This window comes from Arachis hypogaea, chromosome 8 (genome assembly GCF_003086295.3).
Source record: "Arachis hypogaea cultivar Tifrunner chromosome 8, arahy.Tifrunner.gnm2.J5K5, whole genome shotgun sequence".
NCBI classification, from domain to species: Eukaryota; Viridiplantae; Streptophyta; class Magnoliopsida; order Fabales; family Fabaceae; genus Arachis; species Arachis hypogaea.
This window is the reverse complement of record NC_092043.1, coordinates 29981709-30119001: the sequence shown is the minus strand read 5'-3', so window position 1 is coordinate 30119001 and position 137293 is coordinate 29981709. Positions and strand designations below refer to the sequence as shown.

Sequence of the window (137293 nt, the reverse complement as noted above, 5' to 3'; positions counted from 1 at the left end):
ACTTATTTTTACTACGTATTTTATTTTTTAATATATATTTTATATAAGTAATTAATTTTTTGTGTGTAAATAAAATGATTAATATCATATCAATTATTCTTTATTTATTACATATTAAAAAGTATTACATATATCGATTGTTTAAATTCCAGAAAGAGAATAAGAGCCCGTTTGAGAAGTTTCAAAAGTAATTTTTTGGAGTTTTTGACTTATGAAGATAGTAATATTAATGTCTGGTGTAATTTTTAAAACCAAATTGCAGCTTTCTAAGAAGCTATTTAAGAGTTTATAAAGAAGTTAAAAAAATAACTTCTCTTATAATACTACTATTTTTTATCACATTTCTATAAAATAAACACTTAGAACTAAAAATTCAAACACAAAATAACTTATTTATAAGTTACTTTTAATATAAGAGTAAACACCCAATTCGGTCCATATCCATTTTCACGAAGGACAAAGCGATCCCTGTCCAAAAAAAATGGACACTTCGACCCTCAACCTTTTTATACGATCCCTCTGTTAAAAAAATTATTTAAATAATAATAAAAATTAGTTTTGTGGAGTTTTATTTATATTTTGTGGGGATTTTAAACCTTCACAGAATTATTTTCAATAATATAACCAATTACTCGTACTACTACCACTACCTTCTTCATTTTCATTATTATTACTCATACTTCTATTATTTTTATTGATTTATCATCATCATTATTTCTTCTACCCTCATCATCACTAATACCAATATTATCAACATTAAAGTTCTCTTTTTTTATTTCTTATTCGATGTTATTTTTTTCTTTTAAAAAGTATTTGTACTACAATTATTATTTTTTTTGTGGCATCATTTTCATTGATAGTTTTTCTTCACTTAACCACCATTGGTAAAGGAATTTTTCAAAAATAAATTTATTAATAGTTTGTAGAGGTTTAAAACCTCCACAAAATATAAATAAAACCTCCCACAAAATTAATTTTTATTATTATTTAACTTATTTTTTAACAGAAGGATCATATTGTTTCAAAGTAAAATGGTTGAGGATCGAAGTGTCCACTTTTTTTGGGACAGGAATTGCTTTGTCCTTCGAAAAAATAGACAAAAATCGAATTGAGTGTTTACTCTTAATATAATAATTTATTGTTTAAGCTATTTTTTCAAAAGAAGCTTAATTAAGTTTTTTGTCCAAATTGAACCTAAGTATAATTTCACCTAACTTTTGACTTGTTCTCCATTGGAATGAAGAATGCAGAAGGGAAGGGCGTGTTTGGGAATGAGTTGGGTGGTTTTGATAGCAGTTTGAATGTTGGCTAAAGTATTCTGTAATCTGTATTGTTAATTTGTTAGATAGCATGCAAGGTATTAATTCCTCTGGCACTCTGGCAGGCGAACTATGTTTTGAACGCGCTTTAATTTGTTCACTACACATTGTGACAGCTTTTGCTAATGACTATGAGGGTTGCTACTTGCTAGTTTTGATTCCACCTTTATTGATCCTTTGAGTTGATTTAATGTACATACTGCCGGTGTGAATGAACAATAATATGGTCCTTTCCCCTTTGGTGTTGCATTCTTAGGTTGGCTGTCTTATTATCAATCATTCTCAACCATATTAAGCTGCCTACCATATTAAAGCTCTAGTATATATGGAAGAGCAAGTTCCACGTCATATGTAAAACCAATCATTATTATGTCAACAAAGTTTCAGTTGTTTGTTTCTATCACCATTCGAAGTAGAACGAATTGGTTTTTTTCGATATAATTGTATGACAATGTCAAGGAATTAACATCCATGACAATGTCAAGGAATCAATATTTTTAATGAAAAATTGTAAAATTAATTAGTGTTGACTCAGGTAAAGTATTCAATAGGATGGGGAATTGATTTGGATGGATCTTTGGGTGTTCGAAATGTTAGGATGTAATTGATTTGGGGAAGGGTATGATGTAGGTATGAGTTTATGAATTGTAGAGGTATTAGGGGAGGGTACGTATTTTGAATTTGAGACAAGTTTATCAATGGGTAAATTTGATGATAATGTATTGTGTGTTATTAAAACCGCGTTTCACTACTTGGATTTATTGGTAGATTAGATATCTGTCGATAAATCCAATTTTATATTTTGTATTTATTTTTTTATTTTTTTAATTATTAATAAATTTATTGCCAAAAATAAAAATTTATCGGTAGTAATTTAATATGACTAATTTATCGACTTAGTCACCCGCTAATATACAAAACTAAATTCAATAAAATAATCCAATTATATTTAACATTTTTTTATAAAAAATTCATCTTACATCAAATTGAATAATTATCTGTTTTAGTCGAATAGAAACAAAATAGATACCACAAATTTAAATAGTGTTATTATTCATAAATGATAACTGATTTAGTTAATTTATATCAAGAATGAGGATTTTACCAATTTCTTTCTTCTAAAGTTGATCAAATTATCAAGAGTATTTATTCATTTTGGCCTCAAAAAATTCGAATAAAAAACTTTAGTTTTCAATTAAAATTAATTATCTGATTGGTCTTTAACAATTAATTCTGTCAGTCACTTAGATCCTTTGTTCCGTCAACTCTAACGGAGGACAAAATGGTCCATGACAATTCTGACGGGGGATAAAATGGTCCCTGACCCCTCTGTTCAGAAATGACGTCGTTCTCCAATTTTTATCATATCTTGCATAACCCTAAACTGCAACTTCAAACTACAAAATACACACTCTGCAATTTCAATGTTCACAAGAATAAAATTCTCAACTTGTTCTCAACCAATTCATACTCAAGAAACTAATGACTATGTCTCTCAAATACTTGATGTCTTCGATGGATCCCATGAATCTAGACAGCAAGTCTGGTTTGTTAAGACATGTCGTTGTCGTCGTCATCGTCATCTCTCTCCTCCTCTGCCTTATCATCTTCATGGCCACATTGTCCACCAAAGTATGTGGTCCATGACATGTTGAGATAGGTGCGACACGCATGACAGTTATACCATGACTTGATCTTGGAGTTGAAGTGAAGGAAGGAGAAGATGAAAAATAAGACTGTGAAGGTGAAGAAGGAGAGTATGAATGTTAGGATTATGCAAGATACAATGAAAATTGGGTAAAAACGGCTTCTTTTTCGAATGATAAAAAAATCTTTGGTTTTTCCTACTCAACCAACCAAGATGTATAATATTAAATACAGGGCAAAGCACATTAATAAACCCTTTGAATCACAAAATTACATGGATCCCCTAAAGCATAAAACGTTACGTGCATGTCCTCATAGACACTTTTATGTAAATTGAATTGATTAAAGTCGATTTAGCTATTGCAATGGTAAATCGAATAAATCAAATTCGAACTACTAGGATTATGAATAGATCGAATAGACTAGATTCGATTTAGTTGATTTTGAAGTCCATCTATATTAAATCGAAACCATTAGCTTCGAATTACACACGATTTTTTTCCCTAGTAATTCGAATTGAGTGGATTCGAACTAAGCACTAGTTAATCGAATGGACTTACTTCGATTTACATTGAATGAAAGCTAGTGGTAAATCGAATCCACTAGCTTCGATTTAGTATTTATATACCTATATAAAGAATTCAAATCCACTAGCTCAAATTACATTTCACCAAATCTCCCCCCTTCCAGAGAAAATTTGCGGCAAAAAACCCATAGGATTGACACTATAAAAATGGAAGACGACCCGAATCGTATCTATCGATTAGACGGCGTCGCCCATATTACTAGTTCCATCCATAAAGACGTTAGCTTCCGAAATTGAATATCTGTAAAATATAAATAATAGTTTGTGATGTTAAGTCTTATAATTTTGTTCTATGCGCTATTGAGATTTTTAAACTATGAATGGTAGTTAGAGTAATGGTTTAGTGTTTTGCTAGGATTTCAAAAGTACAAAATGCACGGTGGAATAGTGATTAACAATTCTTAGTTAGAGTAGTGATTAACTAGATTAGAAGTTGTTTAAGAGTTTAGGTAAACCTAATTTAGGTTTCTAATGTTAGATTAAATAGACTGTAGAAGTTTGACAAGAGTGTAAATTAGTTTATTTTTTTAGATTAATATAATTCCTAAACAGGGTTAAGTACGATTTTGGTCCCTAACGTAGAGGCTGAAAACTTATTTCGTCCTCGGCCTTTTTTCGCTATAAAATGGTCTCGAAGGTTTAACTTAATTTTAAAATCGTTCTTCGGATGAAAATACCCCTCCCCTCTTCTTTCCCAAAATCAACCAAAAGCAGAAGTGCACGAGGCATAAGCAAATGCAAAAACAGAAGCAGGTAGAAGCAGAATAACAACAATCAAACAATAACAACCAGAAGAATAATAACAACAATAACAATGGATAATGGAATTAGAGAAACAACAAAAGTATAACCAAAAGCAAAAGTAAAAACAAAAGCAGGCAGAAACAGAAGCAACTAAGGCATTAACAACAACAATGGAATAAAAGGGATAAACAGATGCAACAAGAAACATCAACAACAACAACAATGGAATAAACTGAAGCAAAACACCTTCTTTTAAATCTGAAAAATTAAAGAAAAAATTGAAACAGCACTGCAGGGACCTCGAGGGAGAGCTGGTGATCTACGAATCGCGAGGGGAAGGACTGCGGCGGTGGTGGGGGAGGAGGGGTTGCGACGGTGTGGGGGAGGAGGGGTTACTGCGGTGAACTGCGAATCGCTAGAGGAGGAGAGCTGCGGTAGTGGTGGCGGATTGCGTGGAAAGAGTTGCGGCAGTGGCGGCAACGGTGGTGTGGAGTGTGTGCCAATCCCCTCTCTTCTCTTTCTCTCTCCCTTTGCTCTCTCCTTCTTGCCGTTAGTGTGAGTGTATACTGAGGAAGAAAGAAGCAACGGCGAGGAAGCAACAGTGGTGGCGAAGAGAAGCGGCGGCGGCGTGGAGATTCCCTTCCCCCTTTCCCCTCTCCCCTGGAAACAACCCCCCCACCCAATGCGCGACTTTCCCCAAATCCCTTCCCCCTTTCCCTTTTTTTTTCATTTTTTATTTTATATTTTTTTAGTTAGGGGTAATTTGGTAATAAAAATAAAAAAGTTGGTAAAAATGACGATTTGAAAACTAAATTAAACCTTTGGGACTATTTTGTAGCAAAAAAATAGTCGGGGACGAAATAAATTTTCGGCCTCTACGTTAGGAAACAAAATCATACTTAACCCTTCCTAAACATTAGGTTAACGAGCCAGTAATTTAGTTTATTTTTCATTTATTTAAAATTAATTTTGTTTGGGTTGTTTAAAATTTTTATTAATTTAATTTATTTAAAATTAATATAATTTAACAAATGGTCCCATCAATATTGACCAACAGCTTACAATACTTAAATGTCTCGATGCACGATGGGAATATCCAAAAAAGTGGGTGAAAAAACACTTACTCCCCGTCAACCTAGCCTGCAACTCGCACACGACTAGTCTTCAGCACTACGATACTTCCTGGCATCGTTATCTGCACACTAAGCACCCATCTTGGCAGCTCATTGTAGGCCTCCTCCCAATCCCCATATATATACACAACGACCTTCTGCTTAGCCAACCACACCCTCCTATACGTAGGTCGGAACTCAAAATGTGCCTCCATCGCATTCTGCTGAACCTTGATGGACATGGTCGCATAGCTCTGAACATAGGAAGGATGTAAGCAGATATCACAAGATAGTTAAGCTTTTTATGATCACTGAAAATCGAGGTGGCCAAACATATATGAGGTTTGTTATACCGTCTGACCTCCCAAGTCTAGAGTAAAAAAGTGTGGCGGGTACTGTTGAGTTTCTGAGCTCGATAATCCACCAGGTCCAACAAGAATACTCCAACAATCCCTATATCATCATCGCTGTCATCAACAATCGTGGCGGGTTCTACATCATCGTCATCCCTTAGGACATCTTCCACCACATCCAATTCTCCAACCACTTCAAAAATCATAATCATAACAAGAGTATTCATGTTAGGACCTAGTTCTACAATCTCATCGCAGTGTAGATCAGTTGCAAAAGATGGAGATGCCACCATATCTCCTGCAGATGTAACTACAAATAGAGATGAAGACGTAACAATAGGAATTGAACTAGAGGCTCTTGCTATAGGTAATGATTAATGATTTTGGTTCGATCCTCCTAAGTTAGAGACCACATCCACAAGCTTCGTCAATAGTTCAGGGACTCTCACCTCTGGAAACTGACAATGACAGTGAAATAAAACTTGCAAACCTTCGTCACTGCCTATCACAAACGAGTCGTACTTCACCCCATTCTGAACAACAAAAATTAGAATTCGATAATATAACTTCTCAATCCATTTCATTCCATGCAGACCCAATTTCTGTAGTACGGTATTATAAAAATCAACCAGACCCATAAAAGGTCTAATAAAGACGCTCAACGGATCTTTATCAGTAAATTTTATTCCTGATGCCATTTTTTTAATCGTGCTTTTGTAGTGTACAAGAACTAGAAAATATCCCCTGTAGCCATGTTAAGTGTCAATATCTAATGAGGATTCAATATTCTATTGGTATTTATATAGATTGGACGTGTACTTTAAATCGAATTATATTAATTTGGTTTAATAAGAGTGTTTATAAATGGTAAATTGAATTTAGTAGAATCGATTTATCCTATAGTCTTGTTTCTTGCATAAATAGAATTCATTTCATTCGATTTATCTTAGTGCACTCATCATTCCAGGTAAATCGAATCTAGTAAGATTGATTTACTACCATCAACTTAAATCAAATGATATTAATTTAATTTACTATGTAAATTCTAAATCGAATATATTCAATTGGATTTACCTGGAACCTCCACGCTCTTTAGCACGATATTTTAAGTATCCCGTGTCTATCATTTCACCACCAAGACATCTTGAAAGTGAATCGTAGTCACACAAGAAAAAGTACTTGTCATTCGTTGGTTAATAGGGACATCCCAATAACGTCACTACTAGAATTTAGACATTTACTAACACTTTTTATCTAACATTTTTAAAATGTTAGCTATACTAACAAAATTATGCTTTTAGTAACAGATAAATCCCAATTTTGCGGTTTATCTTGTATTGAATTTAGGAAATTTTATCAACTTATTTCATATTTATTCAATAAAATAGCATGGTTTTGTAATTCTCCTTGATTTGTGCTTAATGGTTAAAAATATGCTTTGGGCCTTTAATTGGTTAAATTTAATCCACTTTGATTCCACTCGATGCATTGATATGTTTGTTAGTGATTTCAGGGTTAAAAGGCAATGAATGGATCAAAGGAGTGAAGAGAAAAGCATGCAAGAAGGAGAATTCATGCAAAAATAAGGATTTGGAAGATTCAAAGCGATGCATACGCGTGACTGACGCGCACGCGTGAAGAAGGAAATCGTCAATGCGACGCGTACGCGTAACCGATGCGTACGTGTGATAAGGAAAAGTTGCCAGTGACGCGTACGCGTGACCCATGCGTACGTGTGATAAGCGGCACGTGACCTCATTAAAGGCAATACGATGGGGGCAATTTATGAGCTCAAGAAAGCTCAAATTCAACTCATTTCTGATGCTTTTGAATCCAAGAATCAAAGGGGAATGAGGGGGAAAGTAGTCGTAGTTTAGTTTTAGCTATGTTTTAGGTTAGAATTCTAGAGAGAGAAGCTCTCCATTCTCTCTAGAATTTAGGGTAGTTTAGGTCAATTTTTCTTAGATCTAAGTTTTAATTCTTATTTTTAGTTCAACTCTCTTTATATTTTATTATTCTATTGTCTTAATCCTCTTAGTCTTTCTTGTTAATTTCTTTATATTGCCATTTTTATTTCATAAACCCTTGTTGGATTTTTATTTTCTTTAATACAATTTTATGTTTCCATGTCTTTTTATGTTTATCTTAGTTGCTATTGTTGATTTCTTGTTGTGTTAGTTATGGTTTTCATTAATCCTTGCATTTATGATGTTTACTTTTATTGTACTCTAGGTGTTTGATAAAATATTTTCACTAGTTATAGAATAGTTTTCTACACTCTTGGCCTAGGCTAAGGAAATTGAGTGACCTTGAGTCATTGGGTCTAATTGAATTGGTGATTTGAGAATCCTTAGTGGTCAATTTGATACCCATTAATACTAGCCTACTACTAAGTCAATTTGTAGCTAGGTTGGAACTTATGGGTTGATAATGATTAAGCTTATTTGACTTACTTCAAGCATAGAAGTAGAATTGATGGGTTGATCCCTCATAATTGTCAATATATGGTTTGTAGACAAGAATAGTGATCTCAATTTCCATGCCTTAGCCAAAAGTTCTTTTCTTTCCTTTATTAGTTAATTGTCATTTACTTTCTTGTTATTTAATTTTCTTATCAATCATCAAATCAAACCCCCTTGTTCCTTCATAGCCAATAATTGAGCACTTCATTGCAATTTCTTGTGAGACGACCCGAGGTTTAAATACTCTCGGTTTTTATTGGGGTTTGTACTTGTGACAACCACATTAAATTTTGATTGATGGAATTTAATTGCCAGTTTGGACTATGCTATCAACGAAGAAGTTCTCTTTTCTAGAGTGAAATTCAAAATCGGCACAAATCCTACTCATCAGTAACTTTTGTAAAATAAATGTTAGAAAATATAGTTTTTTTTTTTTAAAGAAAATAAAAAGATACAAACGTTACCAAATTTCATATTCCCCTAATTTCATAAAACCTAGAATCTCGAAGTTGGGTTCTCTTCATTTTCCCCCAATTTCACGCGTCTGAATGTCGTTCTCACTCCCACTCTCGAAGTTGTGAAACCACTTCTCGTTCCTCCTCTTCGATCTCTCGCTCCGCCTCTTCGATCCTTCGTTCCGCCTCTTTGATCTCACGGTTCGCGAATCGAAACCACAATCCAATTTTCTCAATCTCACTCTAGCTCGCGTTGTCTCGCCTATGGTTCATTCTCTCGCGCCGTCGTCTTCTCGCCTGCACCGCCGTCTTCTTGCCAGTTCCATCGTCTGCTTGTCCCACTGCCTGGTAAATTTCAGTTCTCTTGTTTAGTTAGTTTCTTGCTCCTTCAATCCTCTTTAATCTTTACGTAATAATTAATTTGATGTATAATTATTAGTTAATTAAGTTTTTAATTGGTTATTTAGTAGTTAGATTTTGAATTTATGTTTTTATTTACCAATCTCGAAACATGTTTATTTGCTTAATAAGTTGTTTAAAACCATACATTATTAGGTTTTCATATCCTCTGTTTTCTAGTTGCTTTTTCTTACTAAGCTTGAATTCTAATTTTTAGTTTCTATTTTGTTTGATATTGCCAATTGAAAAAACTCATATATTGATTCCAGATGAAATTGTTGTATAGATTAGTAATTAATTTAATACAAAATATGAATATTTAAAAAATGTTTTATGATAACAATTCTACTTCAAATGAAATCAGACATGTTTCATTCTTTCTTAAAATAATTTTTTTTTGTTGGAACCACATTGCTTGCTGCAAAAAAAGGCTTGAAGTTGCAATATGAATAGAATCTGAGTTATTTTTTTCTGTATGAGTGTAAATGTAAAGTAAGCATTAAAGATCAAAATTAAAGTAGTATATGCGAATATACAATAACTGTCATTGAATAATAATTTGTTTGATAGTAGCAGATACAGTGGGTCACATATAGCCATTAAAACTCACAAATGCAACATTATTCAGATGATTGCTGAATCTTGTGCAATAAAATTTAGTACATATATATTAATACTTACAAAAGGGGGTTACATTGGTGAAATGAGTGCAGTTGTTTATGAAGAAGTAACCTTGATGCTTTGCTTTCTGATCAGGCGAGTTCAATTCCTGCTATGGTTTCTGTGATGCAAGACAACTTTTTCTCTCTTTAGAATTGGGATTGCGTAAGTTACTAGTTGAATACGCTATTGCTTCTTCTCTTTTCTCTTTTGAATCTTCCTCTTTTTGAATTGTAAAATAATAATGTTCTACTATGTCAATTTTAATTGCTTTATGCTTTAAATTACAAGTTTTACATGAACAATTAATTTTATCTACTTTTAGTATTTTATTTTATTCTTCATGTAGCCTGGGAACATGAATAGTTCTAGTTTACCTAGTGTACTTCTACATCATATGATCTCTGGCCTTTGGCTAGCTAACTCTTTCATCGGTTAGAATAGATTATTTATTTGACGTATCATAATATGTAAGTGAAAATTCAAACATAAGATATCAAGCAAGAGTAAGTATGAGAAAAAATAGTTACTTTTAGTAATTGGATATATTTGGGATTGATAGTGGTGATTATGCAAAAGAATCATAACAAGTAAAGGCCTCATCAAATATAGTTGGCTTTATTTAGTGTGATAGGACTCAGGTGTTGTTATTGCTGTACTAGTTGTTTATGACCCCTATTTTGAACTAATATTCTTGACTTGTTTAACTTTAAGGTTGTAGCTGAATTTTTCAAAAGTCAAATTGCCCTAATTTTAGAGGATCCTGCTGAAGATCTCAGCTTGAATAAGATCTTGGAAGGAAAAACTAGAAAGATTTCAGCTTGCATGTTCTATAGTATATTGGTGAGTTTTCAGAAACATTTCCAAATTTTACATAATAACCATAGTTATGAAACATGAATATGCAAGAGGATATTGATAATAACCTAAATCAGATTATGCTTTTGGAGAAGAGGTAGAAAGAAGCTGCGTTTTTTAGAAGAATATTGAATTTATATATATATATATATATATATATATATATATATATATATATATATATATATATATATATATATATATTAAAATAAATATACTTTAATATATTTGAAGTCATGGAAAAGAAAAACTTGAAACTAAAAGCTCTTATTCACTACAAGGATAAGAGCCTCTAGCTATATCCTCTTGCATTGTTGCTCTTTGTTCTCGCTTGATCTTATCCCTTTTTTATTGTGTTTGAAATTATTAGCATCTTGGTCGCCACTTTCTATAGTGCTATGGCAAAAGACTTGATTGTTCTTGTTTGTATGTTATGAGACAATTCAGATTTCTGTATTTGCAGTGTTTAATTAATTAATCTTTCTTTTATGTTGGAGTTTGCAGGTAGCTTCTCTTGAAAAAGGTGTATCTTTGGAAGCTAAACTTTTGAGCAGGTTAATGAATTATATCTTAACTTTTTTCAAGTAGATTTTCTTTCGCTTATAGTATATATGATACACTTGCATAATGACATTGCAAAAAGGAAGCAGTATTGCACTAAAGAGAGGTAATGTGAAAATAACTTAAAGTATATATGTGTGTATCATAAAAGAAGTATGTATACTTCACAGAGAATGGAGCTATTGTTCACCAAATAATAGCATGTACCATCTCTTGTTGGATATTGGCTGCACTAAAAAATGGCAAAGACTTTAAGGATGAAATTGGTAAGGAAATCACATCTCTGCAGGCTGCAGTTGAGGTGCATATGCTTTCCCCCTCCTCTATTATTGTCAGAATAAATAATTTTTTAAAGAAATATTTCTCTCTTGTTATATGTTGAAATGATTTCTTCTCCAACAGAACGCAAAAGTTGAAGTGGCAGCTATTGCAAACTAGCTAAATAGAGCTGAATCTGAAGTGAAAACTCTTCGGTCATTACTGCTAAATTTTATTTTGTGTAACATTTGCTATGGATTATAGGCATCTGTGCAGATGTTGCAGTTTTAAAGTATGAATTTCGATCATCATTAGCCCTTCTTCCTTTTGAGGTTGTCATTTTTGCAGGACAAAAAGTTGAGAAATGCTGGAAAAAAAGTATGAAATAAAGACTTCTTATTTTTCATTTCATACTAATTTGACAGTGTTATAGGACAAATCTATGCACATGTTATTTTTTTTAGTAATAATTTTTGCTGTTCAGTTTCATGAACCCTTGATTTTTTCAGATATAATTATAATCAGTTTTAAGTAGGTGATGAAGGCCCAAACAAGAGAAGCAAATTTGTTCCAAACTTGAATGATATTACTGGAGAAAGAAATATCGAGAGTATGCTTTCAGTTGAAATGGGACTGAAGGAGTTGGCATCTTTAAAAGTTTCTTTGAATGTATTGATTTTCTTATTTTCCTAACCTTCTTCTATTGTATATTTTCATAATTAAACCATTTAAAATTTTCATGTTTTTGTTTAGAAGGCGTTGTATTTGCTGCTTTTGAATTCTCAATCAATGGTTGTCATGCATAACCTGTGAAATCATTTTTTCTTTCTCATTTTGGTTGATTACTTTAGGTTGAGGATGCTATTATGCAAGTATTAGCCCAACAACTTTGATTTTTAAACTGTTCAGGTAGCTTTTATTTTCTAGAGTAGAACATTAGAGATTATCTTCAGCTAGTGAGAAATAATTTAATTTTTGCTGCATAATACATTAGTGATTTTTAAGTGGTAGGTAAGCTCATCATAATCCTCTTTGTTTCGAGTTTAAGCCCTTAAATGTATATAGAACTGTATTAAGAGAAGCAGTTATAGTTCCTCCAGTCAAGTTAGTATATATACCAGCGACAAAGACTCGTAGTTTTCATTCTTACTTTAATTGTGCTTGTTAATAGATTGTAAATAAAGAATATAAAAGAGGTTATAATTTCAATTCAGAATTTTTGTTTTTGGGGTAAAATCAGATTATCTTTTGCTATTAATATTGTCAAAACAAATTTTTGTTTACATGTATAAAGATTGAAAGAATAGATGTTGTGCAATGAATGGAGTGTTGGAGTATGGTTCTATGTATATGGAAGGAATGCACAAAATTTTGTATGTTATATGCCAAAAATGTTCCCCTTATCACCGTACATGTGTTTGATAAGTGGAGTATATGTATAGGTGATCTTATGTTGTTTTTGACTTAATATGTTCAATTGCATAAGAAGGCAGTGATGAATTTTTTGCAGGTTTTTGGAGCTCTTTGCGTGCTACAGGAAGTTGGAGAGACTGAGTTAGTGCTTCAGATTGTCAATTACTAATGTTTTATGTACTCTGTATCACTTTTCTTTTTCTTTTATACGAAATATTCATAAAATTTAAGTGCTATAAATATTTTTTTTCATTTTATTTGCATCACGAAGCAAACTTGTAATTATTGATTAATGAAAGAGGTTATAAATTTTATTTTGTGAATGTAAATTTAATGAAATATTTTATGTTGTAGTAATTAATTTTAGTATATTTATATTGTGTATAATATAAAATAAAAAATAGTATAATATAACTAAAAAAATGTTACTAAAAATTTTTTGTAATATTTTTTAAGTGTTATAAAAAAAATATTTATGGTAATATTTTTCTAAGTGTTACATAAAATATTTATTATAACATTTTTTAAGTGTTACAAAAAATATCTATGATAATATTTTTTTAAGTGTTACAAAATATATTAATTGTAATATTTTTTTAAGTATTATAAAAAAAAATCTATTATAATATTTCTCAAAATATTATTATAGAAAATTTTCTATAACATTTTTATTAAATATCGTTAAATCTTTAAAAAATATTAATAACATTTTTTAGTAATATAAGATATATTTAATATTTGATAAAATGTTATTAATGTACATAAATAATATTTTAATATAATTTAGTAATATTTTTAAATATTAATAAAAATTAAATATGTTGTAATAAGTCTGGAATGAAATATGACTTTTAAATTAAATTCTAAATTAGTGAATGTTATAAAAAAGAGTGGCAATGCCATAAACAAAAAAATTTAAATTAACTTAAGTGAATTTGATTTATATTAAAATAAGTTATCTACGTAATATTTTTTGATTTAGGAAATACATATAAATTTAATTTTCATTTCATTTTTTTTACGTGATTTGCCCTAAATTACAAGTACACGCGTATATATATACACACACATCATTATACATTATACACGTGTATAAAAATATATTATTTCAATGTTTAAGAGTTGAAGACTTGACGTGCGTCTGTATTTCTAAAGTTTGAACACGTGTGCCTGTGCCTCTTCATCACCAAGAAAAGTCAATTATTTTTTCTTTTGTTTTTATTGCTTATTTAATTTCTTTCGAAAAGACTACGCATTCTGCGACTTTGAATAGTGTTTTGGCTATACAATAAAATGGATTGAAAGTGAAATACACACGTTATGCACATGCTACACCTAACATTATTTGAGGTATATATGACTAATATTACGTTATTTACTTCTGTTCATGAATGTTCCAAATTATATATACACCTTTTATAATTTATAATTATTAATTAATCATTATTAATATTCTTAATAATATGAGATTATATTTAATAATATAAAATTTTTATTTTTTTATTAATTAAATATTAGTTAAATTTTAATAAAAATATTAATCTCTTAAACTTTTTTATATACACACACGCATACATATATATATATATATATATATATATATATATATATGAATTCTAATATTATATATTATAATAGCTTTTGATAATTATGTAAATATATATTACTAAAATTAAAATCACATTTTTTTATATTTTGATAATATTTTTTTAAATAACACTTTTTAAAAAATTTCATTTAACAATAAAAAAATATTATTTTATTTTTAACAATAATTTTTAAAATATTATGGTCATCTCAACATCCTCCCACACAATAAATATATATATAAATTTAATTTTAATGCACGATCAATATAAAATAGTTTTATATGTACATCTAATTATATAATATCATATCAATAAAAATAACTATTTTTTACATTAACGATATAAATAATCCTATAAAAGATTAAATATAATTATATAACTGTATAAAATTTTATACTATCAATACATCAAAATTATACTCTATATATACACGCACTTTGTTTTATGCTTTCCCACACGTATACTCAATAAAACCTGAAATTCGTGATTTAGTAGTCTCAATATTACATGGAGTACGCTACAGTTTTTGGGCTAGGGAAAAGATATTTAGTTCTTATGAAATGATTTTGGTTATTAACATAAATAATAGAAGAGAAAAATAAATTAGCTTACTGTAAAATTATCAAATTTGAACATAAAAATATCTCATTCTTTTTAAATATGTTTACGAAAAAATGGAGATAAATATATTTTTCTGAAGTCTTTTTAGAACATATCTCCCAATATTTTGTAGATTTGGTTAGGAGAAAATAATTTTTGAGAGCTAGAATAAATTTTTTTTATTTTGAAATATATTTTGTAAAACTAAAAAAAAGTAAAGTATTGTTTTTGTTTCTAATATTTGGGGTAAATTCTAAAGTTGTCTCTAACGTTTCAAACGTCCTATTTAAGTCCCTAACTCCTGTCGTTAGAGATCCGTTAACAGAATTGACGGCGGGACAAAATTGAGACGATTTTAAAACGTTAGAAACTTAAATATGATGAAAACGTTGGGGACAAAAAAGATACATAAAAATAAATTTTAGTTTTATCCTTCAATAATATCAATTTTTTACAGTACATAATATTCAATTATTTTTAATCACATCTAACTAAATTATACTTAATCACATTAGTTTTATTCTAAATAAATTAATTTTTTTATAATTTTACACTTAGAAATTTTTAGTTATCATGAAATATTTATAAAATGACTAGTACATATTATTTAATTATTTTTTGTTCAATAATATCAAATTTTTATTCTTTGCAAGTTTATGTACTAGTCATTCTACAAATATTTCATGATAACTAAAAAATTTTAAGTGTAAAATTATAAAAAAAATTAATTTATTTAGAATGAAAGTAATGTAATTAAGTGTAATTTACTTAAATGTGATTAAAAAATAATTGAATACTATGTACAGTAAAAAATTGATATTATTGAAGGATAAAACTAAAATTTATTTTTATGTATCGTTTTTGTCCCAACGTTTTCGTCCTATTTAAGTTTCGAATATTTTAAAATCGTCTCAATTTTGTCCCACCATTAATTTTGTTAACGGATTCCTAACGGCAGAACAACATTGAGTCAATTTTAAAATGTTGGAGATTTAAATAAAATGATTAAAATATTAAAGACAACTCTAAAATTTACTCCAAAGATTAAAAGACAAAAACAATTCAATATTTTACTCAATAAAAAAAATAGACCATAACGTAATTTACTCTATGACATTACTAAGATTAGATTTTGGATACACTAGTCATAATTCATAAAGAAAAATGCTAAAAAATTAGCTAGATTTTATTGTTTTGAGGCATCACTTTAATTTTAACTTTCAATTCAATTTTTGTAGTCTCTACTCAAAATTGTGGTTAAAATGATAATTTTTTAAAATAAGAGTAAATGTCCTTTCCGATCCCTAACGATTTGGCCGATAGACTTTCCACTCTCTAAGAAATCTAAATACCCAAATCGATCCCTATCTATTATGATTTCAGTACGTTCCAGTCCCTGCAACCGGATCCGAGCAGGTAACTGGCTGATGTGTCAGTAACTTGTCCACGTGGGTTTCTCTCCTTCATAATTGGGACAAATCACCCCCTGTACCTTTGTTGAAACGTTGCGTTTCATTATGAGCGTTATCTCCTGGGTGTTCATAGTTATTTAAGGTTTTTTCTTTATTCTTCATTGTCTTCATTGTGTGTAGAGTGAAGATAAAGGGTTTTCTCCTGAAGAACAATATGGCTATAAAAGTCAGAGACTCTTCTTCACGAACCGTGGAGGAAAGCAATGAAGTTGGGAAGAATTTGTGCTGGAGTCTGACTCTGGGTTCCACTGGGAGTATAGGAGAAAAGGCAAATCAAGGAAAGAAAAGATTTGTAGTACCCAGATGTCATTGTGGCACATATGCAATATTGTTTCAATCTAGCACTGCAGAAAATCCGAACAGACTTTTTTTTTTGTTGCTCTTATTTTAAGGTAATCATTTTTCAATTTTAGTTTTGTTTCAAAATTTCTTGCCATTACCATGGAGTGTTATTTGTTGCAGACCGCAGTTCCACATTGCAAATACTTTGCTTGGCTTGATGAATATGTTGAGTCATATTCACATAAAGCTTATGTCAATCAGAATGGTATGGTTGAAAGTTTGAAGACGATGGAAGAAAGATTGGAGGCACTGGAAGTAATGATGGCAAAGCAGAAAATTGAAAAAATATTTGGAGGCAACACTAAATGCAGAACATTAACCACTTTTTTAATTGGAATTGCAGTTACACTTATAATTTCATCAATTTGCAGTGGGTTAATTGAGAAAAATGTGAATTTGATTTAGTGTGCAAAATTATGTAAATAGAAGACAACTACTTAATGTATTATTGTTGAAATTCATAGCTTGTATGAAGACAACAATTGATGTTATGATTATTTACTCTAATTCAGTGATACTTAATTTATTTTATTTCATGTAGTTATTAGAATTTAAAATAGTGTATTGAGATATTATCATATTGTATTATTATGAATTTGTGAAACACATGTCTATGAAGATAACAATGTAAATAAATATTCAAATCTCTGAAAAATTTGGAATTGAACTCTAATTCCTGAGAGTTTCATAAAAGTTGAAACCAACATATAAAGTGATTAAGTGATTCACAAACTAAAGCATGAGTATTTTACAAAAAGTTTACTCCAAAATATGACCTGCTCCAGAGTTTCACTCAGAAGACCACGTGTGTTTTTTCAACTTGATACTAAAACAAAAACCAAAAAAATTGACTGTATCTCTAAATCAACCTTGAGTATTATGTAGACTTCAAATCAGAACCTAATCATAACATCAACACTATAACCAAAATAACTAAGATAGAGTCTCCCCTAAACCAAATTTCTACATTTCCTAAACAACATAATATCCATATAGCAAGTTATTTCACTGTTTTTTTGGTGGAGGCTTCATTCCTGGAGTTGGATGAACTTGAATAGTCTTGATGGGTCACAGTGCTAGCTGCTGCCAAAGTTTCATTGGAGATTGCATGAGAGGTTCTCTCTAAGCCTTGTCCTTCTGGTTGGGCTTGTATATTGTGAGGAGGTTCGTTAGGTTGCACTGGAGGACCTGGGAGCCTTCTGACACTCTGTTTGGGCCTAAACTTTGGTGCTGCATAATAGGGCTGAGCCTTTGACTTCTGAGTTGTGGCCTGATTTATTGGAGTAGTTTGATCAATTCCTGGAACCTGGTAAAACAATAATAAATCACATTTGGGCTCCAAAACTACATATTTTCTGTTTTAAAAAAAAGTTAAGAACTATGGTGTGTCTATTTACCTCTGCAGTTGGGGCATTTTGTGAAATGTTTATCTCATCTGGCTCTACATGCGGCCTCTTTGGCATTTTTTTCTTGTTTTTCCTAGCCGTATCCTGTATGATAGAAACATGTTTCGCAGCCATATATGTTTTCAAATATTAACTCATTGTGAGTACTCAAAGAGACAACCCAAAATGTATACGAGTTACAAAATACTTGTCCAAAGAAAAAAACTTACAAGAGGGTCCAGGTGAATAGGTTCAGGTTCCTCAACATGTATGTTATTTACACCACCATCAATACCAGCCATATTCCCTATAGGGGGAGGGACAGGAGCTAAATTTTCAGTCATCACAACCAAAGCTTTGCTAGCCGCTTTTGCCTTCTTCTTTTTTGGTTGCCAGTCGGGTTTAGCTGGTGCTCCCTTGCATGTTTTATAATAATGCATCTTCTTCCTGCATTTGCTACACGTTACCTGAAAAGTTCTTCTCACTTTGTCGCCAATCACTAGAGGGGGAGGCGGTGCACCGGATTCAGTCCTCCGTTTCTTTGGACGACCAGCTGGTCTTACTATCTTGGGGGTTGTGGCTTTGGATGGTCTGTCTTCTCCCAAAATTCTTCGCTGTTCACCGGATTTACACACAAGTCATATGTTTTCCTCCATAATACCCCTTTAAAAAGCATCCACCTAGGCCTATTAGTGGTCTACAACCCTTAACAAACCCATTTCTGCACGCATTAAGCATATGTAAATTTTGTCAAACAGCAGTAGAGATTGCGGAATTGGGTCAACACACATGTTAACCGTGCTGCCTGGGTTACTCCTGTGCAACTCTTGTAAATAATCCCACAACTTTCCATATTGTGCCTTGTCATTCCCAACAACAATTTCCCTAGCTGCTTTCAAAGCCCTTTGTATCATTTTTGGATGGACCTGAACATTGTAGTCCTGTTTCATATGCTCCGTTGCTTTCCTCGGTGTCAGCTTAGGCTGTGTTGCCAACCTTTTTTCCAGCTTATCTGTGACCCATGCCCTATCGGCCAAATTGCTTCCATAATCCCTTCCATATGTATGCTTATTGTGAAATGTTTTTATCTCAAATGCCATTGTTTTTGAGTTCCTTGCTACATATATTAACCATGGGCAGTTCTCCTCCGCATATCTAGCCCTGATCCTCTCCTTTTCATTCTTGATATACATGCAATCTCTTCCATCCCAGACAAATATATCCTTCAAGGCCTTCTTAAATATCTCCATACTCGAAAATTGCATTCCAAGCTCAAACCGAACCTCCCCATATTCATTTTCTTCATTGCAATCAAGTTCGTGCATTGTCCTCTCATCCTCAGAACTATCCGGGGTATGACACTCTTCAGAAGTATATTCATAGTTGTAGTCATCACTATCACTCTTCTCATTAACCACTGCTGGACCTCCTAGTTCATCTTCTACTGGCCCTCCCATATCTGTTTCTACTGGCCCTCCCATATCTGTTTCTACTGGCCCTTGGGCAGAACCCAACCCACTAGGAGGTGTCTCAGTTCAATTTCCTTTACTAGATTCACCGTATAGCACATGTCTCTTCCTCCTCCTCCCAGTATACCTCTTTGATGATTTCTTACCATTTTTCTTAGGTGACACTTTCTTTTTGTTTGATGGAGACACTGATGCTTTTTTCTTTGTTTTTTTCCATGTCTTTTTGGTGACTCAATATCACTACTATCACTCTCATAACTAGGAGGAGGAGGCTTGTAGGCCTTATCCTCGGCACTCTCGTATCCATCATCCGATGAGGATTCCTCTGTGACCACAACGGGCTCTTCCTCTGGTTCTGGCTCTGGTTCGACTGCCATTGGTTGACTGACCGGGTGCTCAAAGTAGATGTAGAACTCATTTCTATCTGGACAACTTAGGGTGGCTTCACACATGTCATTAATATCCTAGTCACCCTTAAGGATATGAAGCCCAAACTCCAGGTTTCTTGCTGCTGGATCAAGCCAGTAAATTTCTTTATATTCTAGATAACCTAATCCTCTGAAGAGTTCTTTCAAGTCCTTCTTGTTGACAAAATCAACATCCATGGGTGAAAATTTCTCAATCTTTCCATCTACGTACCGTAACACTCCATTTGGATCTTTCTTGAGTATCCCACCATGATGAAAAATAGGGATAACAAATACAGACATCTGTAAAAATCCAAACTATAACTCAGTAACAGAGCAAAACTTTAAACTTAATCAACAGCAAATAGACTAAAATATCTATCAGTTAAGAATTCTTAACTCATCTAAAAGTAGAAAGGTAGAAACTTTCAAAGTTAACATCACTATTATAGTTTCGCAACAACCCTAACTCATCAAACAAAGCTAGTGCTTCACCCCCATCCACCCATAATCACCATGCAGAGGAGAACTGAGTTATCAAAGCTAATTTCACTCTCACTATCTGACACACTCCTCAATTTGACTACAGTGAAAGATAAAGTAAGTAGAAGAGAACGAAAGATTGCTTACCGTTTCAAAGAAACTTGCCAAATGCTTCCAATGTCTCCCCACACAGTGGTGCAGCACGATCGTACGTCATCAACGTAACGCTCTTCTGGAGGGAAGGAGAAAGATTTCAGAGTTAGGGCCAAATGTAAATGAAGAGGGAGAGGAAGGTATTTTATGGAATAACGCTCATAATGAAACGCAACGTTTCAACAAAGGTACAGAGGGCGATTTGTCCCAATTATGAAGGAGAGAAACCCACGTGGACAAGTTACTGATACATCAGCCAGTTACCTGCTCGGATCCGGTTGCAGGGACTGAAACGTACTGAAATCATAATAAATAGGGATCGATTTGGGTATTTAGATCTCTTAGGGGGTGGGAAGTCCATCGGCCAAATGGTTAGGGACCGAAAAGGACATTCACTCTTAAAATAATTACCACAATTTGAACGTTATTATATAAAAAGGATAATTTTTTGCCGTTTTAAGAAACGTCGTAATCTAGATAGAGCGTTATTTTAATTATTGTGGCGGTTTGCAAAATATCGCCACAGTTACTAAAATTAATACGACAATTTTTATTATATTTAATATGACAATTTAATTGTCGTTTTAATCGAATAAAATGATAGTTTTTTTATTATTTAAATAACAATCTAAAATCGTCTTAAAATATAATAAATTTTTTTATTAAAAGAATAATTTTAATAATTATTTTTATCTAAATAAAATAACATTCTTTACTTAAAACCGCCATTAAATACAAAGGTAACAACATTAAATGTTTTGAATATTACGGTATTATTAATGCCGTTTTAATAAAGTATAATCTAACAATATATTTTTAATTAAATATTAATTATTAATTAAAAATAATATATTATGTTAATTATCTAACTTTCCGTAATTCATAAATGTCATTGGATGAAGGGCCTACTTGTTTATATATCATCTTAATGTAATGCTTTCTATAGGGTTCTAAAACTTATTTCCTAAAGAAACATTTGTCAACTTCAATAAATGATGACACACCTAAAGACATTACAGATACATTATTGCGTTTTGTGAGAGGAGCTGTGATTTTGATTTTTCTAATATACTCTTACCTACTTTTTTTTTTTTTGATAAAGCACGGAGTTAAAAGTCCAAAAAAAAACAAACAAATTAACTAAAATATCTTGAGAACTTTATCCTTCTGCAATCAGCGTCCAGCAAAAGAAATAGGAAAGAAAGAGCTTCTTCAAAGCAACTCAAACCATGGGGGAAGCGATGTGCATGTTTTGCAAAGACATCAGCTGCAAAATTTGCTTCTCGAAATATGTGGTTTACCTGAAAAATTCTAGGCTTCACTAGAAGGCGCTTGATCTCCCTCACCAGAGAGGTACTCGAATGTTGGGAGGCAGAAGCGCTGTGGATAAGGTTGAAAGCACACAGGGAATCCGTCTCTATAAATTCTTTCTTAGCCCCAAATCAATTGCGAGTTTTAATCCCAAATAGATTTCCCAGACACTACAAGAAAAATACCTATTCAATCACATTTTTTTAAGCTACATTTGAAAAGCGTAGCCTATTCATAGAATAGGTTACGCTTTTTTTTGTGTTGCCTTTTTATAAGAGAAAATGATACACAAATGCGGCATCATTTAAAAAGCGTAGCCTTAGGTATTATAGAAATCACTTATAAAGCGTAGCCATAGGTTGATATTTATAGGTTCACTTTTCGTATCAAAGAAGACGCTTTTAAAGGATAGCCTATTTATTAAATTTTAGGTGCGTTTTAAAAGTGATGCCTAATGTATTTAGAGGCAAAAACCTGACAATTGATAACCCTCTTTTTCCCGAAAGAAAACTTACACTTAGTGATTTTTTTTTTAATTCCCTCCAAAGGTCATCACTCACCTCGTGAAGAAACCCTCTCACCACTCACCATCGCCACTGACCACTCACCATCGCGCCGAAACCCTCTCACCATCACGAAGAAACCCACTTATCACCACCCACCACTGACCGTCACTCCTGTTCGCCCTCATCTATGCGCTTCTCACCTTCGCCAACCTTGTTGCACACAACCCTCACCTTCGTCATTCTCACCGTCGTTGATGACCGTCGCTGTTGTTGCGCTGACCATCGCTTTTCTTCTCAGTTCTACCCTAATCGTCTTCTCCGTGCCCTAATCGCTGATGACGGTCGTTGTTCTGACCATCGCTGTTGCTGCGCCACCGTCACCATGATCATCTCCGTGCTTCTCATCATCGTCTTCACTGTGCTCACATCGTTGAATATGTATGTATTGATTTCTATTTGGTTCTAAAATTTCAGAGGTTTAGGGTTCCGATTTTAGAGGTTTTAATTTGAGAGTTTTAATCTGTGAAACTATAGGATTATGATTTAACTGGAGGTCAATTTTTTCTTCTTCAAGCTCTTAATGATTTACAATAGTAGTTATTATTTGTTTATTTATTTATTGTTTGATGATGATTGTACCTTGCAGATTGAAGCAGCAATAACCAAGGATGAGCTTCAGCACCTCGCTTTGCTGTTCAAATCTGAATTTGATTCAATTGGTCAAATCACTGCTGGAGTTTTGCGGCTGCTTAAGCTGGAAGGTTCTGTTGGTCAGGCTATAATAGATCAACTTGGTAACCTAGGTATGCTTTCCAATTTCTAATGTTTCTGAATTAATTTTCATCAGACATATCTTGTTCTTTTAATTTCTATTTATTGTTGTTATGTTATAGTCTTCATTAAACTCAATATATAGGTAATGGATAGTGATTTGAAGCAAGGTTTCATGAATCCAAGGGATTGGTTCATTGATGACAACTAGTGATCATGTCATGTATGATACTTAGAATTTTAGAGACAGAGAAAGAACAGAATATTTCCTGGCCTCACTTTTAGGAGTACAAGAAAATACAAGAATTTTCTGTCTTGGAGAAAAATACAAGAATTTCCTGGCCTCACTTTTAGGAGTACAAGAAAAATACAAGAATTTCATGGCCTCACTATTTTTGTTAATGCTATACTAGCTGTGTGGGGTTCAGCAACGAAATCTTGAGGCAAGTTCTAGCTGTGTGATCCCCCAAGAAGTCAGTGCTCACTGTCTCACCCCCAAGAAATTAAAGATGTTTAACATAATCATTATATTCTTGTTTTTGAATTGAAGCTTAGTCTAATTATTACTGAATAATGAAAAATAATGCTATACAGTTACCGAGAAACTTGTGTTTATTTATTTATTTTTTTGCTTGACCAACTTGAGCATTGATTGATTAATTTAAATTATTTAATTATGTCTTTTCTTGTGTTTTAAATTAAATCTGAATAATTATTGTTTTGTTCAGGCTATCTTCAACGGGTAGTGTGAAGTCATTGCTTTGTGAAATAGCCTACATGAACAACTCTGGAACATTAGTTTAATTTGCAACCTCTCTTTCTCCGGAGAAATTGAGCACATTGAGATCTTCAGGTACATACTTTTCTCATTTTCTGTGCAGAAAATTATTAAATTTTAGCTTCTTTCTTTCTTAGAATTTGAAGAAAAAAAGAAGGTTTCTTGAATCCAATTTTCGTTAGCTCGAATTTTTAAGACCTCTGGTTAGGATGTTTGTTGGGGGGGAGAAAAAGTACAAAAAGTAGACAAGAAATCACGTGGTGTATTGAGAGTAAAGCAAAGCTGAATAAGGTAGGGTGTAACTTTAACCATCATTCTATTTTATTTTACTTATTAATTTATTTTGGCCTTACTCAATGCCAGCTAGGAAGTTAAGTGGAAGTTTGGTACACTTAAGATGTTCTGTTTTAGGATTTGAACTAGTATTCTATGCTGAAACTAGGAGTTGATATCGACACAGCAGAGTTGTGGTGATTTCTTTGGCTTCTCTGATTTCTTTCGTGCTTCATTTTGTTGCCTTCCATTTTATTCTTGATTTGGCCAGGGACAATGGATTTCCTTGGGTTTGCTGTAGGTTTATTTTAGAGTAAAGTTCTTTTATATAATATATATCAAGTTGCTTATACTCCATTAACAATGGATAATGGCTTATATCAAGTTGCTTATATTCCATTATTAACAATGGATAATGACTTATCCTCTGCTAGCTATTAGGCTAAACTGAATGGCTTAAAATTATTAAAGGATCATATTTAGTTCTCTAATAGTTTTACTTCAATACACTGCTCTAGGATGTATAATACTGATGATTATATGATGATTTCAGAGATTTGTTGTTATTAATTGAATTTATCATACAATGCTGTTTAGCTATTTGATTAGATGCTTAAGGATTATCGGACTTCTTTTCATTCTAGTATGCCTCGTGAATCCCAAGTTTGTGAAAATTTCACATATGGTACATATGATGAGTACTACTAACATAAAACAAATATATTTGGTTTATGAATGATAGAAATAGTATATAGACATTGCGTTGAGTGATGTTTGAAGTTGTTCTTCTCTTGCATTCATGAACTGTTTAAAGCAATCCATTCATGTTTATCATTGTGAATGTTTTAAACTTATAATCAGGTACCATGGCTCCATTATCGTCAATTCCTTGTTTTCCTTTTATAGTTAAAGTGCTTCAAACGTAGCTCTTGAACTAGATGTATACTTTTAGTGTTAGTCTTTTGAGTGCTTCTTTCATTTTTTAAAAATAAAATATCCTATACATCGGGAGTGGTATAGACCCATGCAATTATTAAAGTAGAAAAGATAATACTACCCGAAGATAAAAGCAAAAGGAAAAGAATTCACGAAGGAAAAAAAATCAGGTAACATCCTCCATTTGACACACTATTATATATTTTCATAACTCTACTTTATTTTCCTTTTCTGATATGAAAAAAAAGGTTGCTAAGGACAGGGCTAGCTGTGTGCAGTTGTGTCATTATATGGAAAAAGTTTGTTGACTATCACAGGAAATTTAGATGCAGAATTCAATGATAAATTAATCACAGTAGAACATAGTAGCTGTGCACTAAAATATTGGAGATTTTTTTGGTCTGGACTAATATATAGATTTCTGACCTGTTTTTATTACTACTATTACCAAATGATAAACTATCAAAATGATTGAATCTTTTCAAATGCAGATTATAGTTTACAGAATAATAAAGAGTAGTAACATTAAAGTCTAACTTGTCTAAATTTTGATTAAGTACAAATCTTCATTCTTATTTCTTCTTCTTATTATTCCGACTGTTGTTGTTGTTAATGGTTAAGTGGTGTATTATCCAATCTGTGAGCAGGTAAATTTTGATGTGCAAGTGGATCAATCATATCATCAAGAAAAAAAGAGCTATATAGACAAAAGGCTTTCACTAAAAAACAAAAAAGAAACAGGGAGTCCAACTCCAGCATCAGCACTAAAGCTAGACAAGCTTCTCTATGATTAGGTGCTAGTCCTAATCATGTTCTATATGTTGCTGCTGCATGTAGTAGTAGTAGTTGGAGGAGTAATAATTCAAGATTGGCTTGTGTAGGTGAGTTCAACTTTTCAAATGTGAAGAGAATAGAAAAACTTTGTGGCAACAGTTCTGATTTTGGCATTGTGGTCGGAGGTAGGGGATTTTTGTCTAGCTGCTAGGGTGATGATTTTTTAAATTATAGCTCTTTATCTTATGGTTTATAGCTTATGCTTTTTTGATCTTTGAATTCTAATTTTGGATTTGTGAAACACTACTATGCATTGGTGAAACTTGTACACAGTACAGAAAGGATTAATGATATCAGTCATTGATAGTTTTGAGTCTGGTTTTTTAATTTTTATAATCGCGAATGTCATTATAAATATTTTTCTAATTACTTTTCTATATAATTATGCAGGATAATATTGAGGATGATGATAATGAAGATTAAGTTGATTATTATTGTGATTTATTGGCTAAGATAGAGTAGTGTTGGGAATGGATACATGTATAGTTGACTAATGACTTTTATTAGAAGATACTTATGTAGGATATAATATTTTAGTTTTTTTATAGAGTATTAGTAATAAATTCTAAGTGATATCATAGTTATTTTGATATGGCTATGTTTATTTTAATATGAGATGTATGAATATTTAAAATTAACATTATTCTAGTACTTTTGGATCATTATTATAAATATATTTTGGTTACAGATAATTTTTATTATTTAAAAAAAGTATTTAGAATAATTATGTATTTATTTTTATTTTATAATATTTAACTCATTTAATTAAAAATGCAGAATTATTATATATATATATATATAAAATAAAAAAAATAATAAGGGACCTAAGGCTACACTTATATACAGTAGCTATAGTATACAAAAAAATGAGGGAACTAAGGCTACACTTATAAAAAGTAGCCATGGAATATAATGTGGCTACGCTTGACAGGTGATGCAATAGTGTTGAAAAGCGTAGCCTATTCTAGTAAAAATGGAAGCTGAAAAACGTAGCCTTTGGTCCTGCACAGCATCACTTGAAAAGCGTAGTCTATTCCCAAACGCCAAAAGCGTAGCCCTTGGTGCAGAAAAGCGTAGCCTTTGAGAATAGGCAACGGCCGAATAGGAATCACCCCAAAAAGCGTAGCCGTAGCCTAAGGCATCATTTTTTTTCACTTTTGGCTACACTTTTCAAGTGTACCTGAATGGGTGTTTTTCTTGTAGTGAGAGCTCAGCTGTGGTAATGGTTACCGCGCCAATGTTAAACATGAAGCCTACCTTGAGTCTTCCATTTGTATCCCTCAGAAGCCCGAATTAGTGAGAATCTAGCCATCAGTATTAATCTTATACCAACCCTCCTCTGGCGGAGACCAACCGATGTCGATAATCTTGGTTGAGGTAAGGACATTTCTGCTTTTGTCAGTTTTTTGAAGAACCTCATAATAGTTTTTGGCTAAGTTCTGAATTATTCTTGGAAGGTCTGAGCTGTGGATGCCCGAATTGTTAAAAATTAAATCATTTCTGCTTCTCCAAGCTGCATTGCAGGTAGTAACAAAATAGGTAGGCCAAGCATTCCCATCCTTTCTTTGAGCAGTCCCGCAAATATTGTGCTTGAACCAATCCTGGAAGTTTTGGTTGAAGAACTTGCCTTGTTGACTGCTATCAACGCTGCTCATCCAAGTTTCACGGATATAGTGACAATCCCGGAGAACATGGAGCAGGGTCTCTTCTTGGCCAGGGCACCTGGGACAGCACTCATTGCTGGTAAGTCCTATCCTTTTCCTCCTGGAATTAGTGAGTAAAGCCTCATGCATTACTAGCCATGAAAAAGCTTTAAGACGTTGTGGTATATTGAGCTTCCAAACATCTCTAAAATTTTTGTCTGTGTTCTCATTATTTGTAAAATAGGCTTCATAGGCAGATTTAATAGTGAAATCTCCCTTAGGTTCTGGTAGCCAGCTGATACTGTCTTCTCCTAAATCAGAATGAAGGGCTTTTATAATCTGGATTAGCTCTAAAATCTCCTCCGAAAGGATTTGATTTAGTTTGAACCAATCCCAATCTCCCTCTGCTCTCGCATAAGCGGCCACCTTCTCATCACTCCTATCCCCGTCAATGGGACTGATAGCAAAATTTTTTAGCGAGCCTATGCCTGGCACCCAATGATCGTTCCAGAATGATATCTTTTCACCATTTCCAATTCTCCAGATGACATTAGTGCTGAATTTGTTCTAAATCTTTGTAATACCTCTCCAAGCATTCGAACTACTAGCTTTAGAAAGCACCTTAGAAATCGACTGAGTTCCACACCCATATTTTTCTTTCATAACTCTGACCCATAGGGATTGATTATCCTAAATAAGGCCCCAGGCTAATTTCATGAGGAATAAAGGATTTGTATCTTCTGCCTTTTGAATACCAAGTCCTCCCATACTCTTCGGCTTGCAAATAGTATCCCACCTTATTAAATGGATCTTTTTATTCGCTTCAGTTTCACCCCAAAGAAAATCTCTACAAATCTTGTCTATTTGATTGCAAACTTTCTTCGGAATCTTCATGGTTTGCATCACGTAGCTAGGGATAGATGATAAGACTGACTGGATAAGAGTACACCTTCCTGCAAAAGAGAGCGTCTTCATTTTCCAGCTAGAGAGTTTAGCCTTCATTTTGTCGATGATGAATTGAAAATGTTGCTTGTTGCACTTCTCATGAATGAGGGGAACACCAAGGTACTTTCCTAAGTTGCACGTTAGGTTGATGCCCAAATGTTGACTGAGTTCCTGCTTGATGGTGTGATTTACGTTATTTGAGAAAAAAACACAAGATTTTTGAAAATTAACCCTTTGGTCAGAGCTATCACAGAAAACCTTAAGTGTTTCTCTTATGACATTTACTTGATCCTTACTAGCTTGTGCAAATAAGACCAAATCATCTGCAAAGCAAAGATGAGAGAGTTTAGGCCCATTCCTAGATAGCATAATAGGTTTCCACTTCCTATCATTAACTCGAGAGTTAATAAGGTGGGAAAGTCTCTCAACGCAAAGAACAAAAAGGTAAGGTGAGAGGGGATCTCCCTGTCTAATGCCTCTGGAGGGACGAAATTCTTCTGATGGAGACCCATTCCAAATAAGGTTCATAGTTGGCGTAGTTATGCAATACTCAATGACATTAATCAAATTCTCTGGTAAATGAATATCCTTGAGGGTATGTAAGATGAAATCCCAATTGAGTCTATCGTATGCCTTCTCTAAGTCAATTTTGACCGCCATAAAGCCTTTTCCGCAATTCTTTGTCCTCATCGAATGGATCACTTCTTGAGCTACTAAAATATTATTTGCACTAACCCTTCCTGGAACAAAACTAGCTTGAATATTTGCAATAAGAAAAGACATATGGGGTTTAAGTCTTTCTACAACAATCTTAGAAATAATCTTATAAACAACATTGCAGAGACTAATAGGTCTAAATTGAGTAAAATTCTCAGGAGCAGGAGCTTTAGAAATAATAGAGATGAGAGTCTGGTTAACGTTTATGATATTTTTAGGTTCCTGAAAGATAGACCGAACACAAGTAACCAAAGAATCTTTTATAGTGTCCCAAGAAAATTAGAAGAATTTAGCTGGAAATATATAAAAAAAGTGTTAAAAACAACAGATTTTGTGATTTATAGTTATTAATTAATTATTATTAATATTTTTTATAATTTATTATATTTAATAGTATAAAATTATTATTTTTTATTAATTAAATCCTAACTAAATTTTAATAAAAATACTGATTTTTAGACTTTTTCGATATATAATATCTCCAACTCTGCTATCCATACTATCAAATTTTGCTTATTTTTCGCTTATTTTGCTCGTCTTTTTTTTTACTACCAAATTTGGGAGTAAGTATTAAATATAAATATAATCAAATGATGACAAATATATAATGTTAGTTATTTAAATTTTTCTCGTAGGGGCCTTGGCCCCATTTTACTACTAATAAAAAATTCTTGTTTTACTATAAATTAATGATAAATTTAGGATATTTGTTTGGCGAAGAACTTCTCAGTTCTCACCAAAAAACACTGGCTGCAATGTGCATAGTCTATTATTGAATAATATTCAATTTTAAACATAGATCTGTTTCCTCACATTTAAGGAATCAACATAAATTATTATAAAAAAGTCTTCTATAAAGCACATGGCACAATCTATACCAGAAAAAAATAAAAATAAAAAAAGACAACATGGCACGTTATATGAAGTGAGTTTGTTGTTCTCTTAAGCTTAGTTAATTATTCGCAAATATATAAAGATGTTTGATTGATCAAGCACATGCATGGTCTTATGAAGAAGCCATAGCCAAGGGCCAAAATGCGTTAGAATCACATAAAATTAACGAACGCAAAAATATGAACAATTGGAAAAGAAAGATCAAATTAAAAGATGTAGCAAACGAAAAGGCACGAGGCAGAAAGTTCCATGGTTATCTGTACCCCACACATGATGCTACAAAAACGTTCTCTGAATATGTTAGCTAGGACCAGCATCAGCATTATTTTATATCCCAGGCAATAGTTTCCATATATATTCAAATGATCCTTAATTCGATCCCATCTTTAGTCCTCGATCGCATTTCAATCACTGGACAGCGTTACATGAAAAACATATTTCAAAATCCGACATTTATAAAACGGTGTTACTGGATATATTAGGTCCACTAAACTTAATTATCAAAAATTTAAAATCAGTCACAAAAATAAATATATATTAAAAATATATTAAATTATATTTTTATTTATACACAAATACATAAATAATTTTAATGATTAATTTTAATATATAAATAATATTTTTGATAAGTAATATATAAGTGTTTAAATATTTTCACACAAATATTTAATAATATTATTCTTTTAAAATATCTAGTCATATGACACCAAAAAAAAATATCTAGTCATATAATAAACATAAAAAATAATTTATTTACTGATGAATAATCTATAATTGGATTCGCACATAAAATTCTTTTACGTTAATATTGTATTAAAATTAAATTTAATATAAAAAATCAATATTTTCATAGTTTACATAAGCTCTTTCTTATGTTATATTGATTTGATTAATTTAACTAATGTTTTTTATTAGACTAACTTGCACTATATAGAGTAAAATTTTGTATTTGGTTAATAGCTCCCATTATGTGATAAACTCTTTTATTAACAAAAAATGGTTATCCCTCTTAATTTTCACTTTATAAGATATCCAAATTGAGGTTCATCCAGTTTGTTAAAAGTTTTGAAAAGTTATAAATTTTTTTTAAAGCATTTGTATAAATATATTTTTAAAGTTTTTAAAGTCAAACAATATAGTATGATTACATATCAACAAATATTTACTTTAATTCTTTTTCAGTATATTTATGAATATTTAAATTATTTTTTATGTTAAAAATAATTTTACTAACACAATGTTTATAATCTGTATTTATTAAAAGTCACTTTTTATATTATTTTACAAAATTTAATTACTACAATATTTAAAAATTATGTTTAATAAAAGTATTATTTTTATTTTTAATATTTGGACCAAAATTTTAATTTGATTTTTAACATTTTAAACATCATATTTTAATCTCAAAAACTTTTAAACTTCTTATTTTAATCCCAACAATTTTTTAAACGGACTTAATATTGTCCCACCGTTAAATTTAATACAAACAATTTGCATATTGAAGAATCAATAGCATTCAAGTTTAGCATGTAAGTAAAATTTACTTATCAACGATAATGTTTATTTTTTCTTTTAATTTTAAAGTATTGATGATTGATTGTTATGATTTAGAATTTTATACAAAAAAAAATTAAAAAAAATGTTAAAAGAATGTTTTGATTATATTTCTTTAATACATAAAAAAATATAACTTAACTAATAATGTTATTAATATTTAAATCATTTGCTCTATAAAATATTGGTGTAAGTTTGATGGTAGAACAATATTATACTGAACACTGATAAAAAATTTTAAAATAAAAATAAAACTTTAAAAATATTAGAGGTTAAATTAAAATTTAACTTAAATATTAAAAATTAAAATAATAATTTATACAAATAAAAAAAAATTAAAACTTTACCTTGGTTTTGAGTGTTAGCACTTAGCACTCTTTTTCACTGTACGTGAAAAATTAATTACTAATAATGTTAAATAACATTTCTAACGATTTTTGGACATAGTGGACGGTATCAACAGAGATATTTAACCCGTTGAAAAATGCTGACCGTAATTCTCAATTGCTTGCTATCATTTGCTGAAACTGTTGAAAAGCTCGCAACCAGTTGATTTTTGAAGGTTTTACTTCTATGCCGTCTGCCATTCTAGCAAGCTCTGTCAAGTTGCTCCGTAAAATCCAAAGAACTCCCGGTTTAAGTCGTCATCTCCATGAAACAAGCTCTTAGATGCATTCAATTTGATTTATCATTATTTCTTTTTTAAGATTTTTCTTCGTTTTTCGACCACGCACCGTTGGATGAATACCTTTAATGTAATATTTTTGAGAAATCTCCACCTTTTATTATGCTATCCTACTTTTGAACATCTTTATATTTCATTTTTTAATAATTAATAAAATATAACCTATTATCTTTTGAAAAACAAAATGTCATATGGTATATGATGAAAGCGCCAAATCGCTGCATCGAAACAAAAAAGGAAATAAAAAATATATATTGAAACTATTGGCGGCTGGAGCTTTCAATTATTAAGTGAGTGATTTATTTACAAAAAGTATATAATGGTTATTATTAGTGTGCGTTCAGCGCTGCCTTGAATTGACTATGACTCTTTTAGTAGGACTCGATCGATCGGATGGATCGAATTAAATAAAACAATTAAACAAACATTGAATCGATCACATGAACTTAACAATTAACACGTTCTGACAAATCTTATATATGTGTATGTAAGAGCACAAAAAAAAACATATATAAACGTAAATCACTCTCACTCTCATATTCCAACGCGTATAACTCTTATTATAGGTTATAATCAAACACTTATAGTTGCTAATTTTACAGTTCTCTTTTATATAATATTTAATCAATGGTTTAAAATAACAAAAATATTTAATAACAAAAAAATAAAAAAATTAAAATTAATCTTATTTAATTTAAATACTAAATAAGATAAATTTTAATTTTTTTTATTTTTTTAACATTATCGTTTAAAGTAAATAATTTAACTGCCCATTCATTAATAATTAACATAGCTTTTGGATGTCTTGGTTCTAATAATAGTAGTTAGAATTTCAATTTAACTCTTAAAATTTTATAATATTATAATTTAAATGAATAAATTAATTTTACAAAATTTATATTAAATCTGACAATTTTATAATTTAAATTTTATTAAAATTTTATATTTTAGGTACTTAATTTACTTTTTCAATTTCATATAAAATCTTAATTTTCTATATCTTCGTTCTAATAATTGAGTCGCTGCTTCATAATATTTGAATATATATATATATATAATCTTATCATGAATACTATTTTTAAATGAGAAAAATAAATAAAATAAAAAGTTTAGCTACACGATATATGTTAATGTTATTAATTTAATTTTTTATAAAATTAAAAATTTAAGTTTTTAATATATTTATAAATTTAATTTTGATGTATTGATAGTATAAAATAGTTTTACACGTGCATCCAATTATATAATGTCAGTAAAAATAACTATTTTTTACATTGACCACGTGAATGGTCATCTAAAAAAACGGATATGATTGCATAACTGTGTAAAACACTTTATACTGTAAGTGCATCAAAATTAAACTCTATATTTATTTTATATTTATTAAAGTAACAAAATTTACAAAATTATTAATAATTATTTTAATATATATGGGTTTTACTAAATTCTAAAATGAATAAGTTAAGATTATAATTATATATTTTTTAAAGTTTTTTTATGCATTCAATATATTAAAAATAAATAAAAAATATATTTTCAAATTTTCAACAAAATATTTTATTTTATAATATCTTTAAAAATGTGTCGTTAAAAGTTAAAAACGCATCTTATCAAAATACATTTTATTATCCATTTCTTAATTATTGTACTTACTTTAGCTTAATATCTTATTTAGTTAAAATTAAGTTCATTACCAGGAGTCCAGGACTATAATTACCCTCTATATTATTGTTACATTCTTGTTCCTTCAATTTGTCATTCAATAGCACGGTATTCTTATTTGTTTTGCGTCTGCAATAATTTATTTTGTTTGAATAAATGTGTAGAAATACTAATAACTATTTTAAAGCCACTAAACAAATGATTTGACTCTCTAGAGTGTATCAAATCAAACCCATCTAAGTATTAACCTTTCTATCAAAACTCTGTTCTAAATCCATCAGTTTTTTTTGTCCCCACCACATCCAACCAGGTCAGCAAATGTGTAATTCATTTTCTTTATATATATATATATATATATATATATATATATATATATATATATATATATAAATATTATATGTAGGCATTATTTATGTTTCTCTTATATATCTTTTATTTTTATATTAAAAAAATTATTAAAAAATAAAAAAATTTAAAATTTAAAATTTGTATGTTATATTATAAAAAAATATTATAAATATGATTTATATCTTTTTAAAATAAAAATATGTATATAAGATTTATATTTAAAAATTATTAAATAATTTAATATATTTAATTATCATATTTTTAATATAAGCCTCCCATCAAAATAATTATATACACAGCATATACAAATATTATTTTTTAATTTAGTCAAACAATAGGTTGACAGCAAGTTATTTATTTTCTCCTTTTAGAAAAGTCACAACTTTAAACACAATGTTTGGCCAGATAAACGTTTCCCAAAGAAGAAATTAGAGTAAGTAATAATTATGGTACATAAGAAATTAAGAAATTATATTGATGCATATTTTGGTCATTCCGATACATCTTTATATCAATGAATGGTATAATTAATTAATTAATTTTTTTCTTAATGTTATCTGAATTATTTTTTTATTAATTTAATATTAATAATAATTAATTATAATAAAAGTACATAAAGAGTACATAAAATTAATCATAAAATATTTTTTTAGTTTTTTGTTTTCATTTATTTTAAACTTTTTAAATAAAACAAAACAAAAAATTAATAAAAAATATTTTATAATTAATTTTATATACTCTATATGTTTTTACTATAATAATTACTATCAATATTAAATTAATAAAAAATAATCTAAATAACACTTAATTTATAAATCTATAAAAAAATCAAAACGATTGTATATAAAGAAGTTAGATTGTGTTCATTAACTCATAATCTCATATATTAAGATTATATAAAACCATAAACGTGATAAAATGGAAAAAATTTAAATATACGTATCTACTATCTAGCAAGTAAAGAGAGAAAGAAATAAAATAATAAAATATTGCAGTGTGGGAGGGGAAAGAGAGGTATAGAAAATAGGAGGGTAGGTGTGAGATTGACCAAGCGACCTGAAAAATACCATCTTCCTCCTAACACTTGCTACGCAATTTCTCTAACAACTCGCTCTACCAATATTTAAGCCCCTTACCCACCCCACCATTCTTTTCTCAGCTTGTCGTTCCATTTTCTAGAGAAAACACAAACCCCCTAATTGACCTTCAATTTCTATCTCATTTCAATTTCAATTTTATTTCGACATGACCACCCTAACGCAGCCACCTTCTAATACTCTCAGTCTCAACTACCTCCTAAAACAGCGTTCCAAATGGGCCGGCCCGAACCGCGTTAAATGCGTTTATGCCTTCGAACCCACCAGCTTCGGAATCGGCTCCAACCGAGTTGACTGGCAGAGCTCCTGCGCCATTTTATCCAGCAAAGTCTTCTCGGAGGAAAAATCTTCTTCTTCCTCTAATTCCGCCGGAAACAACAACTCTGCTGCTGATAACATCGCCGCTGTTAACGGCCACAAAACAGCTGTTACGGACCTTAATCTCGTCCCGATTAACGGCAGCGGAGACAACGCCAAGTCGCTGCCTCCCAAGCCGCTAACGATTTCTGACCTCTCGCCGGCTCCGATGCACGGTTCGCAGCTTCGCGTGGCATACCAGGGCGTTCCTGGCGCATACTCCGAGGCCGCCGCTGGAAAAGCTTACCCTAAGTGTGAGGCCATACCTTGCGACCAGTTCGAGGTGGCGTTCCAGGCAGTGGAGCTCTGGATTGCCGACCGCGCTGTACTCCCAGTTGAAAACTCCCTTGGCGGATCGATCCACCGGAACTACGATCTCCTCCTCCGCCACCGCCTTCACATCGTTGGCGAGGTACAGCTCCCTGTCCACCACTGCCTCCTCGCTCTCCCCGGCGTACGAAAGGAGTACCTCAGCCGCGTAATCTCGCACCCTCAAGCTCTAGCTCAGTGTGAGCACACTCTCACAAAGCTCGGCCTCAACGTGGTTCGCGAGGCTGTCGACGACACCGCGGGTGCTGCAGAGTTCGTGGCAGTCAACTGCCTCCGCGACACGGCGGCAATTGCGAGCGCTCGCGCGGCAGAGCTGTATGGACTCCAAGTTTTAGCGGACGGGATCCAAGACGACCCGAGCAACGTAACCCGATTCGTGATGCTAGCACGAGAACCGATAATTCCTCGTACGGACAGGCCGTTCAAGACAAGCATTGTTTTTGCGCACGATAAGGGCACTTCGGTACTTTTCAAGGTGCTATCGGCGTTCGCCTTCAGAAACATAAGCTTGACGAAGATCGAGTCGCGGCCACACAGGAACCGTCCGATAAGGCTCGTGGATGATGCGAACGTTGGAACGGCGAAGCACTTTGAGTATCTATTCTACGTTGATTTTGAGGCGTCTATGGCGGATGTTAGGGCTCAGAATGCCTTGGCAGAGGTGCAGGAATTCACCTCTTTCTTGAGAGTCTTGGGTAGTTATCCTATGGACATGACTCCTTGGACACCCTCTTCGAGAGGAAATTAGCGTTTTTTTAATTAATTAATTATTTTGTAATTTTGAGTTTTCTGAATATAAACATAAAATAATTACTTTATTATTTTGATTCTCTTTTATAGTGGAGTGTATTTATGTTTCTAAACTTATTTATTTTTTTAAATTAAGTTTGAAAAATTTTAAAATATACGGAATTTTGGTGTGAAGAATGACTATGATTCTTCTACGAATAATTTGTATTTATTGTGCGTATGTATGATGTAAAATAATTTTATATTTGTATCTTGTTATATAATATTATATTAATAAAAATAATTTATTTTATATTAAATATATAAATAATTATATAAAAAGATAAATATAATTATACAATTGTATCATTTTATATTTTATAGTGTATCTAAATCTTACTCTATAATGAAATGCCATTATACTTCAAGGTTTTGTGTTGGGGTAGTTATTTGGTGTTTTTTACATGAAAATAGAAAAGAAAAGAGGAGAAAAGTGTAGATAATAATGGAGTATTTTTGGGATAACTTCTTGGAACTGTGTGTAGACACTCGTTTACTCTTTTGTGCCCCGGCATCACTGCATGTGCGTTTCTTAAATTTTAAGCTTGTCATTTTTTTATCTCTTTTTGCCATTTGTCTGAACTCTGAACTTGCTAATAATACCTATTTCATTGTAGCTAATTTACTAAAATAAATAAATAAATAATATTTAATAAATTTTAAATATTTTATTTTTTATGCTTTAAAAATAAGTTAGATAATTTAAATACTGCAATAAAAAATACCATAAAATTAATCTCCGTATGTATTCCAAATTTCCAATCCTAATAAGTGTGAAGGTGAAATACTAGCGTATTCAATAAGAAAAAGCTAGTTTATATTCAATTTTGGGGACGGAAAACGTAATTATTTTACAAAATATCTTGTAACACTGCAAATACTTTTCCTTGAAGCAAATTGATACCGAAACGTACCCATCAAATATCTTTTAAATATTTATCTTACAAGGGAACTAATATTAATTAATTCTTTATTCTTTTATACTAGTCCCCATCATTTTCCATAATTTAATGGAATTAGTATAGTATTTTGGCGAAACTACCTACCACTACCCTAAATATTTGTTAATTATAAGCTCACAACTAGCACCGTTGTCAGATTAGTATATTAGCTAGTGGAACCAACAAAAAAAAACATTAGATTTTGATATTGCCCGAACTGCCCCTTTATTTCGGTACATCATTTTGTAATTTACCAGTTTATGCAGCAAACTAGGTAGGCATTGGGCCACAAGCACCACAACTTGCACTCACGAAAATAAAGCCTAAGAATTCAAGGAACCAACCTCTGCCTCAATGCTCACCAACCCGAACTTGTGGAGTGCCTCAATTCACATTTCAAGATTGGTTGCTGCAGCTGAGATATAGTTGAGATGATTTTTTAATATATTATATTTGAGTTTGAATTTTAATAATATTAACTAATGAATAATTTTTTTTAAAATTGTCGAATACTCTAATATGTGAGTAAATAATATATTTATATTTATGATGTAATATCTAAAATTAAAAGTTGTTAAAAGCAAAAGACAAAGTCAAAACTTAGAATGCACCCTCACCAAATCTTGTCCGGGTTGGTCATATTGTCTGTTTCCTCCATTGTGGACCAACCAATTAAATGTTTTATTATAATCTACACTTTTCAAAAACTATTTTTTAATCCAACATGCCTTAATTGAACTCATCAACCCGGAAATCAAAATAAGAAAAAAAATAAAATAGAGGAACGACTTTTTTTTAGTAACGTAAATAATAAATTAAAAAATAATTTTAATTTTAAAATTTAAATTTTAAATTAATTAGATTTATTTATATTTAGTGGATCTTGAATATAGCTCATTATTTATATTGTTCACAATCTTTTTTATTTATTTATCAAAAATTATATACAACGTAAATAGTGGACTGCACTTTCAGTCCACATAAAGTGAAAAAAAAAACACAGTCCATCACAAATTATCCTCCAAAAAACTCTACTTTCACCTTTTACACTTTAACCATTCACCAACCCTTTTACTATCGCATATCCCCTCCCAAATCTCATTGCGTCGTCGGTCTCTCCCTCACCAGTCAGCCTCAGTGCCACCGAGTTTCTTCTCCATCAAGCTATCATACCTAGTAAAATGAACATCCAACAAATTTTCTTGTATCTACCTAAATCTAATCCAAATTAAATAAACATCCACTTTAGAATGAACTAACCATTTACATCTCTAGTAAAATAAACATTCAGCAAATATTATTGTATCTACTTAAATCTAATCCAAACTAAATAAATATCCACTTTAGAATGAAAATAACCATCTACATATTTAGTAAAATGAATAACAATTCATCTAATTAACCTAAAGAATAAAAGTCACATCCGGAAAAAAAGGAAGAAGAGGAAGAGGAGGAGGAGGAGCATCATGGCAGCGGAGGGAGGACGGTGATGAGACAGCATCAGCGCCATCCAAGGATCGCGAGGCAGCAGCAACGGTGCCCGTGAAATGCGAAACAACAGTGGTGCATGGAGAACGCGTGCGATAGCATCACTCACGTGGCAGTAACCGACAGCGGTAACCTGGACGATAGAACAATCGGATTGATGGCTCCATCGATGGTTCACTCTCCAGTGGCTTTTATTGGAAATTATAGTGCCTCAGAACGACAAATCGATACGATGCAACAGCAACTTTACGAGAGGATGGCGCGACACCGCAGCAACGCCGCCAGAGAAGAATGATGCGAAAATAGCAACAGCAGCACAAAGAAGTAGCAACAGCCCAATACAGCTTCAACAATCGGTGAGGACGCACTGCGGAGGTGCGAAAAGGCGCGTTAGGCTGAGCGACAGAAGAGGAGGAGTGTCGGGCTAATATTTGTGTGAGTGGTGGAGGAAGAGGAGGAGAGTTGAGATTGAATAAAGACGTAGTGTCACGGTATGTTAAAAAATTACGTTATTTAATTTTAATTATTCAAATTCAAATTCTAATTTTATAATTAATTTGAAATTAATTAATTTTTTAAATGGTTATTTACGTTGTTTAGTTTTTATATTGTCTTTGTATGCTTTCTCAACCAAATATATTTATTAACTATGCTCTAACATCAATATAATAGGAACATACTAGGTACATAATAGAATAGGAACATACTAGTGCATGTATCTATGTTTCGCAGGGACATACAAAAAACAAAATATTACAAAATGACAGAAATTAATTTGGTTATGGATAAAAGAATAGTGATAAACTTGTATATGGATGCATGGTGTGTTGTCCACAAATGTGGACCTGCATTGATCAGAGATCTGTAAAATGCAGGTAACGTTTTGCAGGCGTTGAAATAAAAAATTTGCAGGTCGCAGGCTGCAATTGGGCTGAGAAGGGAACCAGCAAGCGAAACATACCCTGTATGTCGACAGGAGCAAGTGTTGATCAACATGGGACTGCGCAAAACGCAGGCTGCGTTTGTCAGCATAGCAGAGCCAAACGGAGGTTGTGTTTTGCAGGCTTCCAAGCTGCATGCGCACCACGTGTTGTCGAAGGGTGTTCGCCTTGGTCCTTAAAAGCGAAAACGCAAATAGGAAGGGGACCAAAGTAAAAAATGAGTTACTAAAGCAAAGTGAGAAAGGGTTGAAGGAGAGTGAGGAAGCAAGAGTTACAGTAAAAAAGCAAAGTGTTGTTGAAGAAGAAGTGTACCGAAAAAAATGGTGCGTGATTTTTCCAAAACAGAAGAACATATTATTGAGTATTTGGACCATCCTCAATTTGTAAGTAATTTTTTTTAATATTTAACAATAAATATATATATTTAGTTGAACTTTATTTATTTGTGTTGTAATTAGTAGTATTGTGGTTATTAATTTTTTTTATATATATTATGTTGTTATTTATTTCTCATTACGGTTTAATTTTTTTAATACTGTTATTATATTATATTATTATTATCGTTATTATTAACAGTATTATTAGGGTTTATTATTGCTACTGTAATTATACTATACTATTATTATTAGTAATGTTGTCATTATTATTATTATTATTATTATTATTATTATTATTATTATTATTATTATTATTATTATTATCTTGTTTTTATTAATCATTATAAATATATAAATAAATGTTATTATTAACATTTTAAGAACATAGTATTATTTGAAAAAATGTCACGGTTCATGAACATTTTAATTATTATTATTATTATTGTTATTATTATCACTATAATAATAATAATAATAATAATAATAATAATAATAATAATAATAATAATAATAATAATAATGTTGTTATTGTTATTATTATCACTAGTATTATTAGGATTAGTAATCGTGTTGTTGTTGTTGTTGTTGTTGTTGTTGTTGTTGTTGTTGTTGTTGTTGTTGTTGTTGTTGTTGTTGTTTATTGTTAATTTTTTTCGCAGGCTATCAGGAATTTGTTGTTCAGAAAATTAGATCCGTTAGAGATTTTTAATGAAGTAGTTGCAGCTTCACTAGCACTGATTGGGTATCAACATGTTTTACGAGTAGGCGAACTTAGAGGTCATTCTGCACTACTGAGTGCTTTGGTCGAAAGATGGAGGTCGGAGACCCATACATTTCATCTTCCAGTCGGTGAGGTGACAGTGACATTGGAAGATGTTTTATATATTCTTGACCTCCCGGTTAATAGGGATCCCGTTACTGGTAGATCAGATAGTAGTCACCAGTTTTTGGTGGAGAACTACATCACAGGTCGGGAGCCTGGTCCGCAGGATCATGTATTGGGTAAGGTTAGTATACCCTGGGTCCGGCGGTGCAGAGATACCGAGCCGTGTGACATTCAGGAGTCTATTGAGCGTTACGTCTGGGCGCACATTTTCTGCATGCTCGGAACGGTTGTATTTCCGGATAAGTCGACCACTTCGTTGAACTCGAAGTTTCTACCGCTATTTCGGGATTTCTACCGGATTTCAGCATACAGTTGGGGGGCAGCCAGTCTGGCACACCTATATAGATCGTTGTGTCGTGCATCACGATACAACTGCAAAGAGATGGACGGCCCACCGATACTTCTTTTTGTTTGGGCATGGGAGCGTATGCCATTCCTGACACCTATACCCCGCGATCAGCTCGTCGATGTTAGTATTCAACTCGCACAACGGTATTGGTTTTTATTGTTATTGTTATTGTTATCGTTGTTATTATTATTATTATTATTATTATTATTATTATTATTATTATTATTATTATTATTATTATTATTATTATTAGGTTTAATTATTCTGTTGGTCCCTATAGTTTCACGAAATTTTCAATTAGGTCCCTATACTTTTTTTCCTTTCAATTGGGTCCCTATACGTTAATTTTTTTTCAATTTAGTCCTTATTAATGTTAAACGTCAAAATAATGTTAGTGAATTGTGAAATTACTTGTATACCCTTAGGGACCCAATTGAAAAGAAAAAAGTATAGGGACCTAATTGAAAATTTCGCTACAACTATAAATATTCAATGAAAGATATTCCTATAATCCCTATTCAATGATTCTACAACAAAAAAGATATTTCTATAATCCTTTTTATTTTGTCACTATCATTTTTTTGCTTGTTTATATATAAATTATACCAAAAATATTTTTCTTTTTTTTTAACTTTCAAAATATCTTATCTTAAGAACATACTAAAAAAAGGATTGGATAAAATGAAACAGAAATAATAGTAATATATATATATATATATATATATATATATATATATATATATATAATGAATTGTCAAAATTATCCCAAAAAATATAACAAATCAAATTTTATACAAAGAATTTATTAACGTAACTTTTTCTAAAGAAAGAATTATATATTAGACAGAAGAGTATGTTCTCATTGTTTTGGACTCCACATGTTACTGATGCTTTAGCTCTCACTTTCTTCAAGTACTAGATACCTGCTCCAATTTCAAATGCCCCAGCAATCGAAATGTTAGTTATTGTTCCTGCAGACACAACACATTACCCTCATTTTCAACTTGAAAAAGTTTGCTATGAACAATAATCAATACACCACTTCAATTGGCAGTAACAACCTGCAATTACATGTGCCCTCGTATTGTGCTATTCAACATTATAATCTGTAGAATAATATACACTTTTTAAGAACATCAAGATTTTTTTGTTTGAGAAATAATATCAAATCTTGGTTTGAATCTTTATATGTATTTTCACAAAGATAATCTGACTTGTTTTCTTTGAAAAACAAAAAAGAGAGAACTGTTTGCACTTAAAATGAGTAGCCATCCAATAAGCACGGCCATGATCTAACAAGTGAATTCACATTGGATTCAAAGAAATAAAGAAAATGTAAGTAAAGTGTAACTATTGGAAGCATATGCACAAAGTATCAAAGGAAGAATTAAAAATACTCACTAAGAAGCAAGCTAGATATGAAGAGTCAAAACATAGTTGAGCTATCCTCAACATCTTTAGAAGCCATCCTTATATAAGGGTTTCTAACACGTAATTTAAATTTTCCATTGCTTCCCCCTTCAATCCCATCAACTAAGTATCTAGGAACTTCAGGATCAAAGACAATATTCCAATCAACAAAATAGCAAAAGCCACTACAACCCTCTTGACTCCTGGAAGATCTCTCAAAATGCCTTCCACAGTCGCACATGTCATACCTCCAATTATGAATAATAATCATACACACTAACTACATTGAAAGTAGAATTGGATAGTGTTTTCAAGACCAAAAAAGATGAAGCTGAAGAACATATTAAAGTATTATATGTTGCAGGTTTAAATGGATTATAATTAGTACAAATGATTGCAAATTATCAGCAGCTAAAGCAATAATAATTTCAAATACAGACCTTAATTAACTGCCGTGACCCAACACAGTAATAAATCCGAACAAGAACAAGAGGGATCAAATGATCAACCAAATTAGTTACTTGTAAGCAACCGATCAAACTTAAAAAATAAATAAATAAGATGTTGTATCAAGATCCATGGACACTGACACTAGTTAAGATTTCTAAAATGAAAATGTGTAAACCCAAGAACTCAAATTTTCTTGGCTCAAATACTCTTTGAAAGATACGAGTGCAATATAATACATCCTTAATTTTGAAGAATCCATGGATCATAGCCATCAACAAAATTTAGAATATAATTTGAGAAACAAACAGAAGTTGCAAACAATTAAGTAAAAATGAAACTAAACTACAAATTCACACAACTTAAGAATTTACAACTTGAGAGACATAAACTGAAAACAACTAAAAAAATTGAAAAAAAAATAACACAATATGAATAGAACACCCCTAAAACATTTAGCTTCTCCTTATTCCCAATCTCAGTCAATCAATTCTTCCTCAAAAACCAAGAGATTAAAATGGGACACCAAGATGAAGAAGAAAGGTTGGAATATTATCATATCTAAAATATCATTAACTATGTTGATGAATTAACTGGCTACACAGAAGATAAGAAAATATAACAAACACCACGAGTAAAGAGCTATCACAGCTAATTCTTAAATACTTGATATTAGTTCTTTGAAGATCTCACCTGTTCTCTGACCCATCAGCCAAATAAGCTCCATAACTCTCCACTGAACCTGAGATTAGAATAGGGCGTTTCTTGAAGATTCTACCATCAGCATCGACACCCGAAGAGCAGAACAGCAAGGTGAGGTGCGGTTAGGCGAGGCGTAGTGTGGCAACGCGATGCGCGGCACGGCAATCCATGGCGAGGGAACGCAACGGAAGCGACACACCACCAACGCGAAGCAGAGCAGAGTAGACACTAGGGTTCTCCATTTTTAGTACAAAATGCTAAGGGTTAGTTTTGGTATTTAAAAAAGATGGGGTTGAATTTAATTAGTAATTCTAATCTAATTAGGAGAATATTCTATTTTCGAACAGAATATTCCGTTATCTCAAACGATTTTGTCACGGCAAGGACTAAATTGAAAAAAAATATAACGTATAGGGACCCAATTGAAAGGAAAAAAAGTATAGGGACCTAATTGAAAATTTCGCGAAACTATAGGGACCAACAGAATAATTAAACCTTATTATTATTATTATTATTATTATTATTATTATTATTATTATTATTATTATTATTATTATTATTATTATTATTATTATTATTATTCTGTTTTTTGTTAGGTGGTGTCATTGGCGCCGACATACAAGATATACACGGCGGCCTATAGAGCGTTTTAGGCGGGCACTCGATGACATGGAATTTGACGATGTAAGTTGTAACCATTAATGTTTAATATTTTTATTCAGACGAATAATTTTTCTAATTGGCCTCTTGGTAACTAATGTACAGTTTATATGGCGGCCGTATATGGGAGTGGGAGTTTCGGATATCCTCGCTCCCCACTTGGTTATCTGCTCTACCCAGTCACTACTAGTGTCATTTGAGTGTAGAATGGCACCTGACAGGCCGAGTTAGACGACAATTCGGGATGCAACAGCTTCTACCAGGCCCGGCGTTCGACCTTGGTCGTGATCATTTCAAGCGGTTGACAGGAGCACAGAACCATGACTAGGGAGAGATTTACAGTGAATGGGTTAACAGGTGGAGATTTGACCGCTATAACACATTGCAGTTAGGCGAGGAGATTATTGACTTCCATCCTCTCCTAGTGTACTACGAGTGGTACACACAGCAGTATGGGATGCACCTGTGACTGTCAGATAGAGTTTTAGGTGAAGAGGTTGGCGCCAATGAACCACAACAACAACAGGAAGAACCAGCTAACCCTCAGGAGCAAGTCTCGCCTCATGAGTAGCAGGAACATGTATTATTATTAATTACTAGTATTATGATGATTATTATCAACGTTTAGGGTTATAAATTGTTATCAGTAATTACTATTAATTGTATTTAATTATTAATTAAGTGCCGCCATATGAGCACCACTATCAGGTCCCGACATATGAGCACCAGGTTCAGATGCCGGCATATGCCCAGCAATTTCAGGATCCAGCATATGTCCAGCAGTTTCAGGATCCGGCATATGCCCATCAGGTTCAGCATCCGGCATATGCCCAGCAGTGGCTGGCATATCAGCACAGGCAGCATATATACCGGAAACACAGTCGCCTCAGGCACCTGAGTCCTACATACCAAAGCTGGTAATTCCAGCCGAGGGTCACTTTAGTCCGTTGGGTGGATCTGACACCATCAACTTCTCTCAGGTCCTGAGAGATATAGATTTTCTATCCCCGCCGCCACCGCAGGAAGGGCCTACTACATCTCAGCATTCTGGTGGTCGTCGAGCCACTTCAGGTCATGCCGGTGACTTCGACTTTGATGATCCGATGGGACATGTAGATCCGTCCGGTCCTTCCGCACTACCACGTGGCCAGTTGTTTGATTTGAATGAGTACCCGCAGCAGGAAGAGGGAGACTTGGGATACGACTTACAGCACTAGTATGATCTTGGTGGAGCGAGTGCTCCGAGGATGAGTGGCTCCAGTTTGTATGACACTGGTGGTGCGAGCATGACAGATTTCGGTGGTCTTAACGTTGGCAGTGGGCTGGACACCGGTGTGTCTCAGGGTCATCCATATAACTTACGGACACAGACTGCGCCTCCGGACAAATACACCCCATCTTTGTATGCGAAGAAGGTGCCGAGGAAGTAGTCTGTTGCAGTTGATATTGTATTTAACGTTGTTTTCAGATTTGTATTCAGTGTCTTATCTTATATTTAGATGATTGTGTTCAGTTTTATTATTATGACATATTTAGCTTTGTTCCTGTGTAACTCTGTTTGGATCGAAAATGTTTGTTCTCTAAAAAATTAAATAACGAGGTTAAAAAATTTATTTATTATAAATTGTTAAATAAGTTAAAGTAAATGACGAGGTTACAAAAAAAGTAGCATATAATTATGAAGTAGGTCATAACAAAGTTACATTGAAAAGCTTAACGACTAGTGACCTCCAGTGGAGCTTGGACCTGCGTGCTGAGGACATCGGCAGCGGCTATGTCCCTCGCGTCCACATATAGTGCACCGGCAAGGACCACGCATATTACGCGAATCCATCTCATTCAAGTAGCGGGTTGACTTCGGTCTTCCTTTCGTCACGCGCTTCAATGTTCAGTTGGTGATCACCTTCGCTCCTTTGTATCTATCCCACGTAGAGGGGTCACCCATCGGAACAAACTCGCCTCTATACACCTTCCGGATTTCAGACATCTTGTACACATCGTGCACATACACTTGCCAATGAAGACGCTGGTTGGCGCAACATGCAAGCACGTGGCGACATGAAAGTCGCTCGACTTGGAAATGGCCACAGTCGCAGTGTCATTGTGCAAGGTTAACAGTGTAAATGATACCATCTTGCATTTCGCGAACCTCAAACACCTCGTTGCGCCTGTCGAACCGGTTGACCACAATATTTCCTGCACGTCGAAAGCTTTCTTCAACTCTCTTCGTTGCAAATTTTGAATACGTGAATCCATTGCGGAGACGCTCATAAGCCTCGGTACTCTTCCGAGTGAACAACTCAATTCAGCCGATAGAAAGTTAACCGGACAAGGGCAGTCACAAGAAGGTTGCGTGCACCCTTCATGACAGAATTTATGCACTCTACTAAGTTTGTCGTCATATATCCCCAACGATGACCACCATCAAATACCAACACGCATCTCTCAACACCGATCTCATCGCACCATTAAGTATATGCCTCACCCTGCTCTTTAATCCTTTGATAGTTTTTGTTGTACTCCTGCTCCGTCCTAGAATAGCCTGTTGAACAAACCATTTAATTATAAGCAGATGCCACAAATTTACTATGAATAGAACCATAACAGCGAGTTGAAATACCTGTGTTCACCACGAGTTTATGAAAATATGGAGCCTTGAACCTCCTTAAGAAGTTGGACCCGATATGCCTGATGTAGTACATGTGCCACGCCCTTGGTGGTGACCATGCACCGTTACTGCGAGCTATTGCAGCGTCGATGGAGGTATGGCGGTCAGAAATAATACCCACACCATCAATGGTAACAACATATCTCCGCAAATTGGTTAGAAAAAACTCCCATGCGTCTGCCGGCTTGCCCTCGACTATCACAAACGCAATAGGCACAATGTTTTGATTCTCATCTTGTGCAACTGCTACCAAAAATGCACCTTTATATTTTTCGTACAGGTGCATGCCATCAACTTGCACCAGTGGCTTGCAGTGTCTAAATGCTACAATACACGAATAGAAGCTCCAAAAAATACGGTGCAGAACTCTTACACCTTGAACCTCCTCATTCTCACGGTAAACGGGGAGCTATTTTTATTTGAACATGAGACCTTGGCATCTTCACCGTCATTGCTTTCAACCATACTGGCAGAGTCTGGTAAGAAACTTTCCAATCACCAAAAACCTTGGCAACAGCTTTCTGCTTTGCCAACAAAGCCTTGCGGTAACTCACAGTGTAGTTGAACCTAAATTGAACTTCTGCAATAACAGACTTCACCTTTAACGAGGGGTCTGATTCGACCAACGGCCTAATGGCATCTGCAATTGTGTCCGAGTCCAACTTGGCATGATCTTGTGAAATCGTGCCCACACTGCACGTGTTCTTGCCATTGTATCTCTGATCTCCCAACAAGCTTTCTTTCGAATCAAGCTGGATCGGATAAGCCAATCGCACCATGCACCATACCCCTTGCATTTCGCATAGAATGTCTGCGGCTCAGCCTCATACATAGTGTAATCAACACCTCTAGAGATAGTGTAGCTTTTGATTGCAGATATCACCGACTCTCTCGAACCAAATTCCATTCTAACACTAAACTCGCCATCTTCCACCGCAACGTTGCCTTCACCTACGACATGCGCACCACCATTAGTCAGACGAGGCAAATAAAATAAACACTATAGAAAACTTGAGTTAATAATCATAACATACCCGTATTTGCAAACTTAGGAAATTCTGGGGCATGCATGGCTTCGAGATCTAGAGTCCGCATAAAAGACAGAACACCAAACAGGTGCTGGCTTACAATCGCATTCGCTTCATTTTGCACCTTCGAATTGCCTGCCAAGTCACCGTCATCGTTTTCGTCATCGACTTTATAGTTAGCTTCGAACTCTTCTTTACTGTTATTATTATCTTCTTTCCAATGTATATCCCCGAGCTCATTAACATTGACCTCCTTGCCGACCGCATCCAACGCTGACTGCTGTTCAAACTCAACGTACAGCTCTATCTTCGGCACGTGAAATTGGGTTTGTTGATAAATACAGAACATCTGTTGCATACTGGCATCGTCAGTGATGGGCATTAATTGAAACTGTATTAGCCCACCAAATACTTGCATAGAACTTCTGTATAAAAGGTTGCTCACCCTTTTCAAAATGTGGCTTTGAATGTTATTACAAAACCCATTTTGCAACTCAACAAAACTCATGTCGCATGGAATAGCAAATGACAACGGACATTCATAAACAAAAGTCACTCCTTCATGTGTGTTTGGTATAACTTCACCGTTATAATATACTTGCAAATTTGCAATATTTTCGATAACTTTAACTTCACCTAATCCGATTTTTTTGCCACACCTAACTGCCAAAAAAACTAAGAACTACAACATATGTATAAGAAAAAAGAGTATGATGAGTAGAAGTGGAGTGAGGCCATTTGGGCGAAGCTTGCTTCGTATTTATAGGCAGACCTCTTCATTAAAATATTTTTTTCACAAAACGCAGCCTGCGTTTTTCATTTCTCAAAAAATTAACCTGACACCACAAAAAACGCAACCTGCGTTTTGCATTTCCCAAAAAAAAGCTAACATACAGCACAAAACGCAAGCTGCGTTTTGTTATTACGAAAAAAATAAAAAACTAAACCCATCACAAAACGCAGACTACGTTTGGGTTAAATCACAATAAAAAAAATTTGAAAAGCATGCAGAAAGCAGAACGTAGCCTACGTTTATTCCCTTTCCTGAACAAAAAAAAAAAAACAAAAAAGTGCCAAAAGTAAAACGTAGCTTACGTTTTAAATCTAACACCGTAGCAGAGAAAAATTTGTCCATACGTCCATTACATTGAACAACACCAATCTTTATTCCATGACAAAAAAAATGAGCCACGAACCCAATACATTTTGAGACTAAAGGGATGTCAGTGATAAAAGTAAAGGAAAATAATTAAGTATAGAGTGGTATATATATAATTTACTCATTTCTAAGGTTTACTTTTAAATTCAAGGGAAACATAAGTACATAACCCTAACAGAACCCAAACCCATGTTCAATAATTCTGAGAATCACACATGTAATACCAAAACTAATGTAATCGACATAATAATGATTAAAATTGTTATACAATTCAATCATAAAGTGATGCCCATTTGCAGAAAAACAACAAGTTTATTTGAAAATATATATTAAAAAAGAATAGATAAATAGAGTAACTACATATAGATATTGCTGCATATTTAAGTGCCGTTAAAAATTTGAAAACAACAAATTACGACTGCAACTGAAATTATATCAACAAAACTCCATCTAGATACCATCTTAAGAAAAGAACTAAAGTAGTTGTTGAGATTAATAGAAAATAAAATCTGTGAATATAATCAATGTGTATATTCTAAGTTATATGAATTACAACTGACAAAAATATTTTCGAAGATGAACATGTTCCATAATTTATGTACATATTGAATTAATTATGTGTTATAAAAAAAATCATCACACAATGTGCATAAAACTTAAGTATTTTGAAAAAAAAAAACAGAAAAATCATGTTACTCACTTATGATTCATACTTCATGTTCATAACATGTTAAGAAAAATCATCACACAATTATTTGTTGTTAGGGAGTAAGTTATTACATATACGTTGCTGTGCTCATATTTTAAACCTAATTGTGAAGGATAGTTTCAATTTAGTTAAAAAAAGTGTGGAGAAAATTTATAATAGAGTGGTGTATTGGACTTCAACTAGTAAAAGACATGAAACTTTTGTGAGTTGGTGTAGTAAATTCAGGTGTTCCCTTTACCAAAAATTATCTCTTGATTGTATGATTAGATGGAATTTCACTTATGTGATGTTAGAAACTGCATGGTTGTACAGAGATGTCTTTGCTCGACTAAAACAAAAAGACTCCAATTATAAAAGTGTGCCAATTCAAGTAATGAGGAATAGGAACTTGCAAAAAAAATTTGTGGTAAATTAAAACTTTTTTATAATGTGACTCGGTTATTTTCTGGAACTCAAGTTTCAACTGTCAATATTTACTTTAATAAAGTATGTGAGATACATGTTGGATTGGAAAAATAGACTGTTTCTCTTAATCCAGTTATTATTAGCATGGCATGTATGATGAAGAGAAAGTTTGATAAATATTGGGAAGAAATTCATGGCATTATGGGTGTTACTGCAATTTTAGATCCTAGGTATAAGCTTGATGTGGTTGAATATAAGTTTGTTAGGGTATGTGAAAATTCTAATGAATGTACAAGGAAAGTTGAGAGAATCAAACAGAAATGTTATGAGTTACTTCATGAATATCAAAAGAATATATCTAATTCAAGCAATATGTCAGTGGAATCTACACAAGAGCTTAGGGTTAATGCAGATGAAGATGATGATGTTGGTTATCAATTGTATATTAGACAAAAGAAGAAGAAAAAAAGTTCATTTGTGAAGACGAAATTTGATCACTATGTAGAGGAAGATGTTCATCCTTTACTGGGGCGGAGCTAGGTACAAGCAAAGGGGGGCAATGGCCCCCCCTAATTTTAATTTTTTACATGTAAATTATATATAAATTTCAGTTTAGCCCCCCCTTAATATTTTATTTTAGTCTTATTTTATTGTGTAAATATTTTTTGCCCCCCTCCAATATTTTTTCTAGCTCCGCCCCTGATCCTTTAACTCCTGATTTTGATATATTAGCTTGGTGGAAGGTAAATAGAGTTAAGTTTCCAACTCTTCAGAAAATTGCAAGAGACATATTTGTCATTCCTGTGTCTACTGTTGTTTCTGAGTCTTCTTTTTGCACAAGTGACCGTATAATTGCTACTCATCGTGGTAGTCTTCATGAAAATACGGTAGAAGCTCTTATGTGCAATCAAAATTGGTTGTAGGCAGAATATTATAAAAGAGGTTATTTATGTTTATTTTTAAGTTTTTCAATTTGTTTAGTTGTGTTAAAATTATTGTTGTATTTGATTTTTAGGTGAAAAAGCTGATTATCAAACTGCTAATGAAGATGATGATGCATTTTTTAAACTGACGGAAGAATAATGTTGCAAGAACTTGGAATTAAAAGAAATGTTTGAAGACATTTATCTTTGTTTATGTTATTTTAATTTTATTAAGAACTTGATAATTATACTATTTGTAATTTTATGTTGGATTTGTTTAGGATTTTATTGTTTTTAATTTTAATTTAAATTTAATTTTTTATTTTATTAATATAACGATATGTATGTTTGTAATTTTATGCTGAATTTTTTTAAGATTTTATTGTCTTTTATTTTAATTTGAATTTAGTTATTTATTTTTTTATTTTGTTAATATGTATAAAATTTAGAATGATTGAGTTTTATATTTATTTTTTAAAAAAATAATATTTCTGCGAATAAAGTTTGGTAGGATAAAGTTTTGTAATTTAGGGTGCGGATAGAGTTCGGGTTGAGAAATTTTTAATCCGTAAATAGAATAGGATAGAGTTTTATTAAAATTTTCTACCCGCAAATAAAATTAGAATAGAGTCCAAATCTTACCCTACCCTATTCATTACTAGTTCTAATGTGTATTGAGCAAGAAGATTTGGTGAAGAAAAATCACAGTAATAAAAGATGTGTGCGTAAAATAGTATGTAGGTAAGGTTGTACTTTTATTTTATTTTGTTCATTTTTTAGACATGTATGTGGTCGTCACATTATGATATGCTTATATAGCCACAGAATTTTTATTTATTTTATTTTATTTTTTAATTACCTATAACAATAAGCTGTGGCTATAACCACGCATACGTATGCCCTATCTTAAATCTACGATCCTCTTTACTATTTTATGTTTCATTTGTCTTATTAGTTATTCCACTTCATTTTATCCCACAATAATTTATATAGAATTTGTTCCATTTCTACTCACATGTAATAAAAAGTTAAATCTTAACTCATTCTGTTTTTATCTATTTTTATAAATAAAATTAAATATTAAAATTTATATAATTGTTATTATATACGTAATATAAATTAAAATAAAAATATAATATAATATAATATTATTAATTATTTTATAAATATTACATATATTATATATTAAAATTATATATTAGGATGGATATTATTTATTATCTAAATCCGTCTCTCTGCCACGCTCAAAATTCTATCCCACTAAAAACTCACTCTCACATCAAAATAGGTCTAAACAGATAGGAGCGGAGTGAATATTCGTAGATTTGGATATATAGTGTTGCTATCTCTATTTGTGGCTTAACTCTATTGATTCATATGTTACGTTTGACTCTATTGATGCATATGTAGTAACGTGAATCTTCTTTGTACAATGCTGAAAGGCATCACTATGTAAGTATGTATAATTATTGAGAATTAAATGAGACACAAAATTAAACTTTATGAAGTTTATTTGCCTGTTTAATTTGATGATGGCGTGTTCCATCAATAGATAATATAAAAATGGTTTAATCCACTCAAATTAAAGTAAAGAAATTACTCCAACTACTAAAGTATTAACATTTTCTCCCACTATATATAGATTTAATAGTAAAAATAAAGAAGAGGCTCGTAATTAAGTTTGGTGTTAACTTTGAATAATGATAGACTAATTATCTTTATACATATATAAGAAGACATCCATATACATCAATTTCTACCCTATTCTTGAAATAATACATAAAAGAACACTTTGACGAAGAAAGTAAACCCTACAATGGGGATTAGGAATCTAACATTTATTTATATCTTAATTGTCTTATTTAAAGCAGGGATATAGAAAAATATTCAGATTGTAAATTCTACTAAATTTTCTAAGGCCGTCTTAGGAAAAGGGAAAAATGAAGAATATATATATATATATATATGACAACATGCTTGTCAACACTATGTATAGAAATTTTAACATTCCTAATGTTGGATTCTCATCTTTAGAAAGTAGATAGGCAGATATAACTAAAAAATTGATATTGACTTAAACTATGACATATTATCATAATTTAATTGAATGGCACCTTCTATACCACCAGTATGAAAATCTTCTTCTTCGTAATTCTTTGTTTTCCCAAATAAAAACAAATTTTTTATGGTTGTAAGAAATTTCATGAAAAGAGAGAATGGAATAAAAACTAACAATACATAAGATATCAAGTTTCTGCTTTTCATTTTTTTTTAATGATTTTTGTCCGTTTGGTGGTGTATTTAGATTTTGTCCTCAAGTTCAGACAAATTTAATATAATTTAAGAGAGCGAGTCCGTTGATATGTTTTTTTTTGTCTATCAATAACCATATAAGCAGATAAAGGAAGCCCATTACATTTCTCGCATATTGAACAATATTGAAGTCCAAACCCTAGAGATTGTAATTGAAGAAAAAATATGGTAAAAGTGTGAAGAGTGTGTAGGTGTGTTGTATACCTAAAATTGGAAGTTGTCCAATCCACTAAAAAAAAAAGAAACACTATTGAAGTCCAAAAAAAAAGAACAATAATGTATCTTACTACACAAAAGAAGATGAATGTTGAGAGTGGGATTTGAACCCACGCCCTTTCGGACCAGAACCTTAATCTGGCGCCTTAGACCAACTCGGCCATCTCAACTTCGATGGTAATATTTTATATATCTTATTAATATTAAATTATCTAATGCCAACAAATTACAAACGGAATTTGATAACGTGTGCCATTGTTCTTGTCATGTTATATAAAAGAAAACACAAGTGAAATTATATTTAATCATGATAAACCTTGTACAAATAATATATATAGCTGAAATGTGACCCAGCAAGGGTAGCACTAGCAAGTAATGCAGAGGCAGATGTTCACTTCTTCCTTTTCACTATTATTTAATTCGAATGTTAGTAAGAAATCATGAAATAACTATTAGTGGGTATTTATTTAGAATATTCCCGCTTTCCGTTATAATTCCTTTCCTACCATTGGCAAAGCCATGTATAGTTTGATGGCACATATTTTTGGAACAAGTTATACATGTAAAAAAATCCAATGTCGGAAAAGGAAAAGTGGCCACTAGAAAAGAAGATGCTACTAAGTTAAACTAACTAGAACTACGAACTATGCTCTATTTAATGAGGATCAAATCAAGATTGAAAAATTGCAACAGCAACAATAAATGCATATAGTTTGGTTTTTGAACTCTCTTGATTTGAATTTGAAAGTCTACTTGTTAATAAAAGAGAAGAGACAATTTGGGTCAAGGCCGTACATAGATAGCACAAAAGACAGGAACACCAGTTGACTTAAGCAAGCTTTAAATAGTTGACACGTGACATGTGTGTATATATATATATATATACACACACATGTCCCGCTTGATTATTCTGCTCCACCCGTTTGATCATCTGAACTCTGAAGAGATTCCTTGGAGTAGCTAGCTCTGCTAGTTTTATAAGATTCTTTAGGGTGAACTCTATGAAATAATTGCCACATTCTTGTCTTTGCTTTTAGGATGGGCCATCATATATATTGGGGAATCAAAGTGTTTTAAATTTCCCTTGGTAATACTATAGTAGCAATAAGTTTAGAAAGTAAAAGATGATGTTTTAATGAAGACTAATATGGCATTAGGAATTATCAGAACCTAGCTATAATTACTAGTCTCTTAATCCTAAAATCCATAATAAGATGTGGTGTTGGGGCAAATGGACAAATTAAGTTTGGTATGTATGTGTTTTCTGGCACGCATGAGTTATGAACATGACTTGCCATACTAAGATACAGCAAAAATTTCAGACTGTTTAGTCAACACAATGACTTGTCCATTATTACTATGGTACTGTTGCATTTGTATTTTAGCTATATGCCATTTCCAATTATCAAATCAAATACCAACCATAACCATAACCTCTTTGCTTCACACTTTCATGTACCACCTTATTCCCATTTCTCAAGGGAATACATCCTTGTTTTTACATCCTTTCACTTTTTCTTTGTCTTCCTCAAACAGGTTATTGTTAGTTTGACCATGGAATGAAATCCATTCACCCTTTTTTACCTTGTTTTCATAACTTTTCACTCTTTCACTAATGCTTCGTAAACTTACTTTCTTCACATAGTGCGTGGATTCAACAATGAGTCACAACTCAGAATTACTATAAAAAAATTTAACACCCACCATCCAACAGTGAATCATCAGTAACTACTCAAATAAAGTTGTCTTCATGTGAAAACAATATATAAAAACTGTTAGATGATTTGTGACATATTTACTAAATACTCATTTAACAATTTTTATCAATTATTTTTATATAAAGATAATTTTATGTGAATACTTTTTAATATTTATCATTTTAATCCACCGTTTCTAGTTTCTCCTAATATATTCCTTGTCTTTTTTTTCTGGACGATAATATGATATATATAGTGGAATAACATCGCATTTAAAGAATAAAGAACTATATAGAGCTATCACATTATGGTTTAAGGCACGTAATGTTAACTAATCAAGCTTTAGAATAATCCAAGTCAGTTCCCAAAGGAATTGGTCTCTAACCTGTGTATTATTAAAGAATATATATATGTGTGTGTGTGTATGTGTGCCGAAACTCAATTCCGACAATGGTTTCTTTTCCTTTAAATTGTTTATTACGCTTAGAGCAAGAGACAGAAAGATTTAAATCTTCCAAAAGAGGAGCAAAATCTAGGCTTCAAATCTGGCTCTAAATTAATATACACTATTGATTCCACAAATCACAATAAGACCCGCTAACTCGAAATTCCAAAGTGGAGCAACAACATAGTAGTATGCAACAACTTTACGCAATTTCCTATACATATATAACATAACACATACACCTTGCACTCTGCGAGGGAATATTAATTGGAATCTGCCATATTTTTTAGATGCACATTAGCAAGTGATGAAGCACTATCAGTATTAAAATTAAATAAATCAATATGAAGACTTATCCAAGGTTCATAAGTTTGCCAAGTATCACAAATGAACATTACATGGTGAATTAAAGAACAAATATATAATTAATAAAATGAATAATTAAGCTCGATCATAATTGAAATGCATTTGGAAGCATGCATATATATGAGAACCGTGTCTATCAATGATTCAATATAATACTGCCAATGATGATAAGAAGAAAGTCATTGCTTGCATGTGTGTATGTGTGTGTGTCTCTCCCTCGTTCTCTCTTTATATATATATATATATTCTGATGTGGCACTACAAATGGTGGCTTTGCCACTGATTTTGTTTTCATTACCAAGTGGAGAGGCAACTTCGAAGCATTCTATTCATTTTTTAGTATCTGAAAATTTCTCAAGACTGATTTTATTTGCCTCTATAACTAGAATTTAATAAGTTTAAAAACTTGATCTATGATATTTGTAACAAGATGAAGAACGTGCAGTTATTTTACATGAAGTTATTAGTTGAGAATTTGTTAGATAATTTCACACGTTTGACTAAATTATTATTTAATGAATCTTAACTAGCAACTTCTCATAAAAACAATGTTAATTTTTACTTTATAATAAACTTGAATTAATATTTTTTATTAGATATAATATATATCATAAGCGCACAAAAAAAGGCACCTTTAGTTATAATTTATGATATTAAAGTTTTAATGGCTAAAAATCTAAAATTAATTTTTTATTGACTTTAAAAGAATAAAATTTTAATATAAAGCAAATAAAAAAAACATATATAAAATTTACACAAACTAAAAATAAATAAATTCTTGTGTGAAGAAGTGTGTTGGACATATAAATAATTATATATCTATTTTTATCAGGTAAATGATAGTTTTTTGCTTTGATTTAATTCAATCTTTTAAGATGATGAGTTCTTGTGATGCCTTAAATAACAAGGCAACTTCAAAATCAGAACAAAAAAATAGATGGCATGGTGGACTGATGGTGATGAAGATTTTGGCAAAGGTGAAGAGTTTAATAGTTAAGAGAGGAGGGTTGGACAACAGCTGTCAGCAAGTCCTGATCAAAGGTTGACTTTTTGTTGACAGTGTGAAAAGAGTGCCACTATTTGCATTGATGTGGATTTTTAGGCAGTGTGTGTGACTGTGTTGCTTTGGACCACTGCTATGGCAGACAATGACTAAAGCACCTTTCACTTGCTACCATCAAATTGTGGTCCTGTCTTCTCTGGTCTCATCACACACTACTACCATGAACACTAGTTTATTAAGAGAGAATGATAATATAGTAAATTATTAAGAGAGAATGATAATATAGTAAAGACTACTCATCTAAAATTGTTTTCATGTAAAAATGAGCTAAGATGTAATATATATTATGTTAAGTAATTTAACTATACATATTAAATTATCCAACGATTTTAAATTATCATCTTTACATGAAGATATTTTCAGGTAAGTAATTATTGAAATGATACTGCTATTATTAAGTATTGACACATATGCTAATAAAGAAGCAAATAGAGAGGATGATGATGGTGAGTGGGGCCATGTTGTGGTGAGTTTTTTTTTTTTTATTAAATGGAAAAAAATTGCCTCATTTTTTTAGGAACCTTCATGTGAACAACAGTGTACTACTTTAATTAATTTGCTTGCATGATATGTGTGTGTATTTATATCCACTTTCTGCAACCTCTTTCTTTCAACACACACCTATCTATCCATTCCTCTATACTCTGCAGTTTGAATGATAATCATGATGAAGCCAACTCTTCACTATGGACTTTTTCTCCTTTTCTTTTTCCTTTTCTTTCAAGTTTTCTCATCAAAGCTAGAGGCTCGTCCACTTATCACTCATCAAGGTACTAATAAGCAGTATTTGGTAGCTCTCAGTTATTTTGATTATGTGTCTGTTGAATGTTATTTGACCAAGTGGAACTTGCTTTCTTCAGGGGAAAACAGAATATTGGATGGATCCTCTGGGGAAAGCTTTGTTTTTCAGGAAGGTGGTGAATCCTCCAAGGTAAATCCTAAATTGAAACACATAAGAAATGTTTCTAAACATAATTCATTGTATTCGAGTGTAAATGAAGCTCGCGCAACATTCAAATCCAATTTTCAGTAGATCATATGTCAGTACAGAATACGATAATAACTACTGATAAAATAATATTGCTGTTGAAGTTGAACTAAACCTTATTATTATTATGTTTGCTTAATTGGAATCTAGCAGCTGCTGGGGGTGGAGGAATGCAATAGTGGAGATGAAGAATGCTTGATGAGAAGAATGACTTTAGAAGCTCACATAGATTACATCTACACCCAGCACCACAAGCCTTGATTATCTCAGATCTTCAATGACTACTATCTTCCATATATGGCTTAGATGTGTTAAAATAGGATATTTGTATCTACTATTTGCTTTGTTATCACTACCATACTTGGGGCTTTGCACTAAGCTTATTGTTAAAGTGGTATATGTGTCATAACAAATGCAACTGATGCTGAACATGTATAGAAGAAACCATGACTATTATTACTTTATTAGGTATATAATGTTATGTAACATGTGATGACTAATAATTAGTTCATCCAATATGGGCTCCTTTAATGGTTTTGAAGTTTGATATTTGGAGTTTGGAGTGAAGAAAATTATTAACAAGTATATGAATAATCAATATATGTATTTATAGGTTTTATTTTTATTTTTTTCCTAGTTTCCCATCTATTTTTTTATTACATAACCAAAGTCCAAGTAGGAAACTATATTCCTTTTAACTAACTTGATTTGGCCATTTCCGTTTGCCAAGCTTACTGTGCCATGTAAAAGCTCAACCAATTATTATCTTCGAATTTGGGGTTGGTTCTACATTTCTAGATTTCTTATGTAAAAGTCAAACAAAGTCATGACATGTTTATTTTATTCCACAATGTTATAGTGGTGGTTTATTTTATATCTCACTTCAAAAGCAGGACAGCATGGAAAGAATTTGTGTTTTCAACTTATGTCACCGTGAATGATATTGCATTTGGGTTTGCTCAATTTTGGCATTATAGCTTAGATAGAATTTTCACAGTGATTATCTTATGTCTAGTAGCATGTAAAGTTATAACGGTGGATTCAAAACAGAAAAAAGTCACGCGCCGAAAGCAGTGATACGAATATTTGTACAAAAGAAAATAAATAAAAGCAAAGGATGGGTAAAGCTAAACAAGCATATTTGCGCAAAGGTAGAAAAACTATATGAGATTAGCCTATCAAATGCAAGCCTTGCATCATCGCCTTATTAATATACAAAAAAGAGAGAGAGGAAATTATCTTTATTTAACTTGTTCACGAAAATTGAGAAGCATCCTGGCCTGTTTCTTTTTCCTTGCTTTTCAAGAAACTCATGTACACCGATCATTAACACAAGAATGCTGAATTGCTGATCATCATCTACATTCGAATTAACACCCTACTTGTTTTTCAATTGGATTTAAATATATAGTAGTTCCTTTCTTACCTTTTTTGTAAAAAGAGATGATTAACCTCTAGGGAGTTGGCAACCTCCTCAAAATAGTTGAGGAAAGGTACAATGTAGAGTTTTTCATAGCAAAGATGCTCTTCATTGTAGCAAAATGTACACATGCGATACCAATAAAGGTAGGATAGGATACATAATTTTTTCTGCCCGATCCATATTAAAAAACTAACTTTTTGACAAATTACAGTGTCCTCGTTACTCTATTAAATTCTTAAATCTTGTTGACCTAAAAAAAAAATCTTAAATCTTACAATTCCTTGTCTCCCATGGGTTTTTCTAATTAAATGTTAGAAAAGGAATGATAAATTATGGTTGATATTGGAAAAATCATAACAAGTCCACAAGGGAAAGAATTAAGTTTAAAATGATGGGATTCAAATGAAAAATTAGAAAACCAGTATACCAGTAGATGTATAAAAGGTAGTAAATATTTAAACTTTCAAATAATTGAAGTGGTAAATTTTTAATCTTAATGAGTAAAGACTTAAGTTCCGGAAATTCTTAATGCTATGGGTATAACTAGGATTAGCAAAAAACTTCATAATTTAATATCCATGATAAACCTTGTCTATCATAACATGCATTTGGCATTTATGTTAAAAAAAATGGCAAAAGCTAGGACTGCTTGTTATTCAGCAAAGACCGAATTAATGAGAAGCTAATCTTCTTCATAACTTAAGAAGTCAAGCAAACAAAGAAGAAATCTCTAATTATAGAGGCAAGTTTCAAACTGCTCTTACTAAAGCAGCCAGTAGCCCCTTCACTCTACGGCCACCCTAACTCAAGAGGGAAGCACTATGCCTTAGGCGCATCATCAAGCAAATCCCCATTGCTTGTGTTCAACAAACAATCCAAATATAAATAAGATTAAAACCTAACCCAGAAAAGCATAAAAATACATATAAGGTCCGGCTTTAAGAACCAAAAGTAAGACAAATTAAGCAAAAAGAACTACACACATACATAAGAATCAGAGTAATATGAATCCAACATGTAAGATAAAATTAGAAATCTACCAAAATCATATGCAATATCATGAAAAGGCTAGGTAGTATCATCAAGTTCTAGAGAAAGTTGTAGAATAAAGAGTCTTACAATTTAACAAAACTAAATATAAATATACCATAAATAGTTAAACAAAGACAGAAGGCATTGATCCTATCTTAGAACAGCAAAACTTTCAGGAACTAAAAAGCAAAAAAATGTCACACCGATTTAATCCCCCTTCTTTCTAAAAGAGCAGCCCTCGGTCAGCCTCGCTCGGCCACCTGTCGGCTGGCACAATACTGTCTGGCAGTTTCCGCACACCACGACGGTCTGAGAGTGGCTGAATACAGTGGTACTGCATCCAATCACAAATTTGGGGCGAAAACAGTTAAAACTAATTCAAGTGATTTAAAGCAAATTAGATAGCACTAAATAAAAATCAACAAAAAAAGGCATAATCATCCAACTTACATGTTGAAACAACCTTGGCACTTCACATCCTGCAACAATAAAACGGGCAAACAAGAGACATAAAAGCTTGTTAGAGAAACAAATAACCGAAAAAATAGGGAAAGATAATAAAAGAGAAAATACCATGAAGAAAGAGTTAGGAGACTGAACAAGACGCTTGAGCTTGTGTTTCCTCTTCTCAAGCTCAGCTGGAGGGTTAAGCAAATCGATGTCATTCTGAAGAACCTACTCAATCCACAAAAAGATTCAGTTATTCAAAGAAACCACATGGATAATCAAGAACAATCACGGATCTAATGAAATGCGAGGAAGAAGGACACTCACCATGATGGCTGCGGCACAGGATTTCGAAACCTTTCAGAGAAACCCTAATTGGGAGTAGAGTGCAACACCAACAAACTAAAACACTGTCTTCGGCGTTTGTGAATCAAAAACCAGATATTACTCCGGAATAGGAAAACAAAAACCCATGCATACAGAGGGATTGGTTTTACACGCGGCCCATCAAGTAACTGGCCCAAAAAATAATAGTAAAGGTTATACGAAGGTTAGGTCCAAAAAATAGTTGTATCATAAGTAATGACCAAGAAGAGGTTTATGAATTTAATTGATACAGAAGAAGACAGTACAAAACAATAGAAGATATTATAACTTAGTCGAGGATGACAAACGGGCTTAAACCTGCTGGGTCGGTTCGCATAATCCGTAAAAAAGGGTGGGTCGGGTTGAAAATTTAGAACCACTAAAGAGCAAAAAATCGCCTAATTCGCACCAATTAAACTGCGGGCTTTTGCAGAGCAGGGTCGACTTTTCTGCCGAACTTAATTTTTTTGCAAGGAGTATTTTTATAATTTTCTTTTGTTAAAATTCAAACTTCTCCCAACCCAACTTACGAGGATATGAAGATGAAAATTCAGTGTTTTAGATTATGTTTATATTGCTTTGAAAACAATATTTATAATTATGTTTTAGATTATGTTTATTTTGCTTTGGAGACAATATTTATAATTATGTTTTGGATGAAAACTTGGTTTATAATTATGTTTATTAGATATTTATAATTACAAAGACTTTAATAGTTGTGAATATAAAAAAATATAATTTTTTATTCCTTTAAAATTATAAATTTATTAATATGGTTGTGAAATTATATATATATTATTTAGTAGTTAACAAAAAAAAGATGAGCTTTAGCGGGCTTAGCCCGTTAGCCCGCCAGCCAGCAGCTAGACGGAGCGAAACAGACCAATCCACCAAAAGACGGGTTTCTAACAGGGTGGGGGCGGGCTTTCCCGCTTGCCACCCCTAAACCTAGAGTAGTTGCTAGGTTTGTGGTGGGGGTAAGGGTGTTATTGGTTCGATTTTGGACCAAAAACCAACCGAACGGATCTGTTTGGTTTTTACAAAGTACCAACCAATCGGTTTGCTGTCTGTGCAACAACCGAACCAAACCGAACCGAACCAAAAGCGGTTTAACAATTTGATTCGGTGGTTTTTTTATTTTTAAATCCTAACTAATAGAAAATTAATCTTAGTAAAATGATATTCAAAACAATCAATAAACTGAAATAACATTACATTATATTCAAATTCAACACAATTTCAACTCATTCCAACAACTAAACATAAAACAAACACATTTGTTAAGTCTAAAATTTCAATTTCAATTCATTACTAAGCCACTTTTTCAGTTTGATTCGGTTCAATTTCTGCAGAGCCATCCGAAAATCAAACCGAACTGAACCGATCGGTTTACTTAAAAAAACCAATTTTTTATATTTTTTATTCGGTTATTGTAAATTTCGACTTGATTTTGCGGTAAATTTTGATTCGGTTCGGTAACTTACACCCTTAGGTGGGGGGTGTTAAAAATAAAAAGATATTATAACCCAAAAAATATATAAAAGAGAATCCATGTATTCGTTCTGTATATACGAATATGTTGGATATGACCAAGATGCTAAGATCATTGTCTTTTATAATTTGTATTTTTTTCTATAAATAAAAATAATTATATTTCTATTATAAATTTAATTATTTTATTATAATAAATTTAATTATTTTATAATTAATTATTTAATTAAAAAACATATAAATTAATGTGTTTATATATAAATATATAATAATTATTTTAATAATTAATTTTGGTATCACTAAATATTTTTAACCGTTTGACATCTCACATTACACAACATTACACAAAGGACATACACGAAGGATTTTCTAATAAGTCAACGGGGCAGGCATTTCAAAATTTTTAATAAAAACTCAACCTCTCACATCAATAACTTGGTAATAGCTAGTCCAGTACTTTGGAGTTTTAAAGTCTTTAGAGATACATAAAAAAATTATAATAAAGTCTTACCATTTTTAATTGTTTCAATTAAGCTATACTTAAAAAATATGTCAATTCTTTGAATTGGTTTTTTAACGATAAACTCTAATTAGAAAGTCTTATATTATACAAAGTTTTAGTATAGAGTCCAGTTAACAAATTTAATATAACTAGAGATGTTTGAATGAATTAAATTTAATATAACTAGAGATGTTTAAATGAATTAAACCTAATAAGCGCAAGCAGGAAAAAAAAAATATTTCCTTGAAAGCGATCATTTTATGCAATCAGAAATTAAAAAACATCTAGATCGGGGAGATGGCAGAATGTCGAAAAAAATGAGTTGTGCATTAATAATCACTTACCTACTTATCATGCAATCATATATGGATGCTAAAAGAATTTAAATATAACTCATATTTTCCAAGGCAGAATGTCGAAAAAAATGAGTTGCGCATTAATAATCACTTACCTACTTATCATGCAATGATATATGGATGCTAAAAGAATTTAAATATAACTTATTTTTTTCTACAAAACCCTACTTTTCTATCTATATTTTCCTATTTAAAATACATGATGAAAATCCAAAATGTTCCATTCCTGGTATTGCATCAATAGTTCTCATACAGTTTTATATCTAAAAAATGCATAAAACTAAGAGTCTTAATATAAAAAAATAAAAGTAAAAAGTATTATGGATAAATACATAATTCGTATCCTTCTTTTTCTTGGGTTGTCTTGTCAGTCTTAACTTCATTCTCCTGGGTTGTTTTGTTACCAGTTTTAGCTTTGACAGTTGTGTTGTTGCCGGTGAAATCTATATGATAATGACCTTGGCGCTCCTGTCTTTGCATCAATTGCTCTCACACACATAACCTGCAAACATGCATGTTTTCAACAAAAGAAAAATCTACCTTCAACTTATTTATGTGTACATTATTATCTTACATTTCCAGAAACAATCTTCAATCTCATTAGCTGACAAACCTATTTTGATGATTGAAAATAATAAAATAAGAAAAATAATCAATTTATATTTGTTTTGAAATATATATTATTGAAAAAAAAAGGCAAATTAAAGATACATATTTCAATTGAATAAATATATATAGCTATACGTTATAATTCATATTTTGTAACCTTTCAAAATGGAAGATGCTCCTGTCCCAAAATATGCAATTCTTTTCTCTAGATGCCATAACCAAGTTCTGGGAACATCAATTGGATTTTTCATTGAAACATAGTCAGCAAAGATCTAGGTCAAAGATAAATAACTATCAAAATAAAAATCTTATGGAATGACCCATGGGATAACATATACTAGCAAAACATGTATCCGTAACATTCACTAACCTGTTAACTTTAAAGTAGGTTCTGTTCAATGGAAAACGGCCTCTCATTGCAATGCAACATGGTATAAATTAGTACATATCTCACATATCACCTTTTTTTTTTCTTTTTCTACTCAATAAAAGAGTTTCAAGCACTGAGAAGCTTTTTCTTGCAAGTTACTAATGATTGATTGGTTTGATCTTTCTAATTCGTCTGTAAAAAAAACATTGTTATATAAAAAGCTCTCAAAATTAAGCTATAAATATTAAGCATTCATTTATACCTGCAAATCCATATAAGTAGACTATACGGACTAGGATCACCAGGTTCTAGTGAAATACGCTGCAAATAAATAAATAAATAAAAAGGTCAATATTGCATATACGATATACATGTATAGCTAACTTAGAGAAAAATAAAGATTAAGACTATCCACCTCTACAAGAAGGGAGTGCCCATCATTAAGTACATAACTGCAAAACGAAAAACAAATAAAAATAAACATAAATAGGTTTATTAACTAAGCGTATTTTTTAGAAACATTTTCATTTTATTCTCAAATTTGCATTAACTTAGTGTGTAGTAGTTATTTCTATGCTAGTTAGTTAGCACACATTCAACCTAACTAATCTGAATATCTAGGTCTTACAAATAAATCACCGTGAAAATTATAATGGCTACGAAATTAACAACGGAGTACACTAAGAAAGTAAACGTGATTAACAACGGAGTACAACAAAGGAAAACTTACACGATTTAACAAGTGCTTAACAACTTAGTACAACAAAGGGAAACTTACACAAGGCACTCGTTTCTTAATCCACTGGCATTTTTTCATTTTTGGTGCAGGCGTGCTTCCAGTATAATGCTTACAATTTAACCAAACTAAATATAAATATACCATAAACAGTTAAACAAAAACAGAACAGAAGGCATTGATCCTATCCTAGAACAGCAAAACTTTCCAGAACTAAAAAGCAAAAAGATGTCACACCGATTTAATCCCCCTTCTTCCTAAAAGAGCAGCCCTCGGTCAGCCTCGCTCGGCCGCCTGTCGGCTGGCACAATACTGTCTAGCAGTTTCCGCATACCACGACGGTCTGAGAGTGGCTGAATACAGTGGTACTGCATTCAATCACAAATTTGGGGGCGAAAACAGTTAAAACTAATTGAAGTGATTTAAAGCAAATTAGATAACACTAAATAAAAATCAACAAAAAAAGGCAGAATCATCCAACTTACATGTTGAAACAACCTTGGCACTTCACATCCTGCAACAGTAAAACGGGCAAACAAGAGACATAAAAGCTTGTTAGAGAAACAAATAACCGAAAAAAATAGGGAAAGATAATAAAAGAGAAAATACGGTGAAGAAAGAGTTAGGAGACTGAACAAGACGCTTGAGCTTGTGTTTCCTCTTCTCAAGCTCAGCTGGAGGGTTAAGCAAATCGATGTCATTCTGAAGAACCTACTCAATCCACATAAATTTTCAGTTTTCAAAGAAACCACATGGATAATCAAGAACAATCACGGATCTAATGAAATGCGAGGAAGGACACTCACCATGATGGCTGCGGCACAGGATTTTGAAACCTCAGAGAAACCCTAATTGGGAGTAGAGTGCAGCACCAATAAACTTTTTTTTTTTTTAGTCGATGGATTAGACAACCTCCAATCCTAGGTTACACACTCACCCACACTACATCCACACACACATGATATCCCCTTTTTTAGAGTAAAAAATGTAAATAAGCCAAAGGGAGAACAATTTTACACAAATAAGCCAAAGCAAAATCTGATTCATCAATCAACCAAAGCACATTTCTATGTAGTTCGAACCAACATGGTTCGAACTCACTTTCCATGTAATTTGAACCAAATAGGTTCGAATTACACATTGTACCCATAGCCACATAATTCGAATCAATTTGGTTCGAAATCTAACTTCATAATTCGAACCAATTAGCTTCGAATTATACTCCTCAAGTAATTCGAACCAGCTTGGTTCGAATTACACAGACCATATTTCGTACTAGGCTCGTTCGAATTAGTGAGGACCAGACCTGTATATATATGGTGTGAAAGTGAGTTGCTATCATTAGAGGGGGGTAAGATGGCTAGTGAGGAGAGTTTCGTAGTGTTGGTTCACCACAGAGAATCCATTAAGAGGAAAACTTGTTCTGATGTGAAGTTCACTGATAAGGATCTTCTCTGTATTATCGTCAGGCCTACGACGAGGTATGAGGACCTTGTTAGCTCTGTACTGCTGAAACTTGGTCTAGAAGGTATGAAACGGGTTAAGAAGTGTTTTCTATCGAATTCCAATCACGGTGCTCCAGGAAACCATAAAGTACAATTGTTTCACGATCGGGAGTGATGAGGACTTGCAGGTCATATTTCATTGTCGCCAGCAGTTTTCAGAGGTGAAGACACCAGAACTGTTGGCAAAGTTGGTTGACGCTGTGTCCAGCTCGGGGGGTTCGAACCGGAATACCACCACTTTAGCCACAGTAGCCGGTTCTAGCTCCAAACCTGCCGTTGCATCTTCCCCCGTCCCTACGTACGAGCCACCCATCCAACCTGTCGCTTCCCCTTCGTTCGCTGTTGATCTCAACAGCAGTGTAGGCGACGAGGTCGGAGAAGGGGAATATCTGTGGACCTCTTTTCAGTGTGCTGCACCGGCTGGGGTTGGAGATGGATTCTTGGATGATCCAGAGGACGATGATGTCGAGCCGGATATGATTGCTGATGACAGTGGCGATGATGTTGGAGCAAGTGAGCCTGCTGGGGCGAGCGGTGGTTCTAGCTCTAGCACGCAGCAGTACCCTCCACATTTTTCCTCTTTGGACTTGGATGCCATAAGGCAGGAGGGGGTTTCTGGGCAGCCAGCTGGATTTGGCGCTATAGATGCTGAAGGGTCTGCAAGTCTGACAGAGTTTCAGGTTGGTCAGCAATTTTCGGATAAAGAAGAGGCCCTGTTAAGTATCAAGACTTACAGCATCCATCGAGGGGTACAGTACAAGGTCGTGGAGTCTGACTATCGCCGGTATGTGGGCAAGTTTTCTGAGTTCGGCAATGGGTGCACATGGTTGATTCGGCTTAGTCTCCGACAGCGCAAGGGACTTTGGGAGGTCAAACGTTACAACGGACCGCATACTTGTCTCGCCACCTCCATTTCCAGCGACCACAAGAGTTTGGATTACCATGTGATATCGGCATTCATTATGCCAATGGTTAGGGCTGATGCATCCGTCAGCATCAAGGTGCTCCTAAATGCCACCGCCGCATACTTTGGGTTTAGGCCGACTTACAGGAGGGTCTGGTTGGCGAAGCAGAAGGCTGTTGCCCTCATCTATGGTGACTGGGATGAGTCGTACAACGAGCTCCCAAGGTGGGTGTTAGGAGTCCAGTTGACGATGCATGGTACTATTGCAGTCCTAAGGACGAGCCCTGTTCGTGTCGGTGGACAGTTGGACGAGTCTCGAGCTTATTTTCATAGACTATTCTGAATGTTTCCACCGTGTATCGAGGCATTCCGTCATTGCAAGCCCCTAGTTAGTATTGACGTCACCCATCTATATGGCAAGTATGGGGGAACGTTGCTTGTCGCGATTGCACAGGACGGGAACTCCAACATACTCCCTATTGCATTCGCATTAGTCGAGGGTGAGAATGCTGAGTCGTGGTCTTTCTTTCTCTCCCACCTGCGTGAGCATGTGACACCGCAGCTGGGTCTGCTGGTTATCTCGGACAAGCATAACGGTATCAAGGCCGCGCTTGAGGCACTTGACGGAGGCTGGTTACCTCCGTCTGCATACCGAGCATTCTGCATTCGACATGTTGCGGCAAATTTCGCCCTCACCTTCAAGGGCAAAGACGTAAGGAGGCTACTTGTGAATGCAGCGTACGCTAAGACCGAGGTCAAATTCCATTACTGGTTTGATAGTCTTATGTCCGAAGACCCGGCGATGTGTGACTGGGTGAACCGGATTGAGTATTCGTTGTGGACACAACATTGTGATGATGGGCGTAGATTCAGACACATGACGACGAATATATCTGAGTGTGTGAACTCGATCCTCAAGGGTGTCAGAAACCTTCCTGTGTGCTCGCTAGTGAAGGTAACATACGGAAGGTTGGCCGAATTATTTGTTCGCAACGGGATAGAGGCTGAGGCGCAGATGGGAACCGGACAACAATTTAGTCAGCAGTTGGTGAAGTGTATAGAGGCCAACTTGAAGACGGCTAGGTGCTTCACGGTTACTATGTACGACAGGGATAACTCCGAGTTCACCATCCGCAGAGACAACTCCGACTGGTTCTTTCTCACTGGGTAGCTACAGAGTCTCACTTGCATCTCACACATGTGATTGCGGATACTTCCAGGCACTTTATTTCCCGTGTCCCCACGCACTGGCTTGCTGTGCCTACTCACGGCTTACATGGGAGCCTTACGTCCACCAGGTGTATCGTCTTAGTTCGGTCTTCAGTGTGTATTAGATGGGTTTCACACCTCCCATTCCGGAGGGTTTTTGGCCACCATATGACGGACCGACTGTCATCCCTGACCCCAATAAGAGGCGTGCGAGAGAGGGTCGTCCAAGGTCTACTCGGATACGGACCAATATGGATGATGCAGATCCGAACCGGCCACGGACCAATATGGACGATGCCGGCAGCCTGGCCACACACGTCGGAGTTGCCCACAGCTCGGAGGAGCAGAGCACACACGGGGACATGATTAGGTGTATTGGTGGCTTTGGTACTTTTGTTATTTCAATTTCGCGTTTAGAATTGTGTCAAATTGTTATTTCCTTGGCTTGTTTACGTTTTTTACCCCTTTTTTTAGTTAAGTCTGCACATGATGAAGCTCGAACCTGAGACCTCTTAATAGAAAAGGAAACTTGTGCCACTTGAGCTAAGGCTCATTGACAGCACCAATAAACTAAAACACTGTTCTCGGCGTTTGTGAATCAAAAACCAAATATTACTCCAAAATAGGGAAAAAAAACCATGCATCCAGAGTGATAGGTTTGACGCGCGGCCCAACAAGTAACTGGCCCAAAAAATAATAGTAAAGGTTATATGAAGGTTAGGTCCAAAAAAAAGTTGTATCACAAGTAATGACCAAAAAGAGGTTTATGAATTTAATTGATATAGAAGACAATACAAAACAATAGAAGATATTATAACCTAGTTAGAGATGGAAAACGGGCTTAAAACCGCCAGGCCGACTCGCATAACTCGCACCACTTAAACTATAAGTTTTGTCGGCGGGACGGACATTTTTGTCGGGTTTAATTTTTTTTGCAAGGGGGTATTTTTGTAATTTTTTTTGCTAAAACCCAATTTTTCTCAACCCAACTTACAAGAGTATGAAGATGAAAATTCAGTGTTTTGAATTATGTTTATATTGCTTTGGAGACAATATTTATAATTAATGTTTTGGATTTTGTTTATTTTGTTTTGGAGACAATATTTATAATTATATTTATTAGATATTTATAATTACAAAGACTTTAATATTTGTGAATATAAAAAATATAATTTTTTATGCCTTTAAAAATTATAAAGGCATTAATATGATTGTGAAATTATATATTATTTAGTAGTTAATAATAAAAAAAAAAGAATTTTAGTAGGTTTAGCCCGTCAACTCGCCGGTCAACAGTTAGGCGGAGCGAAACAGACCAATGCACCAAAAGACGGGTTTCTGACAGGTGGAGTATATTTTCTCGCTTACCACCCCTAAACCTAGAGTGGTTGCTAGGTTTGTGGTGGGGGATGTTAAAAAAGATAAAATGATATTATAACCTAAAAAATATATAGAAGAGAATCCATATATTCGTTTTGTATGTACGAATATATTAGGTATGACCAAGATGCTAAGATCATTGTCTTTTAGAATTTGTATTTTTTTCTATGAAAAAAATTATATTTCTATTATAAATTTAATTATTTTATTATAATAAATTTAATTATTTCATAATTAATTATTTAATTAAAAATATATAAATTAATATGTATTTATATATAAATATAAATTTTGGTATCACGGAATATTTTTAACCGTTTGACATCTCACATTACACAGAGGACTTACACGAGAATTTTCCAATAAGCTTTTGGCATTAGTTAGCTAAATTGATATACCTATTGTCAAGGGAGAAGGCATTTCAAAATTTTTAATAAAAACTCAACCTCACACATCAATAGCTTAGTAATAGCTAGTCCAATACTTTGGAGTTTTAAAGGTTTAATTTAGTAAAATTTTTACTTTTTTAAAGTAATTTAAAAAAGTTAATTTTTAAAAGATGATTTTTTAAAGGTTATAATATTTATGTTTAGTATATCAAATAAAAAATAGTTTTTAATAAACACAAATAACATTAATTGCATTTAGTAAAATAGTTTTTAAAATTTAAAAATACTATAATAGCCATAAATGTAAGTATTAAATTTAAAAATTAATTAACATATGAGGTTATATTAGACATATAAATTTTTAAAAGTACAAGCCAATTTTTAAAAGTACTCTAATCTTTTAAAAGTTGCAAACACAAGCTTGAGCTTTTGAAAAACACAAACACTTCTTGAAAAAACTTTACCAAACCAAGCCAAAGTCTTTAGATATACATAAAAAAAATTATAATAAAATCTTACTATTTTTAATTGTTTCAATTAAGTTATACTTAAAAAAATATGTCAATTCTTTGAATTGTTTTTTTAACGATAAACTCTAATTACAAACTCTTATATTATACAAAGTTTTAGTATAGAGACCAGTTAACAAATTTAATATAACTAGAGATGCTTGAATGAATTAAATTTAATATAACTAAGATGTTTAAATGAATTAAACCTAATAAGTGCAGGCATGAAAAAAAAAATATTAAAAATATATATATTTCCTTGAAAGCGATCATTTTATGCTATCAGAAACTAAAAAACATCTGAATGTCGGAAAAAAAAAATGAGTTGTGCATTAATAATCACTTACCTACTTATCATGCAATGATATATGGATGCCAAAAGAATTTAAATATAACTTATTTTTTCCTACAAAACTCTACTTTTCTATCTATATTTTACTATTTAAAATACATGATAAAAATCCAAAATGTTCCATTCCTAGTATTGCATCAACAGTTCTTCACACAGTTTTATATTTAAAAAAATCATAAAACTAAGAGTCTTAATATAAAATAAATAAAAGTAAAAAATACTATGGATAAATATATAATTCATTATCCTTCTTTTTCTTGAGTTGTCTTGTCAGTTTTAACTTCTTTCTCCTGGGTTGTCTTCTTTTTCTTGAGTTGTCTTGTCAGTTTTAACTTCTTTCTCCTGGGTTGTCTTGTTCTCAGTTTTAGCTTTAACAGTTGTATTACGGTGAAATCTATATGATAATGGCCTTGGCGCTCCTGTCTTTGCATCAATTGCTCTCACACACACATATCCTGCAAACATGCATGTTGATTTTAATAAAAGAAAAGTTTTGCTTAACTTATTTATGTGTACATTGTTATCTTACCTTTCCAGAAACAATCTTTAATCTCATCAGCTGACAAACCTATTTTGATGATTGACAATAATAAAAATAAGAAAAATAATCAATTTATATTTATTTTGAAATATATATTATTGAAAAAAAAAGCAAATTAAAGATACATATTTCAATTGAATAAATATATATAGCTATATGATATAATAAATATTTTGTAACCTTTCAAAATGGACGATGCTCCTGCCCCAAAATATGCTATTCTTTTCTCTAGATGCCATAACCAAGTTCTGGGAACATCAATTGGATTTTTCATTGAATCATAGTCAGCAAAGACCTAGGTCAAAGATAGATAAGTATCAAAATAAAAATCTTATGGGATGACCCATGGGATAACATATACTAGCAAAACATGTATATGTAACATTCGCTAACCTCATTGACTTGAAAGTAGGTTCCGTTCAATGGAAAACGGCCTCTCATTGCAGTGCGACATGGTATCTATGTCATAAATTTATAAATCAGTACATATCTCACATATTACTGTTTATTTTTTTGCTTTTTCTACTCACCAAAAGAGTTCCAGGAACCGTTACAGAATCTTTTTCTTGCATGTTATTCATGATTGATTCGTTTGATTTTTCTAATTCGTCTGTAGAAAAAACATTGTTAGATAAAAAAATCTCAAGATTAAGCTATGACTATTAAACATTCATTTATACCTGCACTCCATATAACTAGACTATAAGGACTAGGATCACCAGGTTCTAGTGGAGTACGCTGCAAATAAATAAATAAATGAAAAGGTTAATATTGCATATACAATATACATGTATAGCTAACTTAGAGAAAAATAAAGATTAAGACTATTTACCTCTGTAAGAAGAGGGTGCCCATCATTAAGTACATAACTGCATTGAAGAAACGAAAAACAAATAAAAATAAACATAAATAGGTTTATTAACCCAGTGTATTTTTGTAGAAACATTTTCATTTTATTCTCAAATTTGCATTAATTTAGTGTGTAATAGTTATTTCTATGCTAGTTAGTTACAACACATTCAACCTAACTATAAAGTCTAAATATCTAAGTTTTACAAATAAATCACCGTGAAAATTGTAATGGCTACGAAATTAACAACAGAGTACACTAAGAAAGTAAACATGATTAACAAGTGATTAACAACAAAGGAAAACTTACATGATTAACAAGTGATTAACAATTTAGTATAACAAAGGGAAACTTACACAAGGCGCTCGGTTCTTAATCGACTGGCATTTTTCATTTTTGGTGCAGGCATGCTTCCAGTATAAGGCAATGTTACTAATGACGCTGATATATTCATATGATTCTTATCCTCCTGTGCAGAATGATTATGAGTTTCCTTACTTTGACTGCTCAGATTCATGACCAGAATCTTTTCATCATCAGGACTAGGATAATCCTCTTCTTCCTTGTTTGCTTCATCAGAAACATGATAATCCTCTTCCTCATTGTTTGCTTCAAATTCAAGCATATATATCCTCTCAGATTCTGCTTCTGGTGATGATGGCATTTCAATGATGGGCTCACACTCTCTGTATGTTTGGTATTTTGTTGTGGTCGAAGATTGATTCACCTCAAAAATAGGCATTGGTAAAAGGTTGTCTGTCACTATTTTGTCTTTAGTTGGTTGCCTCGATGTTGTTCCAGGTAAGGATTGTGCACTGTGGATATATCAAAATGATTTAACAATAAATTAATTATTTTTTCATCTTTCACATTCTTACATTCTTACATTCTTCCATACGTCAAAATTTAATGTAACAAATACCTTGCAAAGGCACTCTTGAAATGCTCACAATTTGTACTCATTGGACAAGCATTGCAATTTGGATTTTTCTTTGTGCAAAACACCTACAAACATGTTGAAATGAATTGAATATCTCTATTAACCTGATAAAAAAACATTTGTCAATACAATATAAGTTTTTTTTTCATAATATCTCTATATACCTTTCCAAAAGTTATTAGGTGATAATGCAATTGGTACCTACATATATAACATGACATGATATAAATGAAAAGAATGATAACTAAATATAAAATAAAATAAAAAAGTAAAGTTTCTGTTAATTACAAGTCCTTTGGAAGGAGATGACACAACCGTGGCCAAAGATATTTTTGAATATTATCAAACAATGGGTACCTAGTTGAAAAGGAAAAAATATATATTAGTGAATAAAATGATAGAGAAATGAAAAACTTAAGTATTAAAATTATTGAAAATTTACTTCTCTAAATTATGTATTTGTGTTTCTTCAGGCAAGGGTTGGAGAGGAACCCATCCTAGACGTACAGCAATTCTTCCAACATTTACGTCCACCTAAAATGAATACCATGCAATGAAATAAAATAAAAATATTCATGAAGTGAAGAATTTGATACTTTATATACTTACAGGAAAAGCTTTGTTCTGGAGGGTTAAAAGTCGTATGCACTCTACACTTTTCAATCCTAATCCATAAATGTCCAAGAGACATCTCCTGTGATATAAAAAAAAATAAGAGAATTCATTATTAAATAAAGATAATCCAAATTAATTGAATAGAAGTGTGTAATATTACTTTGCTTCTGTTGGTGGAGCATATCGCAGCCATTCTAAATCCAAATCTCCATACGAGTCATGTAATTCATTGAGTAAACTCTGAAAAATAGCATAAACTCATTTAATTGATTGGTAAGCAACACAAATTAATTTAATTGATTGAGTACTTATTGAGAGTTAATCTAACAATTATTTTGTACCTTTATTCTTTCAGCAATAACATTGTGTTGACCACGACCTGCAATAGCTGTAGCAATTTCCTTCACATCTGCACATCTCACTGCTTCCCAATCAACAGAGTCATCATGGTCACTGTGTCTTGTACTCTTACCGTATTCTTTTCTAAGTTTATCCCAACGTTCTCTAGTTTCTTTATCCACCTCCTTTAGTAACTTTCCTCTTGTTTCTTCTTCCTGCATGTTCAGTTTTTTTCTCTTGCTAAAATTCATATCATAAAAGAAAAAAAATTCACTTCTACTAACATCTGTACCTTATTATTGGATTTAAAAGGCTCTTCCTTTACATCACGAGATACCATCTCTTCAACTTTGATTTTTTCTAATTCTTCGGTAAGTTTATCTCCTGGAAAAATCGCACTACTTTCAATGAATTGTATTCTTTCAATACGAGGTACATCCTCTATACATAAGTCAGTGGTTGATGATTTGATGGGAAATCTTGCAGCAAGTGACATGTAGGCAGAACTGTAAAAAGATGGATAAGCATTAAATTTAAGTAAATCCTACTTAAACAAACATTATATTTATATAACTCGACTAAAAAAATATATTGCGTTGGATAATTCTAAAATAAAAGACGTAGTGTGTACTAGAAGTTTATTTATTTATTTATAAAAAAAATAAAGTTTTAATAATATAATTAAATAATGATATGATACTGGTGGATGCATGACAGATTCTTGTAGGTAATATAGTATGCTATCTTATTCACTTATTGTGAAAGAAGATGTAACAGTTAAAGAGCTATTTGGTTATAGTTAATCTATTTTTCCATTTTTAGGTACATATAAGGATTGTTTTAGAAATTCGAAAAAATTGGATGCCAAAATATATTATCTCACCTGATCACCTTTAATGTATGTATAAAGAATAATTAATATTTTTTAAGTGAAATGAATTACAATTATTGTATAATAAAATTTTTTTGACATTATTGAATATAGTAAAATTACCTTGACAAATGATCAGATACATTTTGAGTAAGGTAAGCTCCAATTACAGAATCTAAGACAGAACCTTTCCATGGTGAGAACTCCCTACTACCTGTGAAAATTTATAATATAGTTTCAAACACACATTTTATTTCAATAAATAAATAAAAAGTCAATGACATTTATCAAATTTATATACAACAGAAGTCCATCTTGAGATGTCAAATTAAGTAAACTTTCTTATATATTTTTTTAAAATAAGATTATCAACTAAAGATTTTAAATTCAAATAAGACATGCATGAAACTTAATAACTTTAACCGATAAGATCATACCTTGCAACTCATGCATTTTAATCATGAATACTCCAACCTTACATTTATAAGCAAATCTTTCACGTTCCCATTGCTGTTGCTTCAAGTCATCACTGTCTTCGTGTGTTTTTCCATCCATGATTAAGTTCCACACCCTCAACGTCTCTTCATCAAGTGCAACCTCAACTCTTAACTTCTTATTATTAGGATCATGTCCCTTATAAGGTACTAACATTCGATCACCACCCAATCCTTCTTCATATAAAACTAGTTGATCATTTTTTCCTTTCGTCTTTCTACTTTTTTTCATCCTCTTCAGTGATCGTATCCTCCTGATCAGAGATTTCATTTCCTTTTTGGTAGTAGTCAATCCTTCTATGGTAAACTTTTCTAGGCAACTTTTTTTCTTTCTAATGAAAATCTTTGACCTTAATCCCTTTTTGAAAGGGGTCAAGTATTTCTCTAACCTTGCTCTGATCCTTTTCATTCTTTTTCTCCTGCACATGCTTGGAAAATTTGCTCCAACTTGCCTACTATGCATCAAACAAGAACTTGAAAATGATGCCAATTTTTGGTAAGTCTCAAGTAAGTTGTATTGAGAACCTAATGCATTCTTGCAAATTGAACTCTCAAAGTCAAAATATTCTTGATCAAACTTATTGACATTATTCCCCAAGAATGGAAGAGAGGCTCTTCCTTCATCGTTAAGTAATGGCAATAGTGATAACTTGCATGAAGGAGCTCTTCTTGGTTGGTTTTTCTTCTTAGTGGGAGTTGAAGGTTTTGGGGTCCTACTTGGAGTCTTTTTCTTCTTGGGAGTTTTTGGGACTTTGGGTTGAGATTTTTTTCCTACTTTCTTGGTGTCTAGGCTTTCATCAACCAATATTCTTGGTCTATATATTTTTTTTCTAAGTTTTGTGTGCTGCCCATTATTATTTGACCCTTTCTTCTTGTTGTCCCCTCTTCTTTTCTTTGAAGAGGGTGGATTTAGAGTTTTCAATTCATCATGGCTGGTATTGCCATCATCACCTGCATTTAAATAAAATAATAGATGAATTTAATTGAATATACAAACTAAGTAGCCATTCACATGAAATAAAATATTATATTACACAATTTAATTAAAATATTAAATACACCAAGTTGTTTAAGAGTTCTCAACTAATTACGGATAAAAAAAAATAAAATTCGCCATGAATTTTATATTAGTTATTGTTACAATGTCTAACAATAAATAACAAAAGCTTTTACATCTTGTACTCTTTCTTAAAATGTCTACATTTTGAAAAATAATAACAAAACATACAATATTTGTGTAAAATGTTTTTTTTTTCTCTAACTAGTAACAAAAGTCTCTTAATTTTGTGTATTTTCAATGGACTAATTATTAATTTAAAAACTATTTGATTTAAAAAATTAATTAAAAAATATTCTTGAAAAATATATATTAATATTCATTCATAGTTTCATATCCACTTATTTTCACTATTGAATTTCATACAAATGTGACTTTATAAACTTAAAATTTTAAATTTCAAATTTTAATTTTTTTTAAATAATAAATTTCATTTATTGAATAAGGAGTTATAAATAACAACAGTAGGATATATAAAGGTTAAGAAAATAATGATTCATCAATCAATTTGATTCTTCAAAAGAAAACACTGAAAATTAAATCTGAAAAAGGCCGTCGTTTTAGTCAATGGAGCTTTTCCCTAATAACTCTGAAATTTTGGATTGTAAATACAAATAATAACAGTAGGATCCGTAAAAAATTAAGAAGATAGAGATTAAGAAGATAGACAAAATAGAAGTTATCAATCAAAATAGAAAAGAACAATTCAGTCGATTGAGTTTTTTTTTAATACTTCAAAACTTGGATTATCACTACAAATAACATATACTTCAAAACTTGGATTATCACTACAAATAACATCAGTAGGATCTATAAAGATTAAGAGAATAGACAAAATAGAATATTGATTCAATCAAAAGAGAAAACTAGAAATTAAATTAAAAAAAAAGCAATTCAATTAGTTAGTCATGCAGCTTTTCTCTAGTAACTCAAAATTTTGGCTTTTCCCTAATAACTCAAAAGTTTGATTAAGAGAATAGACAAAATAAAATAATGACTCGTCAATAGTGCTATTCCCCATGTCTCAAAACTTGGATAGTAAAAGACACCATTTTTGCTAAGTAAGAAAAAAAAAAAAGAAAAAACCTTATTTTATAAAAAGCTTAATCTAAAACAAAAATACTAATTCAATTATGATAATTAAAATATTTACACAGTATTAAATAATTTAAACAAACATATAACATCTTTTACCGATTAATTTGAACACTCACATTGAGAAGGTGCATTTGGGACTTGATTGTTTGCAGCACCGGCAGATGCATCATCCTCGTCTCCAAGGTTTAGTATATCAAAATCCAATTTAACTGAAGAAGTAGAATTATCGTCCCTATTTGATATTTTTTGTCTATTGGGAGAAGATTTTACCGGAGTTTCTGGTATCCATGGAAATTGTACTCCAGCCTCCATTTTCATGGTCTTTTGTCGACTACAGTTCTTCGGTTGAAGTTGAGCAGTGTTTTTACTCATTACTCGTCACCTCAATTAATTGGGAGATTTTGAAAAGGTTGCTTTGAAAACGAGATACGCCCTTTTAAAGAGAGAATGGAAATGAAATGAAGAGAGAGAATAGAAATTAGAACGTTGACAGAAATTAATGAAAATGAAAATGAAGAGAGATAATGAAAATAAGAATGTTTGCCGGGAATTATATGAGAGAGATGTGGTAGTCTGTTACTGATATCTTCTTTTTTTTAGTTGACCAGGGTTTTATAACTAATATGAGTAGAGGGGAGTACACATGAGTACATAAAAGTACTCAGAATACGTCTTTTAATATTAACTCACATTTTCAATTTTAATTGTGTATTTTTTCTTAAAGACCATGAGAACAAATAAAACTATAGAAAAGTTTTTAAGTGTACCGTAGTATTGGTATTTCAATAATTTTTAACCGTTAATCTTAATTATATATATTATATATATTTTTATAATTAAGATCAACGAGAATTTTCTAAAACTATATATATGCTCGTTGAAAAGGACAATGACAATAAATTAGATAGATAATTTTATCAACCTTAATTTTAATTAGAAGTGAGTTGATGTTAATGTAATTTTTGTTTTGTAATTTTTATATTAAAATAGATTATATTATTTAAAATTATTTTAAAATAAAAGATTATTAAAAATTATATAAATTTATATTATTCAAAATCACATCTTTCTTTCTTTTAATTTTTTTCAATAATTTTTTTAGTATAATTTTGTTGAGAAAAAATTAAGCTTATATGTTGAAATTTAATACAATTTTGACTATAATTCTTGAATACTTTCTTAGTTTTTTTGATTTGGAATTATTTGAGACTCAATAATTTATATTATAAAAATTAACAATATTAAACAAAATATATAATATTTTAAAATTGTACAAAGCCAACAAAATGGAATACATTACTAAGAATGACGAAAAAATTAAAGTAGATAGCTGAAAAAAATTTTGTATAGAGTTTCTAATCATTAATTTAGTCTCTTTTTAAATATGAGATTGAAGGATAAAGTTAATAAAAATATATTTGTGTGTTTTATGTGAATAGGAACTAAAACATATAGTTACGTTGGTTTTTGAAAAGGAATTTAGATTCTCTAAATTTTAAATTTGTATTTTAGAGGATAAAATGTAATTTTTTATATTTGAATAGTTTTTTTTTTATATTTAGTTTTGGTCTTAGCTATAAAATAAATAATAAGAGATAAGTGAAATTCAAATTTTAGAAAATTTAAATCCTTTGAAAAGATAAGAAAGAATAAAAAAAATTAAAGTATTAAAAGTTTAAAACATAATAACTCAGATGCTATGAACTTGGAATTGATAATTAAAAGTTGTTATATAATAATTTAGTTAAACATATCAACTAATTCAGTATCATTCGCTAAACTAAACACATTTGTTATTCAAGTTGGTTTTTTACACAAATAATTTGATCGGTAGTGCTTTGTGCCATAAATTTGATTGGTATTTCCGATACATGTTCATATTTGGTTATTGAAGAGTAGAACGGGAGAAGGCACAAGCGAAACGACGTGCCTGAATGTTGTCGTATTGGTGATAAGCCCAACCAACGAAACCCTCTCTAAGCTTTCTCTGTTTTGTGACACTCGCTGCTAGCTGCTACCCACCAATCACCATCACACTCACTTACCTTATCTTATCGAATTCACTCGCTCGCTCACTCACCCACTCACTCACCGAAATGGCGAATGAACAAAACCAAGAGCCGAACCCCGATGAGCAGCAACGAGTCCCCAATGGCTCCTCCGATTCCTCCGACTCCAACTCCGACTCCGATTATCCCTCCGATTACTCCTACTCTGACTACTCCGACGGCGAGCAGGACGAGGACCAGGACCAGGACCAGTACTTCCGCAAGGCTTTCAGTTTCCGGCGCGGCGACGAGCCGCTCCCTCCTCACAAGAACAACCCTGAAGTCAACTACCGCGACTTCGCCGAGGTGCTTGATAGCAAGGTCATGGAGAGTATCCACGAGGAGGAGGACCCTCTCTTCCTGGAGGATGAAGAAGCCTTCAACTTCCCCAAGGACCCTCTCAACTGGACCGAGGAGGATCTTGGAGAAATGTGGGCCGATGGGGACAACAACATTGGTGGCACCGGTTGGGACCCCGTTTGGGCCACCAAGGACGAGTGGGAGTATGTTAAGGATGAGATTGCTGAGGGCGGGAAGCCTCCCATTGCTCCCTTTTATCTTCCCTATCGGAAGCCTTTCCCTGTTGTTCCTGATAACCACTTTGACATTGACAGCCCCAAGGCTGTTGTTCATGAATTGGATAGGATTGAGGAGTTCTTGAAGTGGGTCAGCTACATTTTCGAGGATGGAAGCTCGTATGTCATTGATATTGTCAAATGGAGGGAGTGCTTTGTTTCTAATTTGTTTTGCTACTGCTAATTCTTTTCTTTTGCTGATTCAATTGAAGGTATGAAGGCACCGTTTGGGATGACTATGCTCAGGGAAAAGGTGTTTTTGCCTCTCAAGATGGTCTAGTCAGGTTTGTATCTCTTACTTGATCCTTGATTTTTGTTTATTTTTATCATGTTTGTTCTTTTAAGGCTGGGATAGTCTAGGTGTTGTATATGGAACATGAGTAGATATGATGAATTGATTTTAGGAATAAGCCACATTGTAATTTTGAGGGTTATAGTTCGGGTTGGAGCAGAGAAAATTGTTGAAATTGTTACTGTAGGCATGGTTTGCTTATAATTTAAGATCCAAATGTGGTTGGGCAATCAAATTCTTTATAATTATAATTAATAATTAATGACCGTGGATTGTGGTTCGTCTTGGGAATCCTTGGGGACTATGATTCTTTGCTGACTGTCAACTTTTACATTTGCCTTCCTTTTATATGTATAAGCTCATCATTTCTTCATATGTCATTGTGTCTTGCATCTGATGTTGCCTGATTAATGTTTTCACAGTGTATTTTTTCTTTCCTAGGTATGAAGGCGAATGGCTCCAAAACAACCCAGAGGGTCATGGGGTAATTGAAGTAGATATACCTGTTGTAGAACCTGTTCCTGGATCCAAGTATGTACCTTACTCAGAGGATGCTTCCTTGTATGTTGCAGTGTGAACGTGCATTCATTTATTTGTAATCAAATTGGATTGTTTTTATCAATTCTCTCAGGCTTGAAAAAAAGATGCGAGCTCAGGGAAAAATACTGCAAATGGATTTTATGTCTGAGGAGGACAGAAAATGGCTTGAGATGGATATTGAAGATAGTTACCGTCTTGCAGACGGAAGATTAGAAATCCCATGGTATGAGAATCAGGAATGGGTTAGGCAATTTGGAAGCAAACCGTAAGTGTTACTTTACTGTATCTTCATGGATAATGAGAAATTGCAACTCCCCTGCATTGTTCTTTTATATCTTTGTCTGGTGCATTATAACACATTAACACCGACCTGAGAAAGCTTTTTATATATTGATGACAGGGAGAAAGGTCGGTACCGTTATGCTGGTCAGTGGAAGCACGGTAGATTTCATGGATGTGGTGTTTATTCAGTTAATGAGCGTATCACATATGTAGGTCCTTCCAAACTAACCTAACGTTTAAATTTATTAAGTCCAATAAGCCTCTTTTTACTTTAGAAATTCTTTAAGTGGGGAGGGAGCCGGTGTACGAGGTGAAGAAATAATTGAAAAAATAATAGATGAAGTGCTTTAGCCTTTAGCTTCCTGTAGAGTGTCATACATTCTTCGTACTTATTGAGGCATTTACTTTTATTGTGCATGACACCATTTTGAGCGTTATTATCAGAATTATTTGATTGAACCTTGCAACTTAGAATATATACAGTGGTGGAGGATATCCGTCATCTCAACATAAGGGGTGATTGCATTATCACCATATAGAACCATGTTCAAAAATTATTTCTTTTGTACTCACATAATTTGTGTGCATGCAGGGTAGATTCTATTTTGGAGAATATGTGGGTGAAGGTGAGGGATGCAATGACGAAACTTCAGCGGTATTAAATGCTCTTTTTATGTACAAACTTTTAATCTTTGAAAGAACTTTACATTCTGGAGCTATGGTGATAATGATATGTATTCTGTCAAATTCAGCTGCATTCTGGTATAGCAGAAGTTGCTGCTGCAAAGGCTCGCATGTTTGTGAACAAGCCAGATGGAAGTACGCCATTTGACTATCTTGCATTTTATTGAGAAACTTAAATTCATGTATTTATTTTTTCTTTAATGGGTTTTCATTGTTGATGGTTTATTTGCTAGTTCCATTGATTACCGAGTCAGATATTTTAGATTTAGGAGTAAAACTTCATTCTTCACCTTGTCCATTATGGCTTTCCACAACCAGTTTAATAACCAGTTTCTGTTTCCTAATATATGGTTGTCTCATTAAATATGGGCCTACAGCTGGGATTTTATTTTATATATAGAATGTTAAAAGTGACGAGGTTCACCTCTCTGTCCTTTGGATGTTAGCATGTGTGCTTGGCATGTTAGTAGAGTCTGTTCCTTTTCTTATACAACAAAAACCAAGTCTTTTCCAAGTAAGTGGCATCAAATACATAGATCAAGTGATATTGTCGCTTCATATTGTAAACCTTGTCTATAAACAAACTATTTAAATCTAAACTTATCTTTGTTGTGCATCCACTTATTCAATAAAACATTCTCGTAGATTTAATACTGAGCTTATTCTCTAGCCGACCAATGTCAGCCTTTTAACGCCCAACATTCAGTCCCATTTAATATTTCAAGTCTTTCTTCTTTGTTATATGTTGAAAATTTGTGTGCTATTTGTAACAAGAACTTAAGTTATCTTTCTCCCCTCTATAGATTGACTCCATGCTGGTCATATCCCTTTCGTTGTTACTTATCATTTAATACTTTGCAGTGGTTAGAGAACAGAGAGGTCCATATAATGATCCACAACATCCCTACTTCTATGAAGAAGAGGATGTCTGGATGGCACCTGGCTTCATCAACCAATTTTATGAGGTAAGATTCTGTTGGCCAAGTTTCATTCTAGTACAGTTCTTATTTTCATTGGATATATGGAAATAAAAAATGGATAAAATCCTGTTGCAGGTCCCTGATTACTGGAAAACATATGTGCAAGAAGTAGATCAGGAAAGGGAAATGTGGTTAAACTCTTTCTATAAAGCTCCTCTTAGGTTACCCATGCCCTCAGAGCTTGAATACTGGTGGGCAAATGGTACTAATACATTCTTATCTCAGTTTTGAACGATTTAGTTATATACCTTTTCTCATCTGTCAATGAATACACATCTTTTGTAGTAATTCATTGTGCAAATTTTAATCAGAAAAGTATCATGCGCCTCCTGAATTCATCCTCATCAACAAGGAGCCAGAGCCTGATCCAGAAGATCCATCAAAGCTTATATATACTGAGCTTCCTCTTATCCTTCACACACCAACTGGACATCTTATCAATTATGTTGAGGATGAAGAGCACGGGATTCGTCTATTCTGGCAACCACCTTTGAAAAAGGGAGAAGATGTGGACCCAGATAAGGCCCAATTCCTACCCCTTGGTTATGATGAGTTTTTTGGGAAGGTTACAGAGAAAGTCACGGGGGAGAGCCTGTGGGACCGACTTTTACTTGCAATTGGAAATACATGCAAACCATGGTTTGACAAGCTAAATAAATGGGCGGAAGAACAGAAGAAAAAAATTGAACAGAGACAGAAGGAACTTGATGAAGAAGCTGAACTAATAGAAGCTGAAGTGCGTCTGGCAGATGCCATGGAGAAGATGGATGAGTTGTTGAGGTTACGAGAGAAAGAAGCACAAAAAAAGGCCGAAATGGGCTTACCAGATGAGGATGAAGCTGACGATGACGATTTGTTCAAAATTGAGGATGAGGCCGAAGATGAAGATGAAGATGAAGATGAAGATGAAGACGAAGACGAAGATGAAGACGAGAAAAAAGATAAAACTTCTGTAACCAAACAAGATAAAAAAGCTAGAACTGTAGCCAAACAAGAAAAACAAGCTGCTCCAGTAGCCAACCAGGATAAAAAAGCTGCCCCAGTAGCCAACCAGGATAAAAAAGCTGCTCCTGTATTCAAACAAGATGAAAAAGCTACTTCTATAACCAAACAAGACGAGAAAGCTCCTGCAGAGGAGGAAGAGGAAGGGGAGTATGAAGGGGATGAAGAAGAGGAAGAAGATGATGCACAAGCAAGTTTTGGGTCTGTTGAGCAGGAACAAACAACGGATCGGCAGAAGGGAAAAAATGGGAAATCTCCATTTTCTACATCTTCACTTGCATTTGCCTCTGTCGGCCTTATCACTGCAGTGAGTTATGATTCCTTGCATTTGATGCATGTTTTTCTAAATGAACGAACATGTTCAGAAAGATACCAAAATCACTTTGTGTTTTTTAAAATAGAAAAAACTTCATAATTAGAAAATAAACTTTAATTAAAAACTAATAATTTAAGTTCAAAATATAGATCAAAAGCATAAGTAGCTTTTTGAAGATTATGATTGTAAGCAAGGTCGATTATTTTGGAATTATTATGTTTTAACCAATTTGTCCTTAAGGATAAAAAATATAGTATAATTAATCATTCCATACCCTTTATAATAATCTTATCATAGAAGAACAAATATTTTCATACAATTCAAATAAAACAAATTATTAGCTAAAATACGCATACATAAATTAATTCTCATTTAGTTGACTATACAAAAATACGATTATACAAATAAATGATTATCAAAGCAGTTTCAATCTTACTGCCTTTCCAAACATATCCTATGTATGGGGCTACATTTGATCAAACTTGTTAAAACATATTCCAGTATTCTTGGGTCAGATGTTTCTCTTTATTACATATTATGTCCCACTGAATAACTTTGAATCTGACATTTCATACTAAAATATTTTTCTTATCAACAACTTAGTTGACAGGTTATTTTACTTTTCTTCATGCTATGTAAATAACTTCAACGAGTCTCCTTGCCATTTACCATGGAGTTAATCAACCTAGTATTTGTCATTTTTCCTGCACATCTTGTTCATGGAGTAACATATTTTTTATATAAGTCATCTTAATTTCAAGTGTTTTTGTTGTCTTTAAAAACTTGTTTGCATTCAAGTTTGGATTTGATCAAAGTCAGGTTCCGGAATCAAATTTGTCTGTTGCCTTATCAGGTCCCATGCATGCTGCAACAATCATTTACATTCTGGAACAAAGGTAGATCAAAACCGGAGCCAAAGGCACTGCACAGCTATCGAACCAGTGACCTAAAAACAGTTGATTCAGTCAAATTTCATCATGTAACTGGCCAGAAGATTCGCTTGAAGGCTATAGGCAAAGCACATAGGAGTGTCAAGGCTATAAGCTATTCAGGTGGCAAATTTAGCGAGGTGCGTTCTTTATCTAAGACTCGATCTTATTTATTGGATTCTGGGAATTCCAAAAGAAACTTGATGGAGCCAAGAGCTAGTTGCATCATGTGGTTGCATGAGGCACCAGAGAGGGATTTAGACAGCATACTGTCGTTGCATTCGTCAATATGTAGTTTTAATGCGAAGAGAGGTTCACAACCTTGTTTGTAGGATTATTTAATTCATGAAGGCCATTTTTAATGCTTTGTTGGCCTTTCTGTAGCATAAAACCGGCATATTTTTGGAGCTTCTTGCCTGAAAAGCACCTTCCGATTGAATTGTTGAGTATTCTATGCATTTACACCTTCATATTCAAGGTTTCATTCTATTTCTTTTCACGCAATTTTGTAGTACTATAAATGGTTTTCTGCTTCTAGTACTTCGGTAAGTCAAAGCTTTATGTTTAGGTATAAATATGTTAGCTTAGAGTTATTTTATTCTCGTGTAAAAATTAATATAAATAGTTTAGTTATAATCTAGTCAATTTTAAATAAGTTAATCTCTTTTTTCGTTACCCATATTTATGATAAACACAAACCCAAACTAGGATTGTGAAGAATGAGCGACATTATAGAAGTAACAACTAGAATTTATGTCTGAAACAGTGAGCTTTTTACTTTTAAGTTTTATCTCTTGTTACTTGTTAGCAATTTATGTGTGCAAAGTAGTAGATGGGTGTGAAGCGAAATTTACATATTTATCCTTTGTATATATATTGCTTTAATTTTGTGATAATATTGGACAAGGGCATAATAGAAAAAAAAGACTTAATGAAAGTGGTTGAAGGTGCCACAAAGGTGTCACATAATAATATATAATTGCAAGTATAAATATAGTATAGATTAGTAAAGAAAGAAAATGTTTTTTTATCTTAAAAGTTTATTTAATCCTTTTATCTCATTTAGACATGTTTTTATGAAATAAAATAATTATTCCCCTATTCTATATATCATAGAGGAAATAGTAAAATGTATTGCCATTTCTTTTACTTCTAAATTAATTATATAGACTGTTGCTAATATAAGTTAAGATAAAATATTGATTAATTTCTTGAAAATTAGAAAATGTGAATGTCAGAATGGACAAGCACGACAAGCCACTAGTCGTTAAAGTTGGATAATTATGTTACACACAAGACCCATTAAAGTTAGATAATTATGTTACACAAGACCATATATATATATATATATATATATACTTATCTTCAATTAGAATATTATTAAGAATATTTGAGTGGAAAAAATGTCACCTACATAGATTGGAAATTGTTTTCAATTGCGTTAACCGTGTTGCACATGTGGTAGGTCAGTATTGTGTAAACCAACGATAAATTAGTGTTGATAATATTGCGCAGATGTTTGTTATTTGATTTGTAGGTTTTTGTCAACGACGACATCATTTTCGGTGGAATAATAATTTGAATATTTTACGCTTTTTTCTTTCAAACGCCACACCCTAAAGCCCACTATATATACACATGCTTGGAATTGTCGATCTCGTAGCCAAGACACACAAACACATTCATGAAACAAGAATCAGTACTATAATATACAAAAGATGCAGTTCACGATAATTGTAGTAATCTTGTTCTTTATCGTTCCCTTGGCATTGGCCGATCTAAGGGTTGGTTTCTATAGTTCAAGCTGCCCAAAAGCAGAAGCCATTGTACGAAAAGTTGTTCAAAGGAACTACTTGTACATTGATAGATCCATCGCCGGAGGCTTGCTTCGCTTGCACTTTCATGATTGTTTCGTTCGAGTAAGACACAAAACACAGGGCTGCGTTTGACAGTTGACACATTGTATTAAAAAACATTGAATTAGTGTATTTTGTATCTATACTGAAACACTAAACACAACTTATTTTTTTATTTTTTCTTTTATTATTCTTATTAATTTTTCATAATTATACTTTTTATTATTATATTTTTTTCTAAATTTTTTTGAATAAAAAAATAAGATAAAATTAAATTTTCATAATTTATTCTAATTTATCACTAAACAAAATATAAAAACACTAATTTTTGTGTCTCTATCTTTTATATTTTATCTCATCTTATTTTTAGAATCAAATACAGCCATACATACATACACGAATTATGAATCATTAATTCTTTCTTTGAATTATATTTTCAATATATTACCGGAAGTATATATAAAGCATATGGAATGATAAAGAGCATTATGCTATTTTCTCATTTACATAGAATACTTATTAAATTATCCCTTTTTTATGATTAATTGATTACATATACACTCCCTTCTCCTTTATAAAACATGTATGTCATTTTGTTTTTCTTTATTATTATTATTATTATTATTTACAAATTATCACTTCAATTAAGTAGTTGATAATATTTGAGTTACAAAAGATAAAAAAAAAAACATTTTATAAAATTATTTTTAATTAATATTTTCAGATATTCTTACTTATCCGTAAGCATTATTTACTAAATAATCAAAAATATATTCTTGGTCAATAATAAAAATCTTAGTTCGATACCCTCTAATGCGTTCTTTTCTATTTTTATCTTTCTCATTATATTAAATAAATAAATAATTGAAAAACAAATTATATATGAATTTAATCTTCATGTAAAAGAATTTTACACAGTTATATCTTATGAAACTCAGATATTTTGCTAAGTTGTCGTGTCCGCGTGTCAGACACATTTCGGACACGACACTTACCGACACTCACCGACACTCGTCTGACACGCGTGTTTGTTGTGTCTAACTGTATCTTAATAAAAAATAAAAAATTCTTTTTCGAACATACCTAAATACCATCACGTGTCAGCGTGTCCAGTCTTATTTTTAACATATATTCTTAAACTAAATTTAGATATAGTATATATTATTATTTGTTAAAACAAAAAAATATTTTAAATACTTGATATAATTAAAATAAGACATTAAAAATAATTAAAAAATTTAATTTATATTTTAATATTAATAAAATATCAAAATATCATTACGATTTAGCTAAAAAATACTTTATATTTTATATGTATGCGTGTCTCGTGTCATGTAAAATTTTAAAATTCGTGTATCAGCGTATCACGTATCGTGTCCTGTCCCATGTCCGTGTCAGTGTCCATGCATCATAGGTTATATCTAAACACATAGATTTATGAATTTAATTTAATAATTTTTTAAAAGCTTTTTACATTGAGATTCAACATTAAAATTTAACTATGTATATATCAATAATTGATCACTACATTAGTAAGTAAATTAATTACTTATAAAAAAATATTAAAATATAAAATACATATTAAAAATACTTTTTTTTTACTAAAAATAGAAAGACTCACACTCATCATCTCTAAATAAGTATAGAAAAATTATGTTATTTGAGTTATAATTTATTAACATATTAAATAATAATATAGTAACTAATTTAATAGTTAAATTTAAAATTAGTAAAAAAATCACTCAGTTAACTTTATATAAAATTAATAGTTAAAAATAATTAAATAATTAAACAAATTTAATTAAATTATAATCAAACAACTCAGTTTTTCACCTTTAAAATTAGAGTAAATAAACATGGTGTCATGGATGATTATACCTTTATTCAGGGTTGCGATGCCTCCATATTAATAGACCCAACAGAGGACAACGAATCTGAGAAAGATGCAGAAGCAAACGAAACCGTTAGGGGTTTCGAGATCATCGACAAGGCCAAGAAGAAGCTAGAAAAAGTGTGCCCTTCAACAGTTTCCTGTGCAGATATCATTGCGCTGGCAGCAAGAGACGCCGTCTCCATCACCGGAGGACCATGGTACGCCGTTCCCACCGGCAGACGCGACGGGTTTGTCTCGAATCCTTCAAACGCAGAGATCCTTCCAGGACCAAGTTCAACAGTGTCACATGCGCTTCAAATCTTTACATCAAAGGGCATGACACTTAGCGAAATGGTAACCCTTATGGGAGCACACACCATTGGTTATGCTCATTGTGGTTTCTTCAGGAAAAGGCTTGAAGGTAGAGACTCAACAATGGATCCTTCTCTGAACGAGAAGCTTGTGAGGCTTTGTGGGAATAGTAGTAGTAGTAATAACAACCCTACGACGTTTTTGGATCAGAACACTTCTTTTGTGTTTGACAATCAATTCTATGAAGAGATCGTTAACAAGAGAGGGGTGCTTTTCATTGACCAGCAGTTGGCTCTGGATTCTTCGACTAAAGGGTTGGTCTCCAAGTTCGCCACAGATGCTGAGACCTTTCGACGAAGCTTTGTGAATGCTATTGTCAAGATGGGAAGCATTGGTGTTTTGGTTGGAGATGATGGCGAGATTAGAACTCGTTGCTGGGATTACAATAATAATAATAATAGTGATCCTTAAATTGTGACTTTAGATTTGTTTTTCATGCTCACTCTCATGGAAAAATATACAAATTATGAACCGTGATAATTACTAGCTATCCTACCTGATGGTAATGTCCAAAGAAAAATGATATATATAGCTTATTTTTAATCGGGAGATAATGTAAATGTTAAATAACGTAAATAACGGTTTAGAAAAAAAGAAAGTAAATCAATTTTTGAATTTAAATGAATAAGATTAGGCAAGATAACTTCTTTTGTCGTATTATGTTATCATTGGCTCTTCTCAATTAATTTTGTTCTCCAACTCACATTTTCTTCTTTTATCATGCCGCGACGGAAACAGCGTCGTAATTTCAACCACTACAAAATACAACGCCGTCTATCATCGCAACTTTCTCCTCGTGCACCGTAGTCACCACCAAATGCTGTCCACCATTGTGGCACCCTGTTCACCCGTCACCGAACACTGTACACCATCACAGTTTTTTTCTCGCACACGGCAGCCACCGCCATTGCTTTCCCACCCCACTATTATGATTGCAAGCGTTATTATGTGTGTGCTGCCTTCAAGATCATAGAAAATATAAATCAAGCATACGGGATTATAATTATTGGGAATATGCTGATCACAACGTGGTTGATTTTATTGATAATGGTAATTGGTGGAAGAATATCATATGGCAAGTTACTATCTTTTTATTGGTATTCAGTTGCATAAACGCTATTTATTTCTCATCTTAGATAACAAAATTTATGGAGGGAGACTATATTTCAATTGTGTCTTTTCTGTTCTTGACAATGATCATGAAAATCTGACATTACATGTATAAAAAGAGGTACATGTTCGAGTTTAGAAATAAAGTTTTCAATGATGACATGTTAATGATTGCATGCATTATTATTTGTTCTGCCGATCACGGCCCTCTTTTTCTTATTTCCACCTTGTTGTGGTCAATCCATAATATGTCGGATGGTCATTTTAGTAGGTATGTGGATGATTATTTTAATTTTTATGTGAATAGTTATTTGATTGAAATAAGTTTAGTTATATACAATTAAAATATGTTGGATGTTCAATTCACTAAGTACGCGGATTATTTTTTTTTTAAGTGGATGGTTATCCTTAAGCGCCGATGAGGTTCCTTGTTAACGAACTAGAGACGGTGAGATGGATCTCGACAACGACGATGGTGCTAGTTGGCAACCAAGCGACAATATATAGAGGGTTTGGGGATGAAGCTAGAGCATTGGTAAATTAGAGTATAATGGTTAAAATTTTTGAATTATTAAATGGGATTTTTTGTTAGGTAATTTGGGCAGAGTATTTTTTTATTTCATTGGGCCAAATTTTTACTCCGTTGTTCACATTGTTCAGACTTTTCGTTGTCTACCCAGTGAAACCAATTTTTAAAAGAGATATATTAGATATTTCACTTTTATATACACGAGTTGAATAAAGGTGGCAACATGCATGTACCCTATCTGCGGGTATCCAACTGCGACCCAATCTGATCGGGTATGATTGTCAACCCGATCCGCAACTGGTAGGGTAGGGTTTTTCTGCAAGTCGGGTAGCCTCAATCCTATCCGACTAATCCGCACCCTAATATGTATATGTTTTATACTTATATAAAAATATGTTTCAAGTTGATAGTAAACCAAAAACCTCTCACTAAATGAAAAAAATTCTTAGTTACTAATGAGAAGATCATTAATTGATTATTATCAAATTATATAATAATGTTGCATTTTTTTTTGTAATCCGCGAATAAGATCAGATATCCACAAATTAAAAACAAGTAGAATATAGTTAAAATTTTCTCAATCAACAAATAAAATTAAAATTAAATCTAAACCCTACTCTACTTTATCCATTACCACTCATTAAAATCGTTAGCGATAATCAACATGGCATGTTATAATACAAACCAATTATGAATGTAATATTTTAATAAAATTGATTTATGTATCAATATATAATTTTTGTTGTTAGACTTTTTAGTTATGTACCTTGAGATCTTGTGTTATATATTTCCCCTTTAGTTGGGCTTGAAGTATTTATTAATAATAATATTTCCTAAATTGTGACTATATTATTATTGCCCCACTAATTAAGTTGAATGTCAGGTTATTGTATTTCTTTTTTTTTTGACATTATTCTCTAATTTTATAGTTAATAAATTTCTATATGTATAATTTAAAATTTAAATTTATAATACTTATTTAAATAAATTAATAAATCATATTTATTTAAATAGAATAATAAATTAATTATTAAATCAATTTAAATTAGTAAATCAGTAATAAAAATTTTAATTGGGGAGTGCCTTTTACTTTTTGTTGGATCAACTATTTTTTGTTTGGACGGGTTGAATAACTAAATCCAACAAATTCTCAAACCCAAAATAAGACACATAAATTCTAATACTAGCTCCCTACCTATCCAGATGAATTGCTTTCTCTCCACTGTAACCATACTTCTATAAGAAAACACAAATAAGCACACTACTATAAAAAAAACACAACTGACGCTAAAACAAGAGACCAAATAGACCAACCAAAACTATAGGTCTGCTTCGAGGAGTAAAAGCACGAGACTAGATGCACCACGCTTCAGAGTGTGAACGAATTAGCGCGGAAAGTCGGGGGTGCTGCAACTTGGTTCTGAGCTTGAGTAGAAAACAGGATGCAACATTAGAGACCGTTGTGTAATCCAACGCTGAAGTGTCTCAGACATGGCGCCATTGATGATGGGAAGGTAAGCCCAACTTCTCATTTCTAATTATTTCTGCAATTTGTTTGGGCGGGTTAGATGGCCAATGATTGGTTAGTTAATTTTGCAATTTCAGAAAAGCCAAGGTGTGAGCTAGCATGTTCCCTTCTCGAGGAATCCAAGAAAAGCCACAGTTTAGAAGTCTCTTCTGGATAGCTTTAATGTCTTGAATTATTGGTTCTACTTCCTAAAATGTGTTTTCTTCTTTGATTGCTTGAATTAGTTGAAAGCAGTCAGATTCAATAGTTGCATTCTCAATTTTGAGATTTTCTATTAAAATGATTGCTTCTCTTATAGCAGTTGCTTCTGCAAGAATGCTGGAGTTCGTTTGTATTTTTGAAGTTGTCCCTCCCATGAGGGTTCCATTGCAATCTATGATAGCTGTTATCCACTGCTATACTTCCTGATTTTGTGTCATTGGAGAAGGCTGCATCCGTATTCAATTTGAGCCAATTTTGAGGAGGGGATCTCCAGATTATAGGTACTGTCCTTCTCCTATTTGATTTATTGGTGCTATTATTTTCCTTCTTATTTTTCTTTTCTGTTGCTTTGAAATATTCTAGTTCAAGATTTTTTGCATGGTTGATAGTAGACTTTGGATCAGGTTCTGTGTCATGAAAAATTTTTTCATTTCTTGTTTTTCAAATTGCCCACATTGTGATACCAATTCGACTCCACATTTGATTTGCTCCTATTTTACCTCCTTGGTTGCACTTTCTAAACATTTCCTGTAGCCACATCCCGACTGAGTTTACGCTTTTCTTTGTTGGTGTGCATTGAGCTTGCGAGCCAAACCATACTGCTCTTGTCCAATCACATAGAAGTAGAGCATGTTCGGTGGTTTCCTCCGCCTGCATACAAATAGGACATAGATTACTGTTAGTTATCTTTTTTTATCAAATTGGCTTTTACTAGGAGAATATTATGGATTGTTCGCCATAAGAACATCTTAATCTTTTGGGGAGTTCTCATATTCCAAATTCCTAGCCAAAGATCCTCCAAAGGTGTACTTGTTAAGGGCTTGTCTTTCGAGTATTTTTCCTCTTCTTCTTTTTTTGCTATATGATATTCAGTTTTAACAGTGTAGTTTCCATCTTGTCGGTACGGCCAAATCAATTTGTCTTGTCTTGATATTCTGCTGATTGGAGTTCTGATGATTTTTTCGGCTATGATTACGGGAAAGAAATTTTTAATTTTTGCTTGGTCCCACTCTTTTGAACTTGAGATCAAATCCTCCACTCTTAAGTCTTCATTGTTTTTTTTGTCGAGCGGTTGATTCAAACCATATATCCAGTTATCCTTCCACACTTTGACTCTTTTGCCTTGGTCTATGTTCCATTTAGCTTTGCTCTTTAATAAATCTCTATCCTGCAGAATGCTATTCCATATCAAAGACCCTCTTCGGTGACTTTGAGCTTCCCAAAACTCACAATTAGGGAAGTATAAGGCTTTTAAAAGTCTCACCCAGACAACTTCTGGATTTTTAATAATTCTCCATGCTTGCTTTGCCAGTTGTGCTGTGTTTTGGTGATGGAAGTCATTGAATCCTAATCCTCCCTCCTTTTTACTCGTGCAAAGCTTAGTCCAAGCCGTCCAGTGTATTCCTTTTTCCTTCCCTTGACCTCTCCACCAGAATTTAGCCACTTTTGCACTTAATTTATTACAGAATGATTTAGGAAACTTTAATATACTCATGGCGTACGTTGGTATCGCTTGAATGACAGCCTTGATGAGCACTTCCTTTTCCGCTTGATTTAATAGATTCTCTTTCCATCCTTCAATTTTTCCGTCCACCTTTTTCATTATCCAATCTAAGGACTTGCTTTTTTATCTTCCCCACTGAGCTGGTAACCCTAAGTACTTTTTCAGTTTGTCCCAAGTTGGAATATTGAGGATCTCCTCTATGTTGACTCTGGTTTGGATTGGGATTTGATTACCAAAGGTAATTCCAGATTTCTCCAAGTTGATCACCTGACCAGAAGTTGAGGTGTACACATTGAGTATTTGGACTAGCTGATACACTTCCTCCTCTTTAGCTCCTGAAAGAATGATGCAGACATCAGCAAATAGTAAATGTGTAATGATAGGAACATTCAGGACTAGTTTGACCCCAGATATCATATTACTATTAAGCGCTTTATCCATTAAGATAGTAAAAACTTCTGCAGCAATGATAAATAGATAAGGTGAAAGAGGATCTTCCTGTCTAAGACCTCTCTGCGTGATTATCTGTCTAAATAGAATTCCATTAATTTTGAACCTGTATGTCACACTTTTGATACACTTCATGGTAAGCTTAACCCATTTTTGGTAGAATCCTAACGCCTTGAGAACTTCTTCAATAAAAGTCCATTCCATCCTATCATAAGCTTTGTTCATATCCAGCTTGATGGCTAAATCTTGTGAGGAGTCTTTTCCTGTATTAGTGATCCTGTGCAAAGCTTCTTGAACGATGATGATGTTATCTTGAATCATTCTTCCATTAACAAACGCGTTCTGAATGGGAGAAACGACCTTGTCCATGATGCTTCTGAGCCTCGCCACCTTAACTTTAGAGATGATTTTGTAGATATAGTTGCAACAACTTATGGGTCTCAAATGATTAAGCGTTTTCGCTTGCTTAATTTTGGGGATAAGAACAACTTGTGTTTCATTTATCTTCTTGGGAATGTGGCCCTTTTCAAAGAAATCTTTAACCACTGCACACACATCTTTTTGAATAGTAATCCAGTGCTTCTGGTAGAACTGGCCACTAAGTCCATCAGGTCCAGGTGCTCTTGTACCATCCATACCAAAGACTGCTTGCTTTATTTCCTCTTCTGTTACTTCCTTCAAGAGATCATTGTTCATAGACTCAGTCACTCTCTTGGAAATTTCGTTGATACAATCCTGCAGGTTGGTGCTTTCTTTTGATGTGAATAGGCTCATGTAATACTCTTCTATTAATCTCAAAATATCTTCTTGTTTTTGAATTCAATTTCCTTCATTGTTTCACAGCCTATCAATTCGATTCCTGTCCCTCCTTTGTAAGGTAGAAGCATGAAAGAATGTCGTATTTCGATCTCCCCAATTGAGCCATTTGATTCTAGCCCTTTGAGTCCAATATTTTTCTTCTTGACTCCATAGCTTTTTTATTTTCTCCTTTGCCTCCTTGATAAGAATTTGCTGATGTGGGTTGTGAAGAGAATTTTGAAGTGACTGAATCTTAGATTGCCACCATGCGATATCCTTATCAGCCCTTTTGAAGTTAGTCCTATTCCACTCCTTAAGGACCTTGATGCAATTCTTTGTTTTTTCTAACAAATTTTTCCAATCATCTCCATTGTTGTTTCCTTCATTCCATCTTTTCTTGATTACTTTCTTGCAATCTTCTCTGTCATCCCAATACGATTCATATCTAAAGAGTCCTGGAATTTTTTGGTTCGGCCTCATGTCCAGAATAAGGGGGCAGTGATCCGATAAAATGGCCGGTAGAGCTGTGAGTCTGGCATGATTAAACATTTGTCTCCACTTTCAATTAACTATAGCCCTATCTATCCTTTCTCTTGTTACGACACTATCTCTTGGGTTGCTGAACCAAGTGAATTTACTCCCTTTTAGCTCCAAATCCATGAGATTTTTTTTGTTCACCAAGTCTCTGAATTCCTCTATTTGGATTGGCGGCTTCGGGTGTTTTTCAACTTTTTCATCTTGATTGAGAATATCGTTGAAGTCCCCAATGAAACAACTCGGCTCATTTACCATGTCCTTTGACTCACCTAATACTTGCCAAGTTCTTCTTCTATGCTTGAAAATTGGATTGCCATAAACAAAACAACACTTCCAATCAGGATCATTTTTACTCTTTATATCTACAAGAATGAAATTTTGACACCATAAGTAGACATAAATATTAACTTTTTCATTCCATAACAAACATAGACCTCGGGACAAGTCCCGGGATTCTACACAAAAGACATTTTTAAACTGAAACTTTCTTGCAATTTTTTTTAATTTTTCCTCCTTAGCTCTAGTTTCCATAAGGTATAATATGGCGGGCCTGTGCTTACTGCACAGGTTTTTCAATTCGGAAGCTGTCGCGGCTGTCGCCACACCGTGACAGTTCCAACTTAGAATAATCATGGCTGAGGTGGGGGCATGATTAGACCCGCCTCCTCAGCCGTAGTTGCTATTCCTTGCTCTGCCCTAGGTCTGCTGCTTCCTTCCTGAACAATATGGTTCTTGTTCCTTTTGTTGTTCCTTGATTCCCGATCTCCTTCCCCGCTGAACTCTGTGATGTTCCTTCTTCCACTTTCATCTCTCTTCCTTTTGATTTTCAGGTTATATTGCATCCCTATGCTCAAGACTTCTTCCCATATCTTCAAGTTGTTGTTGAGTTGATTGTTTGCCTTTGATTCTTCTGCTTCTTCATCTAAAGCCAATTCAACATAATAAATCTGCCCTTTTTCATTCTTGTAAGATTGTTTCTCCTTGCGTTTTTCAGTATCGATCTATTTCTCCACTTCTTCTCTCATGGCCCATTTTAGTCCAAGTTCAGTTTTCCTTTCTACATCTTCTGAATGTTGCTTCCATGATTCTTGTTGATTTTTTAGTAGATCGGCTTGGTTAACATTTTCTTAAGGAAGAAACCGTGTGTTGTGGCCCACTGAGTTGGTTGGTTTTGCTTGTAGTCCACTTGGGGGCATTTTGGTTGAGCCCATTTCATTTGCCTTCTGGAGGTTGATAAATTCTTGTTGGGCTTGCTTTTTTATTGTATTCTCTTCTCTAGATAGACCATCTTTGGGCTTGACCCAATTAGATGGCCCAATATTAGAATTAGCTCCTTTTATCTTTTCTTCCTCAGCACCACCCATTTTCTCTTTTTGTGTGACTTCTTTTGTCCTTTCTACATTCCTTCCTTTTGTCTCTTTTAGGTTTTGCAGAGTTCCTCGGAGAACGTTGAGAAGGCACATTTCTCTAAGTTCTGAGCCACTTCCTTGTACCAGTGGGCTTACTTCCTTGTCTTCTTCCATCTTTTCGCCGCCAATCTTCTTCCCTTCTCGTAATCTTTCTTTTCCCGATGAGATCTCTATATCTGGGATGTCTAATATCTGCTGGTCCTTAGGTTCGTCTTCTGAGCTTTGACTATCTCCACCTTCCTTATCTCTCGTGTGGTGTTCACGCGCCTCCTCTTATTCCTTGAGCTGTTGTTCCCATTTGTCTTCATCTTCTTCTGTTTTTAGCGATCTCGCCCTTTCAGTTGCTAACTTATTGTTGTATCTGGGTTTTGTTGGATCCTAGCATGCCATGACTATTGGCTTGCTGCAACTTTTCTTTTCATGCCCGATGATTTCGCATTTGAGTCAAAAGCAATCTTGGAGCCTCTCATATTTGAAGCTGATCCATATCTTGGCTTTGTTGTCCCTGTTGAGCCAAAATCCTGTCTGGAGTGGCTGTGTTATATTGATGGCAGCTCTGAAGCATAGGAAGTCTATTTTCAGGGTTCCATTCTTAATAGGATCCTCCACTTCTCCCACTATTCCTATAAAATTTTCGATTGTCTTTGCCGTTTCTTTATTTAGATGCTCAATTGGAAGGCCATGAGTTTGAATCCAGAACTCCATGTGGTCATGGCTCACATCAAGAATAGATTCTCTGTGCAACCGTTGTTGAAGATTCATCAGATTACCTCTTATGTTCCATGGACCATTGTTGAGAAATCTTTTTCCTAATCTGCTGTCCTTAAAACTAATGAGAACTTTGTTCCTCTTTACTTCTGAGATTGAGACATCGCTGGGTTACCCCACATGCCCAAAATAGAGTTTTTGATGGCTCTAAACTTGAGGTCTCTGTCTGTGATGATTCTGCCAACCAGATTGAAACAATTCAACTTAAACCCGGGACTTGGTTGTGTGCTCAGGGTGATGGTGGTGCCTTCTTTGGGTTCAGTGCCCATGTTTGGTCTGACCATAATGAAAGGTTATGTAGATTAGAAGAGAGAATGCTATGAGTGACGGTTATTCCTAGTGTTTAGAGTTGAGATATTATGCGTTTAATGCTATTAGATTGACATCTACTTCAAACAATAATATAATGCTTGACCATTGTTTATATACGACAGGTAAACCAACATGAGCAAGGTCTTGTGGTGTTTGAAGGTCAGGTGGCCATGATAGGTAAGATGGTTATAGACAAGGACAAGTTTTGGGTTTGAGATTAATTTTTGTGGAGGTGAATATCTGAAAATGTGATTTGAATTGGTTATATAGCTGGTGATTGTTGAGACAGTTTGGTTTAGATTACATTATATAGAACAATGATTCAGAAAACAGAACTCAGTGTTCTGAGATACTCTCCTCATGATAGAAAACCCTCTCCTAACGAGAGAAAAAGCTTGTTTTGGATCAACTATTTTAAAAGTGCTTGTGAAAATACTAATAGAGTTTTTGGGCTTATACTATTGGGCCCTTCAACCTGTATTGATAATTGTGACCAAAACCCAGTTAGGTTCATCTGTACCAGAAATAGCTTGAATAATGTTAAGTTTTGTTCTCCGTCCAAAAAAAAAATGTTAAGTTTTGTTCATGTTCACTCAATTTATTTATTTATTTCATGATTAATGCTTTGTTGGCTATTAGAATTTTTGGTGAATAATATAATTAGATAAAAAATAAATTTTTTTATTAAATATAAAAAGAATATGTATATTAAACATTATGAACAATAGATACGTCGGATATTCAATTTATTAGGTGTGCGGATGGTTATCTAAATATTAAAGTTTAGAAGGTAATTTGGGAGTGGATTATTTTTTTATTTTATTGGGTCAATTTTAGAACCAATTGTTCATATTGCTTAGAAAAGTCATTGTATACCTAACAAAACCGTAGTAATAATGATAATAGTTAGTCAAAGTTTTATTTTATAGTAACAAGAATGGATTTGGATTTTTTAAAGTTTGAATTTTACTTTAAAGAGTAAAGTATGATCTCTTATCATTTATTTTATAGGTGGGACCAAAAATAAATATGAGAGAAAAATCATTTAAGGATAGAAGATCACATTTTATTCTCCAAAGTACAAATTTAAAATTTAGAAGATTCAAATTTAACAAGAATATATAGTTAGGGTTTAGTGAAAAAGATTGTGCCACTAGGCCAGTATGCAGTTATTATCATTGTGACAAAAGTGCCCCTTAGCTTAGCTTGTGTTTTCCTATATCACTGTCAAAAATGGTCCTCTCATAAATGTTGCTTTCTTTTGGGAAAAAATGCTTTGATAAACAGCATTATTACTCCTCTTAATTATGAAAGTCGTCTTAGTACTACTTTTAAAATAGAGAAGGGTCAGCTTATACGATAAGTGTGGCACAAAACGAACGCTTCAAGCCATTTAACACCACATTCTTTTCAAGTAGCTTATCCAAATAAACTATATTGGTTGACACCTTGACTTGAAGGACCACAGGGTCACATCTGCATGCGTCTCTTCTTTAATTGAATAGAATCAAACCCATGAATTATAATTAAATCTATATCAATTGCTGAATGACTATATATAATAACCGACGAACTTTAAAAATTGGGTAATACTCATAATATCTCCGATCTTCCAATATACTTATATACATGCATCAAGCTATAATAAAATATCAGTTGTCTATTTAACTTTGGCTCATTACATGTGTCCTGTAACATTATACACATAGGGCCAAAAACATTTCTGTCACCAAGATAACTTAATAAGCATAAACGGATGGTTTGCTAGCTATTGGTAATTAACTAACCTATGAGCATGCGTATGCATAATATATAATTTAGTAATTTACATTCTCTACTGGCAAAGTGGCAAGATTTGTTACTTAACATTAATATATATGTGTAATATCTAATTTTATATGTATATTTATATATATGCACCCACCACTCACTTCGAAATGATTTACAAAGGGAAAAGTGACCTGTGAAAATTTGCTTTCTTAAACAATACATTTCAATAATTATAAGATAAAAGTTTCATGTTTTGTTTTATATATAAGTAACGTCATGATGATGAAAGTTAAGATATTTTATAAATTAAATAATATGCCCAAGTTAAGAAGATAATTAAACCAAAAGGCGTCAGAATTAAAAATACTAATTCAATGGAAGCAATAAATAATACATCCTTAAATTTAACGTTATTGTATTTCCAACCCCGCAGTGGGAAGAGATTTTTTGCGATATACTACTATTAATTAAGAGTAGGAGGCTATTGTGTTCGTAGTGGAAAGAGATATTTGTGAGTATTAACTGAATATTAAAAGTGATACATACATGTTAAGAATTAGTTGTAATATATGAGTTTAATTTTAATGGATGGATTATCATATAATTATATCCTTTTTTTGGATGATTATATATATATGCAGTTAATATAAAAAATAATTAATTTTATTAATATAACATTACGTAATTAAATATATATGTAAAATTTTTTTACATTAATAATGTGTTAAAATTAAATTATATATATTTGATATATTATATATAAATATAGTTGATTTCATATATAACTTTTTACGTAATATGAGCAAATAATATATTATTGCGAAAGAATTATTGCTGATATATATAGGGACAACAAAAATCATATAAATTAAAGGAGAGGAAATTTTTAAATTTGTTCATTATCATATGAGGAAAATAATAATAGCAAACCATTATTTTCTAAAGTAATTCATGTTTCTTTTCATTGACACCGTATATATAGTTATTCTCTTATTAAAAATAACCGGAATCAAATATTTGAAATTTATAAAAAAAAAGAAATATAAGGCTTTTAAAATTATATTATTTTTTATAGATGAAGTTCACCTCAATTATATATATATCATTAGTTAAAAGAATAAAGATAGTATTTCTTAGCTTCAATCGAAATGTTGGTGAGAGACAAATGTTTTAAGTTCAACTTTTAAGCAAGCTAAAATCCTAAAAGTAGACAACCTAATTAATACGCATATGGTACTTAGATTGAATGAATCTATGTCCGTTTTTGTTCTAGAGAGCGAGAGAGAGAGATTAGAGAGAAAGCTAAGGGGGTTATTGGGGGGATGCATGGGGGAGTGATGGTTCATCCATTGAATAAGTGAATCAAGTGGCTTCTTGATTTGTCTTTTCAAACTCCCAAAGAATAATATGTATATTGAATTATACAATATTTAATTTCTAACAACGTAATTAGATATATAAATACCTATCAAGCGCAATTAATAATAAATTATGAGAAAATTTTATATTAGCTATAGCAATTTTTAGTATTTTTATCATTATTTAATTAATAAAAATACTAAATTGTCTTTAACAAATAAATTTTATTAATTTATATTTATAAATTCTGAAACATAAAACTGTATTAATTTAGGTGTAAAAATTTTGTCAAATATAAATTTAAACTATATACTTTTTGTATGTAAAATTTTTATAAAAATGAGTGTATATAAATTATTATTGGTCAAAACAAAAAATAATAATATTTACCGACTATATTACATTACTCATAAATTATAACTATATATATAGTTATTGTTTTTTTCTTAACTTTGTTTTTCTCTCCTTCAAGATTAGTATTATCTTTTTTTTATGTTTTGTTAAAATGTTTCATTATTTCATGTTCTGCTAAGGATTTTAATGGTACATTCTATATTTAATCTCTTTTGTGAATGAGTTTTTCCTTAAAAGACAGAAACTAAAATTAAAATAATTTGTGGCTGCCATTTTCGCATCCTTGCGCCCCTACCATGTTTGTCCCGTTTGTAATTGTAACATGGCAATAAGTTCATTATTTGTTATACATCTTGTAACTGTCCCTAAACAGAGGCAAGCACTGAAGCACCCTCCTCGAATTAAAACAACTTGTCATATAAAAAAAATTAACTAATAATATATACACTAAGGTCTAATCATGTACTTATCTCACCTAAGACCAGACATGAGATTCTAAACTTGCCAAACCTTATCTCCATTAAATAAGATTATTTGAGTGGAATACCCCACACTCACAAACTTTAACTTGTTTTTCTATTGGTTAAATTTGGTTTGCACATGAAGTATCCCCAGGCCAGTTAGTGAGGCTCTGATTGTGTAAGCCAATGTCAAGTTAGTGTTGATAATTGGATCTTTTAGAGTAAAAGACAAATAGGTCCCTAATCTTTTAAAACGGGAATATTTTCGTCCCTCAAGATTGGAAAATACATTTCGATCCCCCACGTTTTAAAACGGCCGACAATTATACCCTTTCGTCCGCTTTGGGCCGAAAAGGGCAACGGAGCCAGCTGACATGGAGGGGCAGTGAATGACGTGGACGTTACACTTGCTGAGGTGGATTGGGACGATTTTTTAGTGGACAAATTTGTTCCTTAAGTGCCAAACAATGCCGTTTCCACCAGTGAGTCCTATTTCATCCAAATGCAAGGGGGAAGTCATGGTCGTTGCTTGTGCGATCGTCCATGATGAGTGAGGGGGGTTCTTCATGCACAAGAGCTGGATGGGGATCTTCAGGCACTGTGGTAGGAGGTTGTGATCGAGATGGAGTTGCGCTGAAGTGCTTCTGCGGCGTTTATGCCATTCTTTACAAGTCAAGAACAGCATCTAATCCCAATAGGATGTTTCTCGGGTGTCCATTTTTCAAGGTGAGCGATTATTTTGATAGTAGTTGGATGAGAGTATTCTGTGTCTAATTATGGCGTTATCTGAAAAATTGCTCCAGGTTAAAGAACGGTGTTGTCGAAACTTTGTCTGGTTTGATGAACACCTGAAAAAAATTAGGGCCATGGAGTCTGAAGCATTGGGTGCTGTGGATGATGTTGGAGGTGTAGACGTTGAAGATCATGTGGTGCGAAGTCAGGAATTGGAAAAAAATTCAACTGGTGCGAAGTCAGGAACTGGAGAAAAAAATGAAAGAGTTGGAGAGAAAACTGTTATGTATGGAGAAGGAGAAAAAAATGAGTATGTGGCATATTGTTTTGATTAGTGTAGTTTTTGTTGTTGCTGTATGTTTCTTAAAGTGGTGAGGATGATGAATTGATGTACAATATTGATGATGTAATGAAAATTGCTATTGTTGGCTATTCAATGAAAATTGCCATTGTTGAAAAAGAAAAAAATTTACTATGAATCAACTATTATATAAGCTAGTAATTCTGCGTAGATTATGACCAAAATATAAACAACAATGTATCTGTCTTAATCCAAAACATAACAGCATAGGTTTGCCACAAAATAACAAAACATGTGGTTGGCATATAAACAAGTTTGCCAAACTACATAAGTAGACAGTGTTGTTTAATTCATACTAAAGACTATGACAAAAAAACATAAATTCATTCAGTAGTGTTCAGTTCTTCTGATTGTTGGATTCAGGAGTTGGGATGAAATTCATTCTTATGGCCTCACTGCCAGCGACTTTCAAGGTCTCCTCTGATGTAGCGACACTGGCACTGGTGCTTTGAGTCTGGGTTGTATCTGGGGTTGGAGTTGGTGTTGGATTTGAAGGTGTATTTGAACTTGTTCGGGGCCTTCTGATTGTCTGCTTGGGTCTGAATGTAGAGGCAGCAGCTGGAATTTTGGGTTGCCCCATTCTTGGCAGCTAAGATGGAGGCCTGAATGGAGGTTGGACTAGAGCAGATGGTGTTGTTGTTGCAGTATTTTGGCTGATAACATGATTCTGCAAAAGTAACCGAATTATTCAGTTGTTCAAATGCATGGAGAAGAGTAAAGTGATTGGCATTATGAGTGTATTATTTAGGAGTGGGGGGGAGGCTTACTGGAGACTTCTCTTGCACAGCAATATTCTCAGCCAAACTTTCAGTTTGTGTCTGGCTTTGATCCTATGCAACATAGATCCAGCAACCAAACAACATGGACAAATTAGTCCTTAAAAAAGTTATAATGACATCGTAACCACTGACAAAATTTAAAATGTACAGATCGATCCTAAAGCATAGCAGAGATACCTCTAGTTGAGGGGCTGATTGTGAAAGGGGCAGCAGCACCAAGGGTTGTGTGTTTGCATCAGTCTTCTTAGCTTTTTTCTTTTTTGGTTTCCAGTTTGGGTTGCTAGGTGCTGTCTTACAGGTCTTATAGTTATGGCCTTTCTTATTGCACTTGTTGCATGTCACTTGAAAGCTTCTCTTAAGCTTGTCACCCTGAACTTGAGCTTCAGCAGGATCCTTGTTGCGGGTCACTTGATGGGTGGTGGAGCAGGCCTCAGCTGGTCAGTGGTTACCCAAAATTCCTCACTTGAAACTGGTTTTATGCAATGTGCATATGTCTTGTGAATAGATTCCATACATAACCAGGGATTTACATAATCATCTACCTGGTCATGCCTCTTTCTAATTGCAGCAGTACCGTGAATACATGGCATACCTGAATCAAAATCACATACCATATTACCTAGCATTATATTAGATCAGACCTAAAATCATTCAGAACTTATTTTCTACCCTTATATTAGATCAGCCTTAAAATCATTCAAAACATATTACCTAGTATTATATTAGATCAGCCCTAAAGAAAATCATTCAGAACATATTATATACCACTATATTAGATCAGCCTTAAAATCATTCAAAACATATTACCTAAAATTATATTAGATCAGCCTTAAATAAAATCATTCAAAATTAAAGATATACCAATCAGTTGCCAAACATTGCATGAACAAATGTGTTTGATCAAATCCAATCTACTTTGGTATGCTTTCTGTTAACTTGAAATTTTTTTCGTTCGTTATCTCCCATCCACTCGGCAATCCACCTGCTGTTGGGTTTTATCTGCCTCTGCAACCTTTTCTCCTGAACGGGTGCAAGCTTTTCACTATGGTGCTTTAACAGCCTAATATGCTTGGTCATTCTTGGCATTAAGTAGCACCTAATTTCCTCACACATAGTCAAAACTGGCTTCATTCTGTACTTAACCACTTTTGCATAAATACCTCGCACATGTTGTTAGTTAGGTTATCCACCTTGGGGCCATGACTGAAAAAAGCCTTAACCCAAGTGGCTGATTCAAACCTCATCAGATACTCCCATGCCGCCTTATTCACCCCCTTCAGCTTCTCCATGGTCTGTTTGAACTCTGGTTCAGTGGTGTACCTAGCACAGTCCCATACTATGTCTCTAATGTGCATATCTTTGAACTTATTTATGAAGTTTTTCCACATGTGCATGACACAGTTCCGATGATGTGCTCTCGGCATTACCTCCTTTAAGGCTGGTAGCAGACCCTACCAACACATAATATTGCATACACATATATGCAGCAGTTTAAATTGTATTCAGTAATATGCAATAACTTCAATTGCAGACACATATATGCAGTATTCAAAATTTCATTCACTACTGTGCAGTAATATCCATTGCAAAGACATATATGCAGTAAATTCCATTTCAAACACATACATGTAGTGGTTTAATATGCTACACTAATATGCAGAAATATAATTTCTAACACATACATGCATTATATTAATATCCTACACTAATATGCAGTAACTTAACATGCTAAACTAATATGCAGTAATTTAAAAGTCTAACTTTTTGTTGGTCGGACATAAAGTTCCAACCAAATTGATGTGTATCACCCAGATCTTCCTGAAGCAAGGTGAGGAACCATTTCCATGATTCCTTCATCTCTGATCTTGCAACTCCATATGCCACTACGTAGAATTGGTTATTCGCATATTGTGCCACTGCTGATAATAGTTGGCCTCTGTGGTATGTCTTCAAAAACGCTCCATCTAGATGTATGAAAGGCCTACATCCAGCCTTAAAGCCTTGCTTACAACCCTCAAAGCAGATATATATTTTGTCAAACACAGGTATAGATTGAGGGATTGGTATCACATCTACTCTTGCAGTCGAGCCCGAATTACTCTTAATGATCTCCATGCCATAGTCCCTAAGCTTCCCATACTGTTCTTTTTCATTTCCCATAATCCTCTCTTTGGCCTCTTTCACTACCATGTAAACCATCTTCGGATGCAACACTAGATTGAACTCTTCTCTAAGAAAGTCAATTGCCTCATTTGTTGTCATATGATGTTGACTTGCCATCCTCTTCTCCACTTTCTTGCTGACCCAGTGTTGATCAGCAGCATTACTGCCCAAGTCTCTAGCACATGTATGCTCTGCCTTGTATGTCTTTACCTGATAACATAACAATGTTTGTTGTAGGATAAATGTGCTAGCCATGGACAGTTTTCACCCCTGCAGCCAACCCTCACCCTTTCTTTATCATTTTTTATCCACATCAATTCCCTCCCTTCAGAAATAAACATATCTTTTACCACTTCTTTGAACCCATCAATTGTTGCAAATTTGGTTCCAATCTCGAACCTACCCTCTCCGAACCCATACTTTTCATTAAAAAATGGAAACTCATGCATATCTCCCTCATCCTTTGAAGACACTGGTGTGTGAAGTTCCTCTGATGCATACTCATAAATCGGATCATCATCATCTGAAACCTCCTCACTCACATACAGTCCAATTGGAGGCATATTCCTGTGTTGCACAGTAGGCACAACTTCTTCAGCATGTGCAGCAGGCCTACTTCTTTGTTGATTTGCATTAGGCCCATTCCTTTTGGGCTTCGCAGCAGGCCTGGTCTTTTTGGGCTTTTCTCTTGGCCCAATTTCTTTGGGCTTGGCAGTTCCTCTGGTCCTCACAGTAGGCCCATCACCTTTGGCAGCACTACCACTTGCACTCCTTACTCCACCATTGTTTTTAACTCCACTTGACTCTGCCCCTGTCCCTTCTTTCACACTGCAATTTTCTTTGGCAGAACCTTGTCCTTTTCTTTCAGGCTTCTTTTTTTCTCATCCTTTCATCTTTCTCATCAACACTGGAACAGTCCTCATCTGAAACAGTCTCTGAGTCAGTCGTAGGAGGTTTATACATTTCATCCTCCTCACATTCTTGCCCATCGGCTTCTTTGGATGGTGTGATTGGAGCTTTCTCATGATGCTGTCCACATCAATAAGGTCATCAAACTCTTCCACCCCTGCTTCTGCCGCAGCCCCTTCTTCCACTATCTGTGGCTCATCAACGGGATGGTCGAAGTATATGTAGAATTAATCCGTGGTTGAATTCTTCATCTTGTTCTCTTGAAGTTCATTGATGCCTGCATCTCCTCTCAGAATGTGCAGTCCAGCCTCAAGATCACTGCTAGTTGAGTCAAACCAATACACAGCCCTATATGAAGCATACCCCAAACCCTTGAACAATGTCACCAAATTCCCAAAATTCACGAAGTCTAAGTCCATCTTCTGAAATTTATCAACTTTTCCACCTATATACTCAAGGGTTCCACTGGGTTTTCTACCAAAACGGCCTCCGTGGTGAAAAACAGGTACCACAAACATATCATCCATCTGCATTGTGCACAAGTACATAAATCAGACCCTAAACCCTACCTAATCAGAATTTCGAAATCATTTAACTTCACATAGCTTTCCTCATTCTTTTACCCAAAAAAAAGAATGCAGTCACCCCATATCCCAACCCCATGCACTCTCAGTTAAATAACATACATACTATTCATTATCACCCTTACCTCTGTAGATGATGGCAGCTTCCTCTCCACGCAAATCTTGCCATGATCTTCAACAACAACCACGTCCACTGACCACACCACCCCTTTCAACTGGAAGTCGTTCTTTTTTTGGAGGGAGAAGGGCGTTTGTGTTCTGATAGGATTTTCGGTAATATGTGGAGTCACTCTTGGGTGTTATGGGCATTGTGAAGCTTCAAATTTGGGGGATGGTGGAAACAGCGTCGTTTGGCACTTAAGGGACGAATTTGTCCACTAAAAAATCGTCCTAATCCACCTCAGCAAGTGTAACGGCCATGTCATTCACTGTCCCTCCATGTCAGCTGGCTCCGTTGCCCTTTTTGGCCTAAAACGGACGGAAGGGTATAATTGTCAGCAGTTTTAAAACGTGGGGGATCGAAATGTATTTTCCAATCTTGAGGGACGAAAATGTCTCCGTTTTAAAAGGTTAGGGACCTATTTGTCTTTTACTCGATCTTTTAAATATGGGTTAAGTGTGATTTTAGTTCTTAAAGTATAGGTCGAAAATTTTTTTATTTTAAATTTTTTTTATACAAAATTATCCTTAAAGTTTAACTTAATTTTAAATCGTCACTTTTATCAAAATTTTAATTTTTATTACCAAATAATTATCCTTAACTAAAAAAATTATTAAAAAAAAAAGAAAGAAGACGGATGAGAAGGGAAATAGAATCACACAAGGGGGGAAGAAGAGGGGAAGAGAAGGTGGGGAGAAGGGAATCATGCGAGGGAAAAAGGGAATCTACTGGGTCGTTATTCTGCTCATCCTCCTCTCGCTGGTTACCGCTGTTCGTCACAGCTCGCCACTGCTCCTCATAGTTCGCCGCTACTTCGCGCTCTCGTTGCTGGATCTTGCCGCTACTCCTCGTTCTTGCTAAATCGCCGCTACTCTTCACTGTTAGGTTCTAATTCTGTTTTAAATTAAGTTGATTATTCTGCTTTTGTTTTTTATTTTGTTAATTAAGTTTATTATTCTACTTCTGTTTCTTTTGTTAATTGCATTGTTAGATTTGTTGATTTTGTTAATCATATTGTTGTTGTTGACTCTAATTTCATTCTGATTGATTTCATTATTCTTCTGTTTCTGTTTTGCTTTCGATTCTATTCCATTCTTCTACTTTTTTGTTTTGATTTGTTGATATCCGTAAGTTAAAATTTTGTTGTTCCTGTTGAAATTATATTGCCATTGTTGAAATTTTAGTTGAAATTCTAGTTAAAGAAGAAGAAAAATAAAAAGAGATGCTGTTGTGTGGAGAAGAAGAATTGGGTATTGCTGTAAAATGGAGAAGAAGAATCGGGTATTTTGGTAAAGAAGGAGAAGGGTAATTTAGTTCGAAAGACGATTTTAAAACTAAGTTAAACCTTATTAAGGATGATTTTGTATGGAAAAAAAATTGAAACGAAAATAATTTTCAACCTATATTTTAAAAACTAAAATCGTACTTAACCCTTTAAATATTTATTCTATTAGTTAAAATTTATTTGTTTAATGAAAAAATAATCCCGTCTATTCAAGTAACTGTTTTAATCATATATCAATAACTATTTATTTTTCTTTTAAAATTTATGTCTCTTTTGTTTTTAGACAATTATTATGATAAAAAAATACCGTTTACCCACTATTATTTACTAATTTTGCAATAATCCATAATATGTATAGAAAAAAAATGATACGTGCACGTAATCAATGTATTATTCTTATATACATTAAAAATATATTTAAAAATCATAGTATGTATACTAAAAAATTTGCATATGCATGATATAGAGATGAGGCTAGAAAAATTTGAGATAGATCTATATCTATGTGGCCAAAAGCAATTATATGGGACCTTATGAGAACTCGTGTAAGGAACATGGGCAAATGGCCTAATAATTATATTGGTACCACAACACAAGCCTCTTAACTTGTTCAAATCAAGAAGGTTACATGGCAAAACCATATAATAATAAAATATACTCACACTCCAAAAATGGGCTCAAAGACAGAGAAGAAGGGCATAACTCAACTATATAAGTTGTCTTATCTTCTAAGTTCTCTCACAATCTCACATGTCTTGTGTTGGTGGAAGGTTAAGTCATCACTTGGCTTCTTTGACGATTCTCCATGCTGGACCAGTTGGCCACCATTTTTAGTTACAGTAATCTTAAGAGAAATAATTATATTTAAACTGTTTGAGCTTATTTTTGTTGTTTTCAAACATTATTGGTTTAGTTGTTGCCTGCACTGGAAACGACGATAAAAGTTGTACATAGGATATGAATTGAAGTCATGCAACTTAATCATTGATGCCAAAATAAATTAATATATAATTATAACAAATAATGCCAACCACAGATTAGATTCCTCGTTAACCTATCCCTTTATTTTGGCCCCAATCAATTATTTTCCTGATACTATATGTTTATTTTATTTTAATCAAGGCGCTAAATTGATGTACACACAAAAATTAATAGTTGATCGCGTTATTATTATATATAATACAAGTTAAAATATAAAAAAATTTTAAAAAATAAAATATATACATTAAAAATAATATATATATATATGATGATGATGAATGATTTTTAGTATGTATGTATTAAATATTTTTTAAAATATAAAATATTCTCACATTTTATTTTGGATGCATACTACTTATATCTTCTTTAATTTGTGTAATATGAAAAACGTTTGAGAGGTCTAATTGAAAAATCTTTTTTTTTTTGTGTTATAAAACTGATATTTATCAAAATTTTATTTATTTTGTTAATATGTATTTTTCTGTGATTATCATCAATTTTTTTATTCTTTTTTATTTATATAACTACTGAATTACAATATTATTAAATCATCAGTTGTAATAAAATATTTAAAAAAGAGAGTAATATTTATTGTTTTTATATAATTATGTTTAAAATTTCAGGTTATCCTAATTCCTAAATGTATATGAAAAAGATAAAGTAATAGTTTCATCACTTTTATGCACAGAACAAAAACTATTAAATTGGGTGAAAACTCAGTAAAATTAGTCAAATAATATAACGATTCTCAGTTATCAACTTCACGTGAAGTCGACTGCATCTTATTGTGAGTTTGAATATGTTAAAAAAACATATTTTTAGTATTAAAAACTATATTTTGAATCCCTATTTTTAGTATTAAAAAAAACATAATACACTAATTAAATATAAGAAAAATATGTTAAATATAAGACAGTCATTAGGCATTTATATTTGTTCAAATAACTATATGAAATAAGAAAAATATGTTAAATCTTTTGAAAAATAATTAAACTCAAAGGCTTAGATGTTTAGTTTAATTGCTTAAATACAATGCCTCCTCTTTTCATCATTGGCCATTCATACACATCACGGGCGGAGCCACGTGATAGAAAATGGAGTGATACTCCTAATTTTAATTTTTTTATATGTATAAATTTTAGTTTAATTTTTTTAAAATTTTATTTTAGTCTTAATTTATTGTATAAATACTTTTGACCCTTTAATATTTTATCTAATTCCGCTTTTGATAGACATGACGATCGATGACTTAAATCGATTTTCCTCCCACCTTTTTTATCTAACTTCTTTCCTTAAAATTCGAATAAGGCACACTACTAAATATGTAACTACATCTTGATATGAAATATGTACTCAATAGTGTTTTGGTTCACAAAAACATGACTAATGAATGATTGAGGAGGCAGCAGTCGGTGGACCTTGACAAATAGAAGGGCATGGATAGGGATGTATTCATGTATACATCACTCATAAACAAAAACATTGCTCAATTTGGGTGGCAGGTGCTTATTAAGGGTTGAGAAAATTAAATCATTCTAAACGCGGTTGTCGTCTGGTCCGGTGTCACATTTGAATAATTTGTTGCTAGGTCTATTGTTTCCCACGTTTTAGGAAAAACCCTTCCCATATTATTAATTTATATTAATATTAATCTCACTCTATAAACATACATAAACTATAAACTCTAAAAAAAAAATCATTAAGTTTGGTTTGGTAGACATTCATGTATACAACTAGAATCATTAGGCATCCGTTTTACACGTGAATTGAATTTATGAATTTGGTAAAACTAGATAAATTATCAAGATTTCGGAGTGTTTAATTTAGGGTTAAATACAAAAAAAAAAATCCATGGAGTTAAGTATTATTCATGTTAAATTGTTACACATGTAAAAACCGTGGAATGACAAGAAAACCAAACAACTAGGCCATGCTCCAAGGACTCCGTCTCCGGCCGGCACGGAGACAGCCAAGTTGGCCTCACTCTCCACTCTCCGCTCTCCACAACACTCCACGTCCAACTTCCTTCCAGTTTCTTAACGTCCTTAAACTGTTACTAATAATATAATAATAATTGCCACACACGTGTCCACCCAAAATTAAACATGACCGGAAAACTCTCCCGTCCCAATCCAAATCCGCATTACGCGCCCCTCCACCAAAACCGGTTTCACTAACCCTTATTCCCAGTCTCCCACCATAACCGGCTACCCCGTTACTAACAACTTCTAACTAAACTAGCTCCTTTTCTTTCTTTTTAATTTATAATAATTATAATTATTCGGCATATAAATTGGGAGAGAGCGAGCTGCTTGGTTCTTCATAACAACAATCATTCCCATTTAACATTTGGATCCGTTCGCTGCCCGGCGTAATTACAATTGTACCCTTACATGTTATGATATCTCCGGGTCGGCGTGCACCACAGAGCCGAAGCTCTTCCATAGCTCTCGGCTTCCCATGCCTCAGATACGTTAGGTACCGCCGTCTGAGGTAATCCAATTATCCAAAAAAAAAACACCAAATAGCCCTCTCTTTTAATTTGTGTATATATATTCCCTTCTTCTTTCTTTGAGGGGCTGTGATTCGATACGGTAACCACCATGCCGAGTCACAAGAGCAACCGTAGTGGCCAGATCGACACTCACCGGAAGAATAGGTTGTCCAATAAATCCTCATCGTTCCACAGCCACAACGCCATGACTCAAGCCGCCGCCGAACTCCGCCGCCCGAGGACCTTGCCGGACCTAATTTCATACCGGAACGCTGCTGTGGTGTCACCGGAGGTTACGCCGCGTCAACCGCCGAAGATTCTCCTCAAGGTGACGTTGCTAGGGAGCGTGGCGCCGGTTCAGCTCCTTATGAGGCCAGAATCCACCGTCGGCGATCTGATATCCGCTGCTGTCCGCCAGTTCGTGAAGGAAGGCCGCCGTCCGGTCCTGCCGACCGATGAACCATCCGGCTTCGACCTTCATTACTCTCAGTTTAGCTTAGAAAGTGAGCCTCATCATCAATCTTATGATTTCCATGATTAATTATATTATAATCCTTAATTAATTAGTAGTATTAGGTTAATTTGATTGATTTATTGTACTTTGGTTGGAAATTGATTTCGGTGATTTTGGTTGTTTTATGAAGGTTTGAATAGGGAGGGCAAGCTGATAGAACTTGGATCTAGGAGCTTCTTTTTGTGTCCGAGAAAGGTGACTCACGGTGGCGCTGCCGTGGAAGGAGGTGTGACGAAGACGTATGCGTCGTGCGCCGAGGAGGCCGGAAAAGTGAGGGAGGTTAACGGTGGTGGTGCCTTTGGTTGGTTCAAGCTCATGCATTTCATGCTGTGATAGACGATATGTATATGATCCTATCCGCATGAAGACATGGAAACAAAATTATATATCTATATATGAATATATTCTTGGTTAGTTGCCGTTCGGATACTTTATTGTTTTGAAAATTGATCAATCCACTACTTTTTTTTTTTGTTTCAAGAATGAATGGCAGGTTAAAAGTATTATTAGTTGCATTTACAAATGTATATAGGTCGTTATTGAGTGAGTAGAGAGTTTGAGCTTAGGTCCTGACTATGCCAATCCAAAATAGAAAAAATGTATTAGTCTTGGCACGTTTGCATATGTGATTATTTTCGGGTATATCTCATATACGCAAATTGTAAAGCAAATGTGACCAGATGGAATAGTTAGTATGATATATATTTTATTGTAATATGATATATACTTGGAAAAAAAAAAGAATATTGTAATAGTAAAATATCACATCACAGGTCAAAGAGTGTTGAACTAAATAATTTGCTTAAACAGTAAGATCTTGTTCTTATCAATGACTTTATGAAAAACTTAAGAGCTTTACTAAACAATAGCAGAATAGCTTCAGCAGTTGAGTACAAGAGGCTACACCATTCGGATAACTTAGCATATCAGGCAGAAGTAATCAAATTATAACAATTTAATGAGAGAACAACATTTTTGGATTGAATAATAAAGATATTTCCGTAAAGTCATTAAAGACATGAACAATTAAGAAGTTTTGATAATTGATACATGGAACTAGATAGTAAAGACAAAGTTAAGAATAAACAGCATAGGTGCCCAAAACTAAGATATCCATGACAAAATATAGAACAGATACTCCATTTTTTTCAGCGTGTTAAAAGAATCGAGGATTTTGTTTTTTACAAGTTTAATAATTCCTGTAATGCATGAGATAAAATAAAATATATTTATTGGGACTATTTTTTATTTCTCTAATAATTCTGATTAATCATTAATTTTTAATTTTTTATAAGTTTTATTTTATAAAAGAAATAAAATTTTATATAAAAACATTCTACGAGGTGGGAGACGCAATAGCGAAAAGCGAAAAGAATAACGAGTGATGATGCGTATGATGCGTAAGAAGGGAGAATGACAAGAGAAATAACAGTATAAAAGAAATTTTTAAGTTGAAAAAGGTTATACAAATAAATGAAAATTAAAAATTTATAATATATATAATATATGAAATGACTAAAAAATGTATATCAGATATAAATTAATAAAGATAATTAAATAAATTTATAAATTTTAAAAATTAGCTCGAATTTCTAACTACTTCGAAAACATTTATCCCCTTCCGTCTCTAAAAAAAATTTCATAATTAAATTTTTATTCGGGACAATTTTTGCAAAAATCTTCGTGCCTCAAAAAATTTCACCATTCGTATATATAATCACTTGACCAATAGAAAACTACAATAGCACCATGCTATGATAAATTTATTATTTGTAACCTATTGTTAAAAATAATTATTGGAACATGCTTATTCTTATTCTTATGGTTTGAACTTTGAAGCAAAATTAGTCAAATTTAAAATTATTATTTCAATAAAGGTTTTTGTTCCGAGATTATTAATTGAACTGCATATGGAGATTGGACATCAGGTGATGATGATCCAAGAAAATCAACAGATAAGTACATAAGTTAGTGGATGATAATTATCTAAAGTTTTTTTATTGTGTAAATAATTTCGGCATGATAGAGAGTTATTTTTTGTTTTTTGCATGGATCTAGAGTAGAATAGGTTATGGGTCAAAAACCCTGATGAGAGCCCGTATGATTGTGAATGACCCGTTTTTTCTATTGGATATCAATTTAGATTGGTTTATTGTTGGGCTTCTCAAATTATTGGGCTAGGAATATTTTTATTTTTATATTATCTACTTTACTTTTTATTTGTTTTACTCACTCCTAATTTAAAAAAAAAAAAATTCAACACAACAAATAGAGTAAAAAAAATAAAAAAATATTAAAAATTCTATTCACTATTTTACATCCGTTAAATTTTAAATATGAAAGCACTTATTACAAGATATAAAAGGATGACCATTAAATCAAGAAATTGCGAGTCTCATCCACTTTTTGTTTAGCAATCTAAAAAAATATGCAATATCAACTTAAATAATTAACTACAACTTTAACAACAATCATATTTTTATATGTTGCTTTTATTTAAAATAAAAAAGAATAAAGTCAACTATACACAAGTAATTTTAAGTAAGACATTCATAATATGCAACTAAAACAATAGTTCAACTTGTTGTCATCAAATATTACTATGATATGTGTAATTTATGTCAAGTAAACATCAATGTTATTTAAATTTCCCAAAAATCAACTTATCAAAAGTATTTAATGTCTTATAAAAATATATATGCACCTCAAACAACAACAATCAGTCAATCCGTTTTTTTTTAGTAAGTCCGATTTTTTCTTTCAAAAAGCATATTATTGTGTTGTATGTTAAATCTTATTTTTTACACCTTCCATGGATTCTCGGTAAGTTCGATTTTCTCCTTTCCTTACCGTTAATTATTTTTTCTATTTGTGATTAATTTAATGATTGGATGACAAAAATTCTGAAACTGTTTGTGATCAAGGATTGTGCTTAATTTTTAAACCCTAAATATTGAATGATTCATTTGTGGTGCATTCCATTTCTGGTATTTTTCTACAGTGACAATTCCAAAACTGTTGCTTCTAGGTTAGCAGGGCTATGTGGATGTGGTGATAAAAAAAATTCTCATGTTATCAAACAGACCACATACATTTGCCAAAAGATTCTGGAGATGCCCAAATTGAAAGGTGATGTGTGAATTGCATAAATTCTATATTTTATTTAGAAATATTCTTAATTATTAAATCTGTATTTAATTTTTATTTAAAGTTTGTTGCTAATGATTACGAGGAAAAAAAGACAACCAAAAAAGCTTACCAAATGTAAGGAGAAGCTGCGTGTAGAAAGGAAGAAATCACAATGCTTGTCGGTGCTTCTGTTGGTTGTAACTACTGTGTTGTTGGTTCATTTAGTCATGTAATGACTTGTGGATTTTGTTCTTGTTTTTTTGTACTGTTATGAGGTGCAGTAGTATACTTAGTAATAGTTGTATTTTAGTATATTATTATGGTCATGTAATCACAATATTTAGGAGCAGCATCAGGCTCTTCAATGTTTATCTCTTCAGGAGCATTCTCCATGTTCATTTTTATGAAATTATGTAAGAGACAGTAAGTAATTATGATGTGATTTTGAGTGTGGATTGAATAGAAAGAAGGATTCTGTAAAATTGTCCGTCTCCTTTTAAGGAGACCAAAACACCCTTCTATTACATTTCTAGCAGACGAGTGTTTCTTATTAAAAAATTCCTAATAGTTACGAGGTGCACGGGAACCTTAAGCCCACTCTTGCACATGATATCGCGTGCCTCTCTATATGGAGCTAAAAATCTCAAATCGTTGGTGTACTTAGCATCAACGGAAATAGATCCTTTCCATTTTTTTTGTCATTGAAAAGAATAAAATGTACTTTTTTACTTTTAATTTTACAAGTGAGACAAAAAATAAATGAGAGAGAGAATACAATAAAAGATGAGATCTTTCACTGGATACCATTCAATTTTTTTTTTCATTAAAGAGGATCCACTCCCCAACATCAACTAGGTAGTAATTACCTACGGATGAAAAAGTACTTACAACGGTGAAAAATAAAACAGTTAACACTAAAATAATGCTTCTCTCCCAAGTGGATTTGTGGTTATTATTTGAAGTCTCAAAGGTTGACCTCTTTTTTTTTTTTTCTTAAGTACAAGTATCTACAAATTAAAATATTAAGCATCAACATGTCAAATTGTTGTCTCATGATGCAATAATATTGAAGCATCAAAGTAATCAGTTCAGATCGGTCTATCTATACCTAAAAATGACAAATAATAGATTGGTTTAAATTTACATGACCAAAGGCAGAATTTCGATATGCAGAACTCCACGAATATTATTTGTGTTTATCTCTAAAAAATAAATAGAAATAATATGATGAGTGAAAAGACATAGAAAAGAAAGATTGGTGTGCCTAATTTATTTTTTATGACAATTTTTGAATATTTAATAATTATTTATTTTTATACTTTTAAAATTAAATATTAATTTTTAATCCTTTTTAATAAGTTAGGCAAACACTTTTAGGCACCATAACAATTATCTTGTTGAATCCTAACAAAGCTATTAAAATGCCTTGTGCAGTTATTAAGATATAACCATGGAATAATAATCATAATAATAAAAAAAATCTGGTGTATTTTCATACTAGTAGAAGATCCGTGTAACGTACGGGTTAAAAATTTCTGTTCTTTTTTTTGGATTTGTTTTTTTAGTGTTTTTGAATTGTCACTTTTTACGTTAATAAAAAGTATTTCTGTTATTCAATTTTTAACTAAATGTAACAAATTTATTTAATCTATCACCACTCAATACATAAGTATTTTTTCTAATTCTTCATTGTTTGCATAAGTATCATTATTTTTCAAAACATTAATTTTGATGAACATATTTTAAAATTGGCTATAGAAATCTTGTCTCACAAAACATTGTATCTTGTTCAATTTCATAAATTATGCAACAATAAATACAACTTAAAAATATAAACAATACAATTAAGAAGATAAACACAAATAAGAACCAAAACCAATATAATTAAAGAAAATTTCATACACATACGCAAGTTGCTAATTTATTGACCTAAGATCTCAAATGCAAGAAATTCTCCTAACACAACCAACTCCATCAATTCCAGTAACTCAACTGCAAACAACACTTTGAAATCAGTGTACTCGTATACCGATATAAAAAGGAAAAAAGAATAGTTAATTCATATATACAAGAAAGATATCTGAAAAAATCCTAATAAATTACAAATGATCAGATATAGTTAATATAAGACCAAAGAAAAAGGACAAAATATTTACCTTAATTTTTTGGGAGAACTGCTTCTCCCAAACCACCTATTCCGCAAGTCATACACTAAAAATTCTTAATTAGAACATAAACTCCACTCTTTACTAATAAAATTACAACTGAAATTGTAGGTTACTCAAATAAAAGGAAACATTTGAATTTAGAACTTCAACAAGTAAAATGTTAACAGAATGTCTAAGTCCAGCCAACTTATAACAACCCAATTTAAGAAAACTACAACACCATATCTTTAACACAAAGAAACTAAATCACACATTGTAACTAAACATTCTAGGCAAATCACATTAGCAACAATTGAACCTGATCCTAAATATTCATAGATGATTATGCCTCCTCATTATCATTCCAAATTTTATCTATACTCCTAGAAAATGCATCTTCAAGTTTTTGTTTTGTAGATCTTGGTGTATCACGGTATGGGAATGACAATCTCTTATTGCAAACAATTTCATTCACCACACGAACAGATTTGTGCTAAGAAATAAGACAACAAAAATGAAATCTATTTAATTTACTGAAATTTAATAAAAGAAGAAATACTTAAGTAATAAAGAACCAGCTCTACAAAAAATGTGATATCAAGGAATAATGGTCAGAAATACAACATTGAGATGAACACTTACAGCAGGTAATACTGAAACAGAAATATGTGAAACATGGTCTTCAATAGAAGCCACATTTGAAGCCGAAGCAATAGCACACTAATTATACATGCTTTGATAGAGAAGACAATATCATTGTTACGCATAATACTAAAAAAGTGAACAAACACTTATTAAAAAATATCTTGGAAGTCAATAGAGAAAATTAAACTAACCGCATTTAAAACACGATTCTCAACACGTTCAATCAGCTTTAACATAAACTCATGTGTAGAAACTTTAAAAACATTACACGCGGGGCATATTGTGTCACTCTCAACGGGCTGAGGATCAACCATGAATACCAATTTTTTCCCTATCAATTTGTACAAAAAATCGGATGCATCCAAGTGAAATTCTTCATTCTGATAATAGAAGAATAAAGAAATCAGTATCTGAATATACAGAAAAAAAAGAATAGAATATCAAACCCAAAAAATCAAAGACACAGAAAGAAAACAAATTAAAGAGTAGTAACAATACACATGACGTATCTTTAAGATACAAATTAAAGAAACCATCAATTGATATCACACCAGAGAGAATTTTACAGAATTTTTTACTTTTAATCACAACAATTTTTTTTACATTAAATGAATAAAGATATATCATTTAACAGGTAAAAATATAAGAGATAAAGAGTTCCAGCCAAGAGAACATGGTGAAAAAAAAAAGCAGAACATCAACATTAGTAATTTATTGAATTAAATTTCCAATAAAAAATACAACATCAATAATTCAAAGAATAGAAACTAACTTAGCATCATAAATGAAATTAAAATAAATGTCTTATTTTCTAATAAAGTTAAGAATGTGACCTGCAAGACATAAAAAATTTTAAAAATAAAAATACCACTAACAAAAAAAAACACACACACACAACCAACTCCTAAATACATTACCGATTCCAAGAGAAACAACTCACTCATCAGTTTTAGATTATAAACAATAAATAACTAAATGTTAAACATATCCAACTAAAATTCAAGTGGGGTATAATAACACAGATAAGAATAAATTCCTCACTAATTTTATTTCAATATTAGTTGTAAAAAATACAAATTTTCAGTATTACTTATAGCACCATATGAAATAAATGAGTTGTTATCAAAACCTATATCTGAATAGTTCACAATTTTTAGATAAATTATACGCATCAATGTAACAAATAAATAATAAATTAATCTCGTTTAGAAGTAACTCGTGAAGAAGCTAGCCAAGATAAAGGAGCCATCATCTCTTAAAACCTCAGAACATTTTCGCCCTATTAAGGGTTGCACATCTCCATCATGAAAAATTAATGCATTGCAACCACCAGCGTAATTAACATAAACTTTTACTTTGTATCTACAATAACAAAATAATAGTAAAGATATTTTAAAATAATCCAAAAGCCCTAAACTAACCCGAAAATTTACTAATTAAACAATATAAATAGAAATGAACATAGCTCAAAAGATAAACTCAAAACTTCATCGGACCAATGTGTCAAGTAAAGGTGACAAAAGAGCTTAGATTGGTCGGTATCTATTTTTTCACCACACAAACAAATTGAGTACCACCAATTTCTATCATTAGAGATAGATGTGATTGTACCAGCCAACAGAATAGAAGAATCCTACAATTTGTTGAATTTTATGATCCAAAAGAAACGAAAGAAACATGAGAAAAATAATTAAATTGAATCCAAACAGCATGCTTAATATCATTTATATTTATACAAAATCAATCTAAACTATTTTGTACCAGCTTTGTAAGGTTATACGCAGCACCCAAAGCCTCCATATCAACTTCAACAGATTTCATGTTATCAGAAGTAACTGAGATTCTACTACCAAGAGATGATATTTTATCATGAAGCTGCAGAGTTTGAATGACATCCTCATAAATCGGTGAAAATATAGTTGGTGGGAGAAGTCTCTACACAAAATATTAATTGATCAAGATAGAAATAAAAAAAGAAAAACAAAAAAAGCATGGTAACTATATGTCTTTGAAAGAACAAAAGATCAATTCACGGTAAACAAAGTCCAAAGTAAAAGTATGAAATGGAACTACTAACACTGGAAACAAGATCTGTCTTAAATTTGATTTTTTTTATTAACAGAAGGATCAAGGCCCAAAACAAAAACCAATTACGCTGGAAACACTCTCACACTCTTTCTTCTACCTCTGTCATCAGCAAGAATAGGCATCAAGAAAGGGGGTGGAGCTGCAAAACAGAGAAGGCCAGTTGGGAGTGACTGAGCTTGCTTTGCCAGTACATCTGCACAAAAGTTAGCTTCGCAAAATATGTGTTTAATAGACACATAAGTCATTTTGCTGCGGAGATCCTCAATGGCCTTAATCAGAGAAAACATATGGTGGTGGCTACTAGATGACCCGTCAATTAGTTTCAACGCACAGAAAAAATCAGTCTCTATCTGTAATTTGTTGATTCCCAGCTCCACTGCTAGCTTCATCCCGGTGTAGATGGCCCAAATTTCTGCAGACGTTATAGTGACTCTTCCGATCTTCATCATGAAGCCCGCCACGAGGTTACCATCTCCATTACGAAAGAGGCCACCGCAAGTTTCAGAACCAACGGGTTGGATGACTGAGCCGTCAACATTTAGCTTTATGCACCCATCCACTGGAGGTTCCCAACCGACTAGGTAAGCTTTAGTAGGGTTGAGAATTTTTTTACTGCTCTTAGTGAGGTTCATCAAATTGTTGTATTGTTCTGCCAAATAACTAGAAAGATTATGCACATGAGAGCTGGTAGAGATTTTCGAATTGAAAATTAAATCATTCTGGGCTTTCCAAATATTGTTGCATACAGTAACAAAAAGGATAGGCCAAGGAGTCCCACTAATTTTTTGAGTGATATTGAAGAGATTTATCTTTAGCCAATCTTACAAAGGTTGATTAAAGAAACCTCGGGGAAGAACACTGGTTGACCTGCTAGTCCAGACACTGCGGGCATAGGGACAGTCACGCAGCACGTGGAGCAGAGTCTCTTCATGATCCGGACATCTGGGACAACTTCCAACCATGGTAAGACCTCTTGTCCTTCTCTTGGAATTTGTAAGAAGAGCATTATGGTAGATTAGCCAAGTGAAAGCTTGTAATCTTTGAGGAACTTTAATTTTCCAACACAATTTAAAATTTGTGTCTGATTCTCCATCTCCATTGTAATAAGTAGAATACGTTGATTTGATAGAAAATTCTCCATTAGTAGAGGGTAACCAGCTAATATAATCTGCACCAAGAGAGTAGTGAGGGGCTTTTAGCGTGCGAATAATATTAGAAATATCTTCAGGAAAATAGCTATTTATCATTTCCCAATTCCACTCCCCATCCCCATTAGTAAAACTTGAGAGCTTCTCAGCTATTCTATCTGCAGCGATAGGGCATAAAGATACATCTTTTAGGCTGGTAATTCCCGGAACCCAATGATCAGTCCAAACTGCAATAGATTGTCCATCCCCAATTCTCCAGATCAAATTCCTTTGAAATTGGTTCCAGACTTTTACGATCCCTTTCCAAGCGTTTGAGCAGTTGGATTTTTGATGGACTTTGGGAATCAAGTTCTCACCACAGCTGTACTTGGCTTTGAAAACTTTAACCCACAAGTTATCAGATTTTGTCATGAGTCCCCAAGCGAGTTTCATGAGAAAAATGTTATTTGTTTCTTGATCTTTGCGAATGCCTAACCCGCCTTGATCTTTCGGTTTACACACGGTGTCCCAGTTCAGAGGGTAAATTTTCCTATCTTGATCACTTGAACCTCAAAGGAAATCCCGACAAATCTTGTCAATCTTGTTGCAGACTTCGATTGGAACCTTCATAGTTTGCATAACATAACTTGGAATAGAAGACAAAACGGATTGAACAAGCGTTGCTCTTCCTGCCATGGATAAGGTCTTCATGTTCCAACTAGAGAGCTTGGCTTGCATCTTGTCGATGATATGTTGAAAATGTTTTTTACTACACTTCTCATGGATCAGCGGAATGCCTAAGTATTTTCCCAAATTGCCAGTGAGGGAAATCTCTAGCTCTCGGCTAAGCTCTTCTCTGACATTGTGGTTCACATTTTTGGAAAAGAAAACACACGACTTATTGAGGCTGACTTTTTGTCCTGAAGATTCACAGAAAAATTTTAGTGCCTCCTTGACAACACCAACTTGGTCCCGGTTAGCTTGCGCAAAAAGGACTATGTCGTCTGCAAAACAAAGATGAGAAAGATTAGGGCCATTATTCCTAGACAACTTTATAGGTTTTCATTTTTTATTTTCAATAAAAGAAAGGATAAGATGTGATAGTCTTTCAACACAAAGTACAAAAAGATAGGGTGAGAGAGGATCTCCCTGTCTTATTCCTCTGGATGGTGTAAAGGCCTCAGAAGGAGATACATTCCAAAGAAGGCTCATACTAGGAGACAAAATACAGAACTCAATGAGCGTAATGATTTCTTCCGGTATTCCAATATCCCTAAGCGTGTCAATAATAAACAGCCAGTTTAATCTATCATACGTTTTCTCTAAATCTATCTTTATGGCCATAAGTCTTGTACCTCCATTCCTGGTCCTCATAGTATGAACAACTTTCTGTGCAACTAAAATATTATCCGCATTAACTCTGCCTGGGACAAAGCTAGCTTGGGTATTAGCAATCAAACTGTTCAAGTGAAGTTTCAATCTGTCAGTAATAATTTTTGTAACAATTTTATAACACACATTACAGAGACTAATAGGCCTAAAATGAGTAAAATTTTCAGGGGAATGGATCTTAGGAATAATAGAACAGTTAACTACTTTAATGATTACAATCACATGATCATCAGAACAGTTAACTACTTTAAATGTACCAACATTTGGTCTATTTCTAACTTTTTTTCGGTCTACTTTAAACACAACTTCCTTTTCAATTACATAATCAAAGAATGGTGGATAAGGGGTTGCATACACAACCTATAATTAACCAGAAAAGTATAAAATACAAATGAAGTCAACCAAAATAAATGAATGTCACTCAAAAGACCAAATATCATTAATAAATGAAAAAGTATAAAATATGTGTTTTGGTATTATGAAATATATATCTATACCGAGTGCTCAGCATCAAAATCCCGAAGAACTTCAATGAGCTTTTTCTTGAATAAGAGCGCTGTGGAACGATCATACAAAACAAATCTAGCACTTCCAGTAGCATCCTCAACATCTACTAAAACCTTGTACCTAAATTAAGACATAAAATAATTATAAGATCTTTTAACAATGAACTAATTTCACATATAAATTATATAACAGAAGGCTATAACTAAGCTTCATTCGAGCTTATTAGGGATTTTTATTTTGTCAGGAGAGAGAATACTATACAGTTTACCTATGCGGGTTTTGGGATATTTTTCATTTCACTTTTCAATAAAATGAACCAACCAATTAAAATTTTTTCTGATAAAAACTTTTATGTGGGAGACCGATTGGACCAAAACACACTGAACAATGTCAAAAGAGCATTTCATCTAGATTACAGCAGCAACAGTGACTCTTCCTCACCTGATGTTATGATATTGTCCGGGTCTGAACCATCCGAGCTTCAAGACTCATCAGATGAGGATGAAGATTCAACAATGGAGGGTAATAAACCTAACAATCCAATAATTATGTCTGATGAAACCAATTCAATCATTGAGTTGAGCGAAGACAGTTCTGAAAGAGAAGAAATATCTGACCATAGGTAATGTGACACTTAATTTATGTATTTATCCATAAATTTTATTTCTAGATAACATTGAGATAAATTTTAGGATGGAGACTAACAATTTAAACAATCCTTAAGCAGGTACAATCCACAGATTTTCTATAGAAAGAGATTGACAAGTACTGACGTGACCGGAAGTAGATTGGTAAATTCATTCTAAATAATTCATATCAATTTTATGCTAACACATCAAATTTTGATTATCCATTTGCGATACATAACCTTAATAATTTCTCCCAAAACACTAACAGTGCTTCATTTCTTGCAGTACCTAGGTGCTAGTTTTGCTGCACATCTCACTCTATTTGGACATGGTTCAATTTGGCAAATCACTGGTCCATCATCTAGCGGAGACAACAATGTCTTTTTTTCCGTCTACTCAAAAGTCAAGGAAGAAATACAAAGTGGAAATTCGGGGTGGATTGGGCCAAATGTTGTCAAACTTATAACTTGAAGGAAAATGACACCATTATCCTAAAGATGGACTCCTTGCAAAACTGCCGAATAGATCTGACAATTCAAAAATCTTAAAACTTGTGGGTGATTGTGATCCTAAAATTTACATTCACTATATTTTGAACTCATGAAGTGTATTGTTAATATTATAGTGTTTTCAATGTCTATGTTATTATGAAGTGACAAAGTTTGTATGTATAAGTCAAAATTTGCTGGTCTTTCTGAGTATAGAAAACTTCATGGATTGAATGGTCTAGCGCATGTTGTTGCTGCTGATCTTTACATTATAACATGATGCAAAAAATTTTTACCTATTTACAATTTACATATTCAACATATATTGAAAAAATGGATTCAGCAGTAATTGGGTAAAATATAGTGAATACAACATTCATTATATTAAAAAAAACAATGATTCCGTATACAGTGACAATGAGAACAGAATTATTATTATAAAATATATAATCAAACTTACTCTACAATAAATCAACTAATCAAAATTTTGTGCCATTAATGTCAAAATTATGTATTCACAGAACTGGGTATTTGACTCTCAAATTGACATGAGAGAGAGCCAATAAAATCCAAATATTTTTTAAATTACTTTGTCTAATAAAAAAATAATCAGTCAAATAGAAAATCATGACTGACTTTGTGGTGTACATATATCCTTGTCATCATTTTAACAAAGAATGAACTTTTTTAATACCTAAGTTACATTAGCCATTATAGACAAAATACACCTAAGAAATCCATCAAAACAAAAGAAATGGCCAAAAGATCACTTCTAACATGTTCAATATAGATATATCAAGAAAGTATAAATCAATTTAGCAACACATGAATATTCAGTCATCTAAATACCATAAAGCATTCACTTGGCAAAACCACATAAGTTAAGGAATAAACTAAATTGTGGAAGGAGAGATTTTGATATCATTAAAGAGCTACTGCATTTTATTGAATTTCAAAGAAATAAGTACAAACATAAAGGGTCAAATAGCTAATTTGCCTAGTAGCTAAGGATATTGTGTCCACACCATATCACTTAATCTATTACATAAGAAAGATACCAAAAAAAAAATCCAAACAACTTATACAAAACATGAAAACACACACATATTCTCATCCACTACAATCCAATGCATAAAATGCTATTACATGGACACAACCAAAATACCTAATGCCCTAGATTAGTCCTAATCAATAGCTCTAGTTAACTGCCATGGGCAGCCACCTCAATTAATCCCATGTCCAGAGGAGCCATCATTTCCCGAGCCACGAGACTCAACAGCTTCATCAAATTGCAGCCTCAAGGATCTTCTCAACCTCTTCAATGAAGGCTTCACATCTATCTCAGCATCAAGAGAGCCTTGATAAAGGCTAACCACATACTCCTAGTATAAACAATTGCATAAAAATATAAACCTAATTAGAGAGATAATTAATAAGTTCTAATCAAAGGAACTTGATCAGAAAATTAAGCGCCTTGTAAAAAAAAATTGGCAACACTACTCACCTCTTCACTTTCATCAACTTCATCACATGAATTTTTAGAACTATTTGCTTCATTTAACTTATCCACCACAGCATCACCAGACTTCCTCTTGAGGAGAGGACACTATTAAATGACACAACATATTAGGTTCAATTTAAACACAACTCAAAAAAGAGTGAAAAGTAATACAGAAAAAATAATAGAAGAAACTGCAAGTATGGAACCTTAGCATCTTCATCAGCTCCCAAGTCAATAACACTTGATTTTGGTTGGGTACATTGAGGTGAACCAGCAAAGAGCTCAGAGCAGCTGGAAGGAGTCAATCTCAAATTCGGTGATTTGGTAACCTTAGAGGGTTTCCCAAATGATCCTCTCCTTTTGGTACAAACCCAGCCTTGGATAATACAAAGCACATCCGATATAAGACATGAATAAAGGTGGAACAACCAAAAAATGAAAAATTTAAGAAAGAATTTATTAAAATAAAACAATAGGTGTAAATTCCGTTTTATACATTTTTAGGACTCAAATCTGAACTAGAGAGCTCAAACATTCCAAGTATTGCAGCATCATCACAAACACACCTCACTGGATAAGTCCCTTTGAATTTCTCCATCCCAACAGGCCTACTAAGAACCTTGAACAGCATAGTTTTTTCAACAATTTCTTGGAATATAGGAGGAGACTGTATGCCAAACACAACCTACGAACAATATAAAACAGACACAACAGAAAAAATGAATCGGTAGAAACTAAAAGATAAGAAAACTCTTTAACAATAAAATCAGCACATAAAAAGAATATAGCATTCGAGTGACTTACATCAACATCCTTAAGATGTTGTTCAAACAGTTGGGCACAAGTCTTATTCAGTAGGTAACTTGCCTATCGATTAAAGAGGACAAAAATAGAAACACCAATGGAATCCTCAACCAACATCTTCACTCTAAACCTGGATTTTTTTAAGATGCACATAAATACTAGCCTAAGGTTAACAACTACGCAGAAATAATTCACTATTTAACAAAGCACAAAAGAAGCATTGTAAAATATTTATACCTAGGAGTCACATTTGTAACATGGATGTTGTAAAATTGACAAAAGTAAATCCCAGATTCTGCATGAACACCTCTGCCACACACACAAGCAGAGTACCACTAAGGACCATCCTTAACTATTTCAGCTATCTTTGTTAGTATAACAAAAGTTTCAGCCTAAAAATATAAGACCAGGTCTATAAATGTTAAGACATTATAACCAAAGATAGTTTCAATACAAACTAAAACTGAAAAACCTAAAATAAATACTAACAACATAGTATTTTCAAGTACAAAGGAGGAAAAAAGCATTAATATCGTTCCAAAACAAAGCAGTATTTACTAAGGAATAGAAAAATAAAATTTAACACAAATTATCAAGAGTAAACATGATAAAAAAAATTAAAGTGGTTCCAACCCAGTTGTTATCATCAAGCGACTTCACAGTATACCTAGGTGTGAGCTTCATAAATCTTCTTCTATTCCAATATTTTTTCCAGATCCAACAATGCCAATGGGTTGGGATGCACTAACTCCATGTAAAATAGAACTGTTAACAAATACAGCACCAACTTAAATAAGTAAACAATGACATCAACAACAACAAAAAACACAACAAAAACTACATGTACAAAAATACCTTTTTTCGAAAAGCTGCCACCTCTGGGATGTCAAGATTAAATCTAAGCTTTGATGCAAACATAACATTCTGAAGTCCAACTTTACCTTATATATATATACATTGGTTACAGGAATATAGTGGTAAAACCAAGTGAACTTGGATAACTAACACACCTGAAATGAAATTTACATGATACAAATCTCTAAAAACCTTAACTTTGGCAAGCTGTAAAACCACAACTAGCTGTTCAGCATACCCAGAAGACAGAAATCGATTAAGTTCGTCAACATATTCACCAAATAAGGCACACCGAATCCTGTGACTGAAAACAACCAACAAAATCACCTACACTATTAGAAACTTGACTATACAAACTTATCAAAAACAAAAAAGAATCCCAATAAGAGGAAGAGGTAGAAATTAAAGAACGCTAACTCATTTTCAGCAAGTTCCATCACAGCCATCTTCATCTTCTTTCCATCTTTGTCATATTCTTTCTCTTCCGACACAGAGACCAACAGACCCACCACATCTGAAATAAATATTAAAAAAACTATTAGGAAATAATGACAACAAAGCAATATTCTACAAATCACAAAGAAACAAGACTGCAATCATTCCAGACAAAAAAAGTATGAGCAAATAGCACAACATACCAACTAAGAAATCGGAATCCTCTTTGGTTTCCAAAATTTCAGTGAATGGAGAGATTGTAAGAGTAGATTTTGGAATAAAATCGCAGATAGCATCCCTGACAGTGGTCCTGAATTGGACAATCAACTTAAACTGATGCCTAGTGGCCCTATAAGATCCTTGGTTTGGCACAACAGAGAAGAGCTTTATTACATATACTCGACCCTCGGAGAGAAGTTGTTTAAACCTACAAATCATAGTCTTCTGAACAGTAGCTTGTATCTTGCACCCCTACCAATCAACATAAATTATACTAAAAATCTGATAAATGACAAATCAAATACTGAGAAAAACAAATTTAAATGAAACAAAATTTCAGACCTCGATATAAAAAAGCCAAGGAGAAACACATCTAAATACAAAAAACAAATAGCCAAAAAATTTTAATAGATTTAGACCACTATTACTTACAGATTCATCAACCAAAATCATCTCCATGGAATTTGGGAGAAGCTGACCAGTGAAAGTAGGAACAGTCCAAAGCCTAATCACCCTAACTTTGAGATTCCATGCTTCCTTCTCAAGATTAATCTTATTAACCATATCCATGGCAGTTGTCATATTGAAATACAATTAAAGGGATGAAAGAGAAAACAGATTTCAGTCAATCAAACAGCAACTAAGAACACATACAACAGCAACATGAATGTGAGAAAAATCTGTCATGATCAATGGGTTCTGCCTTTATTTATAAACACAAATCAATTGAGTAATTTGAATTTTGAAATCCATAGAACCCTTATTTTGGGAGGAAAAAAAGAAGCAAGGTAGACATTTGAAAGATATTGGTGTTGATTGACCTTAGATATCAATCAAAAGATATTTGCGGGCCCCACTAAATAATCCTATATATAGGACCTAAGCCAACAACAATTGATACACAAATAAGGTGTATAAATGGTAAGCTATATTAACCCTAAGTTATCTTCTATATAAATTGTAAGTTAATAGGAGAAGAGAGGATGGGATGAGAAGATGATGAGAGAGAAGAGAGAGATAACAAAGACAACATGAGGTAACACCTAGAGAAAAGGGAGAACTAAAAATAAAAAGAAAACCTATGCATAGATTTAGGAGTGATATACTTAGATGAGAACACCTTTTAGTATAGACATCATTATTTGATTAGGCTTCTTATATAATTATATTTCCAATGGAAAATATATCACATTCCCAGTGAAGATACACACAAGATAATTATCTATCTATGTAATGAAATACCAAAAAACAAAGTGGCCATCAATAAAGTTCAAAAATTATGGTCAAAACAAAAAAAGATATACAATCAATGAATGAACGTATAAACAAAAGAGAGTAACAAATAGGAGCATCCATCTCCACCTATGAGCAGTAACTGGAAACACTGATCATTTTAGGGTTAAAAACAAAACAATAGCTGCATACAGTTACTTACAGATGATGTGCCATCAGGATTTCTGACAGTCCTCCATCGCACGATATTGCTCTCCAAGTGTATGCATTTCTTAGCTCCAGACTCATCAGTTACAAAGGTATCCTCTTCCACGTATGTTTTACGATCAAATGGTTTTGGGTCAACACCCATAATATTAGAAACTTTAATCATGTTCATCTGTCCCATGGATAAAGAGAAAGGAGTTTAACATTGAAATTCAACATCTTTTTACAAAAATTCAATGCACCTATGGAAACCATTTCATTATTTACATAAGATCCTTTAAAATGACATAGCTTCATAAATTGCATCCATCATCCTAACATTATCAGATATGAGATAGTTTGATGTTAAAAAGTCCCTCATATAAGTTCCCTTTTGCCCAAATATGTCATCAGAAAGTGATCATGAAGGAACTTTTTAAGAATACAACTACTTTTATCATTTTAAACTGCATACTTTTCACTTTGGCACCTTAAATATTGCACCAAAAATCATAAAGGCATCATATGCCAAAAGAAGAATAAGAACTCTTATCCAACCACCCAAAGTCAAAGTTAAATTCAAATTAATATATAAACCATAGGCTTCCACATAAATTATGCCAGACCTTTTCTGGAAGAGCTGGAGGTGGTTGCAGTGGAACCTCTAACTCCAATGGTGGTCTAAGTGGTTTCTCTTTAGTTTTCATCTCATAATTTTCCTCTTCTGACCCATACCTATGATCTTTATCTGCAAGTATATCCTCTGGCCTCAGGCCTTTTTCATAGCCCTTTTCTTCAACAGGGGGTCTCTGAGGCAGGAGATTACTTTGATTTTTCATTTGCAAAATTTTAAGCAACACAAAGACAAACTAAATATATCAGTTATTGGTAGCAGGCACTCACATTTGAGTCAAGTTTAATGTCATGATGAACTGTATATCCATCCTCCTCTTCATCATCGTCAAAATCCCCAAATACATCACGAATTTTAGGAGCAGAATCACGAATTTGATCTTTGTCCTCTCGGGGAGATCCACTGTCAATATAGAAATTAAAAGTTTAAAATTGTCATAGAATCTCACAGCATCCCAAAAAGCCTTATTATCCCTAGGTTTTAAACAAATTTTTTGTTCTATTTATCCAGTAACTGAAAGCAATTTCCTAAATCCACACCAAGGCGGCAATGTAAGGTAACAGAAGACATTCACATACAAAACCTATACGACAAACCATAAACAAAAGCAGAACAAATCACCGGTTTAATCAAATGTGAGATGACAGGAAAAACCTAGGCAGCAATTCCTCCACAATACCAGTGGTCAATACTTGGTATGATAGAACCAAAGCAAAAAAAGAAAGTATTCAGAATAGAGTGAAATCCTAGATTAGTCATGGTCCTAGTAGTCAATAGTATTTTTCTTCTCCATAACTATGCAATTGCTTCTCCATGGTGCCTCTGGCATCGCTCTCTTCTTCGCTCTGATCAACAACCTCCACTTTCACCTCCTGCGAAGTCTGATCCCTCTCGGCTTCGCTCTCTCCATGATCAGGATCATCCCCCTCCCCTTCGCTCTCGTTTTCCACCTCGCCGTGACCCTCCACATCCACCTCAGCTTCTCCTTCCCCCTCAACCTCGGGCTCCACACCTCCCTCGCCTTCGTCCTATTCAAGATTCAATAATTCCAAATTCAAATTCAGATTCAAAAAAAATGAAATTCAGAGATTGTTGCAGTTATAGTTATAGTTACGAAGGCGCTTCACTTCTCCTCCTCCACCCATCTTCTTCTTCGCCGATGACTGAACCTTCCCTCCCTTTTGCTCCCTGCGTGTGTGTTTCTTCCCCCTTTTTTTATTTCTCTCCGTCGTTATTCCTCTTTGCTGTTTTTTTTAGTTTTTGGACCTTTTTGGGTGAAAAATTCCCATGTGGATAATAGTTATAAGGGATACATAAAGAAATTTCTAACACAAAAGATATCCTTACTTATAAAATCATGCAAGAAATCTAAATGGAGTACCTGTGATTATGCTCATCGGGGGCTCCACTGCATACAAACCATGGCGTAGCTTTGCATAGATTGGGAGGATCAAAAAATGAGAAAACCTACATTTACCGGATAGGCATGGGTGGATAATTTTAAAACCATTAACATCTCAAATTAACATCTCAAATTTATACATGTTGAAAACAATTGATTAAAGAATGGAGTCAAACAGACAAATGATCTTATCACCTCTCCCAACCAAAAAAATTAAGATAATCATGTCATAACATGGCCTAGTCATTAGACCTTGCATGCAAGTTAAGCTCACCCAAGATAAAATAAAAAATGTAAACCAATAGTATATAGGGGTCTCTCCATCTTAGTTTATGTGTTTTGTTTTAGAAGTTAATTGTCAGAGTAAGTTAACCTGATTTGTTATTTGTAGTTAGTTAGAGACAGCTGTCAGCAGCTTCTCAGTTGGTAATTTATACAAAGTTGTAAGTAGTTGCACTTTTAAGTGCTACTATTAATACATGGGCCTGATGTGAAACTTACTCAACTCAATACGGACAAGTCTCAACCTTTAGAATCAGCTCATTTTTATCTTTTCTGTCAACTTTCTCACTATTTCCTTCATATGATGTAATAGAAGAGTAAAATACCATTTGAACCAGAAGAAAAAAGACATAATAGATAATACGATCCCCACAATCCATGGAACAGGATAAGGTAGTGGCGCTAGATAGAAACATAGTAGTATTATTACCTCTTTGTAGAAGACACCTTTGACTTTGGAGGCACTCAGCATATGCATTAAGGATCCTGAAAACCAGCCAATTTTAGGTGAATAACACAATTGCATGAAAATAATACAAATTAGAGAAAAATTTTGTTGTAAGACTAAGGCATAAGTCACAATATCGATTATAATAATTAAAAAAATTGCAAACTATCTATGTCTAACTCGACATTTCCATGTTTCATTACCTGTTAAAAAGATTCGCAACCTCTTCACATTCACATGCATTATAGAACTAGATGTCATTCACTTCTTGGGCGGCATTTTTATATAATAGATAAGGAACCTGAACTTCATACTCGAATCTCCCAAAAGATTTTCCACCAAATTTTCTACTTATACAGACAGACCAGGGTTAAATATAGGGATATTTGGAAGTTCTCAACCACCATGTACAGTAGCAGCAAAGTATATACTTCACCCATAAAATAATGTCTACAACGCTTATATTTACAGCTTGCATAATTACTAATTTCACTGTACTCACAATATTGAGTGCAACATAACAACTACGGTTGAATTCCAATAGCCAATACCTAAGCACAAATCCTACAATATTAGGGGCAAGATCACAATTAATAACTAAAATTGTGCTCTACCTCAGACCAGGAAGCATATGAAAAATAAAAAAACCTTAATTACGTTACCGACAATAAACTGAAATCACGATTGCGTGTTCCTAAAAAATCAAACAAAAAGCAATCGGATCGTGGAATTCATGAATTGTTGCAATATGATGAAGGAAAAGGAACAAAAATTAGACCTTTTGACAACGAAAAGGAATCCCTCGACGTCCTTGCGGCTCTGCAAACGGTAATCACAGAAAGAAGAGAGAGAAAGCGTTAGAGAGAGAGAGAGAGATGGAGAATGGAATCGATGAAAGGAAGGAGATTATAAAGGAACGAACCCATTGGGAGAGATCGATGTTGAACTCGTAGAAGGTGAGGTGTGTAGCGGTGATGAGGATTTCCTCGACGAAGGGGTCGATGCGCTGAAGAACAGTGAAGTTGAGGAGCTTGGTGCTGTGCTGGTCGAGATTGGGCATGAGCTTCCCGTTCTGAGACATTATGGAACCGCAAACACAAACCCTAGAATTTTGCGGGTTGGGTTTGGGGTTTGGACGTGTTGTGTGCCTGAGAGTGAGAATGGAAAAGGGGGAATGGAATGGAATGGAATGGAATGGAGAGAGAGAGAGAGAGAGAGAGAGAGAGAGAGAGAGAGAGAGAGAGAGAGAGAGAGAAAGTGTGTGTGTGTGTGTGTGTGTGAGAAACTTAGAAGCGAGAGAGAAGGAGTAGCGCAGAGACAGAAGGAATAAGCTTTACCTTCAACTTACTACTTCTTCATTATTTTATTCCAAATTAACGTGAGATCGACACCTGGCTTAATAAGCCACGCCTATTATACAAGTAATAGATTAGGAACTATTTCATTGGTTTATTTACTATATATTAATCAGGTAATAAATTTTATAGCACTTGAAGACTTGTTCCAGTGTACTCACAAGTTTATGGTTGAAAAATTAAACCATATATATTTATTGGTAGAGACTATATTCAGAATCAGAAAATCTTTTTATTATTTTCTGTATATATGACTTTAATTA

The 137293-nt window shown here is 33.0% G+C and overlaps 9 protein-coding genes, 4 long non-coding RNA genes, 1 other non-coding gene and 1 pseudogene across 20 annotated transcripts; 8 read left to right on the top strand and 7 right to left on the bottom strand.

Annotated features, from left to right (window-relative positions):
* Positions 1-22527: 22527 nt before the first annotated feature.
* On the top strand, positions 22528-26828 carry LOC112706880 (uncharacterized). 3 transcript variants are annotated; one of them, XR_011864758.1, is made up of 6 exons: positions 22528-22982; positions 23191-23347; positions 24044-25472; positions 25950-26096; positions 26184-26261; positions 26527-26828. It is a non-coding gene; the product is annotated as an uncharacterized lncRNA (long non-coding RNA). The 3 variants fall into 3 exon arrangements; XR_011864757.1 differs by lacking the exon at positions 26184-26261 and having other exon boundaries at positions 24044-24168; positions 25950-26183; XR_011864756.1 differs by lacking the exon at positions 26184-26261 and having other exon boundaries at positions 25950-26183.
* Positions 26829-35422: 8594 nt separating this feature from the next.
* Positions 35423-37189, top strand: LOC112706879 (arogenate dehydratase 3, chloroplastic). The gene has a single exon (XM_025758398.3). It carries the CDS (start codon positions 35830-35832, stop codon positions 37114-37116), a length of 1287 nt encoding a protein of 428 aa, XP_025614183.1. The 5' UTR covers positions 35423-35829; the 3' UTR covers positions 37117-37189.
* A 14282-nt stretch (positions 37190-51471) lies between these two features.
* Positions 51472-52410, top strand: LOC140174700 (zinc finger BED domain-containing protein RICESLEEPER 3-like). Its single transcript, XM_072200196.1, has 3 exons — positions 51472-51767; positions 52019-52194; positions 52343-52410. Exons 1-3 carry the CDS (start codon positions 51472-51474, stop codon positions 52408-52410), a joined length of 540 nt encoding a protein of 179 aa, XP_072056297.1.
* A 2458-nt stretch (positions 52411-54868) lies between these two features.
* Positions 54869-54949, bottom strand: TRNAL-AAG (transfer RNA leucine (anticodon AAG)). The gene has a single exon. It is a non-coding gene; the product is annotated as a tRNA-Leu (tRNA).
* Positions 54950-61761: 6812 nt separating this feature from the next.
* Positions 61762-62855, bottom strand: LOC112706876 (small ribosomal subunit protein eS27y). Its single transcript, XM_025758395.3, has 4 exons — positions 62568-62855; positions 62367-62468; positions 62244-62272; positions 61762-62127 (listed from the first exon to the last, which is right to left on the bottom strand). The coding sequence occupies exons 1-4, from the start codon at positions 62568-62570 to the stop codon at positions 62001-62003; spliced, it is 261 nt and encodes an 86-aa protein (XP_025614180.1). The 5' UTR covers positions 62571-62855; the 3' UTR covers positions 61762-62000.
* A 2303-nt stretch (positions 62856-65158) lies between these two features.
* On the bottom strand, positions 65159-66073 carry LOC140174828 (uncharacterized). 2 transcript variants are annotated; one of them, XR_011864755.1, is made up of 4 exons: positions 65935-66073; positions 65722-65836; positions 65530-65568; positions 65309-65457 (listed from the first exon to the last, which is right to left on the bottom strand). It is a non-coding gene; the product is annotated as an uncharacterized lncRNA (long non-coding RNA). The 2 variants fall into 2 exon arrangements; XR_011864754.1 differs by lacking the exon at positions 65530-65568 and having other exon boundaries at positions 65159-65457.
* Positions 66074-66644: 571 nt separating this feature from the next.
* LOC112706875 (small ribosomal subunit protein eS27y) lies at positions 66645-67617 on the bottom strand. The gene is given in 4 exon segments (XM_072201044.1): positions 66645-67038; positions 67156-67184; positions 67280-67381; positions 67477-67617. Coding segments are annotated over 4 exon segments (261 nt in total). The 5' UTR covers positions 67480-67617; the 3' UTR covers positions 66645-66911.
* A 4884-nt stretch (positions 67618-72501) lies between these two features.
* Positions 72502-80095, bottom strand: LOC112705213 (DNA glycosylase/AP lyase ROS1-like). Its single transcript, XM_072200195.1, has 19 exons — positions 79840-80095; positions 77512-78519; positions 77198-77288; positions 76496-76709; positions 76206-76418; positions 76025-76104; positions 75859-75943; positions 75692-75783; positions 75538-75606; positions 75414-75450; positions 75232-75314; positions 74666-75124; positions 74292-74328; positions 74140-74197; positions 73990-74069; positions 73853-73918; positions 73640-73754; positions 73448-73486; positions 72502-73373 (listed from the first exon to the last, which is right to left on the bottom strand). Exons 1-19 carry the CDS (start codon positions 80093-80095, stop codon positions 73195-73197), a joined length of 3261 nt encoding a protein of 1086 aa, XP_072056296.1. The 3' UTR covers positions 72502-73194.
* Positions 80096-81561: 1466 nt separating this feature from the next.
* Positions 81562-87848, top strand: LOC112706874 (protein TIC 100). Its single transcript, XM_025758393.3, has 11 exons — positions 81562-82466; positions 82559-82630; positions 83080-83169; positions 83270-83443; positions 83579-83669; positions 84053-84115; positions 84213-84279; positions 85006-85109; positions 85200-85326; positions 85436-86433; positions 87296-87848. Exons 1-11 carry the CDS (start codon positions 81820-81822, stop codon positions 87701-87703), a joined length of 2841 nt encoding a protein of 946 aa, XP_025614178.1. The 5' UTR covers positions 81562-81819; the 3' UTR covers positions 87704-87848.
* A 1195-nt stretch (positions 87849-89043) lies between these two features.
* LOC112708384 (peroxidase 44-like) lies at positions 89044-92026 on the top strand. Its single transcript, XM_025760546.3, has 2 exons — positions 89044-89290; positions 91116-92026. The coding sequence occupies exons 1-2, from the start codon at positions 89090-89092 to the stop codon at positions 91881-91883; spliced, it is 969 nt and encodes a 322-aa protein (XP_025616331.1). The 5' UTR covers positions 89044-89089; the 3' UTR covers positions 91884-92026.
* A 2243-nt stretch (positions 92027-94269) lies between these two features.
* Positions 94270-101098, top strand: LOC112706872 (uncharacterized). 4 transcript variants are annotated; one of them, XR_011864750.1, is made up of 4 exons: positions 94270-94625; positions 94717-94817; positions 94941-95121; positions 100741-101098. It is a non-coding gene; the product is annotated as an uncharacterized lncRNA (long non-coding RNA). The 4 variants fall into 4 exon arrangements; XR_011864751.1 differs by having other exon boundaries at positions 94313-94625; positions 94717-94773; XR_011864749.1 differs by having other exon boundaries at positions 94313-94625; positions 94717-94781.
* Positions 99534-100328, top strand: LOC140174827 (uncharacterized). The gene is made up of 2 exons (XR_011864753.1): positions 99534-99744; positions 99921-100328. It is a non-coding gene; the product is annotated as an uncharacterized lncRNA (long non-coding RNA).
* A 13046-nt stretch (positions 101099-114144) lies between the features above and the next one.
* Positions 114145-116318, top strand: LOC112706871 (uncharacterized protein At4g22758). Its single transcript, XM_025758392.3, has 2 exons — positions 114145-115513; positions 115655-116318. Exons 1-2 carry the CDS (start codon positions 115120-115122, stop codon positions 115855-115857), a joined length of 597 nt encoding a protein of 198 aa, XP_025614177.1. The 5' UTR covers positions 114145-115119; the 3' UTR covers positions 115858-116318.
* A 15085-nt stretch (positions 116319-131403) lies between these two features.
* On the bottom strand, positions 131404-132072 carry LOC140174699 (uncharacterized). Its single transcript, XM_072200194.1, has 3 exons — positions 131923-132072; positions 131475-131742; positions 131404-131426 (listed from the first exon to the last, which is right to left on the bottom strand). Exons 1-3 carry the CDS (start codon positions 132070-132072, stop codon positions 131404-131406), a joined length of 441 nt encoding a protein of 146 aa, XP_072056295.1.
* A 1719-nt stretch (positions 132073-133791) lies between these two features.
* LOC112705211 (mRNA-decapping enzyme-like protein) lies at positions 133792-136858 on the bottom strand (annotated as a pseudogene).
* Positions 136859-137293: the final 435 nt, after the last annotated feature.

Bases quoted from the DNA above. Each gene is read 5' to 3' on its own strand.
- LOC112706879 (XM_025758398.3), top strand. From the start codon at position 35,830: ATGACCACCCTAACGCAGCCACCTTCTAATACTCTCAGTCTCAACTAC.
- LOC140174700 (XM_072200196.1), top strand. From the start codon at position 51,472: ATGGCATGTATGATGAAGAGAAAGTTTGATAAATATTGGGAAGAAATT. The intron at 51,768-52,018 runs GTATATTAGACA...TATTTTTTCTAG, and splicing joins GATGATGTTGGTTATCAATT to CTCCGCCCCTGATCCTTTAA. The intron at 52,195-52,342 runs GTAGTCTTCATG...TTTGATTTTTAG, and splicing joins TATAATTGCTACTCATCGTG to GTGAAAAAGCTGATTATCAA.
- LOC112706876 (XM_025758395.3), bottom strand. The intron at 62,273-62,366 runs GTATTTTCTCTT...TTATTGTTGCAG, and splicing joins CTCCTAACTCTTTCTTCATG to GATGTGAAGTGCCAAGGTTG. The intron at 62,128-62,243 runs GTAAGTTGGATG...GATTGGATGCAG, and splicing joins TGCCAAGGTTGTTTCAACAT to TACCACTGTATTCAGCCACT.
- LOC112705213 (XM_072200195.1), bottom strand. From the start codon at position 80,095: ATGAGTAAAAACACTGCTCAACTTCAACCGAAGAACTGTAGTCGACAA. The intron at 77,289-77,511 runs GTATGATCTTAT...AAATTTTCACAG, and splicing joins TAAAATGCATGAGTTGCAAG to GTAGTAGGGAGTTCTCACCA. The intron at 74,329-74,665 runs GTAAGTTTCCCT...TCTTCAATGCAG, and splicing joins TTAAGAACCGAGCGCCTTGT to TTATGTACTTAATGATGGGC.
- LOC112706874 (XM_025758393.3), top strand. From the start codon at position 81,820: ATGGCGAATGAACAAAACCAAGAGCCGAACCCCGATGAGCAGCAACGA. The intron at 82,467-82,558 runs GTATGTCATTGA...ATTCAATTGAAG, and splicing joins ATTTTCGAGGATGGAAGCTC to GTATGAAGGCACCGTTTGGG. The intron at 85,110-85,199 runs GTAAGATTCTGT...ATCCTGTTGCAG, and splicing joins TCATCAACCAATTTTATGAG to GTCCCTGATTACTGGAAAAC.
- LOC112708384 (XM_025760546.3), top strand. From the start codon at position 89,090: ATGCAGTTCACGATAATTGTAGTAATCTTGTTCTTTATCGTTCCCTTG. The intron at 89,291-91,115 runs GTAAGACACAAA...ACCTTTATTCAG, and splicing joins TTCATGATTGTTTCGTTCGA to GGTTGCGATGCCTCCATATT.
- LOC112706871 (XM_025758392.3), top strand. From the start codon at position 115,120: ATGCCGAGTCACAAGAGCAACCGTAGTGGCCAGATCGACACTCACCGG. The intron at 115,514-115,654 runs GTGAGCCTCATC...TGTTTTATGAAG, and splicing joins CTCTCAGTTTAGCTTAGAAA to GTTTGAATAGGGAGGGCAAG.
- LOC140174699 (XM_072200194.1), bottom strand. From the start codon at position 132,072: ATGACAACTGCCATGGATATGGTTAATAAGATTAATCTTGAGAAGGAA. The intron at 131,743-131,922 runs GTAAGTAATAGT...GTTGATTGGTAG, and splicing joins TGATTTTGGTTGATGAATCT to GGGTGCAAGATACAAGCTAC. The intron at 131,427-131,474 runs GTATGTTGTGCT...GAATGATTGCAG, and splicing joins GGATTCCGATTTCTTAGTTG to TCTTGTTTCTTTGTGATTTG.